The following is a 123,073-nucleotide window of genomic DNA, read 5'->3' on the forward strand; positions in this document are numbered from 1 at the left end:
ACACATACACAGGAGGGGGAGGGGGGAGGGGCGAGGGGAGGGGGGAGGGGGGAGGGTGAGGGATGGGAGGGTGGGGGTGGGAGAGGGAGGGGGTAAGGGGAGGGGGAGGGGGAGGGGCGAGGGGGAGGGGGAGGGGGAGGGTAGGGGGGAGGGTGAGGGATGGGAGGTTGAGGGGGGTGGGAGGGGGAGGGGGGAGGGGGAAGAGAGAGGGGGAGAGGGAGGGGGAGGGGGGAGGGGAGGGGGAAAAGGGAGGGGGAAAAGGGAGGGGGGAGGGGAGGGGGAGGGGGAAAAGGGAGGGGGAAAAGGGAGGGGAGAAAGGGAAGGGGTAGGGTGCAGAGGGAAGGGAGGGGGAGGACAGAGGGGGAAGGGAGGAGGAGGACGGATGGGGGAGGGGGAAGGGGGAGGGAAGGGGAGGCGTACCCGGCATTGCCGGGCGGGGGAGGGGAGGGGAACGGGGGGGAGGGGAGAAGGGGGGGGAGGGGAGTAGAGGGGGAGAGGGGAGAAGAGGGGGAGGGGGAGGGGGAGAGGTGGAGAAGAGGGGGAGGGGAGGGGGAGAGGGGAAAAGAGGGGGGATGGGGAAGGTGAGGGATGGGAGGGGAGGGGGTGGGAGGGGTGGGAGGGGGGAGGGTGAGGGATGGGAGGGGAGGGGGTGGGAGGGGTGGGAGGGGGGAGGGTGAGGGATGGGAGGGTGAGGGGGTGGGAGGGGGGAGGGTGAGGGATGGGAGGGTGAGGGGGGAGGGGAGGAAGGGGGGTGAGGGGAGGGGAGAGGGGGGAGGGAAGGTGAGGGCCAGTCAACAATGACGTTGCAGTTCTCATGGTCGGAGAGCAGCACAACAATCGCGACATCGTCCTGCATCTTCGCAAGAGCACGAAGCGGATTTTGGAGACTCACCGATCCTGTGACCCACGCCCGCCAGTACCGGCGTTGCCAGGTGGGGGAAGGGAGACCCACACATTCCCAACCCGTACATTCGCCCTCTCGACTCAAACTCGTATTCGATTCGTATTCGAAATCGAAAGGGGAAATCCTTCGTATTCGAATTCGTAAACACGAAATATGAATTAAAATTTAATTCATATCGCACAAAATCGACACAAAACACGATCGCATAAAGGTGAAAAAACGCAATGGCTTTTCGCCCTGAATTACGTGCAAACGTGTGACGTGTGACGGGATGGAACATCACGTGATCGCTCTGAGCGAATCAGCGAGCTGCTCGCGCTGGCTGAGGTTAGCGGGTACTTCGCTGAAATGCGCTGAGGTAAATATGAATAAAAAATATGGATCTCGTCAAATATTGTCTCGGCCATGTTCGTCCCAGGCTCAATGGTCATGTCTATGCCAAATATCAAGCACGTGAGCCTCTCCGTTTCGGAGTCTATCGGTAACATTACACACACACACACACACACACACACACACACACACACACACACACACACACACACACACACACACACACACACACACACACACACACACACACACACACACACACACAAACTGTGTTTTATATATATAGATTACGTTTCTTGTAGAGCACTCGCCAAGTGGCTTACGCACTCAAGCAAGCACTCCATCAAAACCGTAGATAAGGAACGGCCAGCTTGGCAAACGCTAGCTAGTTGATTGGCAATGAAAGACACACCCCAACATTTGCAAGGGTGTGTTCAGTTACCAAGTTTTTCTGTAGAAACTCACCGATAGGTAATGGAACACCTTAACATGGCATTTTGATTTCCAAAGGGGGGGGGGGGGGGGTTGTGGAAGGCAATAAAACATGGGAATTCTTCCGGATTTTTTGCAGTCAAATCTAAAGCATAGAGGGAGTGAGACCTCATAGGTGTGATACAATGAAGGGTCTGAAGCATAATTTATGATAAATACCCTCGCCCACCAACACCGGGAGTGGCGCCACACGATGCTGAGACAAACACGTACCTATAGTGTGTGCTTTATTAACTCAGTGTAACATTGAATGGAGTCTATGTATTAATGCATTTTCATCCATTTGTGTTTTTGGGGGATGTTTTGGGCCAAAATAGTTTTTGTGCCCAGGGCCTCAAAATATCTTAATCCACCTCTGGATGTAAGGGAGGATGCTATGGAATAATAAACCACCCTCCGAGTAAAATACGCCACACTCGGAAATTGCAACACAAGAAGAACCAAATTGTCCACAGCCTGGATGGACTACAAAAAAAGCTTTTGATAGTATCTCACATTCATGGGATCATAGTAGTGTCCCACATTCATGGATGATAAAATGCATGCAATTATATAAGATCAACCCCCAAATAATCACACTGATAGGGAAAGCAATGGAGCTTTGGAATACCACATTGAATACCATATTGCAGCACTCTGAAGGAAAGATTGAAATACCAGGAGTGCAGATACGTCAAGGAATCTTCCAGGGAGACAGCCTTTCACCCCTCTTGTTTTGCCTGGCCATGGACCCACTGAGCAACCTCATTAATGATCAAGGACATGGATACACCTCGACATCAAATAAGAGAATGTCCAAAGAGAGAAAAAAAAACCGTAACACATCTACTGTATCTGGATGTTTTTAAATCTTTGCACCAAACGACAAATTCAGATTGTAAATAAACACGAATACAACAAACCAGAGAAGGTATCCCTAACCCACCAAGCAAAAAATTTCCAAAGACAGGTGTGAATGGAAGATGTCACACAAGAAACCAAAACAACAATGAATACAGCCCCAACAATTGCAAAAAAGACAAAATAAAAATATTGTTACGGATAAAGGGAGGGTGTTCATGGGGTTCCAACGTCCCATTCTTGACACCAGAATGTTACGGTTCTCCTGTCTTCCATTTTTGGGCATCGCCTCTGGATAACTCCAAGAGGACGGCGTGTCTACTAGACCCCGGATGCTGTTTGCAACTATTAACTCTGGCCGGAGCCTCCCGCCCAAAGTCGGTTTACTGTACCAGTGAGATAAACGAGGCAAATGGGCACAGTCCGTGGGTTACGTGACAGATGCTAGTCAGTCAGCAGAGCGAAACCAATTTCATGTAATCAACCTGAGATCAAACTTGGATGACAAATCTGAGTTGGCCAAACGCCTCAGCAATCTTATGTCGCCATCGAAACGGACAGAATAAGTCACGACACCATTTCCTAAAGAAATGGCATTTAATGCCCGTAACACCAAAAAAGGGCAAGTATCTACAATGACAAGCCAAGCAGGTATTTACAGGCAGATGGAACAATACAATTGCATATATGTCCAATAATTACAGCATTCATACATTCACCTTATCCTCTACAGTCCACGTGAACATTCCCGCTCTCGGATCCTTATATGCAATGACATAACACTCTACAGTACATATGTCGGCATCATGCATCCGATCTGGAAGGGAAAGATTGGTGATTGACAAAGAATGATGGGCCGAATGATTGGCGATGAAGCCGAGCTGATAGACAAATAAATAGATGGGCAAAATGACGGACCCCTGTACACCTTACACTTGTTGACTCTGGCTCCCATGTCCTGACTGATGCTAGGACCCTCCGAGCTTGAGCTCCCTCCTGTACCTTAAATAGCTTTAAAACGCCCTTTCCTCCCTCCGCCTCTCATATCCGCTCATGCAGCACCCTTATATAATTCTCCGTATCTCCTCACACAACAATACAAAAGGAAATATCAACAGATATACGCTAACAACGAGGAGAATGACAAAAGCACAGGAAAATACAAAAACATTATTGCACAGAGTGGAGATAGACAAAGAAGGCTCATTGGAATGGCTAAGAAGAGGTCAGCTCAACTGGGATGGAGAGCGAATCATAATAAATGCCAAAAATCAAAGATACTACACCAATGGATTAAAAAAGATGGCGGGACTGTGCCAGAGGGACAAGTGCAGATTCTGCAAGACAGAAACAGAAAGTACGAGTCACCTGCTCTCGGGATGCAAAAAACTACAATCAGAACTACTTTATCGGAAAAACGAAGGTGATGGCAAGTGGTAAAGCATGTGGTGAGGTGGAAAGAACTGGGAAGTGGCCATGTGCTGTGTGCAGGAAAAGTGTCGGAGTGAATTACATTCAATGTACAATGTGCGCTGAGTGGGTTCATCAAAAATGTAGTGGTTTGAGAGGGTCATTAACCAGTGTGGCAGCTACATTCAAGTGTAAGGTGTGCACAGAGGAAGCTGCAGATGGAGGAAATGTTGAGTTGGATCTTGGAGACGGCGTGAAGCTGGAAGGTGTGAAAACATTCTGTTACCTTGGAGACATGCTGAATGGAGAAGATGGATCAGACTCAGCAACGGTTGCTAGAGTGAGATGTACATGGAAGAAGTTTCGGGAACAGTGGCGTGCTGACGAGGAGGGGAGTGTCGTTGAAGCTGAAGGGAAAGGTGTATGCTGCATGTGTGAGCAGTGTTATGATTTATGGGAGCGAGACATGGGTAATGAACGTAGAGCAGCAACGAAGGCTGGAAAGGGTGGAAATGCAAATGGTTCGGTGGATGTGTAGAGTATCGTTGAGAGAGAGGAAGACAAATGATGAATTGGGAAAGATGATTGGAATAGAGCCTGTGATTGATGCTGTGAAGAGAAACAGGTTGAGATGGTTTGGTCATGTGTTGAGGAAGGATGAAAGTGACTGGTTGAGAAGAGTGATGGAAATGAATGTAGAAGGAAGTAGATGACGGGGAAGACCGAGAAAGACTTGGCTAAAGATGGTCGAAGAAGAAATGCGGGCAAGGGGGTTAACAAGGAGAGATGCAGAAAATAGGGCAAAATGGAGAACATTGTCATGGAGAGCGCAAGGCTAACCCCCGCTCTAGCAGGGAAAATGGCCTGAAAATGCATGTTGTTGTTGTTGTTGTTGTAGAATTACTTTACAAACAATGTCACAACAAAGTACGCAAAGTGATTCATTGGCATATCTGCAAAAATGTAAACATCCCAGTTCCAGAAAACTCATGGAAACACGAACCAAGGGCAATCATTGAAATGAGGATGTCATGCTCACGTACGACCTGATGATTCCATCGAGCGTGAACATAGAAAACAAAGCATTGTATCCGGACATTGTACTCAGGAACAAACAGGAAAAGCCAGCATTGATGATTGAGAGATCAGTACTCAGCGATTTTAGCCTAAACAATGCAGAAAATCAAGAAAATGACAAAATACCAGGACCTCAAAATAGACGTCAAGAGATCTTGGAAGATGAAGAGCATCGGAATTGTACCAGTGATAATTGCAGCAACAGGAATGATGAAGAAGAACCTTACTGAGATATTAAAAACCATTCACGGGAATATTACCACAAATGAACTACAACTGGAGGCAATCCGGGGTTCGGTGACGATCCTGAAAAGAGAACTTGGAACAAAACTCTGAAAAAGTTGAACAGCTTGGTCCATGAACTGTGATCCCTTACTGAAGAGGAGGTGGATACTTTGGGTCCTGGGAGGACTCCGTCCACCTCCTGAAACCCGCAAATGGAGATAACAACCAATGACACACACACAACACACACACACACACACACACACACACACACACACACACACACACACACACACACACACACACACACACACACACACACACACACACACATCTACACACACACACACACATACGCATATACGCACACACACACACACATACACACATACACATATACACATACACATACACACACACATACACACACAGACATACACACACACACACACACACACACACACACACACACACACACACACACACACACACACGAAGGGGGATAGATACATCGAGACCTGGGAGGGATCCATTCCACCTTCTGAAATCCGCATATGGAGTTAATATCCAATGACAAACAGTAAAGTGATTGCAGAATCCCCTTACCCCCGCGCAGACAGACAAACAAGCAAGACAGATAGACAGACAAACAGCGTCCCCTCCCCTCCCCACACATACCCCATCCTCACATCATCCACTCCTCGTCCGCATATCCTTTCCCTCTCCCCTCCTCACATCCCCCCTTCCCCCTTCACATCCCCACACCCACACATCTCCCCTCCTCACATCCTTTCTACCCCTCTTCACATCCTCCTCCTCCCCTCCCCTCCTCACATAGTCACATCCTTTCCCTCCCCCTCCTCACATCCCACCCCTCCTCAGTCCTCACATCGCACCCCTCCTCAGTCCTCACATCCCACCCCTCCTCAGGCCTCACATCGCACCCCTCCTCAGTCCTCACTTCCAACCCCTCATCAGTCCTCACATCCCACACCTCCTCAGTCCTCACATCCCACACCTCCTCAGTCCTCACATCCCACACCTCCTCAGTCCTCACTTCCAACCCCTCCTCAGTCCTCACATCCCACCCCTCCTCAGTCCTCACATCCCACACCTCCTCAGTCCTCACTTCCAACCCCTCCTCAGTCCTCACATCCCACACCTCCTCAGTCCTCACATCCCACACCTCCTCAGTCCTCACTTCCAACCCCTCCTCAGTCCTCACATCGCACCCCTCCTCAGTCCTCACATCCCACACCTCCTCAGTCCTCACATCCCACACCTCCTCAGTCCTCACTTCCAACCCGCCTCAGACCTCACATCCCACCCCTCCTCAGTCCTCACATCCCACACCTCCTCAGTCCTCACATCCCACCCCTCCTCAGTCCTCACATCCCACCCCTCCTCAGTACTCACATCCCAGTCCCACACCTCCTCAGTCCTCACTTCCAACCCCTCCTCAGTCCTCACATCCCACCCCTCCTCAGTCCTCACATCCCACACCTCCTCAGTCCTCACATCCCACCCCTCCTCAGTCCTCACATCCCACCCTCCTCAGTCCTCACATCCCACCCCTCCTCAGTCCTCACATCCCACTCCCCTCAGTCCTCACACCCCAGGCGTCTCTCATTTTCCCCTCACAGCCTCCTGAAGGATCGACGCCCCTATTCTTTCCTTCCCTTCTCGTGCATTTAATGTCAAACTGCATCTGCCAACGAATTCAGATATTTTGTAATAAGAACGTACAACATGAACCATGTTGAGGAAGGTCCTCGTTTCGGTTGCTAAAATCGAGTCAGTCATCATAATAACGATTACTACTACTATTACTATTATTATTATTATTATTATAATAACTATTATTACTGAGCTCCCAAATCAAGGCAAATCAACTGCCCACTTTCGCTTCCACGTGCCAACACTTGTGATGACGTCACGGAATAAACTTTGGAGGTTTCGCAAAGACAGCAAAGTTTTGTCATCATAACCTTTTACCTGAACTCAAGATGAACCCAAGTGATGACATCACGAGAACATTTCAACACTTCGGCCGCTGATCCTTCACACACTTCATTCCCATTCGTCGCACGTGACCCCGATCCTCCCCTCGCCACGCCTTCTTTGCCTCGCTTTTTCCGGTCCGATCGTTATAAAAGGGCGGGGAATGAACTTTATCATTTAACTTTGTTAGAGTTCACAGGTTTGCTTCGAGTGTGCCCGGTCCAGCACCTTTACCTCGGTCGTTTGCTGCTTCGTTCTCCCCGTACCTGGCCCAGGTTCTCTTTGCTTCTCGTGACTTCGGTGCACGTGCTTCGTCTGTTTCTCGTGACTTTTCAGGAAGTTCTTGTGAAGGTGATCGACGGTCGTTATTTAATTAAACCGTCCACGATCGTGCCTCGAATGTTCCAAGTGTAATGAGTTTGTCTTTCCATCAGGTGTGAAACTGCAATGGCCGAGAGTAAAGTTCCTGCTGCCGTCGTCGGTGAGACTGAGCCTGAAGCTCAAGAGACTGAGGTGCGTCTGGGCATTGAGTGATTGACTTGCACGACCAGGGCGAAGTGCAGCGTTTGTTTGTCATGTAAAGTCACCATTGTTAGCCTTTGGGGCTCAACGCTGTTAATATGTTCCTTATATCTGTTAATACACCTAGATTAGGGTACCAGGCTGGAGCTGGTTTGTGGGTTTTTTTGTTTGTTGGTGCAACGTAGACAATTTGTTTTAATTAATTATAAGTGGCTGCTTTACTTTACAGGTTTAATTACCTCCACCAAAGGTAGATGGAGGTTTTCACGTCCGTCTTTGTGAACAAAATATCTCGGTTGTGGACGGATTCGGACGAAATTTGGCAGAGATGTCGCGTACGTCACAAGGACGAAATGATTCGATTTTGGCGAAGATTCGGATCCGGCTTCTAGAATTTTTAAAGTGATTCTTCACCATTGAGTGATGTGCTCACCCTGGTGGAGGTGTGCTCTCTACCGAGTGCCGTGCTAGTTTTGACCTGGAATCGTTGTAGTTGAAAATGATTTAGCCAAAACTTCTTCACTATTTATTTATTAATTAATGCAATGTGGTGTTTGTGGGACTATGTATAGATGTGTTGGGTACGTACCTGCCTACGTATAGGTTCCTACAATAGATGGTTGGATTAATCCATTGTTTTGTGGGATGGAAAATATGTAATATACATCTTTGGGGGGGTGGGGGGTGGTTTGACAGGCCACTCTGTTTTGGGGGAAGGGGGAAGGGAAGGAGGAAAATTTTACCCGTGCAGAGTGCTTTAACTTGTGTTGCTCAGATAAAGGAAAGTTTAATACCCTCTGCCACAATCACCAGGTGCTGCTACACTACACATTTACATAGAGAATTTATGCTCCTCTCCCGGTCCCCCGCACCCCCGAATGAGGCCACAGCCGCATAACCGATGTTAACCCCGAGCCAAAGTTGTATTTGTACCCTGAGTAAAGTATGTGTTCTTAGCTAGAGTACACGGCGTTGCTGAAGCGAAAAAGAAGCATTAACCTATTTGAAATGAAGGCAAATATAATGGAAAAGCAATTGCAACAGCATCCATCACAAATGTCATTTCACCTTTTTGTTGAATATATGCTGATGAATTATCACGAGTTCATGTCACGTCAAATGAGTTCATCACGTTTCTGAGTTAAGTATGGTGACTTTCAGGAAGAAGCTTTACTACAAACTTTGTACACTTCTGGAATTTTTGTGAATGTGTACTTGTATATAATTGTCATTAATCAAAAGGCTTCAGCACTATAGTTTTTTTTTTAGCCGCGTCGCAGATGCTGGTCATAGTGCCCTCTGCTGTTGTTGTTGTTGTTCTTCTTGTTCTTGCAGAGAAGATGACCTCAAAGCTCCACCCATTCTGGGAACCATAGCTCCACCCATTCTGGGAGAGCCTTCATATAAACAAATATCCACCATTTTATTAACTTGCATAGCTTTGAGGCCTGTTTTGTAGGCCTGTGGTGTCTTCCTCTCTGTTTTATTTCAAATCAAATTCGATATTTCATTTCACAGTCGCTAACATAGTTTTAGACTCTGTTGAAAAAAAAAACGAAGAAAATCCGATGAAAGTTGCCCTTTATAGAACGAAATGAATTCTCAAAGGCCTGTAACCAAGTCCATTGAGATTTTTTTTTTTTTTTTTTTATCGCGGCATGGTCAGTCATACACCGCCTGAAATAAGAGGCGGGAAAATGACGAGATATATATATTTTGTTTAAATCGCGGCATGGTCAGTCATACACCGCCTGAAATAAGATTGGAAAATGCCGAGATATATAAAAAATTCGTCCATTTGATGACAATCGTCACGATGAAATATTTAATTTATACGTCGCAATAATGTGGAGAGCATAGCTTTGTTCACGTGTCGCCACACACGGGAAATTGCCGAGATTTTTTTTTTTTTTAAATCGCGGCATGGTCAGTCATACACCGCCTGAAATAACAGACGGGAAAGTGCTGAGATATATTTTCACTTTGCACAAAAATAAGTAATCGAATCAATAGGAATGTCCTGTGCCTATAACATTGACGTTATAGGCACAACTGCATCTAGGCATTGTGTAACATCGACGTGGCTTTTGTTTTAATTAACTTTTTGTACTTGTTTAAAATTAAACTCCAAAGAAACTAACTTAATTTTTTTTTTTTTTTTTTTTTTTTTGGCCAAAAACACTCCCAGGCACGCACTGATGAACCTCAATTTGACGAAGATCCGTTCAGCTATCTCTGAGAATGGCCACACACACATGGCTCTTATATAGTATTCATTTTCTAATGCTAGCAGATGGGACACCCAGCTTAACATCTATCCATGGGGTTTCATGCTTTGTGATGGCAATGCCCCCCTGCCTGAGGTGCCAATCTGAAATCTAACATGGTACTGTGTATGTATTAGTCATGTGGTAGACTGATCAAGATGAAGCTTTTGTAATTTGGGTTATAACATCGGTTTATTTATTTTTCAGACCATCATGGCACGTGTTCTGAACCTTCCAATGGTCAGTACTGCATGTGACGTGGTGTCAGCTGCATATAGCAGCACGAAGGAGCAGTATCCTTGCGTGAAGTCTGTGTGCGAGGTTGCAGAAACTGGTGTCAAAGCAGTTGCTGGTGTGACCATGACTACGGTACAACCGCTGGTGGACAAATTGGAGCCTCAGAGTAAGTAATGTGCCATTTCATTTTCATTGATGTTCCAATATAATTATCGCATTGTTTAAAAGGGTGGATATTGTAATCTGCTCCTGTCTGACAATCTTGTGATCACCACAACACGGGTGCACAAGCAGAATTTTTTTTTTTTTTTTTTTTTTTTTTTTTTTTTTTTGCCCTGTCCCATGTGGCATGGTCACAACGTCAATGCAATTGCAGGCACATTTTAAAATGAAACTTTGTATATGTTCACTCCACATTAGGGCATGCATGAAATCTAGTATTTATTTATTTTTGGGGTGGGGGTGGTTTGACCAGTTTGTCCCCAGGGGTTGGACTTGGGTATGAAATGGAAATTCTTAACTTTTATTGGGCAATGGCTGCAACTTTTTGCCATCTTTTAACTTCTTTTGATGCACAGTGGGGGGGATTTGTGATGCCATGCCATCAACTTCGCTGTAGTTGGATTTGGTATTGTGCCGCTGCTTAATGTGGTGTACCAGGTGTCAAATTTCACCCATGCTAAAAAAATTAAACATTCTGCTTATCGGATTACTACCTAGTATGATTTGTTGGGTTTACTTTCAGCTTAAAGTATTAACATGAATACTAATGTTGAAGGCAAAAAAATAGTTGCTCATTTCGGTGACAAAATGCTCTTCGTGCCTGCACGCGGTGGTTGTGGACTTGCTTCATGGCTCGGATAATAAATGATCCTCTTGTAGGTGCTCTATGTACAAGGAGTGGCCTGTAGAAATTGGATGGGCAAAAAGACCAGATAAGTTGGATTTTCCATTTCATTTAGGATGACGAAGCATTTGAGCAATCAAATTGTGAAAATGGGCATGATGCGAAGCATCGTGGTGCATCTTTTATCGGCTTGTGTATTGCAGCAACATTCTCCATAAGGATTGAGTGGATCTGGTCTGGTACAGTCTGTAGTTGTATGTTCACCTGGACTAACTCCAAACCTGAGATTGTTTTGCCAAATCTTGTTCTTAAATCTCCACCGCCCCACCTCAGGTGCTTGTGCATTTAATAAATGTTATCTTGAATCTTGTGGTAAATGCAACTTGCAATTTGGTGTCCAATGCATATTGGGTTCAAGTTTATTGTACTGATATAATGCAACTGTTGAGTAATCTAGGCTATAGGGTGATGGTGCAACAGTTGAGCAGTTGTGGTTGTGACTACATGACAATGCTGCTTTAAAACGGACTTTTTCTTGTCTAACGAATAACCTAATTGTCCTTAACCCAACCACTCCAGTTGCTGCTGTGAATACCTATGCTTGCAAGGGTTTGGACAAACTTGAAGAGACTATGCCCATTTTGCATGAACAACCAGGAAAGGTACGACAAAGCTGCTTGCTGTCATTCTGGAAATATTGATTTATTTGAGTAGATTGGCTCCTGGTGTACATTTCTTGCACCAGGCATTCCTAGCCTGGTGTTGGCTAGCTTGGTGTTGGCTAGCTTGATGTTGGCTAGCTTGGTGTTGGCTAGGTATCCTAGGATCCTGGGTTAGAATCCTGGTCGATCGCTGAATTAACGCCAGGGGGGTTGACTCTGCCTGTCCTTCCGAGGTCGGCAAATTGAGTACCAGCTTGCTGGGATGAATGACCCCGGTGCGTACCCCGGTTTAGAATAGGTACACCGTATCCCTGTGCATTGTAAGTGACCAAGGGTTGGCGTCGAAGGGCATCCGGCCATAAAAACATTGCCTCAAACAGGGAACCATGATTGTCATGGGGCCCGCAAGGCTAACCCCTGCTCCAGTGGGGAAAATGGCCTGAAAACGATCATTCATTGTACATTTCTTGCAGCAGTTTTGTTACATGTAAGATGCTACATGGGGCATTTTTAATTAATGTAATCGAACACCTGGGGTCAAAAGGTCAAATGCTGAAAATTGACTTATGGGCACATTTTAAAATGAAACTGTATATTCAAACAACGTTGGAGGGGGGGGGGGCACCTGAAATCTAATTTTTTGACCTGGTTCATGCCCCAGGGCTGTGGACTTGGTTATAAGGGTCAAAATGGGAATTTAAACTTTTTGATATTTGGTTATTCCTGCTGGAACTTTTTGCCATTTTCCAACTTTGCTTTAGGTGGTTATGCATGGATTCGTGATGGCGTGCCATTGACTTCAGGTTTTTTTTTTTTTTTTTTTTTGCCCTCTAACTTTAAAGGGCCATGATGGCCCTATTTTAAATGTCAAACCTTGGTTAGCAGCGACTACAATTGACAATACTCCCCTCTGTCTTGTCCAAGCATGCTGGATAGACTGAATTAAGAGGTTAATATCACATCTTCAATATACTTTATACTCGGACTGAAGTGTGCTCCTTGTCACCCATTCTGCATGATCCTGAAAGGCAATGTTCTGACCTTTTGGTTTATGAATATGGTTCCTTCAATTGTTTAACATTCATGCAGATGGTTCCTCATTCATTGCACTAGTGACATTTTGCAGATATGGTGAACCATTTGAAATGGATTGTTGAGGCCTATTTTGCATCATCCCTTAAAGATTAACATGCACATTCATTGATTTCAATTTTGTAGCTGAGCTTTGTATACTTGAGGCTGCATGGCTTTTAAGCTACCTTTCATGCCCAGAAACCATGGAATTGCTCCATCCAACCCTTCCCTTCTCCCTTGAGGTTGTCCCAGGCCTTTCAAATGCTCATGTGAAGAGGTCCGTTCTGTCTGTACTCATGCTGTAGCATTGCTATTCCTATTTGACTGTTTAGCATGCCCAATAGATATTTGTTAAAATCTCATGCATTAGTGGTGTATTGTATGATGTTGGCACCATGTTTTTCAGGTTGCATCTGATGCTAAGGGGATGGTATCTTCGACGATTAACACCATGACGGGCATGGTGGATAAGACAAAAGGTGCAGTTGGAAGTGGTGTAGAGAAGACCCGAGAGGTTGTATCCGGTAGCGTGAACACCGTGATGAGTACCCGGATGGGACAGATGGTGACTACTGGTCTTGACACCGCTTTAACAAAGACAGAAGAATGCTTGGATTATCTCATGCCTCCTGGAGAAACTTGTAAGATATTTTGATTGCTTTTGGTGTAATTTTATTGCCTTAATATATATATATATTTTTTTCCTTCCAAGTTCAATTTGATTACAGTAATGGTGGTAGGTTCAAGGGGCTATGAATCTGGACAAAATAGGAGAAAATGTTGAGTGGGATTAACTTTCAAAGTCCAGGAAGCAGAGCTAAATCTTAAGTTGAACTTTTGCATTGACAAAATCCTGGTATAAAAACTTTTATACTTAAAAAAAGAAAAAAGGATATTCATTTTCGTTATTTTTTAAACTAGCCGTTGCCTGGAAAATCATGCAATTTAGTTTTTGATATTCTGTTTATATCCTTCTGTTAAGTAACACTACATTCTTTGTGCTGTTTTTGTATGAAATTTTGTATGTGAGGAAGCCACGCCCCTAGTCTAAATCTGATGCACCCATGTTTTTGTTGTGAAGTTACTCCCCCCACCCCATGGACCCCTTCACCCCTCTGTCACCTGAGGCTGTCCATGAGGCACAACCAGACGTTCACAAATAGGGTTATAGATAAATTGGTGGGACAAATTTGTTAGGGGGAGAAACAAGCAGAATAATCGCTTTTGTTTTAAACCCCATCAGGTCAGTGTGATGTCAAGCTTGGTGAATTGAATAAAATGTAGGCCTGGTTTCTCCAGCAAAGTTGTATAAATAACATTTCAATCTACGATTAAAATAATTTTCAGTGCACCACTTTAACAGTAATGTGGCTGATAAGCCATGTCGTATCTTATGTTCCAATTTCTACATCCGTGGGCTATTTAGGGTGTTTATAAAAATTCATCTTTCTCATTAATTGCCTTTTACCGAAGAGCCTAATTGCTGTTTCATTAACAATCCAGAACTCTTATGTGCAATTGTTTATGGTGGCCTCTTTCAAAAGATCTTTCTATTGCATAGGATTTGCTTCTTGCTCATCTCTAGCTTAGGTCTATGGTACTGAAATAAGGAAAACATTCCTTGTAGGAATCATGATCTTGCTATTTTTATTTGCTGGGGATAAAATGGGGGTCATTGTTGCATGTTGAAAGTGCTTTATCATTTGTGCTTTGTTGCTCCAGCTCAACCAGCGATTGAGATTGCGGGTGATCAGAGTAATGGAACCGAAAGGGCAAGTTATTATGTGCGCTTGGGCTCATTGTCGAGCAAAGTGCAGCAGCGTGTGTACGATAAGTCTGTGGGACAAGTCCGCAACCTTAAGCAGCACAGTACTGATGCTGTGATGCGCCTGCAGCATGCTGTGGATTTGGTGAGATTGAGTGGCCGTTTGGGTTGTTGCTGTGAGCACTTTTTGTTGGGGTTTGGGGGAGGGGGTTGTATCGTCCAAGTATTCTTGGTACGAGTCCTTTCAAGTGAATAATAGCTGTTGAGGAAATAAAATTGCCAATTTTAAAATGTATATTTTATGTATTTTTCCTTCTCCAATTGTACCAAGGTCTGTCTAAATGGGATGCTTGTACCTTTCAGATCGAGTTTGCAAAAACACAGTTGGGTTCTGCCAACAACAAGATGCATGAGACCCAGCAGAAGCTGCAGCACATGGTCAATGAGTGGCGTGAGACTCAGAAAGAACAAACGGAGGCAACTGACCAATTGGCTGAGGTATGCACAAGTATTAAAAACAAAACTTTTTTTTTTTAATGCTTTGTACTTTTGTAGGATTTGGGAGAACCATGAGATTGCATAAAAGATCCTTGTATGATTATATTTAACAGTTGAGCTGTTATTCCAGAGTAGAGCAGATTCAGGCATTGGCTGACCTATGAAAAGTTTGGGGTTTTAGATCATGCTGTCTTTACAATCGCACATCAGATTTGCATCTACCTTTCAGACGACGGAATCACGAATGCTGCGTATGGTTCGGTCCTTGAGCCAACAGCTCCAGGTTACAGGCCAGAACCTCGTGAGCAATGTCCGTGGGTTACCCGAGCATGTACAGGAGAAGGCGCAACAGGTGCGCCAGGCTGGTGAGGCTTTGGCCACTGCCTTCCATGCTCAAACTTCCTTTCAGGTATGAGCCCGAAATATTTTTCCTGAAACTTGTTTAATTGTGGCCTAAATATAATTTGCATTTTTCCCCTTCGTGTGGTTTAAGGCTGGGCTTAATCCCTGTATTTGCAATTTCCATTGACAGGATATTCCCACAGCATTGCTTGCTCGGTCGAAGGAGCAACTTTCCACGATCGGTGGATCTGTGGATGTCATCCTTGACTACTTGGTGCACAACACTCCTCTCTCCTGGATGGTGGGTCCCTTCAAAAAGCAGCATGAGGGGTTGGAAGCTGTTTCCATGGAAACATTGGAGAAACCACCAACCACGCATACTTAGTAAATGGCTTTTTGGGGTTTTGTTGCAGAAAAATGTTTTCACTTGTCTGATCACTTTGTAACGATGCATGTCTTGTCAAATAAAGAGCATTGGAAATGAAGCTGTGTTTGATGTACGATTAAGTGAATGACTGTTGAAGTGCCCCCTTTTAACAACACTTCAACTACATACAAATTCCAGACTAAACCGACTAATTGGGATTTTAACTTGACATGTAAAGACCTGCATTCTACTCAAAGGTAAGTGGCCGCTACTTTTTTTTTTCTCCCCCTCACTGAGTTTGCAAAATGGTGCTGCTGGCTTTGCTTGCTTTTGTGGAACAATCGTGGGATAGTGGACTGCCTTGATCCTGATTCTTGCTTCTTTTTTTTGTTTTATTTTTGCTAGGCTTTTGAAATTTTTGACCTGCGCTTGGCGTATGATGAAGTGTTTGACGTTGTGCATGAGAAAGATCAGATTGAAAGTTTCTCAGATTTTTGAGCCCTGCTAAATACAAAATACCCCCCTCCCCCATTCATTGATTCTCAGGCGATTGTGTGATGTTGTTGTACATTAAAATTAAATTGCTGTGGCTGCTGTGCCCATTTCTTTTCCCCATTTGTTGCATCTCTTACTGGAGTAAATTGAAATGGCTAACGGGTTTTCATGATTAATGTATTTCTACAAATCAATTTGACTTGTTGGCCTCAAGTGTTGACTGTGCCCATTTATTGCTTGGTGATTGGCTGTTAACTACAATAAATGCTTTGGATCAATCACAACCAAATTCCTTTTTGTAAGGTAAAGATACCAGCAAGTATGAAATATATATTGGGGGGGTGGGGGCAGGCTTTCAAGTAAGTCCCTGTATGTATATATGATGTGTATTGGTACATGAGTTTTTGTTTTTTGTAAAATTAAATTAGGCATGAAATTCTAGGTGTACACCATGTAGCAAGTAACATGTCTGCTTTGAGGTTTAGTCATATGATTCCTCAATGGTTTCCCCCTTAAAAAAAAAAAATTAATTATTATTTTATACATTTTCCCCTTTTTTTTTTTTTTTTTTCCCCTTACCCCCTTAATTACGTGTCGACATGGATTTATTGTGACCTGGTGTTTATGTATCACAGGCAAAAAATGGTAATCTTCCTGTAGTTTGACTAATCCCTATATGCACCAGCCCTTATTATTTATTTTTCTCCCCCCCCCCCCCAATATATATTTTTTGTGTATATATATATATAAGTCCAGGCTGGTGAAAGAACACGTACAACATAAAATACAGGGAGGGGGAGAGAAAGGGAAGCACAAGAAGATCTGTGGAAGGGTGAGTGCTGGCATGAGGTACACAGGATAAACAAGATGGACACCAAGTACCTACATGAAAAATTTGAAGGTGGTTTAACGGGCTAGAAAAGATCAACGTTTTAGATGAAAGAGAAGAGATGGTTAACAGCTGTGTTGAGGGGGGGGGGGGGGGCAAAGGTGAGTAGTGAGTCCTGATTTGGTCAGTTTTACCAGAGGGTTGTTGGCAGATCTTGTCTTTCAGGAATATTTGGGGGATGGAGAATGGGGGTAGCAAGGCTGGAGAGGAGTCCATAGAAAACAAAGACCGCCAACCGGCCTGCGGTGAGTGAAAAGCCCTCAATCGGGTTCATCATGGGAGATACCAATGAATCTAAAAGCCTTGGTTGCTACAGCATGAAGCCCATTTCGGTGTGAGGCAGGTGCACCAGAGCAGAGAGCAGTATTCCATGCTGACAACTGATATGGAGATTCAGCATAATGCTGCTACATTGATTCTTGGCCTTGACTAAGCTTTGAGGAGCAGCTTAAGGAGATAGGATTTGGCCTGAGATAGCTGATGGCAGCAGAAACTACAAGGATTGGCGGGGATGGGAGGTAACTATGTAATGGATCAGTGATTGTAAACGAAACAAATCCTTTTATTAGCTCACCTGGAACAAAGGTCAGGGGAGATTATTCGATGGTGCGTCGTCTCCGTAAACACTTGGAACTTCTTCGAAAACGCTAATGGGATTGTGACCAAATGGCACAAATTATATTTGTTGTGACAAAAGTTTGTTCATGGCATCAAATAGTCAGGGTCTACCTGGGGTGAAAGTAGATCCAGGCTTGACCCCCCCCCCCCCTTCCCCTCCCCTAAGTAGTTATTTGCTCTTTTCTCTGAAACTACATACACAATTTCAATGAAACTTCACCTCAACCTTAATCACCTGTGATGTACCAATGTTTGTTCAAGGCATTACAAAAATTGGGGTATGAGGAGGTATGGTGGTAGGTGGGAGCGTTGCCCCCCAAAATAGGTAATTTTTTGTTTGTTTAAAGTCATGATTATGTTAGTATGATTCGACGTGCTACCCTGTCTTCTTGCATCCATTGAAATTGGTTTAAAATACCTTTGGTCAGGTGTGGTATACTGTTTATTCTACCAGGTGAGCGCCAGGGCTATTGCCCTTATGTGTATTACCCTCGCCTGAAGAAAGGGTGTTGCATTTTAATGTTTGTTTGTCCGTTTGTTTATTTGTCTGTTTGTTTGTGTGCACATAATAAATATGATTTTCTCTGCAACCCTTGGTCTGATTGACAGGGAATTTTCACCATAGGTGCAACTTCACCGGTATAATTTTTAATGATAATTATGACGTCATACGTCACGTGGTATGGGCGCCATCTCGGGAAAGCCGAAAAACTTTGCACCACTCTATCTCCGAAAGCGCTGCAAAAAAAAAAATTGAGACATGTGGCTCATTCTAAAGAACTCTCCATGGGGAATAACATGAAACTAGAACGGCACTCAGTAGAGAGCATACCTCCACCTGGTTGGCCATATCACTCAATGGAGAAAAATCACTTAAAATTAAATAACTCTCGTATCCAAATCCATATTCACATATTCACCAAAATCGAATCAATTCTTCCTCCTCACACCCAACCGGTCCACCAAGTTTCGTCCAAATTCGTCCACAACTTCTTGAGATATCTTGCTATGTATCGTTTTTCGCCCGATCTCCCAATGGTGAAGAATCACTCAAACATTCTAGTAGCTGGATCCGAATCCGGATCTTCACCAAAATCTGATAATTTCGTCCTTGTCACATACACTACCAGTCAAAAGTTTTAGAACACCTCAATTTTTCCAGTTTTTATTGAAATATACGTAGTTTAATGTCCAGTGAATAACCTGACATGGTACAAAGGTAAGCAGTAAACTGCTCGAGGTTTAAAAAAAAGCTTAGGTTAGCAAAAACGGGAAAATAATGTAAATTGCACAGTTATATTGTAAAAAAGAGGCCTTCTTCAGGGAACAAGTAATGGATTAACAACTTACAGCTGTTCTGCACCAATGTAAGTAAATTAAGCCTTGAAAGTTGATGCAAACAATTCCTACAGGTGTCCCAACCTCTACTGATTACTTGATTACAAACCCCCTGTCTGTATAAAAGCAGTATTGGAACAGACTGTTATTACACCCTCTGAAGCATTATTTGGACAATATTGCACTGCAGGAAGTAGTATATTGGAAACTGGAGGAAACTCTGACAGGAAGAGGTCTGGCATACCCAAAGCCACAACAGAATCAGAAGACAAGTTTCTGAGAGTCAACAGCTTGCGTGATAGGCGGCTCACAGGACAACAGCTTCAAGCACAGCTTAACACTGGTCGAAGTAAGCAAGTCTCAGTTTCAACTGTGAAGAGAATACTTCGAGCTGCAGGTTTGACAGATCGAGTGGCAGTAAGAAAGCCGTTGCTAAGATGGCAAAATAAGAAAAAGAGGTTTGCCTGGGCCATGAAGCACCACCAGTGGACGACTGAAGACTGAAAGAAGGTCTTATGGACCGATTAATCAAAATTTGAAATCTTTAGTTCATCACGTAGGGTTTTTGTACGCCGTTGAGTAGGCGAAAGGATGGTTCCTCAGGGTGTGACACCAACTGTCAAACTTGGAGGAGGAAGCTTGATGGTCTGGGGCTCTTTTGCTGGATCCAGAGTCGGCGACTTGCACAGAGTGACTGGCACCCTGAACCAAAAGGGCTACCACAGCATTTTGCAGCGCCATGCAATACCCTCTGGTATACGTCTAGTTGGTCAGGGGTTCACCCTGCAGCAAGGTAATGACCCTAAACACACCTCCAGGCTATGTCAAAACTACCTTCGAGGAAAAGAACAAGACGGTAGGCTTCAAATCATGGAATTGCCAGCACAGTCTCCAGACTTAAACCCCATCGAGCTGGTTTGGGATGAACTGGACAGAAGGGTGAAAGCAAAGCAACCTACAAGTGCAACACATTTGTGGGAACTTCTGCAACAGTGTTGGGAAGAACTTCCCGAACAATATTTGATTTCCATTGTCGAAATAATTCCACAAGTGTGTTCGGCGGTTATATCTGCAAAAGGTGGCTACTTTGCTGAGTCAAAAATTTAAATTAAATTTTGTTAAACAAAATGATTCTATGATTTCTTTTTTATCTCGAATTGTTTATTTGTTCTTTGCTTAATTTCAGAGTACATTGAGACATTAAACTGCGTAAATTTCAATTAAAACTGGAAAAATTGAGGTGTTCTAAAACTTTTGACCGGTAGTGTACAATACCTCTCTGCCAAATTTCGTCCGAATCCGTCCACAAATTTTTGAGATATTTTGCTCACAAACAAACATGCAGACAAACAGATGAAAAATCGGTCAGAGACCGAGGACTTGCTGGAATTAAAAATATGGCGGCCGAACCACCTGACAGGTGACGTCATCATTATTTGTTTTCTAAACTAATTTATTCCTACATTATGCTCAATAAATTTCATCTTGATCAGATGAAGTTTTGTATTTGTCGAATTATGACGTCATAATGGAGGCACCTATGACATCATCATTAACATATTTTATTCCCCATGGAGAGTTCTTTACAATGAGCCATGTCTCAATTTTTTGTATTAGGACTTTCGGAGATATGGAGGTGCAAAGTTTTTCGGTTTTTCCAAGATGGCGGCCGAACCACGTGACGGATGACGTCATCATTTTTTTTTTTCTCCACCAATTTATGCCGACATGGCACTCAAGAAATTGCATCTTGATTGGATGAAGTTTTGTACTTGTCGAATTATCGAATTATGACGTCATAATGGAGGCCTTGGGCCTAGAGAGTTAAAAATTGGGCACAGACTATTCCAGGGCAAGACAAATATGTGTGTAAAGTATGGCGATTCTATGTGCAACGGTGTAGACGTAGTACTGCGCACAGACAGACAGACAAACCAACATACTTGCCGGAAACTTTTCCGGCAAGTAACAAACAGACAAACAGACGAAAAATCGGTCAGACCGAGGACTTGCCGGAATTTACTTTTTTATCGGCCATTTACGACAAACATGGCGGCCAAACCACGTGACCGATGACGTCATCATTAACATATTTTCTTCCCCATGAAGAGTTCTTTACAATGAGCCATGTCTCAATTTTTTCTATTCAGCACTTTTGGAGAAATAGAAGTGCTAAGTTTTTCGGTTTTTCCAAGATGGCGGCCGAACCACGTGACCGATGATGTCATCATTAACATATTTTATTCCCCGTTGAGAGTTGTTTACAATGAGCCATGTCTCAATTTTTTCTGTTCAGCACTTTCGGAGACATGGAGGTGCAAAGTGTTTCGGTTTTTCCAAGATGGCGGGCGAACCACGTGACAGATGACGTCATCATTAACATATTTTATTCCACATGGAGAGTTCTTTACAATGAGCCATGTCTCAATTTTTTCTATTGAGCACTTTCGGAGATATGGAGGTGCGAGGTTTTTCGGTTTTTCCAAGATGGCGGCCGAACCACGTGACTGATGACGTCATCATTAACATATTTCATTCCCCATGGAGAGTTCTTTACAATGGGCCATGTCTCAATTTTTTCTATTGAGCACTTTCGGAGATATGGAGGTGCAACGTTTTTCGGTTTTTCCAAGATGGCGGCCGAAACACGTGACTGATGACGTCATCATTTGGGCACAATATATTAGAGGGCAAGACAAATACGTGTGCAAAGTTTGGCGATTCTACGTGCAACGTTGTAGACGTAGTGCTGCAAACAGACAAACAGACAAACAGACAGACAAACGAACAGATCAACATACTTGCCGGAATTTTTTTCCGGCAAGTAACAAACGAACAGATCAACATACTTGCCGGAATCTTTTCCGGCAAGTAACGAACAGATCAACATACTTGCCGGAATTTTTTCCGGCAAGTAACAAACAGACAGACAGACAAACGAACAGATCAACATACTTGCCGGAATCCTTTCCGGCAAGTAACAAACGAACAGATCAACATACTTGCCGGAATCTTTTCCGGCAACTAACAAACGAACAGATCAACATACTTGCCGGTGTAGCGGCTACCGCTGGGTTTTCACAATCGCCTTGCACCTATCAAGGACGCGGAGCGATCACCATGCCGGGCTCGTCCAGGACGCCCGGGCAGGCCCGCGCTCAACTTGCCAGGCCTCGGTCGGGACGCCCGGGCATGCCCGGGCATGCCTGGGCAGGCTCGCCCTCAACTTGCCAGGCCGCAGCCAGGACGCTCGGCCACGCCCCCTCTCGCCTTTCCTGGGCAAACGCTCCGGGATAATGTGTGTATATATATTGCTGCCCGATAAACGGGCTTTTCAGAGTTCCTGAGTGTTTTGTTTGAATAAAGCAACTCGGACGAATTCCAGCTTTTTGTCGCGTCCATTCTTCCGATCGACGTGGGAGCCCGAGCTCCTTCATTGGTGACCTACCGACATGGACACGGCAGTGGCCCTTAAACTGCCTACCTTCTGGGAGGCTCATGTGGCGGTTTGGTTCGCACAGGCGGACTCCCTGTTCGCTCTGCGAGGCATCACGGCCGACGACACCCGCTTCCACCATGTGGTAGCAGCGCTCGGTTCAGCCACCGCGGCCCGCGCCCTGAGCCTCCTCGAGAGCCCGCCAGCCGCTGACAAATACAGCGCGATTAAAAAGCTTCTCCTCGACGCTTTCGCCCTCCCATCGGCGGAACGCGCACGGCGCCTGCTCGACCTGCCCGAGCTCGGCGACACGCGCCCTTCCGAGCGAATGGACTACATGCTTTCGCTGCTCGGCGAGCACTCTCCGGCATTCCTGTTCCGGGAGCTGTTCCTCCGTCAGCTGCCTAGCCCGGTACGCCTCGCCCTGGCAAGCACGACGATCACGGATCCCCGTGCCCTTGCCAGGGAAGCCGACAAGATCTCCGCCGCAGGCCAGCGCATCGCAGCAGCGACCTGGGGCCCACCGCCGTCTGACGCAACACCCATGGTGCCCGAGCACCCGGCACGGTCGACGACCGAACTGCCGACGCAATTGGCGGCCGCTACACCGAGCCGACCACCTCCAGCACGACGACCGGGGCCTCCACCTGACCAAGCGTGGTGTTACTATCATGCCAGGTTCGGACAGAAGGCCCGGACATGCCGACCCCCGTGCACCTTCGGCAGGCCGGGAAACGGCCGGGCCGGCGTTCATTACCAGCCATGAGCGCCGGCCACACGGGCAACTTACTGTTCATCATGGATAAAGCATCCGGACGGCGCTTCCTGTGCGACACCGGCGCCCAACTGAGCGTCATACCCGCCTCTGACCAGGACAGGCAGTCCGCGGTTTGCGGCCCCTCCTTGGTTGCGGCCAACGGATCGGCCATCCGCACCTTCGGCCCGCGCAACGTCACCCTCTGCTTCGGCGGCCAACGCTTTGCTTGGACGTTTGTAACCGCAAACGTGCCCATGGCTCTGCTAGGCGCCGACTTCCTCTGCGCACACGGACTGCTGGTGGACGTCCAACGGCGTCGTTTAATCAACACCGAAACCTTCAGCTCCCTGGTATGCACATTGAGCAGCTCCGCGCCGACCGAGCTGGCATGCGCCCTCCCGGCGGCGAACGAGTTTGCTCGCCTGCTCACGGAGTTCCCGGCCCTCACGCGGCTGACGTTTTCGGCCGTCGCAGTACGGCATGGGATCGAGCACCACATACCAACCACGGGCCCGCCGGTCTACGCCAGAGCCCGCCGCCTCGACCCAGCCAAGCTCGCCGTGGCCGAAGCCGAGTTCGACGCTTTAGAACACCTCGGCATTGTGCGGCGCTCCGATAGCGCGTGGGCTTCGCCACTACACATCGTCCCAAAGCCAGGGGGCGGCTGGCGCCCATGTGGCGACTACCCCGCCTTAACGACGCTACCACCCCCGACAGGTATCCGATCGCACACATCCAAGACTTCTCCGCCCGTCTGGTGGGATGGGTCATTTTTTTCGAAAATTGATCTCATACGGGGATATCACCAGGTACCTGTCAGGGCGGCCGACGTCCCTAAAACGGCAGTCATCACGCCGTTCGGCTTATTCGAATTCTTACGGATGCCGTTTGGTCTCAAGAACGCGGCTCAGGCGTTCCAGCGCTTGATGGACGGCGTGCTGCGTGACCTGCCATTCCTTTTCGTTTACCTGGACGACATCCTCGTCGCCAGCACGTCCCGGGCCGAGCACCTCCTCCACCTCCGAACACTGTTCGGGCGCCTCAGCGAGCACGGCCTCATCGTCAACCCGGCCAAATGCCACTTCGGCATGACGGCCGTTGATTTTTTGGGCCACCACATCACCAAGAACGGGGCCGTGCCGCTGCCAACCAAGGTCGAGGCCATCACCACGTTCCCGCGTCCCCGCACCATAAAGGCCCTGCAGGAATTCCTGGGAATGGTGAATTTTTATCACCGCTTCGTGCCCCGCGCTGCTCAACTCATGCGGCCCCTCTACGAAGCCCTCCGGGGCAAGCTGGCCAAGCACGACATCGCCTGGTCCGCAGCAATGGACGCGGCCTTCCAAAGCTCAAAGCGGGCCCTCGCCGACGCAACACTGCTCGCTCACCCGGTGCTCAACGCTCCCATCACCCTCACCACGGATGCCTCCGACTACGCGGTGGGCGCCGTACATGAGCAATGGGTGAACGGGGTTTGGCAGCCACTCGCTTTTTTCAGCCGGCAGCTCCGGCCGAACGAGCTCAAATACAGCACGTTTGACCGTGAGCTCCTCGGTCTACACCTGGCCGTCCGCCATTTCCGCCACCTCCTGGAGGGCCGACCTTTCACGGCGTTCATCGACCACAAGCCGTTGGTTTACGCAATGGCCAAGGTCACGGAGCCGTGGTCGGCCCGCCAACAGCGCCACCGCTCCGTCGTGTCGGAGTTTACCACGGACATCCGGCACGTCGCCGGCAAAAACAACGCCGTGGCCGACTGTCTTTCCCGGGCCAGCGCGAACGCGGTCCACCTGGGCGTGGACTTCGCGCTTATGGCGGCGGACCAAAGCACCGACACCACGGTGCAAGCCCTCCGGGCGGCGGACACGGGCCTCCGCCTGGCCGACATCCCCTTCGCGGACACTGTCCTGCTCTGCGACGTCTCCCAAGGCCAGCCTCGCCCCATCGTGCCCGTCACATGGCAACGCCGCATCTTCGCCTCCCTCCACGGCCTTTCCCACCCGGGCCGGAAAGCTTCCCAGAAGCTGGTGTCGGCACGATTCGTCTGGCACGGCCTTCGTCGGGACGTCCGCGATTGGACCAGCACCTGCATAGCCTGCCAATGGGCCAAGGTCCACCGACACACCCAGGCCCCGCTGGCACCTTTCACCGTGCCCGAACGACGTTTCGACCACGTCAACGTGGATCTGGTGGGCCCCCTCCCCCCGTCACGGGGGTTCACACACCTGCTCACCATGGTGGACAGGACCACCAGGTGGCCGGAGGCCGTTCCCCTCGTCTCCACCACCACCGCCGACGTGGCGCAGGCTTTCATCGCCACCTGGGTCGCCCGCTTCGGCGCACCAGCGGACATCTCGTCAGACCGCGGACCACAGTTCACCTCCGAGCTGTGGGGCACGGTCGCCCGCAACCTGGGGGTCAAGCTCCACCGTACTACGGCCTACCACCCCCAAGCAAACGCGTTGTACGAGCGATTCCACCGCTCCATGAAGGCCGCGCTCATGGCCGGCCTTCAAGACAGCGGTTGGGCCGGCCGGCTGCCGTGGGTCCTTTTGGGCCTCCGCACGGCCCCCAAGGAGGACCTCCAGGCATCCACCGCCGAGCTTGTCTACGGCCAGGCGCTACGCGTCCCGGGCGAATTCGTGCCCGACGCGAGCAGTCCCTGGTCCGCAGCTCACCAGCGCTCGGACCTCCAGGAGGCCGCCCGACGGTTTGCCCCCGTGCCAACATCCCACCACGGTGACCCCCAGTCCTACGTCCCCCCAGCACTTCGCACAGCGGAGTATGTTTTTGTGCGTCACGACGCACATCGGGGGCCACTCCGGCCACCGTACGACGGGCCCTTCCGGGTCCTGCGACGGGACGACAAGTCGTTCGTCATCGACATCGGCGGCAGGTCGGACCGGATTGCGGTGGACCGCCTCAAGCCGGCGCACGTGGACGTCGACCAACCACCACGGGTGGCCCTTCCGCCGCGGCGAGGCCGCCCCCCGTCCATGGTGCCCCCCACTCAATCGCCCACCACCACACCGGACCCCCCCCCCCACGACCCGCCAGGGGTCGCTTCGGCCGGGTCATCAGGACCCCCCTCAAATTGACCCTGCCGGTGCGAGTCGATTCTGGGGGGACGTGTGTCGTGGCTACCGCTGGGTTTTCACAATCGCCTTGCACCTATCAAGGACGCGGAGCGATCACCATGCCGGGCTCGTCCAGGACGCCCGGGCAGGCTCGCCCTCAACTTGCCAGGCCGCAGCCAGGACGCTCGGCCACACCCCCTCTCGCCTTTCCTGGGCAAACGCTCCGGGATAATGTGTGTATATATATTGCTGCCCGATAAACGGGCTTTTCAGAGTACCTGAGTGTTTTGTTTGAATAAAGCAACTCGGACGAATTCCAGCTTTTTGTCGCGTCCATTCTTCCGATCGACGTGGGAGCCCGAGCTCCTTCATCGGAATCTTTTCCGGCAAGTAACAAACGAACAGATCAACATACTTGCCGGAATCTTTTCCAGCAAGTAACAAACGAACAGATAAACATACTTGCCGGAATCTTTTCCGGCAAGTAACAAACCAACCAACCAACATACTGGCCAGAATTTTTGCAGCAAGTAACAAACAGACAGGGGTGAAAACATAACCTCCATCCACCTTTGGTGGGGGAGGTAATGATGTCATGGGTGCCTCCATTATGATGTCATAATTCGACAAGTACAAAATTTCATCCGATCAAGGAAATTTCTTGAGCGTCATCTCGGGATAAATTGGAGAAAAAAATAGTGATGATGTCATCGATCACGTGGTTCGGCCGTCATCTTGGAAAAACCGAAAATATTTGCACCTCAATATCTCCTAAAGCGCTGCACAGAAAAAAATTGAGAAATGGCTCATTGTAAAGAACTCGCTATGTGGAATAACATTTGTTAATGATGATGTCAATGAGTAGTCAGTGTTCGGACTGTAACTGAATGCAGCCTTCTCCCATGCAATGGCCGGCTGCCGTCTGCCTGATGGTTGCCAGTTGTTGAGTCGTTTTTGGCGCTGTTCTTCTGTCTCCTGCTGTCTGGCCCTCGTTACACTTTGTTGATTGGCGTTTAGACGTGCCTCTGTCTCATCTTCTGTCTCTCGCTGTCTGGCCCTCGCCAGACATTGTTGATTGGCGTTTAGACGTGCCTCTGTCTCATCTTCTGTCTCTCGCTGTCTGGCCCTCGCCAGACATTGTTGATTGGCGTTTAGACGTACCTCTGTCTCATCTTCTGTCTCTCGCTGTCTGGCACTTGCCAGACATTGTTGATTGGCGTTTAGACGTACCTCTGTCTCATCTTCTGTCTCTCGCTGTCTGAATCTAGAGACACGTTCTTGATTGGCTTGTCGATGGTGAAAAGTACCTTCATCGGCTTCATGGAGTCTCCGATCAGCGATTTTCCTTGCTCGGGAGGTTGAACGCGACAAATTTATTTTCTTAGGTGCCATTGCCTTTATCACAGTCAGTCTTCCAATCACTCACTCGTAGACAAATTCAAAATACCAAATTCAAAATACTCGTAGACAAAATACCACGTTTACACGTGGTAAGAAACGACGCAAACGCACGATTGCAACTCTGCGTCGTGTCGTGGGCGTGGCCAACGTGGCCTCATGCTCCCAGGTGATTGGCTAACTCGAGCTCGAGAGAGCCATAATGTGCTACGTTATGGCAAAAAATATGGATCTAAAGATGAAAGGGAAAAAAACCTATGTGGTGTGAATGGCAATGTTCGTCGCTTAAATGTGAAAAAAGGCAATCGCATTTCGCTCTGAAATACGTGCGAACGCGTAACTGAGTTAATGGCGGCAAGGAACATCACGTGATCGCTCTGAGCGAATCAGCGCGCTGCTCTGCGACCGGTCAGATTCCGTGCATAATATCCCTCGCTGAAATGCGCTGAGGTAAAAATATGGTTAAAAAATATTATGAAATAAATTTTTAGGTCGGCCATGTTCTTAACAGGCTCAATGGCCATGTCTGTGCCAAATATCAAGTACGTGAGCCTCTCCGTTTAGGAGTCTATCGGTAACATTACACGCATACACACACACACACACACACACACACACACACACACACACACACACACACACACACACACACAAACTGTGTTTTATATATATATATGTATTAATGTATCTGTATTATGGATGTGCCCCGAAACTTGGACCAACGCTGCGACGACGTCATCACGACGACGTCATGACCGCAAACGAAGAAGCGTTCTTGAACTGCTAGACTGCAGGGGTTCTTAACCTTTTTCCCTGTCAAGACCCCCAACCGATTGCCCACGATGTCCCCATACCCCCTTCGCCAGACTGTTGACTGACCAAGGCGCACCAAAGGTGCGCATAGCTCGGGGAGACTGGGGGCATGTCCCCCTAGATTTTTTTTGATTTCTCGGTGCTCTGTGGTGCATTCTGAGGGGTGTTTTTACTTTAATTACCTTCGCAAAAGCGGAAGGTTATGTTTTGATCGCTGTGTATTTATTTGTATGTCTGTGTGTGTGTGTGTGTGTATGTTATTCGCATAACTCAAAAAGTATTCAACCGAATTGCATGAAATTTGGTGGGATGATTGGTTATTATACGGGACACATTTGATTAGATTTTGGGAGCAATCGGGTCAAAGGTCAAGGTCAAGGTCACGAAAAGGTCAAAATCGTATTTTTACCATAGCGCGGTCAATTTTTATCCAATTGGCATGCAACTAATGCCAAAATGTTCAGAATTCAATGCCCGATCTTGTTTGTCATAACTCGGTCAATTCTTATCCGATTTGCATGAAATCAGCACCAAACTGTTCACTGTTCTGTTCCCTACACTCCCATGCCAAGTACAGAACAGTAGCTGCGGCGAAGGTATGCGCTCTACCGAGTGCCCGTTCTAGTTGCCTATTTTTTTGGATGAAAATTGGTAACTTATTACCCAGAAAATTGGCCAAATTCGGGGATCCGCGCCTGATACCAGTCCCATTAGGTTCCAGTGTGAGTGTGACTGTTCTGTAGTGTTTATATTTTAAAATATATTTATTATATATTTAAAGTTGATATTTCATTGAATTTATTACAATTTATTATTATTATTATAATTTATTACGAGTCCCATACCCCCAGATTTTGGTCCCCATACCCCCAATAGACAGGTCTAGATTTCAATATTTGTGCTTCAAAAAAAGTGTTGTAGACATTTCGTGTTAAAAGTCGGCAAGCAAGTTTTTTTAGGGTAATTTGAAGGTGCTGAATTCAAAAAAAATTGTTTGCCAGGCTGAATTTTGGGGTTTTGACCCTCAAATTCCCCCCCAAAAAAATGGCCGCCATTTTCACCATATTTTGCACGATAGCTCGGCTTATATGTATCACAGGAGGTTAATTTTTTTTGACAATACCCATGTTTGTGATACTGAGGATTCCAGATATACTGTTACCTAAGTTATGACTAGTTTGGTTTGCGCGCCATCTTGAATTCCAAGATGGTCACCATAACTTAGCCCAATGCAGTAATAAATGAGCCCAGCCTATAGGAATAAGCAATAGAGGAAGTTGAAAAGTGCATGGCAATACACAGGTTTGTGATACCAAGGATTCCAATATGTTGCGTAAATCTAAGTTGTAACTAGTTTGGCTTGCTCGCCATTTTGAATTCCAAGATGGCCGTCATTTCTCGGCTTCTTCGTATTGAATGTAATCAGGCCAAAGAGACAGATTATCAAACATCTACACCGTAAATACATAATTGACATACATGAATACACAACCAAACACATCCACACACCATCCACATCACCAGCCCCCTCTCCCCCACAGACCCCTCACACACACACACACACATCCACACACACACACACACAAACATACCAACACAAACACAAGTGTAAAATATTACTTAATTTATGCTTAAGTTACTATTGATTATAATAGTTTAAAAATTGACATTACTAATTACGTGTTTGATAATTTTTGATTTTAATAATATAAATAAAGGCAGTGGTCATGCTAAAATCAATGGCTTGAATCTGTTTTTCCATCTGAATTATTGTGATGCTTGATAAATGAAGTAAGTTTACTTTAATTATGATACTGTTACTTTGTAAATAACATACAAGATGAAATATGAAATTCCAAGAGTATTTAAAGAGAATTATAATTGGAGCAGTCTAACTTAATGTGAATCAATATTTAACCACAAACTATTTTTCTTTCTATCATGACAGATATGTGACACCTCCGTGAGATCATGGATGCGTCAGTTAACTTGAAGAGATCCACCCCAGTTTCCCTCAATCTGTGCATAATATGTCAAGAGAGCTGACACATCCTGTACGATGCGACAGAAAAAGGCCTTTTTTTTTTCTTTTTTTTGTATACAAGATCGAGGCTCGTGAAAGAGCGAACATTAATCACACAGAAAGACAAACCGACACATAAAACATATAACATCGGGAGCGGTAGACAAGATGGGGAGAGAGGGGGAAGGACACAAACACAACATTTGAGAGCAGGGACCGAGAGACATGGAGACATCGAGAGATCTGTGAGAGGGAGAGGGCTTTGGGGTGGGGCATGGGAAGGGGGGGGGGGGTGGGAGAGGTATAAAACATATGGACACTGCCAGGACTTCCAGGAAAGAAGTTGGAATTTCAAACAAGGTGGATCTGGGGTGAATTAGCGGGGGTAGAAAAGATCAAGGTTTTGGATGGGGGAAGATAAGAGATGGTGGTGAACAGCTGTTTTAAAGACCTGGAGGGAGGAGTGGGATTGAAGGGAGTGAGGGAGTTTGTTCCAGAGGCAGGAGAAAAGAGGAATGAAAGAGTGAAGGTGAGCAGAGAGCCGAGATTTCGGCAGTTTAACCATAAGAGGGTTGCAGGCAGATCTTGTGCGACCTGTAGGAATATTTGGAGGACAGAGCACAGAGAGAGCTGGGGGTGCAAGGCCGGAGAGGAGTCGGTAGAAGACAGAAAGACCACCTACCTGCCTGCGGTGAGTGAGTGAAAGGCCCTCAGAGATAGCTTCATCGCGGGAGATTCCAATAATTCTGAAAGCTTTGGTTTCAACAGCGTGAAGCCGAGCTAGGTGTGAGGCAGGAGCACCGGCCCATAGGGGAGAACAGTATTCCATTGAGCTGCCTGGGCACATTGTCGAAGATTACGCACAAACGACAAAAGTTACGAGATGTCAAGTACAAGGATATGGTTGATAGACTCTTGAAGGTCCTGAATGAAGACTCCAAAAAGGAGATCCATTGGCACAAAACGTGCTATACTACATACACAAGCAAAGAAAGACTTAGTCGACTTAAGAATGCATCCTTGAAAGAGAGTGGTCCCTATTCTTCTTCTGACTCTCCATCAACATCAAGACCAGCAGAATCCCAGCCTTCCTGCCCAAATCGACGTAGTAGCGCGCAGCCCACCAAATATTGGGAATTATGCTTGATCTGCGAACAGAAAAAGGCCAAGCAGAAGTTAATTTCCATAACAACCTTTAACGAGAGCCAAGAAATATTGGAAGCTGCAAAGTTTGACCAAGAAATGAGTGTTCGTGTTGCAGCTGTCAGTGACCTTATTGCAGCAGAAGGAATGTATCATCTCTCCTGCTATGTTCAGTTTATCAGAAGGACATCCCAAACCGAAGAGAACTCTCAGCATACAGATATTGCGATGATTTGGCTATGCAATGAGCTGCAGTACTCTGCTGACCATGGCCATATATTAGAGCTAAGAGACGTGTGGAACCGGTATTGTACCATTGCCAAATAATCCAATTTGGATATTCCACCCTTATTTACCAGTCGAATGGGCACATTCAAGGATAAGTTGGCTCTTCAGATTTCAGAATTCTACGAGGTAATTGTACTCCATGACAATGCACCGAGTGAGCAACGTTCTGTTCTGGTTCCGCTGAAGTTTGGCCACATACCTGTTTCAAAGATGACACAAACAGATGAAGAAGCAGCAGCTACACTCACCATTCCTACCTACCAACCACAACTACCTACCAACCACATGAGTTCCTGTCCATGATCCACGTTGCCCTCAAGCTTAGAAGTGACATCCTTTCACACCCAGCTTACGAAGGAATTAATGGCAGTGAAGAGGAAGCTATTAAATGTGTACCAGATAGTTTGTACATGTTTCTTAACCTAATGATAGGTGGCCAGTGTCTACTGGAGCAAGATGCTGATGAGGATAGCACTGATGGTGAAGATGAGTCCGTAAGACGCTGTCGTATACTTAGTCTCGCACAGGATTTGATCTATACAGTTAGTGGTGACAGGCACTTGACTCCAAAACATATTGGATTGGGCAGCACTCTGCACCAATCAACTCGTTCAAAAGAACTAGTGAAATTATTCCACAATGCTGGGCATGTTATAAGCTACAGAGATGTACTTCGATTCGATACAGCCTTAGCTGAGAGTACACTACAACGAATGGATGAAAGTGGAGCTGTGATACCCCCCAATTTAGTTAAAGACCGTTTTGTCTTTTTCTCTGCTGACAATATTGATATTAATGAAGGTACTCTTGATGGCAAAACCACTTTCCATGCCACTCAATTGGCTGCTTGGCAGAGAGGACCACCTTCAGGGAGTCTTCTGGATGGTATTAAGCTCTCCAATAATGAAACGGTGAATGTTCCTGACGCCATGAATGAAATCATACCTGTAGCAACAAACTCCAAGGGAATTAATAAACCTCTGTTGACAGATGATACCAAAAAGGAGTGGTTTAACGGGTCCCTTGATGAATCAACCTCAGCATTGAGGGCCCAGGCGGCAGACACTGCATTCACGATGAGAAGACAATCACATGCCCCAAAGCCTTCCTGGACAGAATTTAACCAGAAGCACAGTACTGTAGATCCTGAAATGACTACTGTAGGGTATCTTCCCATCATTCAAGCACCAGCTCATGACATTGATACCTTGAACACTGTCGTTCAAAGAGTGTTACACATCACTCAAGCTCTGAATCAGAAATATGTGGTACTAGCAGTTGATGAAGCCTTATTTCCAAAGTTAATGGAGTTGAAGTGGTCAGTATGAGAATATGAGAATATCCTCATACCACGCCTTGGTGGACTGCATACTGCAATGAACTTCCTACGGGTTATTGGACAGCACATGCAAGACTCTGGTTTAACTGATGTGTGGATTGAAACTGGAATTCTAGGAGCCAATGCAGCACAGCATGTCATGGGAGGCAAAGCATATGCACCTGCTATCAGAGTTCACAAGATCACATTACAGGCCCTGTGGCAGCTACTTCTTCCTCAACTCTACAGTTACTTCGATGAACATGATCAAGAGTTGAAAGACAAAATTCAGAGCACTATGCAATCCAGCAACTATGATTTTGCAGAGCTGCTGAACATACTATCTACAGATAGGTTCCGATAGAAAGATAGGTTCTTGGAATTCAGGATGGCAGATAAACCAAACTAGATACAACTTAGGTGACAACATATTTGGAATCCTTGGTATCACAAACATCGGTATTGCCACCATTTTAAAACTTCAATAATGCTTAGAAGCCGAGTTAAAAGGCAAAAAAGAAGAAAAATGGCGGCCATTTTTTTGCCCCAAATTTGAGGGTCAAAATCCCAAAATTCAGCCTGGCAAACATTTTTTTTTTTTCATTCAGCACCCTCAAATTTATCCTTTAAAACTTTTTTGCCCACTTTTAACATGAAATGCCTACAACATTCAATTTTTCTCAAATCTGGACCTGTCTACAAGGGGTATGGATACCCCAGGTTAAGCACCCCAGTGCTGGAGGCCCTTCAGGGTTTGCGGTCATGACGTCGTCGTGATGACGTTATCACGGCGTTGGTCTAAGCGTCGGAGCACTTCGATAATTCCATATTTAATTGTACACATACTCAATACAAGTTCAGAAAACAATTAAATAGGAGAGAGGGGCGACCTTGGTCGTTACTAATATCTAACACTAACAGTAACACTAACAGACGGCGTGATTAGCAAGTGATGGACCATTCAGCTGTTACCAGTTAGCTGTCAGTCACCATTCAGCTGTTACCCAGAAGGCTTTGCAGAACGACAAGACAGATACACACACCTTGGTGGTTGTGCCTTCCGCACTGCGCTCAACCCCACCACCCACACACCACAACCACCTGGTCTCCACAGTGAGCTTATGTTGATACATTTAAATTGCATTTGTGGTGTTGAAGTACAGTGCAGCCTCGATAAGCCATAAGTCCTCTCTCTTGGTAAAGGATCCTCCTGTTGTGTAATAATTGCACATCGGATTTTTATGTGAAAAAATAAAAAATATTTTTTCACATAAAACGGCTTTTTTGCGCGCAAAAAAATTATTTTGCTATTTTCGGAGAAAAAAAGAATTTCGCCCTTTTTCGGGAAAAAAAAATAAAATGCCCTTTTTGGTCGAAAATGTCTGGCAACGCTAAAAAAAATTAGGGAATTTTTCGAAATTTTAAACTGCGATCGAAATTTGTAACTGCGATCGAAATTTTTAACTGCGATCGATCTCAAAAACAAAACGTTGCGTCCACTTGCGTGCGTTGCGTCCCCAGCATGTACAGCAGTGAGGCGGTGTACTACAGTGAGAGAGTGTACACAAAGTGTGAACAAGTCTCCTATCAAGATGAGTGCTGCTCTTCGTGACAAGTGGCTGAAGGAATTCAACGCTGGCGGCGATGGGGCCACCTTCAAGTACGTGTCGAGTGACACGGCTTTCTGTCGAGCTTGTGAAAAGACTTTCCGGGCGAAGCAGAAGTCTGAGCTGGCCCAACATGTCCGAGGAGACCGCCACAAGAGCAACGTGGCCTTGAAGAAGAAGAGGACGGTCACGCAAGCCACCATGGAGGACTTTGGTGGCGGAAAGAGGCACAAGTGCGACGTCGTGGCTCAGGAGCTGTGCCAGGCCATGCTGGCCGCTGGCATCCCATGGTCGAAATTGGAAAACCCTGCCCTCCGGTCGTTCCTGGAGAAGCACATCACTCTCCAGATCCCCGATGAAAGCTGGATTCGAAAGCACTACCTCGACAAGTGCTACGACGAGGCCTTGGCGGGAATCCGTGCCGACCTCGGACAGCAGCCCATCTGGCTGTCCGTCGACGAGACGACCGATTCGGCAGGTCGATATGTGGCCAACATCATCGCGGGACGCTTGTCCAAGGAGGGGTACTTTCGTCCCCACCTCGTCCAGTGCATGTTTCTGGAGAAGACCAACTCCGGGGAGATCGTGCGTGCAGTCAATGACACGCTGTGCTATCTTTGGCCTGATTTCAAGCCGGAGTGCCTCAAGGTCCTCGTCAGCGACGCCGCGGCCTATATGATCAAGGCCGGCCATGCCCTGAAGGAACTCTTCCCGGACTTGCTGCATGTGACTTGCGTTGCCCACGCGCTCCACCGTGTCTGCGAGGCAGTCCGAGAAATGTTCAAGGACGTCAACGACCTGATTGCCACGACGAAGAAGGTGTTCGTCAAAGCCCCGTCGCGTGTTGTCTTTTGGAAGGAGCAGCAGCCCAATCTTTCTCTCTCCCCGGAGCCCATTCTGACTCGGTGGGGGACGTGGATCGACGCCGCGGTGTTTTACGCCGAGCACTTCGAGGCCGTCAAGGACATTGTGGACCAGCTGAACGATGACGACGCGATGGCAATCCGGAGTGCCAAGGACCTGTTCGGAAAGGCGGACATCAAGCTCAGTTTGGTCTTCATAAATGCCCACTTGTCGTTCATCCCGAAGATCCTTAAGCAGCTGGAGGAGGCCGGCATGGAGCTGACCAAGGCCTTCCAGCTCCTTGATCAGGCCAAGGAGGAGCTCGAAAAATCCGAGGCTGCCGTAAGGAGATCCTGCTCACCAAGTTCAAGGCGGTGCTGCAGCGCAATCCCGACATTGGTGTGCTGAGGACAGTGGCTTTGATCCTGGATGGAGATCAGCACGGATCTGAGGTTGGTGTGCCGGCTGGAGTCAAGCTTGCTGATATCCCCCTCTTGAGGTACTGCCCCATCGTCTGCGTCGACGTGGAAAGGTCCTTCTCCGTCTACAGAAACGTCCTCACCGACCGCCGACACCGCCTCACCAAGGAGAACATTACCAAGATAATGATTTCAAACACCTACTTTAACCGTTCCTAAAAGGGTCTTGTCAATTTCTTCTCGTCCTCTACTTACCAAACAATGCGGTTGCAATAAAGGTACCTGGACGTCATTTTTTACCTGTTTACTAGCCCAGAGTGCTTAATGTTGTGCAGGAAAAAGCTTACCATTTTTTTCTTCTTTTTTTGACTGATTTCTGAAAAACTTGGTAATAATAAAAGATGAATAAAACGGGGGAAAAAAATATTTCGGGATTTTTTCACATTAAAAAAAAAAAATTCCGCTTTTCAAAACATAAAAGGCCTATTTTCTTAACATAAAAATCCGTAGTCTACAGTAATAATATAGATGGGTCCCCTAATACAGCTTACCAGGAAATTTCACGCAGCCGGAGGAGGAGGACCTAATAATCCGGCCCACCAAAGCCTGCGCTATTGTTACCAACCTATGATTGTTTGTCCGTGCTCTATCCTTTCTAAATCCTGGGTGCCAAGCAATAAAGCAGCACAGTACCATTAAAAAATAATTGCTATAACTCGGACGGGATTCCAACCACCGATTCCGTATGTGGTGTTTAATCCTTTAAACAACAACAACAACAGCCCGGAAGAATTTTTTTGTTTTTGCGGTTGACGCATGCGCAGTAAGGTTCCTCGGCTCCCCTCCCCTTTGCGTTTTCGATGAACGCGAAGGTCGTGTTTCACTGAACATCGTATTTTTTTTGGAGTTCTCCATCTCAAAGTGACTTTGTGGCGACCTAGACGCCTCTGACAGTCCGGTGTAAGGTTTGATCGCGATATTATGCGTTGATTGTTCTTGGTTTTACATATCACTACTCAAGGCCTGTCCTCAGCTTCCTAATTCTTTCACATAAACAAATATTATTTTTGGAAACGAAATTATTTCACAAAAGAAAACAACAACGTTTATAGTTTATATTTGATTGCAAATGTTGTGCTGTTGTTACTTTTTTTTCTTGAACTTTAGCTCGATAACACGTTAATTTAACAAATGAGACTTTGGCGACTTCGTTGATGTTGTTAGCGCCATATATATTGTTATTGGTTGTTGACGCTTTGCGACATGGGCTGTCAACAAATCCGATTTCCCTTGCAAGGAACTTGGCTGCGATGGCAAAACCGGCGCAATGGTTCTTGTTCTTGTGTCCTTTAAAAATGCTGAGCGGTCCGGCCCGGTTTTGGTCTTTGTTGTGGTGTGGTGTGACTGGTCTGGGAATAATCCCGGTGGTGGCTTAACCTAACGGTTATGGTATCTGGCCTGAGATGTTATGGTCTGGAGGTCGTGTCGTTGAATTAACACCAAGTGCATTGACTCAACCTGTCATCCTTCCGATGTCTGCAAAATGATTACCAGCTCACTGGGGCACTGCATCAGCGGCATAGCTGCTCTCCCAGCAATGATGCAACCAACTGTCATTGTGAACCTTTGGTTGCTTTGAATGTAGCGTCCTCTCGTTTGAGCGATTTGTCTCGGTTGAATTTCCTGACCTGACACTAAACTCTCACCCCAGTGCATCGCAGGCAAGTTGGTTGCACAAGGAGACCCAGACGTGAGGCCATTCCGCCCATTAAGGCCGTGTCGTATCCACGTTCCTGATAACCCAGATACCCAACATTAGCCTTGTACCCCGTATTTCACCCCCAAATTAACTAATTAACCACACATTCCCACTTGACATGATCCACGTGCAAAACTATTGCACATCTCCAACTTGCAGACATCACAATCCTCTCAAAGTTCAGCCATTCAAACTTCTGCGTCTCACTATCAACCATGGTCTTTCTTGAGCAAACATTTCCAAATTGACCTCCAAAGACAGCTGCCGACTAGGCATCTTCTGTCGTACAAAGTCTTTCCTTGGCACACCTGAACTCCTGTCCACCTACAAGGCCCTTCATCCGCAGCTTAATGGAGTACTGCTCTCCCCTCTGGGCTGGCTCCCCTGCCTCGCACCTTGCTCAGCTTGACACCGGGAAACAAAGGCCTTCAAGATCATTGGAATCTCCCACGTTGAAGCTGAGTCTATGGGCCGATCGCTGCGCCATTGCCAACAGGTTGGTGGTCTCTCTGTCTTCTTCCACTTCCTTCCTTGCACCCTCTGCTCTCTCCGTTCTTTGTCCTGCCTCCACTTCCCCCCCCCCCCCCCCACCCCAACCTCTGTATCTGCAGGGTGCACGCGGTCCACCAGCGACCCCCTCCGAGTGAAACTTCCAAAATCCAGAACCACTGCTCACCTCCACTTATTTGTTTCTCTTTTCTTTTTTTTCCCCCTTCCTGTGGAACCAACTTCCACATTCTCTTCAATCTTATAATTCCTCCCAGGTCTTCAAGGCAGCTGTTCACCACCATCTCAGATCATCCCCCATCCAAATCCATAATCTTTCCTCCCACTTTTAAACCAACCCCCCCCCCCTCCCACCCCCTCCTCAAAAATTTGCTTCTGTATCCATCTTGTTCGCCCCTTATGTTCTCCGCTATCCCTCATCATGCTACCTGCATCCCTTGTTTGTCCGTCTCTGTCTATTTACTTACACCGCCATGCTGTTGATGTTTCCCCCTCCTCTTTCTGCTGTTCCTTGTGTTATGTTACATCCCGATCTGTTCTGTTCAAGCTCTTCCACGAGCCTTGACTGTATATAATAAGGAAATTAAACTAGAATGAGATCGTTGTGGAGTGAAACAAAAACCTAAAGTTTTATTTTATTTTTTTAAAGCGAGGAAGGGAAATAGGATAATTTTGAGGGAGTAGAACGCACAATATTTGGGAAGAAAGAAGTAAATCCACTGAATTGTAAATTAATAACAACTACTACTTACTTGAAGCAGGCCATATACATTTCAGGGTGTTTTGGATCCAGTGTCAACTTTGAAATGCATGTGTGACGTCACATGTACGTCTTTTTGGGAATTGCGGACATATGGCTGCCTCCGCAGAAATGGTTTGAGTTCTCTGAATTTGCATTCACTGCTTCCTAGTGCTTTATTATTATTTTTTAAACAAGAGAATGTCACATGACAATTCTATAGATAATGAGTAAATATTTCTAAGTTGTTTTTTTCATTTAAATTTAGCTTTACTGAAGTTATGTCTGCCACAAAGGTCTCCCCTCTAGGAGGTTATGTTTTCACCAACGTTTGTTTGTCTGTGAGTAAGATATCTCAAAATGTTTTTGAGGGATTTGGATGAAACATCGACAGGTTTGGGTGTATGACAAGGACTAATTGATTAGATTTTGGTGAAGATGTGCATCCGGATAATATAATTTTTAAAGTAATTTTTCACCAACCATTGAGTGATGGGTCCAACAACGATATATAGCACGATATCTCAAAAAGTTATGGACGGATTTGGATGGAACTTGGTGGACAGGTTGGGCGTCTGATAAGGAAGAATTGATTTGATTTTTGGCGAAGATCCGGATGCGCCAAAGTTTCATCAAAAAACAACCCTAACAACTCCACCCCAAATGAAGCAGCACAGATCGGCAGGCTTGGGTTTAGTCCATAGCCCAGTGCAATTGGAATGATCCCAGGTATATAATCACGATATATTTATATATGCACATAAGCTGTATGCATGTTTTTGCTTCATGTATGTACATCTGGTTATTTTTAACATGTTCGGCACTGAACATGGCATTATACTTATTTGCTTATTTGTGAAAATAAGTCAATATTTGCGAATTTGCGAATATGCTTATTTGTGAAAACATTCCAGCCTTTTTTCCCCTTAATCTTTAACATATTGAACTGAAACTTGGTAAGGGACATGTATTGCAAAGCGCAATTCTCCCTCTTGTTTATTAATATAATTTATTAAAGACAGAACACATTCCAGGTTAAGATTGGATTTTTCTTTCCTCACAGACCTCCACTTCTGATCCCGTGGTTGTGAATATTTATTGGTGATGTTTGGGTGGAACACCAACGTCCTGGCTTCTAGCTCGACTGGACTGTGTAAGAACGATAGTCTTATGTTGCAGGAGCAACTTATTGAAAAAAGGAAGAAAGAAGTTGAAGCAAAATTGTCTCAAAAGCCTCAGATTGTTAAAGATGTTCCAGAGAACGTGTGAGTATTTAAATGTTGCATCATATGGGGCTGTATTGTGCAATGGGATGTTGTGTTGTCATTTTGGTAACTGCAGAACATCATTTTTTTTTTTTCGTGAAAAGTGTTAGATGTATTGCAATAATTCATTTGATACATCTGGGGCACAGAACCATCGTGTCTATATGCACACCCACCACCCCACCCCTCCAATTCATGTCAAGTCTGCTACATTGGCTTTCTCAACCATGCTCAACAACTTTCTTTTCAAAAGGTGGAGAATGCGAGCAGCCGATGATTCCACTTGTTGCAACGCCGATGCCAAACTTAGGGTTGGGCATGGATGGACGAAACCCACAGCAAATGCAAATAAACATAATTCTAGTTACAAATCGTACGTGCCAGAACGTTCTCTTTCATAATTGCTCTCGCCAGAGGAGAGGGTATTGCATTTGGGTCGGTCTGTTTGTCCACAGAATGTGCTAGCGGAGGCCACAAACGCCACCTCGTCGTATCAAGTAGTACACCGTTTTTCAACCAATTACCTCTTTAAAGTATGTACAATTAGAAAGTGAGTACATCGATAAAGTATGTACTCTTAAAAAGTGAATACATCTATAAAGTATGCCTGTTTATTTCATCCATCTTGTAAATAATTTCAAGTGTTTGTGCATTTGTACGTTATTCTTTCACGACTGAAACAACGCATAACGATGCTCCAAATATTGGGAGTAAGTACTTAAGAAACTGGGCAAAGTTTTAAGCTACCACACAGTCCTTGAAGGCCGTTGTGAGGCCACCAAAGGCCGCTATAGAGTGTATATACCCACTTCCGGGTTCGGTTGCGAGAGGACGCTGGCGTTGCATATTCGCCGCTTCTCCGACTGGATGGATGTACAGGGTCTGCTTCTACTTTTCTGACCTGACATCTCACATCTGTCCTGCCTTTTCACACCCGCACGTGCCGCGTGTTCTCCGGCTGGATAACGGAATCTGCTTTTGATGGTACGGAATACGGAATCGAAAGGCCCGCTCCCGTTGTTTGTGGCCGTGGCCTTGTTTGCCGGTGGCCTTGTGGTCTTTGTGGCCTTGTTTGCCGCTGTGGTCTTGATTAGCGGCTGCAGTCGTTTGCCGCTGCGTTTGCCGCTGCGTTTGCCGCTGCGTTTGCCGCTTTGCCTCCTCGACCTTGGCCTCGTACTCGTCCCTTCGCTCCTGCCTGGCATGGCTCTGAAGTACTCCGCCGCAAGGCTTCTTCTGCTCAATACCCGCTCCACCCCATCATGCATCTCTGCCATCAAATCAAATGGACTCCTCCGACGACCCAGGTACATTCACCGTGGCTCCGGTCGCAAGTTTGTTTATTTGCAATCAGGTCACTCCATCCCCGTCCTCTGGTCGGCTCAGCGCACTCTCACTCTTCGTCCCAGCGCACCTGGTCACAGCAACCCACACGATCGCACCTCTTGCCTACGAACCCTGGCTAAATCACCTGAATTCATCCCTGCTGTTCAAAACAACATCAAGCTCACCCTGTTCAACACCCGGTCCCTCAACAATAAATGCCTCATCCTGAACGAATACATCCTGGATAACAAACTGGACTTTCTCTGTCTCACCGAAACCTGGCAACAACCTCTGGACTACTACACACTCAACCTCACCACACCCAATGGATATTCCTACGTCAATAAACCACGCTCGGAGGGCCGAGGTGGTGGAATTGCCGTTATCCACCGTCAAGACATCAAGACCAACCTCATCTCCATCTCATCTGCTCCATCATTTGAACACCTGGCTTTAAAACTCTCTGGTCACACGCAGTCAGTCATGGCTGTCGTCTACCGCCCTCCCAAACCCCACCCATCATTCCTGTCTGACTTCTCCTACTTTCTGACCCAGCTATGTTCCCTCTCCCCCTCAATCCTCCTCCTTGGTGATTTCAATATCCACATGGACTCCACTGACTCCACAATAACCACTGACTTCACTGATTTACTCACCTGCTTTAACCTCACTCAACATGTCGACTTTCCTACCCATATCCGTGGTCACATTTTGGACCTTGTCTGCTCCACTGGATTAAATTTGCACCATCTCTATGGCTCCGACCTCACCCTCTGACCACTTAGCCATCACTCTGACCATCAACATCCCCGCCCCAACACCAAGGCATTATCGCACAATCAACTTCCGTAAGCTAAACGCTCTTTCACCTACCTCATTCTCATCCACCCTCTCTGAAAAAATGTCCACTTCTCCCTTCATTGACCTCCACACCCCTTCCGACCTCACTGACTACTACAACCACACTCTCTCCTCCTGCCTTGACCAGCTTGCGCCTGTAAAAACCAAAACAGTTTCTTTCACCCATTCTGCTCCCTGGTTTACCCCTGAACTCCACCTGATGAAAACTCGTGCTCGCCAACTTGAAAGACTCCGCAATAAAACGGGTCTCACAGTTCACTCCCAAGCCTACAAGGACCACATACAACACTACAAAGATGCCCTCTCCCGCGCCCGCTCTGCCTACTACTCTCAAATTATCCACTCTGGCTCCGGAAACCCAAAAGCACTCTTCTCGACAATAAACAAACTCCTCCGCCCCCTGAACACCACCACCCAGTCATTCACAGTAGACAACTGCATCTCCTTCCTCTCTTTCTTCCAACGCAAAATTGACAACATCTACAACAGCTTGACCACCGCCGCACCCGCTCCCCCTCCAACCACCTGCCCCCCCTTGTCCTGCCATCCCCTGTCTCGGTTCTCCCCAATCTCTCCTACTGACCTCTCTGAACTCCTCATAGGAATGAAAACTGCCACCTGCACTCTTGACCCCATCCCCTCCAGCTTTGTCAAAGCCTCCCTCCCTGCTCTCTCTCCACTTATCATTGCAACAATAAACTCCTCCCTGTCTACAGGCATCGTCCCACCTTCCCTCAAAATTGCTGCTGTTACCCCCATTCTAAAAAAACCTGGTCTAAACCCTGACACCCTAAACAACTTCAGACCCATCTCCAACCTACCCTTTCTGTCAAAAGTTTTGGAACGCGCTGTAGCCACTCAACTCAAACATCATCTCTCTGCCAATAACTTGTATGAAACATTCCAATCCGGATTCCGCTCCAACCACAGTACTGAAACTGCTCTCCTCAAAATCACCAACGACCTTCTCCTCTCCTCTGACGCTGGCAACCTCAACATTCTCGTCCTCCTCGACCTCAGCGCTGCCTTTGACACCATCGATCACACTATCCTCCTCACCCGACTTGAATCCACCTTTAACGTCACCGGCACTGCCCTCTCTTGGATTAAATCATACCTCTCTGACAGATGCCAGTTCATCTCCATCAATAACTGCAAATCCCCCACTGCTCCCCTCCCCCAAGGTGTCCCCCAAGGTTCAGTTATTGGCCCCCTCCTCTTCATCCTTTACCTGTCCCCGCTCGGTCACTTAATCCGCCGTCATGGTCTCCAATTCCACTGCTTCGCCGATGACATCCAGCTTTTCATCTCCACCAAGTCCGTCTCCACCGACACCCACTCTATCCTGACAAACTGCATCACTGAAATAAAATCCTGGCTTCAAATCAACTTCCTCAAGCTTAACTGTGATAAATCTGAAATAATCATCATTGGCCCAAAAACGCTCACAAAATCCACCCATAACTTTGCCCTCAACATCGACGGTATCCCAGTATCCACCTCCCCTCACATCCGGAATCTTGGCGTCATCTTTGACCAAACCCTTTCCTTCGACAAATACACTAAACAGATCACAAAGTCAGCCTTCTTTCACCTGAAAAACATTGCCCGTCTCCGCTCATCCCTCTCCTCCACGGCTGCAGAAACCCTCATCCACGCCTTCATCACCTCCCGTCTGGACTACTGCAATAGCCTCCTCTATGGTTCACCCTCAAAAATCACCAATAAACTCCAATACATTCAGAACTCCGCTGCCCGTCTACTCACTCATTCCCGGACCCGTGACCACATCACCCCCGTCCTTTACAAGCTTCACTGGCTCCCCATCCCCCAGAGAATCCAGTACAAAATCCTCCTCTTGACATACAAAGCCCTCCATAACCTGGCCCCATCCTACCTGGCTGACCTCCTCTCCAGACACACTCCCACCCGCAACCTCCGCTCTGCTGGTACCAACCTCCTGACCCCCTCCATCCGGACCAAATTCAGATCCTGGGGGGACAGGGCCTTCTCCATCGCTGCTCCCACCCTCTGGAACTCACTACCTCACACCATCAGAGACTCCTCCTCACTCACCACATTCAAAACATCACTAAAGACCCACCTGTTCAACGCTGCATTCAACATTCAACCCACAGCATTTAACCCCTGACTATCTCTTCTCCTTCTCCCTCCTTTTGCTTTAAATATTTCCCTATTGATTCTTGTCTTGTCTTTTTGATTCTTGTCTTATATATATGCCGTATATCGCTGCTGTTTGTTTTCTTGATTCTTGTCTTTTTGCAATTGTTGTTTTCATGTATTGTTATGCATTATGTTTTCCACTCTGTCAAAGCGCCTTTGGGCTTCTGGAAAAGCGCTATACAAAATAAATGAATTATTATTATTATTATTATATTTGGATGTGGGGTCAGGCAGTGCTGCTGTCAGCCTGTAGGCAAAAGCTAACCACCATGACGCCAATAACTCCATAGCTTTTCAATGTCCAACATGTCCCAAAAACCCCATCAGGAAAAGCTCACCACCATGAGGGAAATAACTCCACGTTTTCAATGCAAATGATGTGCCGGAACCACTACATCGTTTTTATCCCATGCAGCGCCGGGTACCCCTTGGCTGTACATATATTAAACACCCTGTATAATAACAATTTAGCCTGGTGTTGGCTTAACGGTTCGTGCTGGCTTGGGATTCTAGGGTCCCGAGTTCAAGCCCCTGGTCATGTTGTTGAATTAACACCAGGGGAGTTGCCTCAGCCTGTCATCCTTCCGAGGTCGGCAAAAATGAACACCAGCTTGCTGGGATGAATGAAACATTCGGGTATCCTGCGTCGTAGTGGTGACCCATATAATACAGGATTGTGCCCAATAGCCTAGGAAACTGCTTCGGCAGCCCTATGCATCGTCACGGTGCAAAAAGGAATGGTTATCATAATAACTGTTTCCACATGTGGATATTTTTGTATAACTTGTTAGATGTTTCAAAAGACACCCTGCATTAGAAACTTAACACTTCTCGTGTAAAAAGAAAAGTCTTTCAGAGAAAAGTATTTATTGTCAAATACAGCAAAGCCATACCAGGGGTTACAGAAGATTTGATTTTGAAAATTATTGAACAGTTGCAGCAAATTTGTAGCAATTGCTGAAAGTACAACCCATTCATTTGTTGGCAAAGCTGGACTCGTCTTCACACGTTTTGAAACATTCGCTGCGGTTCTTCAGCCTGGATGCCACGGATATCCTCTGAAATGTTAGCCTTCAGCTCTTCTCTCATACCGTTTGGGGATTGTTTGCCACAAACCGTTTTTTTTTTGTTTTTTTAGCTTTCCCACAGATAAAAGTCTGAAGGTGTTAAGTTGGGAGAATTAGGTGGCCGCACACCACGAGAAATGATGTGATCTTCAAAAACTGCACCAATTGCATGCATGCTTGCATGTGCTGTGTGTGCAGTTGCACAGTCTTCCTGGGACCATACATCTCGTTTCTCCTCTTCAGTTAGTCTGTTGAAAAACTGCTGGAGAAATCATTAATGTTCTCTTTGGAATTTACGGCGTCGTCAAAAAATATTGGTGCAATAACACACCTTCTGGAAAGAGCCCAACATTCACCAGTTTTTGCCCCACACACTTGAAGTGAAATTTGTGGTTAAACAATTGGTTCACTTCTGTCTGTCCGCCCATCTGTCGGTCTACACATGTCAGTTTAGGATCAAGGAATAACATGATGTAAATTGAATGGTATGTTTTGAACATGGATCAGAACGTGAATCGGTAAACAAACCTGTAGTTTAGCAGTACTTTGGCTCTGATTTCATTCTGAGCGTATGTGCAGAAAAGAGCGAGATAAATTTTTTACTGTGCCTGATTGGCAGTTAAACAAAATTTTAAATCATTCTAAACACAAAACTTACTGTTTTTAAGGACGTCATAAAGGACACAAACAGCAGGCATGGAGAACTGATGTAACATGTTAAACTAGAACGACACTCTGTGGAGCACATACCTCCACCAGGCTGAACAGTTTACATTTTGTATCCCACTGATGGGTCAGATCTGGATTGGGACCTGAGCAAAAATCTAATCGGCTTGTTCTTTTTTATTTTTTTCTTTTCTTTTTTTTCTTTCAACAATGCTCCTCTGGGCTGGTGCTCCTGCCTCACACCTAGCTCGTCTGGCACCCCGCTCGCCAGGGGGGTTGACCTATCTAAACTGTCACTTGTCACTTATCTAAACTCATCCACCGAGTTCTGTCATAATCCGTCCACAACTTTTTGAGATATCATGCTATATGGCTTAGAGGCCATTTTTTCCCCGCAGGGCAGGGGTTGGCCTTTTTCGGGCACCGTGGTCCCCTTTTTGAAGCGATGTTTTACGGCTGGATACCCTTCCTGCCGCCAACCCTGTTAGTTGCGTCTTGCGACACACAGGGAATTACCAGTGAACTGGTACTCAATTTGCCGATCTCGGAAGGATGACAGGCTGAGTCAACCCCCCCTGGCATTAATTCAGCGATCGACCGGGATTTAAACCCAGGATCCTAGGATCCCAAGCCGGCACCCTAACTGCTAAGCCAACCCCAGGCTAATTCAATGGTAAAGAATCGATTTTAAAATTATTGTATCTGTATCCGGATTTGATGTTCACCAAAATTGAAACGATTTGGCCTTGTCCACACACCTAAACCAGTCCACCAAGTTTTTCCCAAACCATCCACAACTTTTTGAGATATCGTGACATATCGTTTTTTGTGCCATCTTTCAATGGTGTAGAATATAACTTAAAAAATTATCGGATCCAGATCCGAATCTGGATCTTCACCAAAATTGAATTATCATTTTGTCCTTTTCATATAAGCTCCACCAAATTTTGTCCGAATCTGTTCACAACTTTTTGAGATATCCTGGTTTTTTTGGGGGTTTTTTTGTTTTTTGTTTTTTTTGTATACATAATCGAGGCTCGTGAAAGAGCTAAAAAAAAGAGCTGTTTGCGTGAAAGAGCTGTTCACAAATAGACACAGACATGCAGTGGTGAAAACATAACCTCCATCCATCTTTGGTGGCGGGTGGTGTAAAAGACGGTCCATCAATGGCGATAAACTTTTTTTTTTTCTATGACCTTTAAAATAGATTTATTTCAATTGAATTATAATACAGTATTGTATACTTGAACACTAGTACACAAATCTGCTTTTTGACACTTTCAATACCCTTCCTTTTAGTTGGACAAAACTTTACATCTTTATTAGCAATGAAATTTGCTGCTCGCAGACCCCACCTTGTTTCTCCTTGGACCCCACCTTGGCTAAAGCAACAGGGTGGAGCTGAGATTTACCGGGATTGAAAGACTTTCCATTTGTTATACCAACATCTAAACGATTGCGGATCAGCATGCAGTGATGCAGCTGTTGCATTTGATTCCATTTGCTTATTATTCCTGATCACCATTTCACAGTGATCTTTATTTATTTATTTTACCTCCACCACCTCAGGTGGACAGAGATTATGATTTTTTCCCCCTGTTTATCTGTGAGCAGGATATCTCAAAAAGCTATGGACGGATTCAGACAAAACATGGTGGACAGGTTGTATCTGACGAGGACGAATTCATTCGGATCCGGATGCAGATACGATCTTTTTTTTTTTTAAATTCTCAAGTGACTCCACCATGGAGAGACAGAGCCAAAAACGATATATTGCACGATATCTCTCAGTTATGGATGGATTCGGACGAAACTTGGTGGATGAGTTGGTTAGGTGACAAGAATAAGCTGGTTAGATTTTGGTTCAGGTCCGAATCCAGATCCGGCATATCAGTGGGATAAAAAACACAAACTGTTCAGCCTAGTTGAGTTTTTGTCCATTGCAATGCATTTGGAAGAGCTAAATGCAATTTTTAACATCACTCGCCTCCAGCACGATATATCAAGTTCTAAATAGTTGCAATGCATGGAAGGTCATGTGGCTTTTAATCCAACTGAAAACATTGTTAAGGGTTTGGATTCCAATCAACCTTCACCTTTCACCTGCATTTCCTTCTTCCGCTTGTACTGTAATGCATGTTGACGTTCTTGTGCTACTGTTTTCGCTTTGCCTCATGTTGTGTCTGCCCACCGTTTGTGCTGTTTTGATGTTATTCCCAGTGACATTATACCTTCAAAAAATTAAAAATGTAGATACAAAACGCTAAAACCCAGTAGAAGTGACAATTTCCAATGAGATTGTCAATAGAAACTTGGTTGACTCACTAATAACTGGCAATGAAAGGATTATTTGGTAACATCAAGATAACCTCGGATTGACACCAAAATGCTGCCTCCACCCATAAATCCCTGTATAAATGAAAATAGGTATACACACTACAGTTTAGTGCTCTTTGTATGTTAGTAAGCGTCGCCACCTTTTACATTTCCAATTTGTTATGTTGGGGCAAACATCCAGTCTTCATCAAATGCATTCCCAAGCATTTTGAGTTCCTGGCAAAGGAAACATATGAACTGGTCAGACAGCAGGCTTCTAAGTTATCTTTTATTCTTTTGCAGGCCACAGGTGGACAAAAATGCAGAAAACAAGTTTGCAAATGACGGAAGTTTCTTCCAACAGTTTTTGAAGATGCAGAAGCGGACAAACAATTTGGTTGCCAGTAAGTGCTGCATATCTAAATATACTGTACATTGTAAAGCACGAGGCTTGAGTGTAAATTGTGTAGAACCACCTTTAGAGGCCATTTTTCCCCGCAGAGCGGGGGTTGACCTTTTTCGGGCACCTTGGTCTCCTTTTTGAAGCAATATTTTATGGCCGGATGCCCTTCCTGCCGCCAACCCTGTTAGTCACCTCTTGCGACACACAGGGAATTACCAGTGAGCTGGTACTCAATTTGCCGACCTCGGAAGGATGACAGGCTGAGTCAACCCCCCTGGCGTTAATTCAGCGATTGACCGGGATTTGAACCCAGCATCCTAGGATCCCAAGTCATCACCCTAACCGCTAAGCCAACACCAGGCTTCAGTGTAACATTGAGTGTAAATTGAGTGTAACAAACTTTGAGTGTAAATTGTGTGAAGTGTAGTATATAGAACTCATGTTGAAGTATGTTTGTCCACATGTGCCTATTCATACTTTGGAGCCCTTTGAGTTTGGCATGAGCAGAACACTTTCTGATGCTGCTTTTGGGAAGAAAGTCTAGGCTTATGGAGGAACTAAAACATAGAACGTGAGCTGTGATTCTGAACTTTTTGAATTTCACCGTAAGGGGGTGGATGGTGGACCGCGTGCACCGTGCAGAAACCTGGGGGAGGGTGGGGGGAGCGAGGGGGTGGGAGCACAAATTGAGCAAAGGGTGTAAGACTAGAAAGGAGGTAGTAGAAGATAGAGACCACTGGCCTGTCTGCGATGGGAAAGTCATAGGGTCATAGACTTGGCTTCTTCACAGGAGTGTCCAATGATTTTGAAGGTCTTGATTTCCACCACATCAAGATGAGCAAGATGTGAGGCAGGAGTTGCCAGCCCAGAAGGGAGAGCAGTACTCCATCAAGCTGCAGATGAAGGCCTTGCCAGTTGATAGGAGTTCAGGTCTACCAAGGAAGGACTTTGAACTGACGGAGGATGCCCAGTTGGAGGATGGCTTTGAAGGCCAACTTTGAAATATGGTTTGCCCAAGAAATATCATGGCTGATAGAGACTCTCAGGAATTTGAATGACTGAACTTCCTCAAGAGGATTGTTAAGAAAGTATATCGGAGCATTTGCCAGATGGTTCTTTCTGAGAAAGTTTGAGATTTATCTGGAAATCTCAAGCACTCACTTTTGTTGCATTCTGAAGGAAGAGAAGAGAGAGTGATACGAGAAAAGAGAGGAAAGGAGTGTGGGGAGAGAAGGCAAGGAGTTTTGAGAGGGCATGGAATGATGTGATGGAAGTGAAGGGTCATGTCTGGTGCATAGTCGAAAGGTTAAGCCATATTTGTATATGTACAGTACTAAAATGGAGACCCCCTTACACAGCTGCCCCGCTTGTGGAGAAGCAAACCTGGCACATACAAGGAAGCACATGGGCAAGCACATAGCAAGCATTGTTTAATGGAGATAAATTTAAACGGGCTCCATAAATAGCGAAACATTCACAAGCATATTGTTGCATAGTGAGGCTTTTGTGTTCCATGATTGGGAGTTTTCTGCGACGATCGTTTTGCTTCTCAAAAACGTTTATACTGCTCATGAGTTGATGTCGGTCGTCTTTGTCATATCTTTGTTTCTCCATGTGTGTGTGCGCACTCGTGTGCGTGTGCTTACGTTCTTGCATGAGCTTATTGGCCTTTCTTCTGCCTTTGAATTTGCTGCTCATTGCACTGATAATATTTACACTTGGAGAAGCTGATCCACACACATCTGTAAAAATGGAAATTGTTATCATGGAAACTGGCTTCATGAATTATGTGATGTTATCTTCATGAGTTTCAGAATATCAGTTAATGCTCATTAAAGAGGTGTAGATTTTCCGTTTCCGGTTACCTAGTAATGGTCGCTACTGTTGGTCCTCTGAGAAATCTATTTCCAAAAAGCTAAGCAACCATTCTGGATTAGTCTGTTCTACCGTAGATTTTATGTTCTCTGTTTGTCGATTGTTCTTCTTGAAGAGCATTCACTCCCGTGTATTTGTTTCATGCTCGTTGTACTTATTTTAAGCCTCTATCTCAGGCTCAGATAGTTTTGGGCCTACCTGTTTTTTCTCATTTTCCCCCCCAACTGTTTCCCATACCCATGACGTGTCTCCAATTATTTCTGTTCTATTATCCACCATTCTATTCTATTATCCACCATGAACGTAAGCTGAAATGTTCTACACACACTTGTTTAGCTGTGCCGTGATCTGTCATATATACTAAACGAAATGGTACCTGGATACCACCAGGTACCTGTCAGGCCGGCCGACGTCCCAAAAACGGCCGTCATCACGCCGTTCGGCCTATTCGAATTCCTGAGAATGCTGGTGTTGAGAGCCCTGGTGTTGGGCTAGCGGCTAGGGTGCCAGCTTAGGATCCTAGGATCCTGGGTTCGAATCCCGGTCGATCGCTGAATTAACGCCAGGGGGGTTGACTCAGCCTGTCATCCTTCCGAGGTCGGCAAATTGAGTACCAGTTCACTGGTAATTTCCTGCTTGTCGTAAAAGGCGACAAAAAGGGTTGGCGGCAGGAAGGGCATCCGGCCGTAAAACATTGCTTCAAAAAAGGGGACCAAAAAAACAACAACAACCACGGTCCCCGAAAAAGGCCAACCCCCGCTTGCGGGGAAAAATGGCCTCTAAAGGTGTTTTTTTTTTGTTTGTTTTTTTTATTATCCACCATTCCTTGCTATAATTCCTTCCTTATACCTTCTTTTTAATACTGTTGTAGTCGCCTGATTCTCCGGTTGCCTGGTACAAGTCTAGCGAGTTGTATCAACACGACCATAGCGGTCACGTGGGTCAGTGAGCCTTTCAGCTTCTGCTACCGTACCAGTGGTACTGTAGAACCATCGAAGCACTACACTAATTAAGCACTACCGTCTCATCCAATCGGGCCGAGCGAGCCTTAGAGGAGTGGCTTTGTCCGGTGTGTGGTGCTTGATATCGCAGCCAATATATCCCACAATGGGACTTTCTTAATCACCATTGAGAGAAACCACAACAGCCAGAATTCACTGCCTAGACCAGGTGTATTTAATTTTTTTTTAAATGGCGCAGGGGAAGGAAACAAAAGGAAGCAATACATAATCAGAGTGCATAATAATAATAAAAACCTTTAACCTACTAGCGATATACACGCCCATGAAACCAACGACGCAAGGTAGAATGATTCTTAAATAACTGTTGGTATTGGGCTCTCAGACACTATGATAGACAACAGCGAGTAATGACAAGACAAGGAAGTTATTTGGCAAACCCAGTAGGGCTGGTTTATTTATTTTAATTGAAATTCACCCTACACAAGGCTGAGAGCCATTAAATGTGGAGGGCTACAGAGAAAAGAAAGAGGAAAAACTGGCAAAACCTTCACATGGTCCTGAATCAAGGAAACCTCTTCACATGACCACTCTGCAGGAGGGGGTGACTAGGCCAGGTGGAAAAAAAAATTTCCAACCCCCATTGGGTGTCTTTTTAGGAGACACCTAAAAGTGCACACCATCTCTGTGCTAGATGGCCGTTGGCTCCCGAAGGGAGCTCATCCGCCCTCTGTCAGGTGTTCTTTTTAGTCCTGGCAGGGTGTTACAGTTTAGTCACCAGTGAGGGGTATCGGTTTAGTCACCGACAAATGGACCATTCAGCAGGTAGCACTGGGTTACATGTTACCAATGGCAGTCCCAAAAGACTGACCTGACATGTAAAAAGTAGAGAAGGGGTGAGCTGTGAGCTGGAACCAGGCCCAACCACAGTTGCAAGTTGGCTCTCTGGTCTCCGCATCGTGACCTCCTGGAGGAGGTGTGGAGATCGAGGCATTGCCGGCTTGGTGGAAGTGTGGCTTCTGTACAGCACAAGCAGTCTGGCTGAGCGGCCTTCTTCACTGGACTCTATGGGCATCTCCTTCCCTTCCTGTTGGTGCCCCCAACTTTATACCCTCGGATAAATGCGTCAATGATGACGCGCCACGCCCCTCCCTGCTCTCTCACCATTGGACGCGGACCGGTTTGGTGGGCGGAGCGACCCCTTCATGAAGCCTCACCTGCAGCTCCTGCTATAGCACAGCCCAGTTGATGGTGTTAGCCCGCCTAAAATAGCGCCAAGACCTAGCGAATGCTAAAATAAGACGTATATGACAGATTAGAGGGGGAAATGGTAAAAATGGGGTCAAACAGATTGATAATTTTAGACAGACACAGTGGCTATTAGATGCCACCCCCTTTTAACTCTTATTCTGCTGTTGAAATCATCATCATCATCATCATCAGTAGCCCTAGGTGTCCTCACTGGAAGCCTACAGCTAAGAGGAAGCCAACAACTTTGACCGAATTCTCCCAGAGATCAAGTAGAAGAAAATGGTAAAAAGGTTATGGGTAAAATAAAGAAAAATAAAATTTTCCAGTAGGAAAATGGTCATTCGTAGCCAGCCAATGGGACCTGAAGACTGGGAAAGTTGGAAGAGATTTGCAATGTCAGGGTCTTCCTCATGCGTTTCCACTACACTGGTAGTCCCATGACAAATACGTCCCCTCCGCCAGGACGCCAGGACTCCGCCTGTTAACATCATTGTTCTAAGCAAAGTTGAATCTCCTTGCATATTCCAGTTGTTAATTGAACAGGACATGTCTTTAACGGATCAAAGTTCTTTTGTTTCCATTCCAACACCGATGCACCATTCTGAGCCTTGCTGATGATCTAATTGTGGTGCTCTTACAGCATATTGCTTAGAAGTTTTTTGCTTGTGTAAATTTATTATTTTCACTTTCTTCTATTTCAGCTGAAAGCGGAGAGTTTTCATTTTCTCATGATTCAGAAGATGATCAGCAAAATAAAAAGTAACTATTTTTTTTTTAAAGTGATATAAAAGCAGCAAAAATATTTCCTAATGAACACATCTTTATGCATTCCGAGGCTGGCCACTCGTTACATTTGCAAATAATTGCATCAATGCAAGTTGCTCATTTCTTTGGAATGGTTCATATTTATTGTGCCATATGCCGGTATTTTGACAAACCTTCCCTATAAACATGTGCAAAACTCATTTGCAGCAGCACAGGTGCCCTGAAGAAGCCGTTGCTGATTGGGAAGCGTCCCGGTTTGGGATCGGGCTCTTTAAGTACCATGCTCCACCAGATGAAGCAGACTGGAGGGAGTGCAGCAAACAGTCGGGCTCCTCTGGTAACCCGCCCAAGTATCTTCACATTGGATGACGAGGAGGAGAACGAGGAGACCGGTGACGAGATCGATAAAATCAGGAACAGTTCAGGTATTGATCCCGTGAAGAACGCGCCCTTGCATCTCTTTTGTGATCTCTTGTATCCGAGCTCTCAAATAAAATGTTTGTGTGATATTATTATGTCAGTAAATTGTTGGTCTGGACTGTAATTACATATATTTTGCTGGGCCTTGGTGTTTTAAGTATCTTGATCTATTTATGCAAGTGGTTTGTATTCTTAGTACAGATATTGAATTACTGTAAAAGTGGAAAATTTTGCTCTTCATCAATTTTTACACATTTCACACTACAACAGAGAAACACAAATTTAACAACGTGCGAATGAATATATTTGCCTTTTTTGTTTTAGAGATACAGTATTACATTACTAGAGCGCACATGAGTGTCAAGCGGGGCACTTGGACAGCACGTGTAGTGTAGGCCTTCGTGGTTCAACAACTACAGTACATACTTTACTTCAGCGTCCACGATTCAACGTAAAATATGCTTCGTTATTTGAATCCGGTTTCAAAAGTGAACGAACGTCAATGTTTCTCGAAACCTCTAAGCTTGGTTAAACAGGTCTTGATGCACTGTCGGTCTGTGCCGCTAACGAGGAAATATTGAAAGTTAGTACGGGTGAAAGTCCCATACCAGCTTCTGGAGATATGGATGTCAAGGCCGGAGATTGGAATGAATAATAATATCCAACGCTCCAGGGGACAATGAACTGACTAATCTCTGCATTCAATTAACTATTGATTTGATGTACTTCACTGAACTTTACGTCGTATTTTGCATGAAACACTGCACAGAACCCATGAAGCACTGTGCAGAACCAATGAAGCACTGCACAGAACCAATGAAGCACTGTACAGAACCAGTCATGGCCAAAATTATTGGCACCCTTGCACTTTTTTCAAATAACTCACAATTTTCTCGAAAAATAAGTTGAAATTGACAAAAGTATTTGGTCTTTACAATTCTTTGTTTCACTGTTAATATTACAGAACCTTTGTTTTTGATTCCGAACTTAGTGAATTTAGTGGTTCTTTAAAATCACATCCACTCTAGTAGTTTTCAGAACTTAGTTCTTTGAAATCAGAAAATAAAAAGAAATGGCATTGACAAAATTATTGACACCCGAAACTTAATATTTGGTAGCACAGCCTTTGGACAAAATAACTGCAGTCAGGCAGTTCCTATAGTCATGAATGAGCTTCCTACACCCCCCCCCCCCCCCCACTGGCAGTTTGGCCCACTCTTCTTGTGCAAACTGCTCCAGTCCTCCCAGATTTGAAGGGTGCCTTCTCCCAACTGCTGTTTTCAGATCTCCCAACAGGTGTTCAGTGGGATTTAGATCTGGACTCATTGCTGGCCACTTCAGAACAATCCAGCGTTTTGTCTTGAACCATTCCTGGGTGCTTTTTGAAGTGTCTTTGGGGTTATTGTCCTGCTGCAAGACCCATGACCTTCGACGAAGACCCAGCTTTCTGACACTGGGTTCAACATTGTGCTCCAAAATGCCTTTGTTATCTCCTGATTTCATGATGCCATGCACACATTCAAGGCACCCAGTGCCAGAGGCAGTACAGCATCCACAAAACATCAATGAACCTCCTCCATATTTGACTGTCGGGAAGGTATTCTTTTCTTTGAAGGCTTCATTTTGTTTTCTGTAAACATAGAGATGATGTGCTTTACCAAAAAGCTCTAATTTGGTTGCATCTGTCCACAGGACATTCTCCCAGAAGGATTTTGGCTTGTTCAGGTGTGTTTTGGAAAACTCCAGTCGGGCTTTCTTATGTCTCTCTCTCTCAGCAGTGGGGTGCTACCTTAGAACCCCCTTTCATTGAGTTAGCGATGATGGTGCGAGCTGAAACTGTTGTACCTTGTGTCTGAAGGTGAGCTTGAATCTGTTTGACAGTTCATCGAGGTGCTTTCTCCACCATTCGAACAATCCTTCGCTGCAATCTTCAATCAAGTTTTCTCTTGCGGTCAAGTCCAGGGTGGTTGGCAACAGTGCCATGGGCCTTAAACTTCCTGATAACATTGTGTACGATGGACACAGGAACATTAAGGTCTCTGGAGATGGGCTTGTTTGTAGCCTTGAGATTGTCCATGCTTGGCTACAATCTTGTGTCTGACCTCCACAGACAATTCTCTGGTTTTCTTTCTTTTCTCCATGTTCATTGCGGTACACACAGTGACACAAAACAGCAGAATGACTCCTTTTCTCTAGTCTAACTGGTTGAATGAGTGATTTTTTTTTATATTTCAGGCACCTGCAACTCACCACAGGTGAGTTCAATTCTAAAGTAAAGAAGAATCACCTGCTTGAAATCGAATTATTTTTAACAACTTCTAAAAGGTGCCATTAATATTGTCCGGGCCATTTTAGGTTTTCTGTGTGGAATAAGCTAAGATTTAGTAATTTTTTTCAGCTTTTTTGTTTTGTTCCACTGCAAGGCTGCAAGGTTTTGTTCCTTAAAAGGCTGCTTTCGACTTACTCACCAAATCTATTCATCCCAAAAAGAAATTCCATCTACTATAGTGCCATTTTTCTACATTCCCTAAACTCTCCTGCACTCAATCCTCCATCCAGCGTCCTTAAACGTATTTTTAACTCGAAGGTCACAATAAACTCATTTTGCAATAAATGTTCGTTTCCCATTAATCATACACTTTCTAAAATCCAATCTCACCCCTCCCCTCCAAATCTTCCCCATAACCCCTCCCCTCCAAATCTTCCCCATCACCCCTCCCCTCCAAATCTTCCCCATCACCCATCCCTTTCAAATCTTCCCCCTTTCCCCTCCCCTCCTAATCCTCCCCATCACCCATCCCTTTCAAATCTCCCCCCTTGCCCCCTCCCTCCTAAAGTACCCCCTCACCCCTCCCCTCCAAGACTCCCCCTCGCCCCTCCCCTCCTAGACTCCTCCCTCACCCCTCCCCTCCAAATCTCCCCCATTTCCCATCCCTTTCAAATCCCTCCCCTTGTCCCTTCCCTCCCAAACTCCCCCCTCACCCCTCCCCTTCAAATCTCCCCACCCTCATTTCTTCTCAATTTCCCCCCTCTCACTTCCCCTCCTCAAAGCGTCCTCCCCGCTTCTTCCCCCTTTCAACTCTCACCTCCATCTCCCCCAACCTTCTGCCTCGCTCTTCCCCCTCCTCAAATAACACCTCATTGTACCTCACCCAATCACCATCAAACCTTTTGTCCGCCCCATCCTTCCCTTTCTCCGAGCTATTCTGAAATGTCTGACACACCTTCAACAGCTCTCCCTACCTCTTCCACCTCTTCCACATCTTACCCTACCCCTCCTCCCCCCTGTTCTGTATCCGATGCTCCCCCTTCCTCTTCATTAACGGTATGGACCTCAAACATCCGGGGCCTTCGTTCAAACTTAACTGATCTCTCCATACAGGTTGCTTCTGTCAAACCAGACGTGATCTGCTTAACAGAAACTTTCCTCCTTCATGATGTCTCTGATTCCTTAGTATCTCTCCCGGGTTACTCCCTCCTCCGGTATGATAGACCTGAGCCTCGTCCTGGAGGTGGGGTTGCTATCTTTATCAAAAACTCTCTTCCTCACTCGCCCTGCACTGCACTCTCTCCACCTCACCCCAGGAATACCTCTGGCTACGGCTTCCCCTTCGCTCCCACCTCTTGTTCATATGTGTGTTGTACCGTCCACCAAACAGTGATGACTCCATCTACATCTCGCTGTCTGATAATATGGACCAACTTCTATCTACTCATCCCAACTCTCTCTTCCTCATATGTGGTGATTTCAATTGTCACCATGCCAGTTGGCTGGGTGTGGGTACCTCTCTCAACAGCCATGGCTCCTCAGCAAAGGACTTCTGCGACTCACTGGGACTGACACAATCTGTCAATTTCCCGACCCGGATCTCAGTCAACGGAGCATCTTCTCTTCTGGACTTGGTTATGACTAACTTCCCTGAAAATGTCTGCTGCTCTTCTTCTGCTCCAATCGGATCATCTGATCATGTCCTTGTTAAAGTGGACATCTCTCTGACCATTCTCAGGGAGCCTGCTCAGCGTCGACGAGTCTGGCATTTCACTGAGGCCAACTGGCACGGTCTTCAAGCAGCCATCAATCATCTGGACTGCTCTCCCATCTCTACCACCTCTGACATCAACTCATTCTGGGAATTCTTCCAAAGTAAATTGCTCTCTCTCATGCACAGATTTATCCCATCTTGTCTTCAGTTGTCATACCCTTCCTCCCATCCATGGTACATGGAATCTTGTGGTGAGGCTGTTGCCCAGAAACAACTTGCCTTCGTCTCCTGGAAAGCAAATCCAACGGAAGGAAATCTCATTTCCTTTCAGAAAGCCCGAAACAAGTGTGTGTCCACCCTCAGGAGAGCCAGGAAACAATATCTCTCCGTTCTCAAGACCGAACTCTCTTATCTGTCTCCCTCTTCCAAATCCTGGTGGCGTCTGGTCAAATCTGTTTCTGGTGTTTGTTACCCCTCCATCCCCTCCCTTACCTCAAACGGCCACACAGCTGACTCCGCACATGAAAAAGCTGAATGCCTCAACTCTGTGTTTGCCTCTAAATCTTGTGTCCCAAACCCATCCCTCTCTGTACCCACCATACCCAGTCGTACCCAGCTGCTCCTGGACTCTGTGTCCTTTCCTCCTGACAAGGTGGAAAAGTTTCTGTCAACCCTCGACTGATTCTGCAACTGGACCTGACGGCAACAGCCCACGGGTCCTAAAATCCTGTTCTTCCGCTCTTTCACTCCCTCTCTCTGTTCTCTTCACCCTCTCTTTTGCTCAAGGTCAACTGCCATCTGCTTGGAAATCAGCCAACATCACCTCTTTGCACAAAAAAGGTGCAAAAACAGATCCTAGCAACTACAGACCAATTAGTCAGGTTCACTTTGTCAATAAATTATATTTCGTTCAAAATCATGGTAGATTAGCAAACCTATGCATTTTTGGAAAGGTTATAGCATAAGGAAACTAAAAATCAATGTTTACATTTGGAGAGATACCTGTATGGCGGCCATTTTGGATTTTCAAAATGGTCACTAAAATACATATTTTGTTCTATTTCTGCCTCTAATTACCCAAACAACTTTTAAAAATATACTAAACCTATATTTTCAGGGACAAGGAATCCAATGAAAGTATCAAATTAGTGCTATGGGGAATGGTAAGACACGAATCAAAGGTTTTGAATTGCAAAATACTGTCTTTATATTCGCGATAAGTTGCATAATCAAATACATGTTATCATTTTGTACAGGCAGTTAATAACATCAAAATGTGTCACAATAATTCATATCACCAAACATACACAGGCAGTCAGCAAAATCATATATACACATGCAGTCAGTATAACTTCACATCTACACAGGCAGTCAATGACAAAATATACACAGGCAGTCAATGGCATCAAACATACACGATTACAGAATATGCCATTTAGAGTTCGTCATCACTGTCCTGTGTGTCGTATCCGACAATATAGTCCACATCGTTTTCACAGTCCGTTCCACACAAGCAAAGGTCGGTCAAATTGATTGGCAAATCGAATTGGTCGAATGGTCGATCGAATCGAATTCGATGAATCGAATCGAATCGATCGAATTGGTCGAATGGTCGAACGGTCGATCGAAGCGATTGGTCGAATGGTCGAATTGGTCGAATGGAATTGGTTGATTGGTCGAATTGGTCGAATCGAATTGGTCGGAATTGGCAAATGTAAACATTGATTTTCAGATTTTCCATGTAATAACGTTTCCAAAAATGTATAGGTTTGCTAATCTACCATGATTTTGAACGAAAAAACAGTGAACCTGACTAAATCAGCCTTCTCCCAATTATCAACAAAGTCATGGAATCCATCATTGCTTCGGATATGAAATCTTTCCTCTTCTCCAATGGCTTGATCTCTGATCATCAATTTGGTTTCAGACCAGGTCACTCTACTCTGGACATGCTGCTTCTGCTGTCTCAACAATGGATGGAGGTCCTCAATGCCAAACAGGAAATTAGAGCTGTCTCCCTCGACATATCACGTGCCTTCGATGCGGTCTGACACCCCGCTCTGCTCACCAAACTCTCCTCCTTTGGTATCCATGGAAATCTCCACGCATGGCTGGCGGACTTCCTCTCTAGTCGTCGTCAACGTGTGGCCCTGAATGGGTTTCTCTCATCTCCTCTTCCTGTTCAGGCTGGAGTTCCCCAAGGCAGTGTTCTGGGCCCTGTGCTTTTTCTGGTCTTCATCAATGATCTCTCTGACTCTCTTGAAAATCCCCTCTATCTCTTTGCTGATGACTCTACTCTCTGCCGCTCCATTCCTCATCCCTCAGATCGGCAGTCTGCAGCCTCGTCACTCTCTGCAGACCTGGACAAAATCACAGACTGGGCAAACAAGTGGAACATGTCTTTCAATCCTGACAAATCTCACACTCTTACGATGTCTCTCCGAAAAGACCGACTGGACAACCCTCCCATCTACTTTCTGAATAATCCTCTCCAAGAAGTTCTGTCACTCAAGCTTTTGGGTCTCACTATCTGCCATGATCTTTCCTGGGAAAACCACATTTCCAAGCTGGCCTCCAAAGCCAGTCGCCGACTGGGCATCCTCCGTCGTGCGAAGTCCTTCCTTGGCACACCTGAGCTCCTCACCACATACAAGGCTTTCATCCGCAGCTCAATGGAGTACTGCTCTCCCCTCTGGGCTGGTGCTCCTGCCTCACACCTAGCTCGTCTTCACGCTGTTGAAACCAAAGCGTTCAGAATCATTGGAATCTCCCGCGATGACGCTATCTCCGAGGGCCTTTCACTTAATCACCGCAGGCAGGTTGGTGGTCTTTCCGTCTTCTACCGACTCCTCTCCGGCCTTGCTCCCCCAGCTCTCTCTGGGCTCTGTCCCCCAAATATTCCTGCAGGTCGCACAAGATCTGCCTGCAACCCTCTTATGGTTAAACTGCCAAAATCAAGACTCTCTGCTCACCTTCACTCCTTCATTCCTCTTTTCTCCCGCCTCTGGAACAAACTCCCTCACTCTCTTCAATCCCACTCCTCCCTCCAGGTCTTTAAAACGGCTGTTCACCACCATCTCTTATCTCCCCCAATCCAAAACCTTGATCTTTTCTACCCCCGCTAATTTCACCCCAAATCCACTTTTTTGAGGTGACTTTTGACTTCTTTCCTGGAAGTCCTTGGTGTCCTTGCGTTTTATACCTATCCTGCCTCCCCCCAGGCCCTCTCCCTCCAAAAACATCTCCCGATGTCCCTGCTCTCAAATGTTGTGTTTGTGTGCTTCCTCCCCATCTCTCCCCATCTTGTCGACCGCTCCCCTTTTTATATACTTTGTTTGCTTGTTTGTTTGATTTGTTTGTTTGATAAATGTTAGCTCTTTCACGAGCCTCGACTCTGTACACAAAAAAAAACAAAAAACAAAAAAAACCAAATAGTGCCACAGATAAACACAAAAATTGTGCATTTTATGAGAAAAGCATGAAATTTTTAACATTGTTAGTGCATACCATAAGGTTTATTTTCAGATGTGGAGGGAAGTCAGATTTGACCTCTGAGGACCATGAGAGGTCAAATCCAATATGGCCGCCAGTCCACCGGGTCTAATGTTCAAACGTGCTTAATTCTGGAACCAAACAGTGTAGAAAAACATTTTAGGTGTCATTTCCAACTAAATTGGGGATGCCCATTCATTTGGTGATACTTTTGAGATCGCCAGAACTCAAGGACATGCATTTAGGTCAAGGTCAAAGTCAAATTACGTTAAATATCTATTTTTATGATACTGCAGTTGGAACTGCTATTGGAAAAAGTTCATTTGAACTTTTAAAACTTTATTTTTTCAGGTACAGGGATAGGTACAGAACACCCAAAGACCAGAAATGATGAAAAACAGTGTTTACACTGCAAGGAATGATGCAATAACCTCTGAAAAAATAACTGTAGTTAACCAAGTATGTCCACAAAAGCTTACATTAAATCAAGTGCAATGATGAAAATTGGTAATGATCAAAATCTAACAGTCTCCAGAGCAGAAGCACAGTGCAGTGCACTTGAGTGCAGCTTTGGCACACTTGCAGGGTCCAGTGCATCCTTTCTTGCAGCGACAGTGGATCAATTCATGGCACGACTTTGATGCTTCAGGGAGAGTGGTCCAAAGAGGCTGCCACCCAGTTGTTTCCTTTATCCAGCCCCAGTCAGATGGCTCTGGCATCTCTAGATCCATGACCAATGCCTGGTTCCAACAGTTGGCCTGGTAGCAAGTGCGCTTGATGTGCTGCTTCAGTGCTGCCTGGGTTGGAGGAATGTTCTCTAGACGTGAAGAGCTGCTTCCTGGCATCATTCACTTCCGTGCTCACTGGTTCGGTCGTACATCAGCACCACAAATCGCTCTAGCAGTAACATTGATCCTTCACTGACCTCACTTGGCATGCATAGGAGTTCATTGAAAGCATCATTCACCTCTGGGAAAGACTTCCAAGTTTCCCAGGCAGTCTTCTTTCCTCTGCCAGCAAATACAGATACAGTGTCACACCCGGTGAAAGCGTGAAGGACTGGGAGAGTCAGACACTGTGTTGGATTCATTGTGGCAACCATTTCGTGAACAGCTATGTACCGAAAGCTTGACCCGACACCAAAGGCAACCCACAGCTCATCAGGAGCTGTCTTGCTGAATGAAGCCACAGCCAGTACCACCACATCAGTATCAACGGTACGTATGGTCACCTTCTTACACCCCTTTTGCACAGCATCTGCCACATGCAGAAGTAGACGAGTGTCGGCCTCCTCTTGTGAACATGGGGCAAGGCGGGCCAAGTATGACTCAGCAGGAGAGCAGAGAACTCCACTTCCATCTGTTGAATACAGTTCCTTGCCCTCTGCTAGAAGAAGATGAACAGCTTCACGTGAAAGGAAAGCAAACGATTCGGTTTTGTTCTCATCGACTCAAAAGAAGTCCTTCCAGTTATTTGGCATCACAGTAGAAGGAGTCACCCTTTTCTTGGTGCCCTTTCCCCTCTTCTGTCTTGTTGAGGCTTTCAGGCTGGCAGGTAGGTATACATCCCAGACAAGGTCAATGCGGCTGCTTTTCTCAAGTTGAGCAGAGATGTATGGTGCAAACACTCTTTCTCCATACTCTTGAAATGTTCTTGATGTTCCAGGATTTAGGATTTGAACCACAGCTGCACCATCGAGAATTGTTGCATCAGTCACAGGCGTACTGTTATTTTCGAGCAGATCTGATTCCAGGCAGCGAAGTAGATCTGCTTTAACACCAATCTGCATTTTTCTTCCAGTTGAAAGACCTGGCGGGGCTGCCTGGTTTTCATGGGAGAAGAAATTGTCAATGTCTCCATCTCGTGTTTGACAGGATATGTACAGCCTCGAAAAGAGACCACAGTCACTCTTCAGTGCTGCGAGCTGTGCCTTCTGTTTTGACTTAATCTTGACCGGTGGCCTACTGAACAGTGGCAACTTGTTCTTTGGAAGTGTTTGTGTGATAGGTGTTGTACACTGTTGTAGCCTTTCTGCCACAAACTTGGTGTACTGCTCCTCACCAAGGGTCTCGATCCTTCTCACAGTTTCGGCCACTTGGGTGTCCATGATGTCCCCTGTGTCAATGACTAGTAGGTCTTGGCTGTGTTCTCGAAATGGATTCCCCATCTCTTCCAATACTGTCACAAGTGCCTTAACCTCCTTCAGGAATGCTGCTTGCACTCCAGGTTGCTGGAGAGGGGACGGCAGGAGAGGGGATTCTGAAACACAAAAAACACAATGTTAACACCAACCACCATACCCCATTTAACATCGAGGGTATTTACTTAAGTGAGGTGGATAACCACAACAATTGTGCATCTTATGCGAAAAGCAGGACATTTATAACATAGTTAGTGCATACCATTAGGTTTATTTTAAGATATCTGCATACTTGGGATACTTCATTCTTGACCTTATTTTTTGGTCAGTTTTGACCTTGACCTTGACCTAAATGCATTTCCTTCAATTCTGACGATCTCAAAAGTATCACCAAATGAATGGCCATCCCCAATTTAGTTGGAAATTATACCTTAAATGTTTTTCTACGCTGTTTGGTTCCAAAATTAAGCGCGTTTGAACATTACCGCTGGGGAACTGGCGGCCATCTTGTATTTGACCTCTCACGGTCCTCAGAGGTCAAATCTGACTTCCCTCCACATCTGAAAATAAACCTTATGGTATATACTAACTATGCTAGAAATTTCATGCTTTTCTCAAAAAATGCACAATTTGTTAAAATATGAGAGCTTATCCGCTGTACTAAAAGGAATACACACGTGGATACCAAAAGATTTTTTAATTTCAACAATTTTCTGGAAGAAATGGTGCATTATTTGAAATATGTGCAAGGGTGCCAATATTTTTGGCCATGACTGTATATATTATTGGTATCCGCATATTTCATTGGTTCCCTATCTGTTATTTGTTTCCGTATCTGTCATTGGTTATGTACAGTGCTTCACTGGTTCTGTACAGTGCGGCATTGGTTCTGTACAGTGCTTCGTTGGTTCTGTATAGTGCCTCATTGGGGTTCTGTACAGTGCTTCATTGGTTCTGTGCAGTGCTTCATTGGTTCTGTGCGGTGTTTCATTGGTTCTGTGCAGTGCTTCATTGGTTCTGTGCAGTGCTTCATTGGGGTTCTGTACAGTGCTTCATTGGTTCTGTGCAGTGCTTCATTGGTTCTGTGCAGTGCTTCATTGGGGTTCTGTACAGTGCTTCATTGGTTCTGTACAGTGCTTCATTGGGGTTCTGTGCAGTGCTTCATTGGGGTTCTGTACAGTGCTTCATTGGGGTTCTGTACAGTGCTTCATTGGTTCTGTGCAGTGCTTCATTGGGGTTCTGTACAGTGCTTCATTGGTTCTGTGCAGTGCTTCATTGGGGTTCTGTACAGTGCTTCATTGGTTCTGTGCAGTGCTTCATTGGTTCTGTGCAGTGCTTCATTGGGGTTCTGTACAGTGCTTCATTGGTTCTGTACAGTGCTTCATTGGGGTTCTGTGCAGTGCTTCATTGGGGTTCTGTGCAGTGCTTCATTGGGGTTCTGTACAGTGCTTCATTGGTTCTGTGCAGTGCTTCATTGGTTCTGTGCAGTGCTTCATTGGTTCTGTGCGGTGTTTCATTGGTTCTGTGCAGTGTGTCATTGGTTCTGTGCAGTGTGTCATTGTTTCTGTAAACCTTCGTTTTTAATAAATAAACTTTTGATGTCAATTTCTCTTTAGTTCTGATGACAGACACTTCAGGGTATTTTTTTTACCTCCACCACCGAAGGGGGCCGAAGGTTATATTTTCACCCCTGTTTGTCTGTCTGTTTGTCTATCTGTGACCAGGATATCTCAGTCATGGACAGATTCAGACGAAATATTGGTGGACAGGTTGGGTGTGTGACAAGGACGAATTTATTAGATTTTGGTGAAGATCCGGATACTAGAATTTCACAAGCGATTCTTCACCATTGAGAAATGGGGCCAAAAACGGTATATACTCGTAGCATGACATCTCAAAGAGTTATGGACGGATTCGGACGAAACTTGGTGGGCATGTTGGTTTTGTGATGAGGATGATTTGATTAGATTTTGGTGAAGATCCGGATATGGGAGTTCAGTTTTTATTTTTATTTTTTAACTCTCGAGTGATTTTTCACCACACCATTGAGAGATGCGGCCCAAAACTATATATCGAACCCAGCATATTTCAAAAAGTTGTGGACGGATATGACAAAACCTGGTCGATGAGTTAGGTAGTTGACAAGAACAATGCGATTATATTTTGGTTAAAGTCCGGATCCAGATCCAGCCTATCGGTGGGATACAAAACGTGAACGGTTTAGCCTTGCAGAGGTACTTGCTCTACCGAGTGCTGTTCTCGTCTCCTTATGTAAGCGTTTGCTGGAATTCCACGTGGTTAACATTGTTTAGATTGTCATGTGTTTTATGCTTGCTTTACCACATTAAAAACGCGCGAACATGTTTTCTTGTTGCTCAGCGCAAAATTTTCTACTTCTACATGGTCATAGGTCGTAGCTTAAAAAAGTTTTGCTTTAAAAATTATTTTTAGCTGTGGATTTTGCAGCTTATCTTTAAACATCAGTATTATTTTTGAAAGGCACCACACACATTTAGTCTCAGTGCACGTGCCACTCGGGGACCTGCACCCTAAACTGTCGCACAGTTATAATGCCCCTTTGTGTTGCTACCTCTCCCTATGCCATCATTAGGCGCTGGTGGGCTTCTGCAGGCCCAGGGGAACAGGTACTCATACGCTGCTTAAAGTCTCTCCCCCAGAGGACGGCGATACATGCAACGCCGTGGAGAAGCTTGCAATGCTTGTGGCTGAGGCTGGGCCCGAGTTTGAAAAGGTTGCTGTCGAAAATAACAGGAATGACAAAGCTTTCTGGTAAGTGTATTTTCCTGTTTATCTGCTTATTAATGAATGTGCAAATGTATTTTGTCAACCACCCTGTGGATCTTTTTGAATATTTTTGTTAATCTACCTAAGATGCTTTTTAGCAATTGTAGCATTAAAATCTGTAAAATGAGGGTAAAATCGATAAGAATCAGTGTAGCACAATCTGAAGATGGACCTTGAGCATTGGCAGTGTGCATGTGGACACTTATTGTTACTGTGGCATTCAGAGGACAAAGGCAGAAAATTTAACACCTTTTCCAAATCTAGGATCAGTTGTTTATTTTCGAGGTAGAATCTGAGACGTCTGCTCCACACCATGCTTGAATATGTTCAGAATACCATTACATACTTAAATTCTCCCCTTAACTTGTATTTTTTGCCCAATGTCCTTTTCCCACTTTACTTGCTCTACTTCCTTCCTCTTCTCCTTTACCCAGCGTACTTGCTCTGCATCTCACGATTACACAGATTATTGTACGTATCTGCATCTCATGATTACACAAACTTAAACGGCTTATTTGTACGCACGTGTAGTACAACAACAACACAACATGCATTTTAAGGCCATTTTCCCTGCTAGAGTGGGGGTTAGCCTTGCGGTCCCCATGACGATCTTCTCCATCTTGCCCTATTTTCTGCATCTCTCCTTGTTAACCCCCTTGCCCGCATTTCTTCTTCCACCATCTTTAGCCAAGTCTTTCTCGGTCTTCCCCATCCTCTACTTCCGTCTACATTCATTTCCATCACTCTTCTCAACCAGTCACTTTCATCCTTCCTTAACACATGACCAAACCAGAGAACCTGTTCCTCTTCACAACATCAATCACAGGCTCTATTCCCATAATCTTTCGCAATTCATCATTTGTCTTCCTCTCTCTCAACGATACTCCGCACATCCATCGAACCATTCGCATTTCCACCCTTTCCAACCTTCGTTGCTGCTCTACGTTCATTACCCATGTCTCGCTCCCATAAATCATAACACTTCTCACACATGCAGCATACACCTTTCCCTTCAGCTTCAACGACACTCCCCTCATCATCAGCACGCCACTCAGTTCCCGAAACTTCTTCCATGCACATCTCACTCTAGCAACCGTTGCCGAGTCTGATCCACCTTCTCCATTCAGCACACATTCAGCATGTCTCACGTGTAGTACATGTGAGTAAAATCTGTTCAAAATTAGTCAAAGGTCAAGACCAATGCGAAACATCGAGAGAACTGTGGGAGGGAGAGGGCTTTGGGGGGGAGGCATGGGAAGGGGGGGGGGGTGGGAGAGGTATAAAACATATGGACACTGCCAGGACTTCCAGGAAAGAAGTTGGAATTTCAAACAAGGTGGATCTGGGGTGAATTCGTGGGGGTAGAAAAGATCAAGGTTTTGGATGGGGGAAGATAAGAGATGGTGGTGAACAGCTGTTTTAAAGACCTGGAGGGAGGAGTGTGATTGAAGTGAGTGTGGGAGTTTGTTCCAAAGGCGGGAGAAAAGAGGAATGAAAGAGTGAAGGTGAGCAGAGAGCCGAGATTTCGGCAGTTTAACCATCAGAGGGTGGCTGGCAGATCTTGTGCGACCTGTAGGAATATTTGGGGGACAGAGCACAGAGAGAGCTGGGGGAGCAAGGCCGGAGAGGAGTCGGTAGAAGACAGAAAGACCACCTACCTGCCAATATATATATTTAAAAAATAACCACCTTTAGAGGCCATTTTCCCCCGCAAAGCGGGGGTTGGCCTTTTTCGGGAACCGTGGTGGTTGTTGTTGTTTTTTGGTCCCCTTTTTGAAGCAATGTTTTACGGCCGGATGCCCTTCCTGACGCCAACCCTTTTTGCCGCCTTTAACGACAAACAGGGAATTACCAGTGAACTGGTACTCAATTAGCCGACCTCGGAAGGATGACAGGCTGAGTCAACCCCCCTGGCGTTAATTCAGCGATCGACTGGGATTCGAACCCAGGATCCTAGGATCCTAAGCCGGCACCCTAGCCGCTAGCCCAACACCAGGATAAATTATAGGACCAGGACTTATTATAGGCTACAAATGGAAAAAATGTGTCCTCAAAATTTGTAATGCATAACTTTCAATCATGTAAAACACTTGATAGGTCAACTTTTTGAAATTGCCAAATTGCTGTTTCCATGGCAACAATTATTTATTTGGATGTTACAAGTATCGTGCGACATCTTGTTCTGTGTGTTTGTCTGTCCACGATTTTCTCTTGAACTACTTGACCCGGGACTATAAAACCCAATTCATTATTAAAAGGCTTTGGCCGAGGAGTTTCGGTTGTATATTTAATTTTTCATTCCAAATGACCTGAAATGTTGTTGTTGTTTTTTTCATTGAGCTTACTTAACCGCTATTTTTACTGAAGAATAATCTTGCGAAATTGTGATTTTAAAATGTTTTTTTATTTACTTTTAATATTGTTCTTAACAAATGGGAACAAGAATGTTAAGAACAGGAAAGAAGGTGGAAGAGATTGTGAATTTAACGTTGTCAGTCATTATTTACTTTTAACATTGTTCTTAACGAATGGGTACAGGAACAACGCAGCCATGATGGGCCAAATGACGCACTGCGGCATCAAAGAGCCCTCTGTACTTTTCTGTAACGTTAAGAACGGGAAGAAGGGGGAGGGGAGGACAAAGGGTTTGAAGGGGTGAGTTGAGGACTTGGGATTGGGAAGAGGGGCTGAGGACTTGTGGTTTGGAGGGGGGCTGGTGGACCTAGGGTTTGGTGAGTAGGGGAATAGGGGGGTTGAGGACTTGGAAAAAAAAAGAAGGTGGAGGCGAGGATAGAGAGTTGGGGTGGGGTTGGGGGGGTCAGAGAGGGGATTGAGGTTGGAAGGGGGTTGAGGACTTGGGGTTTGGTGGGATGGAGTTGAGGACTTGAAGAAAACGTGAGGGAAGGACAGAGTGTCAGTGTGGTGGGGGATGGGGAAGGGGGGGGGAGGGGCGGAGGAGCAGAGTTGTGAGGGAGGCTTTCAGGGGTTGTGGACTTGTGGTTGTGGTTTTGAGGACTTGGGGTTGGAAGGTGGAGTTGCAGACTCTGGGTTTGGGGGGCGGGGAGTTGAGGACTTGAAAAATAAAGGGGAAGTGGAGGACAGAGTTTGTGTGGGGGCAGCGAAGGAGTAGATGTTCGAGAGGGGATTGAGGCTTTAGGGAGGATGTAGACAACATGGGTTAGGAGGAGGGATTGAGGACATGGATTTGGGAGTGGGGGGGTTTGAGGACTTCAATGGGGGTTGGGGGGGGAGGGGGAGGAGGTTAACTCAGATACAGTATAAGGCTGCGTTCCGCAACCTTTTTAGCCCAGGACCCAATAAAAAACCCAGGCATCCAGTCGCGACCCATCGAACCCCCCAACCCCCGCCCCCACCCCACAAACCGTCACGGAAATATCGATTGCTTATGACGTTAATATCTCGGTAAGGGTTCGGTTCATCATCTTTGTAAAGCAGTACAATTCGTAATTGAACAATAAAGCAAAGTGACGACAATCATACCAAATACTGTCCTTATTTTGTTGTTATTTTTTATGGATCTCCACGACCATGAGAGAGAGAGCGAGAGACGACGCCCCCCTTGAGAATGAGCAGCGACTTCGATCACAGACACCGCCCACTTGATATTATTGTCAGCCAATCAGGCGTAAACTCCCTGCCTTGTTAGTAGCTTTGGAAGAGATGAATCCACCCCGACGATGAATCCAGATGAAGATTTAATGATGAAGATGATGATGAAGATGATGAAGATGAATCTCACAACATTCATTGGCGGTGTATCTTTTGTGAAATAGAATAAAACTTTCATTATTAAAGTGACACGCCAAGATAAGGTGTTTGAACTTTATTTTAATCTTCATCGTGAATAGATGATGAACTTAAAATGTAACATGAACTGATAAACAAAACAAGAATAACTTTTACTGAAAAAACTCCATATGCATCTGAACTTATATCCACGTTCAATGTTCCGTTATCATCAACAACATTAAATAAACAACTTTCACTGATTAAACCCGAAAGTGAAACTTACAAGCCTAATTCAAATGTTCCGTTAGCAACATTGTAGATGTGGATTATCCACATCAGTGCGATGGTTGATTTTGCATATTGGCTACGAGATCATCGATTCGGCTTTGAAGCGGCAACAATGCGATTCTCAGGTTGGCACACAGGGCCACTGTCTCCAGTTTGTTTCGATGCTTGGACTTCAGATATGTCACAGTTGAGAAACCTACCTCACACATCCACGTCGTCGTGAATGGCATCAGGAACTTTACCGCGAGATGTGCAATCTCTAGGTACTCATGAGACACTGGCAGCCAAAACTTTACCAAAGTGTCCTTCCTGAACAGTGTCTCAAGTGTACCGTCGGACACGATGTCGATCAAGTCCTCTTTCAATCTGTTGGAAGTTGCAGCACTGCTGAACGTCGACTGAATAAGGGTCTCGGATCCACTTCTTCACGCGTGGATCAACAGGGAAGTATTCGTCAAATCGTTTGCGCAGGTTCACCAGATGTTCGACGATGACATCCTTAATGTCCACACGTTCCTCAACACTCTTGCTGAGCAGATCATCCAGGTTTTCGAACGTCTCAAATTCATCATTGGTCTGTACTCTTCTATTCCATAGATCCAGCTTTGACTTGAACGCTGCTATCGTGTCATACATTACGAACCCGGATTTCGCCTGCTTGTTCGTTTTGCCCTGGAACCATATGTTCAGATTGTTCAACAAGTTGAAGATGTCGGCCATGTATGCCAATGTTGCGATTCATTTGTTGTTTTTGTAGTAGACTGCCAGGTCTGACCTAGCCACCTCCAAGAATGCGAGGACCTGGTCGCGAAGTTCATACAATCTTGCCAAAGCATCTCCTCTGGAGAGCCAGCCAACAGCTGCAAAATACAGCACCGTGGTGTATTCTGCATCTTGCTCCTTATACAGCTCTGCAAACAACCTCGAATGTAGGGCGCTCTTCCTGAGATGGTTGATTGTTTTCACTGCAATGTCCATTACTTCGGCAAGTCCAGGTGACATCTCTTTCGCCGCTAATGCCTCGCGGTGGAGGAAGCAGTGGGTCCAGCTTGCCTATGGTGCCACATCTTGGATGAGCTTAATGACACCGCTGCGCCGACCTGCCATCGATGCCGCACCATCGGTACAAACGCCAACACAGTCTTCCCACCTGAGGCTATGCAATGTGATGTGTTTGTTGACGACTGCGAATATTTCTGCGGCCGTGGTCCTGGTCTGTAGCTCGTCACATGCCAGAAGATCCTCCATAAAATCATCGCCATGCCGATAACGAACAAAGATTAGGATCAACGCCTTCTGTGCGATGTCCATTGACTCATCCAACTGGATGACAAACTTGTTGGCCTCTAGGTCTGCGTACAGCTGGTGCTCGATGTCTTTGCCCATGTCTATTATCCGTCGGCGAATCGTGTCGGCAGAAAGCGGAATGGTGCTTATCTTGGAAGCCGCCGTCTCTCCAAGCACTTCTCTGCATATCGCCTTGGCGCATGGCAGGATGAGTTGCTCTGCAATACAAGATAAATAAAATAAGACATGAACATTTCTTTCACTTTATGATTAATCTTGATTTTGTTCCAAGCAAGGCATTATAAAAATTCAATATGTACGATGTGATTGCCGTACGTACTTTTAAAAAAGAGGCAAAGTTTAAGAATGGCTGTATTGCAACAAACAATAAAACTTACGATGTTGTGATATACCAACGTATACCTGGCATGAGTAATAGTTAGCAAGAACCTGACACATCAATATTCTAAAGACGAAATGACAAACTAGATTTAACTGTACTTACAGCGCCATGTATTACTTTATGAACCTACAAACCGCCAATGCAGTGAAATACTTTTACGAAAAAAAAAAAACTTTCCCGCAATAGTGTACGGTTTCTTTTCTTTGGCTATCTTCTCCGCCACCAGGTAGCTGGCTTTGGTCAGTCCCTTCAACGGAAAAACAGCCAAACTCATTACTGACTTGCTGTTGTTCATCTCGTGTTCTTTCCGGAGAAAAAACTCCCGCGACTTGTTGACATGATCTACATGTTTCTTCTCGAGGTGCCGTTTCCGCTTTTGGGGCCTGAGGGACTCGTTGGCCAACACGTCAAGGCATATCACACACTGTGGTCGATGAACATTGTGCTTATCGATATTCAAGGTGAACCCATAGTTCAGGAACACAGGCTGATACTTTCTAGCCATGGCGAGTACCTTACGCTCACAGCTCAATCTTTCGAATGAAAAGCAATGGGCATTCGCGTGTCGGAAACTAAACGTATGATCTGACAGACCGGATGCACGCGCGGTACATCATGCTACATCGGTACAGCGCGGTAGAAGAGTCCACACTATAAAGTTTGTGTCGGCGTTCGTTTGATCTCTGTTCTGTTCAGTTGGGAGAAGTAAATCGTCGATAAAGTTTGTTTTTTTTTCCCCGCGATTTCTGAAACGATCGTGCGACGCATTGAAAATTCTTCGCGACCCAATTTGCGGAACGTCAGTATAAGGCGTAAGTGTTCGTGCATTTAGCGTTAGAACAGAGAAGCGCGAATTTAACAACGCATGTATATATTTACCCTTTTAAAGAAATTTAGAACCAGTAAGAGAAATTACAGAACCAGATCGCACAAACAATTATAGTGCCATATACCCTCGTGGCAAAAATATTGGCACCTTTGCACTTTTTTCAAATAACTCACAATTTTCTCCAAAAATAAGTTGAAATTGACAAAAGTATTTGGTCTCCACAATTCTTTATTTCACTGTTAATATTGCAGAACCTTTGTTTTTGATTCAGAATTTAATATATCCTTTTAAATCTGAAAATAAAAATAAATGGCATTGACAAAATTATTGACACCCTAGACTTAATATTTGATAGCACAGCCTTTGGACAAAGTAAATACAGTCAAGCGCTTCCTATAGCCATGAATGAGCTTCCTACACCTCTCTACTGGCAGTTTGGCCCACTCTTCTTGTGCAAACTGCTCCAGTTCTCCCAGATTTGAAAGGTGCCTTCTCCCAACTGCTGTTTTCAGATCTCCCCACAGGTGTTCAATAGAATTTAGGTCAGGACTCATTTCTGGCCACTTCAGAACAGTCAGGCGTTTTCTCTTGAACCAATCCTGGGTGCTTTTTGAAGTGTGTTTGGGGTGATTGTCCTGCTACAAGACCCATGACCTTCGACGGAGACGCAGCTTTCTGACACTGGGTTGAACATTGCGCGCCAAAATTGCCTTGGTAATCTCCTGATTGCATGATGCCATGCACACATTCAAGGCACCCTGTTCCAGAGGCAGCACAGCATCCACAAAACATCACTGAACCTCTTCCATGTTTGACTGTAGGGAAGGTGTTCTTTTCTTTGAAGGCTCCCACACGGATTTTGGCTTGTTCAGGTGTATTTTGGCAAACTCCAGTCGGGCTTTCTTATGTCTCTCTCAGCAGTGGGGTCCCCTGGGTCTCCTACCATAGAACCGCCTTTCATTGAGTTGGCAACGGATGGTGAGAGTTGAAACTGTCGTACCTTGGGTCTGAAGGTCAGCTTGAATCTGTTTAGCAGTTGATCGAGGGGCTTTCTCCACCATTAGAACAATCCTTGGCTGCAATCTTAGATCACGTTTTCTCTTGCGGCCACATTCAGTGAGGTTGGCTACAGTGCCATGGGCCTTAAAATTCCTGATAACATTGCGTATGGTGGACACAGAAACATCAAGGTCTCTGGAGATGGACTTGTAGCCTGCTCCATGTTTTGCTACAATTGTCCATGCTTTGCTACAATCTTGTGTCTGACCTCCTCAGACAATTGTCATGTCATGTCATGTCATGTCATGTCATGTCATGTCATTCTGTTCTAGCCTGACTCCACCCACAATTTATAATTGGAAAGAAAAAAATCATGCAGTCACCATCTTGGTGTTTATATTACTGCTTTACTAAGTCAAAGACACCTTCTGAGCTTTCATATTCATGATCGCTATTCCCTCTGTATAAGTTGTCCCTTCATTGTAAAATAACCAATGCGACAGTTAAAGGGATTTTATAGCATATCGGTGTCACGGGCTTTGTGAAGATTGGCCTTAGCAATTCAGACAGTGGTCTGTTAACTTGTATGCCGACCAAATAACTGTGGTATTCTCTCATGCAGCCCTTAAACCCATCTATATTATAATAGGCTACGGTGATTCTGTTGGGCGTCTGTCCGGGTGTGTGGCTTAGTCCGTTTGCAGAGTAGCTCCACCCATTCTTGGAGAGGCTTCATGTAAACAAATATCCACCATTTTATTAACTCGAATAGCTTTGAGGCCTGTTTAGTTAGGCCCGTGCTGTCTTTCTCTCTCACACAGGTTTATTTCAATTCTAATTCGATATATCATTTCATTTTTAACAGTCGCTAACATAGTGTTAGACTCGGTTGAAAAAAAACGGGAAGAGAATCCCAAGAAAGTTTCCGTTTATAGAACGAAATGATTTCTCAAAGGCCTGTAAACTAAACGCCCATTTTATCGAATTCACCATCTGATTTACTTTTTATCGATGGTTTTAGACTCGGTGTCAGAAATAGTTGAGAACATTCACGCACGCACGGGAAATTGCCGAGATATATTTAAAAAAATCGCGCCATGATGATACACAAAAATACACCGCCTAAAATAACAGTTGGGGAAAATGTCGACATCTCTCTATAATTCCAGTAATCTCTGTGTGTCTGTATGCGACCGCTGTTTCTCGACAACTACCGGTCCGATATACTTGAAACTTGCCAGGTATATTGCTGGGGACCCGAGGATGTGCCTTTTCAAGGTTTGAAATTAATCGGACAAGTGGTTCCCAAGGTATGGTCACCGTACTCGCAAGCCGTTCGCTTTGGCTTTGTGAATGGACCAAACCATTTCATGTAAATAGAGGGGGGGGGGGGGGTTCTGTGGTCGTTACTGCCACGTGGTTTCAAAGTTTTTTTTTGTTGTTGTTGTTTGCACGCATGTTTTTTTGCACGCACGTACGGGCAAGCACGTACGGGCAAGCATGTACATGCGGGCACGCCCTAGTATATTAAAAATTCGCTTTTTCTTTTCGTTAAGATATATTACTTTTACGTTTTATGAGAGTCGGCACAAAAACGACATATATATCTTCGTTCTTTCTTATTTCATTCAACATTATTATCCGGAAGTAAAATATGTTTCAGGAAATTACCGAGAGATATGTCTTCGTTTTTTTTTATTAGTTATGTGCGCATGCACTTTAAATAGGTTTGGCAATAGGGGTTGGCGAGGAGTGTGAGGGGTTGTAGAGGAGTGTGAGGAGGTATTGGAGAGGAGTGCAAGGAGGCATTGGAGAGGTGTGCGAGGAGGCATTGGAGAGGAGTGCGAGGAGGTATTGGAGAGGAATGCGAGGAGGTATTGGAGAGGAATGCGAGGAGGTATTGGAGAGGAATGCGAGGAGTTATTGGAGAGTGCGAGGAGGTATTGGAGAGGAGAGCGAGGAGGTATTGGAGAGGAGTGCGAGGAGGTATTGGAGAGGAGTGCGAGGAGGTATTGGAGAGGAGTGCGAGGAGGTATTGGAGAGGAGTGCGAGGAGGTATTGGAGAGGAGTGCGAGGAGGTATTGGAGAGGAGTGCGAGGAGGTATTGGAGAGGAGTGCGAGGAGGTATTGGAGAGGAGTGCGAGGAGGTATTGGAGAGGAGTGCGAGGAGGTATTGGAGAGGAGTGCGAGGAGGTATTGGAGAGGAGTGCGAGGAGGTATTGGAGAGGAGTGCGAGGAGGTATTGGAGAGGAGTGCGAGGAGGTATTGGAGAGGAGTGCGAGGAGGTATTGGAGAGGAGTGCGAGGAGGTATTGGAGAGGAGTGCGAGGAGGTATTGGAGAGGAGTGCGAGGAGGTATTGGAGAGGAGGTATTGGAGAGGAGTGTGAGAAGATATTGGAGAGGAGTGCGAGGAGGTATTGGAGAGGAGTGCGAGGAGGTATTGGAGAGGAGTGCGAGGAGTTATTGGAGAGGAGTGCGAGGAGTTATTGGAGAGGAGTGCGAGGAGTTATTGGAGAGGAGTGCGAGGAGGTATTGGAGAGGAGTGTGCGAGGTATTGGAGAGGAGTGTGCGAGGAGGTATTGGAGAGGAGTGCGAGGAGTTGTTGGAGAGGAGTGCGAGGAGGTGTTGGAGAGGAGTGCGAGGAGGTGTTGGAGAGGAGTGCGAGGAGGTGTTGGAGAGGAGTGCGAGGAGGTGTTGGAGAGGAGTGAGGGGTTGGAGAGTGAGGAGCGATTGGAGAGGCGAGTGAGGCGCGATTGGAGGGGAGTATGAGGAATTGAAGACGAGTGTGCGGGTTTTGAGAGGAGTGTGAGGGATTGGAGCGGAGTGTGAGGGATTGGAGAGGAGTGTGAGGGATTGGAGAGGAGTGTGAGGGATTGGAGAGGAGTGTGAGGGATTGGAGAGGAGTGTGAGGGATTGGAGAGGAGTGTGAGGGATTGGAGAGGAGTGTGAGGGATTGGAGAGGAGTGTGAGGGATTGGAGAGGAGTGTGAGGGATTGGAGAGGAGTGTGAGGGATTGGAGAGGAGTGTGAGGGATTGGAGAGGAGTGTGAGGGATTGGAGAGGAGTGTGAGGGATTGGAGAGGAGTGTGAGGGATTGGAGAGGAGTGTGAGGGATTGGAGAGGAGTGTGAGGGATTGGAGAGGAGTGTGAGGGATTGGAGTGTGAGGGAGAGGAGAGGAGTGTGAATGGTTGGAGAGGTGTGTGAATGGTTGGAGAGGTGTGTGAATGGTTGGAGAGGTGTGTGAATGGTTGGAGAGGTGTGTGAATGGTTGGAGAGGTGTGTGCGGGGTTGGAGAGGAGTGTGAGGGGTTGGCGAGGAGTGTGAGGGGTTGGCGAGGAGTGTGAGGGGTTGGCGAGGAGTGTGAGGGGTTGGCGAGGAGTGTGAGGGGTTGGCGAGGAGTGTGAGGGGTTGGAGAGGAGTGTGAAGAGGTATTGGAGAGGAGTGTGAGGAGGTACTGGAGAGGAGTGTGAGGAGGAGTGGTATTGGAGAGGCGTGAGGGTGGAGAGGAGTGAGGGGGTCACATATTACATGAAATAAATAAGTTGTGTTCATTACACCATTTTAACCATTTTGTAAAATTTAATGTGCAGCATCTAAATCAAGATGTCCAAATGTCACACACCATACCCGTGGGATTCCCACGGGTGACCCCACTAGTGTCATTATAATGGTTGTTGTCTGAGGTCGTTATTGTCCCCCGTCGCACCGCGGAGCGACAGGGGGACTATGGTTTTCCCCTCTGTCCGTGTGTGCGTGCGTGCGTGCATCCGTGTGTCCGTGCGTGCGTGTGTGCGTAAGCGAAGGACCGAATTCTAATTTTGTGTGTGGGTGCAACAAGGCATATGGAAGAACCCTATTGAAAATTGGGTCACCACGTCAACATCCAAGATGGCCGCCACCATATATATGTCTGAACCTTGTAAGCGAAATATCGTGAAAAACAAGCATTCTGAGTATTGCGCTGCAATACATGTCCCCTACCGGCAGTCTGTCGTCCGGAAAACTGGTGGGGAAATTACCAAGGGTTATTTACCCACAGGTTCTGAATCGTTCCCAATCACTAATTACCTCAGGATGGGCTCACCTGTGATTCGCACTCGGGACTTCGATTTATACACCTTGCCGACAGGTCAGCAGAAGCACGAGAAAATAAGTTGTTGATAAAGAACCTTTCGAGTCGCTAAATATCTGTAATTTATTATATTTTCCGGTTCACGATCAATGATTGATGTGTGTATATATATTGCTCGGCTTGGCTCCGCCCCTCCCTAAAGCGCGCGCTGTGTCGTGCTTTTGACGTTCGCAAGACGAGGCTGAGGTTGCGCGGTGCGGCTTGAGGAGAACTCTAGAATAAACGAAGTGCCATAACTTTGTCAAAAATGATCGAAACGTCGTGAAGTTCGAACTTGATCTGTAACTTATGAGGAAACCATGTACCAAGTTTGAAATCATTAGCATTAAGAGTTTAGAAAAAAAGTCCGGAAAACTGTTCTTTGTGTGACGGACTGACGGACGGAGGGACGGCGTGCAAACCTATAGTCCCCTCCGGTGTACACCGGTAGGGGACTAATAAACGAACTACTAACGTCTAATCTGGTGTGTGGGTGTATCTACGCATAAGGAAGAACGCTATTGAAAATTGGGTCGCCACGTCAAAATCCAAGATGGCCACCGCCATGTATGTCTGAACCTTGTGAGCGGAATATCTTGAAAAATAAGCGAAGTACCAACTTCTAATCTGGTGTGTGGGTGTATCTACGCATAAGGAAGAACGCTATTGAAAATTGGGTCGCCACGTCAAAATCCAAGATGGCCGCCACCATATATATGTCTTAACCTTGTGAGCACAATATCTTGAAAAACAAGTGAATCCTCTTGGATTGCGCTGAGGTTCGGGCTTGGAATTTCTAGGAGGAAGTATAATTTGTATGCAATGAAAGTACATGTAATATGGGATCGAGTAAGATCGAGTAAGCTTCACCAGTGCGCGTGCGCGAATTTATGTCACGTCGGCAGCGAGAAGGCGTTCCCCAACACGAACCAATCAGGAACTGCCACGCCCACTTATATGATCTCCGAATTCCTGTGACAGGAATTAGCGTTACACTGGCTGGAAGACAATCGCTAGAGGCGCTTCCTCAGCGCCAATCACCAGTGCGCGTGCGCGAATTTACGTCACGTCGGCAGCGAGAAGGCGTTCCCCAACACGAACCAATCAGGAACTGCCACGCCCACTTATATGATCTCCGAATTCCTGTGACAGGAATTAGCGTTACACTGGCTGGAAGACAATTGCTAAAGGCGCTTCCTCAGCGCCAATAAATGAACTACTAACTTCTAATCTGGTGTGTGGGTGTATCTACGCATAAGGAAGAACGCTATTGAAAATTGGGTCGCCATGTCAAAATCCAAGATGGCCGCCTTGCGTCTTCCACTTTGTCAACTCACATCACTTCACCGACGTGGGACCTAGGCGTAACGCTTGTTTACTTTGAATGGTGTGCGTGTGTGCGTGCGTGTGTGCGTGCATGCGTGCGTACGTATTTATATATACATCAGGAAGAAGATAGTTTGTTTTGGGTCGTTTATTGGCACAATTAACCTGCTCATGGTCACATATCCTTTCTGCATATCTCGTGGGACTGTGAAATTTGACAGGTGACCGTGTCGGGCCATGACATGTGGGAGTTGTTTAAATCGCAGTTTCTGTAAAGTCGGTGACAGCATGATAGGATTGGGGAAAGCATTAAATATTCCGCTATTTCGATGCGGTAATACCCGTTTGCCTTAATGAGTGGGAGGGTGAGGAGGGGAGGTCAGAGTTTGAGTTCCCGTTCAAGGGAAGGGTGGGGGGCATTCCTATGTTCTGGTTCCTAGGAGTTCTGGTGGGGTTGAGGGAAGGAATTTTGACGCTTGAAGTGGGGAAGGGGATTGACCCCTTCGAGATGAATCGTGTACATTTGCAGGACTGCAAGGTAGCTTGGTTCTGTATGGGTTATGATTATGATATACATGTTGAGTGGGTGTGATGTTTGTGAGCGAGTCTTATTAAAAGTTGTATGCGCTGTGTTTGGTCATTCCTCATCTTACAATCCTTCACCAATCCCCATACCTCAACTCCCATAAAAAATATGTAACATATCCTTCTATTATTGAGATAGTGAATGAATTACCATTCGGTTGTTGTGTCCAGGACTGTAAGGATAGTATCTCTTTCTCTCTCTCTCTCTCTGATGTACCACACTCTTCACAGAATGTCTGTGCCACAGTATCGGTGCTGCCAAAGCAGCTTCCTGAGCAAGGTTTATAATGGGCGGTTTGCCATTGCCTTCCCTGCAGTAGTTCGGGCAAGAATTTGTAATTTGTTCATTGAGCCGGTGATAGCTCGCATACTCTTTGTGAAGAACACCATGTGGGGGGAAGGGGGTTTCTCATACCTTTTACTACAAGGGCAGCTCAAAAATTTTACTATTTGCTGAGGCGATTCACGTAAGGGTAATTCTAAAGTGTAATTCTAAATGGTTCTAAACGGTTCTAAAGGGTAATTTGAAAGGGTTCAAAAGTGTAATTCTAAAGGGTAATTATAAAGGATTCTTAAGGGTAATTCTAGTGGGTTCTAAAGGGTAATTCTAAAGTTGTCAGCATCTGGAAATCCAGTAACTTGTATGGATTACACACGTACTAACAAACTGCACTGCTTCCTTCAGACATGGGTGCGATTTTTTAATTTATTGTTTTACTCTGCCTGTCCGGCAGTCAAACAAAATTGAAAATCATTCCAAACAGGAAACACTGTTTTAGGAACGTCATAAAGGACAGGAACACCAGGCACAAATAACTCATTTAACCTGTTAAATAAGGTGGTATAAAAGACGGTGCGTCAATGGCGGTAAACTTCCGAAAAAAATTTTTTTTTTTTTTTTACAGTCTTTAAAACCTTTATTTTATTTAAACTTAATTATATATTTGAACAATGTAGAACACAAATTGCTTTTTTGTAGCACTTCCAAAAACCTCCAGTTTAGCAGTACTTGGCCAAAATATTCTGCCATTTTATGGCGTCTCGACCAATCAAATTTGCCACTCGAGCTCTCAGCGTTGGGGAATATCGAGATTCAGACAAATAGCGGCTCGTAGGAAATATAGATCGTGCTCGGAAATGTAAAGCAAGAGTTGAAAGACCTTTCACTTGTATTTTTTCTCAACTGCATGGGATAAGGTGTTCTATGAACTCTCTCTCCAGTTCGTCTTGCCCAGGTATATGGGCCACAATAGCAGTGGGCCATAATAGAAGTGTGTTCAGGTAACGATAGTATTTGCGTTCAGAATGAATGCATGAGGCGAGACTATGTGCTCTACGAGTACCGTTCTCGTTGTAGTATTGTGAATGATGTACATTTTCTTTTGCACTCGCAGGTTCTTGTACGATCAAAGCAGCGAAGCCTACAAGTACTTCCAGCAAAAAGTAAAAGAAAACTTGGCACGCAAGGAGCATGGAGCAACACGTGTCCATTCCATCACGAATCCCGCACGGACCTCCTTCCCTTCAACCTTCCTTGGGCCCTTCACCCAAAGCCAGGAAACTTCCTCAACCACATACGAAAGTCTCAAACGGAAGAGGAAAAGCCGATGGGCACCCGAGAGCGAAATAACACCTTTGCCTTCCCCCATACTCATCCACGGCCCAGTAAATCCCTACCAAGACAACAGCAATGTGCAGACCCCAGGTGTGCTAATCTCAAGAGCTCACATGAATCCTATGGTAGGAATTGTAATGATGCTTATTATGATGAATGGATTGCAAGGTACGGATGTAATTGTAATGCTTTTAGCTTCTTCTTTTTTTCTTGAGAGAATTCTTAAAACGAAGTCTCACAACTAATTCTTTCATTTAAGTTTTTCGCATGACTAATGTGAGTTAACGAAGGTTTGCTGATGGTCCTAGATTCAAGGATGTAGGTAGCTACATTAACTCCACAACACCAATATCGGAACAGCATGATGTGTGCCTTACAATGAACATTACCTTTACCCAAGGAAAAATATTTCTGTAGTTCTTTTTTTTTTAATCAACAGGAACCATTGTACAAGACCATGACACCTGCCAACCCAATGGGGAACATCAGTGGTTCTTGGTTCTGTGGTTTCTCCTTATTGAATATACTCCCCACTTTGGATTGTCTGCAAATGAATAAGTGTTCTTTGATCAAGGCATGAATGTGCAGTATTGGGCCTCACTGCATGGAGTTGGTTAACTTATCTTCAAGTTACAATTTGTTAATTGTTGGACACTTTCTCGCAAAGATGCTGGAGCCGATGCTAAGTACATAGGGCTTGCCAACAGGATGCAAGTTCGGAGAAAAAGGTGTTCATGTTCCCCTTTTGAACATTGAACAAAGGTCAGCACAAACCTGAAAGGTCATGTGATCTTTTGCAGAATGTAGCAGATTTTATTTACCGTGATAACCTGTGAACCACAAAAGGGATTTTGACCAAACTTGGTGCAGGTATGTACTGATGAAGGATTTTGATCAACGTTGGTACAGGTATCTACAAAGATAAACTGATACCATTTTGTGGCAAAGGTCAAGAGTCATGTGACCTTTAACTGAAAGGAGCACATTTTTGTTATCGTGATAGCTTGTGCGCCACTAAAGGGATTTTCACCAAACTTGGCATAACTATGGACTGCAATACAAAGATGAACTGATTACATTTTGGGTTCAATAGGTCAAAGACCTAAGGACAAGTGCCCTTTAATTGAAAATCTGTGTTACTGCAGTAAGTAATGAACCGCTCAAGAGATTTTAACCATACTTGACACTTATTGACTGTAAATCAAATATGAACTGATTCAATTTTAGATTCAACAGGTCAAAGGTCAACAGTCATGCACCCTTTAAAAATCATTTTGCAGACTATAACCTGAGTTAGAAGGATCTGATGTGTCTCTCTTCTACTTCTCTCGTTCTCTCTCTCTCTCTCTCTCTGCTCTCACTGTCTCTGAAGGGACATTAATTGAGATTAAACGTAACAGTGGGTTTACATCTAACATGGGCAGAGGCATGTCCATTGACGTATTCACATCAAATTCTACTTTCGAGTTGAAAACTACCATTAAAACCAAAAGTGTACCGACTTTGAAAGATTACTTTGGTGCACTTATCACAATTTGGCCATGGGTGTGGGACAGCCTATTTTCTTCTCAGGGACTCATTTTGTACATCAGCTTGGGATTCATTCATTCATTTTGTATGCTGCTGGTTGCATCATTGCTAGGAGCACTGCTGTGCTGCTGATACACTGCCCCCTGTAAATTACAGCAAGAATGTGAATTTGTTCATGGTGCTGGCCATAGCTCGTCTACTCTTTGTGAAGGACACCATGGGATCTTTAACGCCCAACTAATGCCGGTAGTTGGGACGACCAGTTTAACGTCAATCAAAGGGACGATTGACGGCACACACATTGATGAATCACCCTGCCTGTGAAACACCGGGATGACAGTTTATAGCTGGGTCGAGATTCGACCACTATTACGTCATTAAACTGGGATTATATGAATAAAAGCGAGAAAAAATATTATGCGATTTTTTTATTATTTTTTTAAATTGCAAAATCGAACATTTTTCAAGTATATTGGTTGGTATTGTGCGTTATTCTCTCTGATTGTCAATCACCTACAGGTCACAATTTTAAACCTATCTTCACAAAACTTCGCCAGATGATAGAGTTGGTCATAAGGAAGAAACCTATTGATTTTGAGATCAAAGTTCAAAGGTCATCTTCAGGCCAAATTTCTAAAATTGTCATTTTTTATCCGATTGACCTGAAAATTGAACAGCATTTGCATATCGAGTCACGAAATTGGGGAAACAACTATTTTTGAGGTTAAAAGGTCAAATCCAAGGTCAAACTCCCAAAATCATCAATTTTCATCTGAAAAATCATCAATTTTCATCCGATTAACTTGATAGTTAAACATCATTTGCTTTGCATATTGATTCACTGAATTGGGAAACCAACTATTTTTAAGGTCCTTCCTTGGCACACCTGAGCTCCTCACCACATACAAGGCTTTCATCCGAGCTCAATAGAATACTGCTCTCCCCTCTGGGCTGCTGCTCCTGCCTCACACCTAGCTCGGCTTCACGCTGTTGAAACCAAAGCTTTCAGAATCATTGGAATCTCCCGCGATGAAGCTGATTGTGAGGGCCTTTCACCTAGTCACCGCAGGCAGGTAGGTGGTCTTTCTGCATTCTACCGACTCCTACCGACTCCTATCCACCCTAGCTCCCCCAGCTCTATCTGTGCTCTGTCCCCCAAATATTCCTACAGGTCGCACAATATCTGCCAGCAACCTTCTTCGAGTGAAATTGCCAAAATCAAGACTCCCTGCTCACCTTCACTCTTTCATTCCTCTTTACTCCCGCCTCTGGAACAAACTACCTCACTCTCTTCAATCCCACTCCTCCCTCCAGGTCTTTAAAACAGCTGTTCACCACCATCTCTTATCTTCCCCTCATCCAAAACCTTGATCTTTTCTACCCCAGTTAATTCACCCCAGATACACTTTTTTGAAATACCAACTACTTTCCTGGAAGTCCTAGCAGTGTCCATGTGTTTTATACCTCTTTTGCAATTTTATACCTTCCCATGCCTCCTCCCCCTAAGCCCTGTCCTTCCCACAGATCTCCTGATGTCCCTGTTCTCAGCTGTTGTACTTGTGTGCTTCCCTCTCACTCCCCATCTTGTCTCCCGCTCCCTTTATTATGTTTTGTGTGTCGGTTTTACTTTTTTTTGTGATGAATGTTATCTCTTACATGAGCCTCGATCTTGTATACAAAAAAAAGGTCAAACTTCTAAAATCATCAATTTTCATCTGAAATATCATCAATTTTTTTCCGATTGACCCGAGCTTTAATTAAGATCGTCAATTTTAATCATAATGAAATGGACAACTTGTATCCAGGGCAACCTTTTTTGGGGGGAGGGGTAGATTTTGCAAGTATCGTGCTCTGCACGACGTCTTCTTGTTTTCTTATTTACCTGTTTATCTTGATGTAGATTATGAAACGATTCATTTCCAGGGTTTTTTTGTTAAACGGGATTATGTCGGCATTGTTGATGTCAGTGATTAATTGTTTTTGGTCATCCAATTCGATTCCACATTCATTTGTTTCAACAAGAAAATGCCTTTACATCATGACAGTCTCGAGGAAGCTCCCGTTTTTGTGAGAAATGTCCAATTATTCCCTGTTATGTCGAAGCAATGCACCGACTTGGTCTTGTACTTAGAGTAAAGTTGTGGCCAAAAAATTGAATATTTTGCTCACATGTTCTGCTTTTACTCCTTGTTAGAATTCATTGCAAATGTACAATAATATTTACATCCAAGATTTTCACCTCAGTTTATGGAACAATTCACAAGGTAAAGCTGACTGTCAATACAGGTTGGCCAATAAATGAGTGCAAAGTCGGAAGTTGCACAATGAAAGGAGCGAACCAAAGTTTAATAACCCCGAGTAGTTTAAGATTGGCGCAGCTATGACTGCTTCAGCAAAATACTTGTGGGAGGGAGGGAAGGTCGATGTCACATTGCTTACACCGTATCTTTGCAAGAAAACCAATAACTTGCTTTTTGTAACTTTGCATCAGCCCTAAACCTACACGATCTCGGCTACAGCAAAGGGAAACCAGCTGGACTTGTTGGAGTCACTGAGCTTTCTGAGGATCAAAAGAAGCAACTGAAAGAACAACAGGAGGTTGGTGTTGGTGCATATAATGTTTGCATAGTTTCCTGATCTGTTCACTTTGATAATCATCTTCATCCTCCAATTTGACCCTTTGATGCGGTGACCTTTTGAGGTGAGTTGGTTTGATGGCCGCTTCCCTTCCTTGTATCGAGTTGCAGGTTTAAAATAATTTAATGGCATAAAATATATTTGATGCCCCTTTAGCATTTGTAGACATTTTAAGCTTCTTGTGTGTTAGCTTCATTGCCGTTGTCTACTGTTTTAGCACTCTGTCCCCCTATTCTGGGACCGCCAACAAACCTCACCGCTTGCATTCCCCACAAACGCTAAGTTACTGGGTGGGTACATTGTACATCTTAGTAAATTCCAATGGGTCATCTGTAATTTGTGTCTTCATGCCATTTGACTCATCATCTGATTTCCACATTTCTTCCAGTTTTGTTTGGAAACGCCAGACTTGCTGTATGTTTGTCATGGCTTGAAATCTGTCTGGTATTTGGCAAATGTCATGAGCTGGCTGATGGGATATCTCAATGGCAATGTGCTCCTATTACATGTTAATGTTGCTCCAACAGATGGCCTGATATCACATATCGCACCATCCTTCTGAAGGGATTGACTGCTAAGGCCGAGTGCTCCTTCTCAGAGAGTTGCCTTGGTGTGCATAATTTAAACGGGGTTCTTTCAATACTCAATGTGATCGTAGAAGTTGCTGTCGATCTGGTCTATGGCTGAAGCACAGCACAACATTACAAAGCATTAGCTATAATTTTTGCAACCAACAGTGGGTTGTCGTGTAACGACGAACGCTTCTCAACAGCTTGTTTTGTTTTTCTTATTGTGCCTAATAGAGAGAACTTCATAAAGGCTGTGTGGCTGTTGACAGATGCAGCAGATGTACAACATGATAATGGCTCACAAACGGGCTATGGCTGAGATCCAGATTTTGTGGGAGAAGGAAGCAGCCAAGCACCAGCATGGATATGACAGTGATGAGGAATTGGACCCACATATGGGGACTTGGGAGCACAGGCTACGCCATCTGGAGATGGAGAAAACCAGAGGTGGGAGAAGTAATCCCCAGCAAAGCCATGTTTGGGGTTTTTCTTTTTTTAGCAACGATGTCCAATCAGCAATGTACATGAAATGTAAGAAGTCTGAATATCGTTTAGTTAGTTAGTTAGTTAGTTAGTTATCCTTATTTGGCTCTATTTGTTGATTTTACCTTGAAATGAAGGACATCATTTTGGCAACCAAGCACAAATAGTCCGTGGGCTGACTAGGGTTTACATGCACCCCCCCCCCCCCCCACAACTTAACTTCCCGGGTATGTCCATGTACCCCCCACGCTAGGGGTTAGGAAAAACCATGTTAACAGAAAAAAAACTCATTCCCAAGGTACCTCCCACGCATATTCTGATGTTACCCCCCTGTGTCGGTGATTTCCGAAAATTAGGGGTAGGCGAAATTCAAATGGCCATAACTTTTTACCGAGTCATCCTATGGTTGCATATGACCCCTCAAAATGTTTGTCCTGGGACACTCTTTACAATGATATGTGTTATATGCTAATGAGGTCACCAGAGGTCAAACTATGACGTAATTTGGGGGTTGCCCAAAATCCATGACCTTGAAAGTTAAAAATGACCTGAGGTAGGCAAGAAATTGGTAAAGGAATGTTTTATTATGCCTTTTTGATAGTACATATATCAAGACAGTTTATGGAAAAAACAGCTTCGAAAAATTCCAAGTATTGACTGGTTGGCGGTCGTTTGAATTTAGAGGACGAATTCGAAAAATGACCAAAATTTGTTCTTTCAACCTCCAAAGCATCAATACTTGGTTTTGATGACAAAGATTTGCTAAATGGGTTCAAAGGTGGTATCATAACATAATATTCCAAAACTGGCTATAATCTGACATTCAAGGTCAGATTATCAAGGTCAAAGGTCAACTGGGTGCATAATTTTCTTTCAAGGAAAGTCATTTGCCAGTTCGCAATAATCACAAAACCAACCCAAAAAATTATTACAGTTATTTAAGAAATTATGTCACCATTCAGATCCAAGTTACACCATTCCCCGAGTGAATTATATGCCCCAAATAAAAGCTAACCTGTAAGATGTGACATTGATTGTGGTTCAACCAACTTCACTTCAGTTTAATGACAGAACTTAATCATTGTCGCTCTCACTTCCGCTCTCTTCACTTGAAGATGACATTTCATCGCCTTGGTCATTGTTATCATCTCCATCCTCCTCCTCATCATTACTGTTCTCACTCTCCAGTTTCTGTTCAAGGATATCCACCAGTTTGGTTGGCAAAATGTCATGATCTGTCCATTTTGGCTGCAGGGTCCCACTTTCGTCTACCCATCCATGTCCATGAATTGGATTCGGCATATCAGGATTTGGGATGTGAGCTCGCCTCCATATGGCAACTTGATAATTCGCACGTTCGGCATGCTGTTGCAGACAGCTTTTGCATGGGGGCAAGGAACCCATGTCGAACGACTTCTTGGGATCCAGGGTGCCTCCAGTGGCACACTTAGCCTGTAGTAGAAGGTACCTCAGTTCATTTACAGTTTTGACGTTTGGTTTCCCATACAGTGCACAAGTGAATTCCTCCAGCATGTGCTGGACGTCATTGTCCACTTCCCAACTTTCACCAAACTCGACAGAATGCCTCCTGGAAATTGATACTCTTTTGGAGAAGTTTTATCGCTTTGATTTTCCCTTTCCCCTTGAAAGCACTCGTGCTGTCGCAGCCACTGAAAGCATGAAGGCCAAGTAATGCTGATCGTAAAACAGGTGAAACGGATTCTGCGATTTTGTTCATGTCCAAGCAACGTTTCGAATTGCCTTTCCCTGTTTCGAACAGTATTCTGATCCCCTCTAATCGACTAACATGGAACAACAAGATGAAGAAGATATCGCTGTCTGGACTGCGAACCCGCACACATTTGTACCCGACTTCCTTAGCGTACAGACAGTACAGAATGATCCGCAAGTCTGTTTCTTCCTGAGTTGACTTGAGACCAACAAGCTCCTCTACTGAAGTGGTTTCCCCATCAGATGTTAGACGGTATGCCCTCCCTTCTACAACAATGGTAACACTCCGATCCTTTAGTGAGCTTGTGAATTCACCACCACTCCAAGTGGACAATAGGATTCTGATCAGTTGTTCTTTGTTTTCATCATTGGTTAGGAAAACTCCCCAGTCTTTTGGTCTTCTTGTTTTTTCACCGCTTACGATGAGCTTATCTCCACAACTCGCCTCCGTCGTTCTGCTGACTTGACTGAATCTGGCCTGTACATGTCTGTGCTGAAGAAAACATCATGCTTTGTTGTTAGAGACTTGAAAACCTTCTGAGCTATTTCCCCAAAAGTGTTTGGTATTTCCCTCATGTAATAGAAACAAGCATTTCCGTCCTCGATAACCAGACTGTCTTTGATATCAGGAGGTGCAGATGAACAGTCCTCGTCCAAATCCTTTACAAGATAGGCAAGTCCCTTAGACTTATCTGTCTTTGCCATATATCCATGTGCTCCTGCTAGACTCAATGGCACTGGTGTTACAGGATAGGTCAGTAGCTCCCGCAGGTCGAGTTTTGCTACAGGAAGCTTTTGGGACTGAACTAGCAGTTGAAATGCGATGCTTCCCTGCTGCTTATACTCAACGGTTTTATTTGTGGAGGATTTGACTAGCACAGCCTTGTTCATATCTTCCATTGTTTTCAACTTTAGTCTTTTGATCGGCTCGAAGAAATTCTCATGTGTCTTCAGCCGTTCCTCTATAAAGTTTTTCTTGCGGTCTGCTCCTGCGGATTCTGCACGCAGAATGTCCCGTTCAACGTCAGAGCTGGCGGGTGCACCAGAAGAAAGGCAGTATAACTTGTCTGCATCCGGAAGTTCGAAGGGGTTATTGAAACTTGTCACAGCTTCTACAGTCCGTTTCACCTGCTTTTCACTGCGCTGCACTTCAGCATGACGTACATCCTGTGTTTCTTCCCCGTCTCTGCATCTGGTGCCATGTCAGCCATGCTGTAAATCGCTTGCAAGTACTCAGCCCTTTCTTTTGAAGTCTGTGCCCATCTCTGGTATGCCCCATAATTAGTCGAGATGCCAGATATCCCTGCTCCACTTCCACCCCCTCCCCTGGATTTCGCGTTTTTCATGAACGTCTCTTCAATAGTCTTGTCGACTGCACATCTATTCCCTGGTATGAATGATCGAGCTACACTTATTGCCCCCCGTTTCAACAAGTCCGTTGCTCCAGGATGAGACCTCTCGATATTTGCGATGAAAAGAGCAAAGAATGTCAAGTACCTTGCGTAGTTCTGACCATCGAAACTAAAGAAAAGATCAGGCATCAAGCCAAGACATTCACCATAGAGAACGAAGTCATTTGTCTTCACTGCCTCAAGTAATGCCAGGGCCAACCACACACGATCTATGTAGGACATCCATAGCTTAGCAGTTTTGCCAAGTTCACCTTGCCTTACACCATCACGAAACTTGAGGTAGTCTTCTATGTAAGATCTGAGGACTGTATCCTGCAAAACTGCTGCTTCAGTTTTGCTCCCCACTGACTGAATCAGTTCCATGATCAGATGCTTTGATTCCTGTGGACTTCCGTCAAAGGGCTATTTCTCGCCTCGGCCATCAAGGAAACGTACGAGCAGTAGGCGTTCCAACGACTCCACCAACACCTTGTGACAGTGAATAGACCGTCCGTAGTTCTTACCAGATATCACACCACTGATCGATCCTGGTGAAGACAGACCAGCTTCTAGTAGAATGTCAGACAATCCTGTACCTTTCATCATCTTGCCAATCATCTTTAGGTAAGCGCAGACCAGATGGAACGTCCCAATCATTACTCTGTGGTTTTCATAGTATGTTGGGCTGTTCCAGATCAATGGATAGGCTTTCATACACACACCTAAGTCAAAAGTTGTTATCACATAGTTCTGGCCAACCTCCTTGCTTCCCTCTTCCGAGTATCGCAGACACTCCTTCACGGCTCTGTTATCAGTTATAGGGTGGGGAATCACCGGGTAATATTCAACTGTACTCAGGTTGCATGGAGTCTCCCCAGTAAGCGAAATGTACCCACCCCATCCAGGTATACGCTGCTGAACTGTTCCTGCATGCAGCCGGATAAGGAGCCAAAGTAGGTTTTTAACCATTGCGTTCTGATAGGCCTCCTTGCCACCATCTACATCTGAATCGACGACCTCGTAGCCAGGGCTTCGTCTCCGGCCTAGGTAACAATCACCTAACTCGACATCCATTGGTTCCGTCAATGTACGTTGTCCCGTCCTCTGGATCGAAGGTATTGGAGGCTTAACCCCGCCTGGGGATTCTCCTGGTGCAGTCACCAGCTCTTGTAACATGATCCCATGAGACCTATGAATGGACCCTGCACCAGAAATGTCATTTATGAATTCATCATAGTTGTCAAAATCTGAGTGGAACGTAGAAGGACAGGACGGGTTGCGTATGATTGACACAGGTAGTAATGAAGATGTTGTCTGTACAGCTACAGCTATTGCAGTTTCAACTTCGAGCAAGAATGAATAGTTTTCTGAATGTCCAAGTTTGTTCATCAATTTTACGAGTTCTGCGCTGCGGAATAGATGGTGCAGGGTCATTCCAAGCAGAACATGCTTTGGAAGTTTCCACCGACCATGGGTAACAGCCCTGCATACGTCTTGCCCCAATGAATTAGCTAGTCGGTTTACCCTAACAGACTCAACATCTTCATTCCCTGAAAGAAGACACTTCAGAAAGTTCTCTAGAGTTTTTGGCAATATGTCTTGGGTTGGAAGGGACTGAACAGTGGGTGGCCAAGCCATTTGTTCTGTAGCTTCAAATTTGTCAAGGATATCGTTTCGCAAATTTCTAGCCGTTTCTCTGGACCTATCAACAGAACGAAGTGTGTATGTTGCTTTGACAGCAGTGCCTACATCACACTTGAGATTATACACCAGGTAAGATTTGAAACGTCCATCATCACTGATGGGACAGAAACCTAATGTGTCTTTGTACAGGTCACATTTCTCTAATTTGTTTTTCAGATTTCCCCCCTGTAACTTGGATTTGAATGGGGAGTTTTAGCTAGTTCACATACATATATGTTTCTCAAGTCGGACAACCTGAGCACATCTTTCTCCTTTACAACCTTTTCATTTATCAGTTCACATATTCTATTGAATGATTGTTCATGTGCTTTCTCAAGTGAAGCTTGTTGCTCAATGTGTCCAGGATTGCTACTTCTCCACTTCTCAGGTCTCTGCATGTACTGACATCGACAACTCCGATGGTACATGGTCTCGCATGCAAAAGGTCAAAACCAGATATGCGCAGAAGAAGTTTCGAGTCTTGTTTCTTTTCGGCCTCCCGAATAACTGCTTCACCACCTCCGCGTTCAAATTTTGTAGTTGGTTCAGTTGTCCAAGCGCCACGTACTTTTATAGCCTTTTTCCCAACCTTGTTACAGAAGACACAGTCTGGTTGAAATAAGACATCATCTTTTTCAGTAGATGATCTTCGTGACTCCCGTCTTTTCCCCAAGTCAAGAGATTCGTTTGGCTGTGGAATTAACCGGTTCAAGTTAGACGTGAAGCGTTGGTAACAGTCCCTGTGATACCCGTGGTAAATGGAGTAGGTTGATGGAATCTGCCTGCAGACATCTTCCATTCGATTCGGGGATTCTAAAGGTTGAATTAACCGTTTTTCACTGATTTGCAAAAGTCTTTTTAACCTGGCATCTGGATCTTTCGAATTCTTGAGAAATATAAAGTCTTGGCACTTGGAGTCTTTCATGTGAATGATACAAACGTTTTCTATCGATTCTCTGGGTGCCTGACCATCTTCAGCTTTACCCTTCTTTGCCGAGCCGACATCTTCCGAGTCTGCATGGTCTTTCTGGTCTTCAGACTTCCTCTTCCTCACAGGGCGCTCCATGCTGCCTGAAAGAAATAGGTACATTGCAGTTTGCCTTCATGCATTGTTTGGGCCATTTGGGCCATCCTCTAAATTCAAACGACCGCCAACCAGTCAATACTTGGAATTTGTCGAAGCTGTTTTTTCCATAAACTGTCTTGATATACTACTGTGTTCAAAAAGTATCCGACCTTTATTTTTCGTGCGTAAAAAAAAAGAAGCTAGGGAGGCGTTGATTGGTGCACGTATGTAGGCGATCCTAATGCACACGCGTGAATTTTTTCCCACCTGCAGAAGCTGTCATTCGACGGCAGACCGCCGATGAGTGAGGACATGTAAGTGAGCGCCGTCGGATTTTCGTTTTTGACAAAATGACGGAAAAACTTGAACAACGCTACTGCATCAAATTTTGTGTAAAGCTTGGCGATTCCCAAGTGGAAACGATCCGCAAGATTCAACACCGTTCATTCCATTATGAAAGAGGATTTGGGCTTCAGGAGAATCTCAGTGAAGTTCGTACCAAAGCTGCTAACGATTGAGCAGAAGCAACTCCGTTTGGAGATCGCACAGGACATGCTGGAGACTGTGAACAGCGATCCCAGCTTCCTCAACACAGTGATCACTGGCGATGAGTCCTGGGTTTATGGGTACGACCCAGAAACCAAGTTGCAGTTTTGATGCAAGTTTGATGAAACACAAAATTTGATGCAGTAGCGTTGTTCAAGTTTTTCCGTCATTTTGTCAAAAACGAAAATCCGACTGCGCTCACTTACATGCCCTCACTCATCGGCGGTCTGCCGTCGAATGACAGCTTCTGCAGGTGGGAAAAAATTCACGCGTGTGCATTAGGATCGCCTACATACGTGCACCAATCAACGCCTCCCTAGCTTCTTTTTTTTTACGCACAAAAAATAAAGGTCGGATACTTTTTGAACACACTACATATGTACTATCAAAAAGGCATAATAAAACATTCCTTTACCAATTTCTTGCCTACCTCAGGTCATTTTTAACTTTCAAGGTCATGGATTTTGGGCAACCCCCAAATTACGTCATAGTTTGACCTCTGGTGACCTCATTAGTGACCTCATTTGCATATAACACATCATTGTAAAGAGTGTCCCAGGACAAACATTTTGAGGGGTCATATGCAACCATAGGATGACTAGATAAAAAGTTATGGCCATTTGAATTTCGCCTACCCCTAATTTTCGGAAATCACCGACACAGGGGGTAACATCAAAATATGCGTGGGAGGTACCTTGGAATGAGTTTTTTCTCTGTTAACATGGTTTTTCCTAACCCCTAGGGTGGGGGGGTACATGGACATACCCGGGAAGTTAAGTTGTGGGGGGGGGGGGGGGGTGGTGCATGTAAACCCTACTCAGCCCACAGACTAAAATAATGTCTCTCCCCACCCCGCTGTTTCTCCCCAAACCCTTGCTCTCTCCCCCACCCCTCTGTTTCTCATCCAACTCTCACTCTATCCCCCACCCCTCTTTGCTGTCTTTCCCCCACCCCTCTGTCCCCCCCCCCCCCGACCCCTCTATCCCCCCCCCCCCCCCCCCAGCGACCCCTCTGTCTCCCCCCCCTCCCCCACGACCCCACAGTCTCCCACCCCCACCCGACCCCACAGTCTCCCACCCCCCACCCCTCTGTCTCTCCCCCACCCCTCTGTCTCTCCCCCACCCCTCTGTCTCTCCCCCACCCCTCTGGCTCTCCCCCCACCCCTCTGGCTCTCCCCCACACCTCTGTTTCTCCCCCACACCTCTGTTCTCCCCCACACCTTTATTTCTCCCCACACCTTTATTTCTCCCCACACCCTCTACTCCTCCCCACCCCTCTGTCTCTCTCCCACCCCTCTCTGCTGTCTCTCTCCCACCCCTCTCTGCTGTCTCTCTCCCACCCCTCTCTGCTGTCTCTCCCCCACCCCTCTCTGCTGTCTCTCCCGCTCCCCTCTTTGTCTCTCCCGCTCCCCTCTTTGTCTCTCCCGATCCCCTCTTTGTCTCTCCCGCTCCCCTCTTTGTCTCTCCCGCTCCGCTCTTTGACTCTCCCGCTCCGCTCTTTGCCTCTCCCCCTCCCCTCTTTGTCTCTCCCCCACACCTTTCTTTGTCTCCCCCCCCCCCCACCCCTTTCTGTCTCCCACCCCACCCCCCACCCCTTTCTGTCTCCCGCCCCACCCCCCACCCATTTCTGTCTCTCCTTCACCCCTCGCTGTCTCTCCCCCACCCTCTCTGTCTCTTCTTCACCCGTCTCCATACCTCTCCCCTTTCTCTCCACCCTTCTCCCCTCCATACCTCTCCCCTTTCTCTCCACCCTTCTCCCCTCCCCCTCCCCCTACACCGTCATGTTTATAGCTGGGTCAGAATTGAAACCCAGGATGATAGCTTAGAGGTGATTGTGCATGTCTTTAGGTCACCCTCTCAGCCCATTTGCCTGTAGTTGTTGCAAGGAACCTTCTGGCATCGGTACCTGTAACGAACATCATCAATTTATTTCGCAATATTGTTGGTACTGCATCATGTCATTGCAATTTTGTTTTTCCTAAAACTGCCTCCAGCTCGGTTCCATAATGGATATGACTGTCTCCATGTAGTCTATTATCCAGTTAAAATAAGACCAATTTGTACTTATGGCTCATCAACTTGATCATAGTTTGGATCTTAGTTTTCATCGATCATAGTTTCTGTCTTCTTTCGACTCCTCTCCGGCCTTGCTCCCCCAGCTCTCTCTGGGCTCTGTCCCCCAAATATTCCTACAGGTCGCACAATATCTGCCTGCAACCCACTTATGGTTAAACTGCCAAAATCAAGACTCTCTGCTCACCTTCACTCGTTCATTCCTCTTTTCTCCCGCCTCTGAAACAAACTCCCTCACTCTCTTCAATCCCACTCCTCCCTCCAGGTCTTTAAAACAGCTGTTCACCACCATCTCTTATCTTCCCCCATCCAAAACCTTGATCTTTTCTACCCCTGCTAATTTCACCCCAGATCCACTTTTTTGAAATACCGACTTCTTTCCTGGAAGTCCTTGCAGTGTCCTTGTGTTTTATACTTCTTCCCCTCCCCCCCCCCCCCTTTCCATGCCTTATTCCCCCCAAGCCCCCTCCCTCCCACAGATCTCCCGATGTCCCTGCTCTCAAATGTTGTGTTTGTGCTTCCCCTTCTCTCCCCATCTTGTCTACCACTCCCCTTATTATATGTTTTGTGTGTCTGTTTGATTTTTTTTGTGTGATAAATGTTAGCTCTTTCACGAGCCTCGATCCTGTATACAAAAAAAAAAAAAAAAAAATCCTCTGTATACACAGACACGACGACCATTACTTCCTTCCATCATTAAACGGACTCTTCTTCCATGGCACAGCTAATTCTAATGGTCAGAAGAACCCTGCCAATGAGTGCCCAATATGCTAGAAAATATTTAGTCACTCCATTGATCGTGACACCCACGCACAAGTGCAGCCGCTAATTTGATACAGACAAGACTTGTGCCACTAAAGGAGAAATCCCAGCATTATTTCCTGAATTTGAATTTGCATTTCCACCCTCTTGTGGTCTAGGATGGTATATAGCTTCCTCTCGGTTTGGTAGAGTTGTCACATTAACTAATTCAACGAGATAGTTTATAGAACACCTTACCCCACGCTGTCTCGAGAAAAAGGACATGGGAAGGGTCCTTCAAACTCTTGTTTTGTGTTTCCTTGCACTATGTTTCTTACGAGCCGCCATTTTGTCTGAATGTCAATATTCCCCTACGCTGAGAGCAAATTTGAAGGATCGAGATGGCATAAAATTGCGTAATATTTTGTCCACGTACAGGTACTGCTAAACTGAATGTTTTTGAAAGTACCAATAAGACAATTTGTGGTCTGCAGTATTCAGGTGTATAATTCAATTTAAATAAACCAATAGCAAGAATTGCGAAATTTCGAAGTCCAAAAAGGGCATAACTGAAAAATTGACAGAATGCCCTGAAACTCCAACTTGTTCAGTAACTTATCATAATAACACCATGTACCAAGTTTCAAGGTCGGATGGACAGATGGACAGACAGACGGAGAGCAAACCTATATTCACCGGTAGGGAACTAAGTTTTGAAAGTTGGAGAAAAGAAAAACTTTGTTCAGAAGTTTACCGCCATTGATGCATCCATCGCCTTTTTCGCCATCTTATTTAACACTTTCAATTAGTTATTTGGGGGTAATGTTTCCATTGCAGTTTGATAGCAGACATAACTTGTAGATACTGTCATGGTTGGTCTTGGAAATGGTCATTGTTAGGTTTTTACCCTCATAGGTCCGTGTGTACATGACTGTTGTGCGTTTCCACAGAGTGGGCAGAAAAGCTGACGGACATGAATCGAGGAAAGCATTTCATTGGAGACTTTCTCCCACCTGATGAATTGGATAAATTCATGGAAACTTTTAAAGCTCTAAAGGTATGCGAGAGCAGCTCGAGGTTAACATTGACTTTACATTGTTCAATGATATTGTCGACCCTGAGCAAGTTGTACAAAAGGGACAACGCTGGTCAAAACATTCTGGTGGTGACCAACATCGTCACTTGTGCTATGCAATGGAGGCGTAACATTAAGAGCCTTGTGAAAGACAATATCGAACCATTTAAAATTGTTTTGGAGACTGCACAATTTAAATGTCTTTCACCGAGTTGTATACGGATTTTATTGGTGTGGTAAGTTCAAAATCAGCCATGATAAAACACCCATGTGAAAAATATGAGGTCAACCTTGAACAAATTGCAACAAAGAGAATCTCTGCTGTATGTTTTATACTCCTGAATGTGTCCTCTGTCACATGTAAAAAGTCTTAAGGGACCAAAGAAGGGGAAACCTGTGAAAATCACTGGAATATGACCTTATCCAAAAATGTCATTTTTCCACATTTCCACATTTTTCCCTTCTTCTTTTTCCTACCTTTCCTTCCGTGTAAGTGTTGCTTCATCAGGATTAAGATTACCGCAGCCTGATAGCTAACAGAACAGCTTGTGCCACAGAGAGTCTAGCTTTTCGCTGGGTTTCCCATTGTAGAGGATTACCAAGACATGATACCAAGACAACACACAACACACATGTCATGGACAAAGAGGTTGTTGAATGTATGTATGAGAGATGGGTCAATTCCGAAGGAGTGGAGGACAGGGTTAATTGTGCCGATATGGAAGGGAAAGGGGTATGTTCAAGATCCGGGGAAGTGCAGGGGCATTACACTCCTTTAGTCATGTCATTAACGTGCTGGAGAGGGTTCTGGATGGGAGGATAAGGAAGAGTGTGGAGATGGAGATTCGGAGTAGAGCAGCAGGGGTTCATAAAGGGTAGGGGAACGACAGATTGGATGTTCGTGCTGAGACAGCTGGTGGAGAAGAAGTTGGAGGTACAAGGTGAAATGGCATTGGGATTTGTGTATCTGGAGAAGGCCTACGACACGTTCCAAAGAGAGATGGTGATGGTGACACTGAAATGGATCGGAATGCTGGAAGCAGAAGTTAGGTTGGTGGAAGGGATGTATAGGGGAACGAAGGGAAGACTTTTGTTTGGTCCTGGGATGTCGAATTAGTTCAATGTGAACATTTGGTTTGAGGCAGGGAAGCGCTCTCAACCCACTCCTGTTTATCATGGTGATGGAGCTGGTAAGCAGGAAGGTAAACATGAAAGATATTCTGGTGAGGATATTGTATGCGGACAATCTGGCTCTTGTAGTGCAGAGTGGGCGGGAGATGCAGGAAGTACTTACAGGGGGAGTGGAAGGAGGGATTTGAGAAGCATGGGCTGAAAATGAGCATGGAGAAGAGGGAGGTGATGTGGGTTGGGCAGCAGAGAAAATAAATGAATATCAGGTTAGAGGGGAAGGAGTTCAGGCAAGGAAATAGGTTTGAGTATCTGCGTGGAACAGTGACCAGAGATGGTAAGTCAGAGGCACAGGTGCGGAGGAGGATTCAGATGGGTGTGAATGTGTGGAAGAATGTGGAGGGTGTAATGGCAGACAGAATGATTTCAAGGAGATTGAAAAGAAAGTTTCTGATGTCTTGTGTAATGCTGGCTTATCTTTACTGTCTGGAGATTGTGGCACTGACAGAGATACAACAGAGGCTGCAGGTTTGCAAGAACAACTGTCAGGAGGATTGCGGGAGTGAAGAGGGTGGATAGAAGGTGAATACTTAAACTGAGTGAGGAGATTGGTGTGCCGATGAGCTTGATAGAGAGATAGTTGGCTATGGACAGAGGGGAGTGGAGGAGTATCCTGGTCAAGGCAGGGCAGGAACTTGGTGCCATTGGACCTCACCCCTTATAAAGGGAAGAGGAAGAGACCAACAACAACCTAGGCTTTCTCTCCTGCAGCTGCAACATATTCAGTAGAAGCTGACTGTGCATCAAACACCTTGACTTTTTCACGGAAGTGACTGCTTGTCTTGAATTTATTGAGGGACGCTCCTTTCCCGATCCTGTAGAGGCGAGATGTTGTGTTACATCCAAGGACAGCATGGAGGAAGAGGATGTGTTTGCATGTGTTGCTGACCATAACAGATTCCATGGCCTTTTGCACAACGAGGAGATCGGCATCTCCTGAAGCATGGTTTGTTTGACAGTCTTCTTCTGCAGTTCTTCACTCCGCATGTTGGTGAATTGTTGCTTGTTTTGCTTGTTTGCCAGGAATTGATCCTTCATGGTGACATTCATGTCCACCGTAATTGTCACGGTTGTGCCAGCATTTGCTTTGGATTGTCTCTGGTGTGTCATGTCCTTTGTGGATGTGCTGGCGTTGCCATCAAACACAACAATAGCTTCTCCATACTTTTGTCACATACTCGGTGTACTAATTGAAAATGTCTTTGTATGTGGCTCCATGTGACCATGGGATGCGCTAAACTAGTGTCCCACCATCCAAGACATACTAGGCCTAACCCGTCATCACCGGAACATCAGGTGTCAGAAGACCCCAGATGGCATCAGCCAACACTGGCTTTTTTGGTTCCTGAAGCAGCAGAGACAAATTGAAGAGGGCTGGTGGGTGACTGCACATCTCATACTTGAAAGCAGATTCAACATCATCTGATGTCTTTGCAGCTGTGAAGAAGTCTCTGGAATAGTTGTTTTGGGTCAACCTGGACTTCATCGCTGTCGATCTTGACTGATGATTTTGTGTTGAGTGTGACGACCTGGTCTTTCCTCCTGAATGTATACTCTGCAGCAGTTTTCCCATCCATGGACTTCAGAATCGAGCTTCCAACTGCCTATGCTGTGTTGACGTTAACGGTGTGGTGTACGTGGACCCCATTGACAATGTTCCGCAGACTTCGGTCAGAGCAGAAAATATTTCGCTCATGGAGACAGTGGAGAACTGTAAGCGCATCCTTCCAGTCACGGGTTTGTCTAGCTCTCGTCATGTCCTTGCTCTGTTTATCCTGTGTTGTAGTTCACCCCTATGAACTATTGTATTGACATGTTACGTTCTTCACAGGCAGGCATGAATAGCAGCCAGATAAGACGTTGGTGCTCTGTCATTCCTCGTCCTCTCATGAGGCCCCCGCTCGTCTTCATGTTCCTCATCAACACCTACTCGATTGTGAAATCTTAGGAAAGACCAGCCCACAGCCGATCACTTCTTCTCACCACATAGAGACCCTCTTCAAATCGTTTTTGGACATCAGGATGTTGAGCGTAGAGATTGAACATACGCTGTAGATATATCCTCGTAGATTTTGTGTGGAGGTTGTGGCCTGATGCTGCCAGTTTGGGTAGCATTTCTGAAATGGTCTGCAAGTGTAATGCCCAGTTACCAGTATGCTCTGCCCTGACAAACTTGCACATGATGTCTACCATATCCATGTGCTGAACCCAGAGATCTGCAGTTCTGGAAGGCATCTTCACAGACTCAGCTTGACTATCAAGACAGTCCCTGATTCTGCTCAGCCCATCAGACTGCAAATGTCATAGGGAGGACACCTTCCTAGGTATGATTCAAATGAGAGAGCTTTTGTTGCAATTTGGTTGAGGTTGTGGTATATAATGCCTGTACTATATCTCGAGGCCATCCTGCCAACCCCATCGGCTGACATTAGGCTTCCTGTTTACGAATGATGAAGACGTCAAAGCACACATCTTGAAATCAATGCTAACCCATCCCTACCACATCGTTGGGACAAACGTAAACTGTAGCAGGAGAATACCGTTGCAACTTTCACCAACCTCCTGTGCTTTTTGATTTTTTGAGAAAACATTGATCAATAGTTTTAAACATTGATCAATGGCTTATGTAGGATTTTGGAATGCTAGCATCCTTAAACAATCTAGTACATGTTTGGTGACTCCTATTTGGGGAGTTCAGCTTGTATATAACCCAGGTAGGCCTCACCATTCCGTGCACCCATTCGTCTATTTGAGCAGGTTTGATGTTTTCATCTAGTTGAAATTTCATAATTATTCTCTTTTTATCTTGCTGCCATCTTGATTTTTCAGCATATGCGCTGCTTTGTCAAGTGCAGCACAAAAATGATGTATTGTATGTCGTGGAAATCAATCAGGTCCACAACTTTGTCCCACAGGTAGGTTTAATCTCAATTAGATCTCTGGCATCATCCTGTAAAAATACAATCATGCAATAGATATCAGGATCTTGGTATCATACAGAGAGGACCGATAATAATAGTCAAAGCAAGCGAGTCTAGTATATATGTGCGAGTCTAGCATATACGTACCATTCAAGACTACGTGTAAAGTAAATGTCACAGGAGTGGCTCAGCATCGCGGATGTCCCAGGTTTTATAGACGCCCTTCAGTGGCTGAAGCGAGTTTCTCTCCTGGGTTCAACTTTGGTATAATTTCACTACATTCTCCCCGCCGTTAGAACTATACTGCCGCTAGGCAGATCGCAAGCGTGCGTCAGCATTAATTGATTGGGGTACGTCATTCCATGTCAGCCGGTCCACCCGTAGCGGTCGGGGTGGCGAACTACCCTGCCAGCCCGCGTCCGGAAACTACCGGGTACGGCGTCCCCAAGCCCGGAGTCCCCTGCGTCGGAGTAGCCGCTGGAGGCAGGTGTCGGAGGGGGCACCTCAGAGCCTTCAGGCAGGGGTGTAGGTGACGACAGAGGTGACGGCAAAGGTTCCAGCAAAGGTTCCATAGAGGAAGCTTCGGTAGAGTCCATAGACTCGTAGATCGGTTCGTCGATATCCCTATAAGGGTCGATGACCCCACAAGGGGCGAGATGGCGTACGGAGACAGTGGACTCGCGTCCATCTGCCGTCAGCACACGAGCATGCTCGGGATTAGCCTGGAGCACCTGCACCTTATCCACAAAGGGGTCGTACTTGCTCGTGCGCACCGCTCGTTTGAGATAAGCCGGCCCCGGCTCAGCGAGCCAGCTGGGTAAAGATCGGATACTACCCGAGCTTCTAGGGTGGTGGAACAGTCTTTCGTGAGGAGTCTGGTTGGTGGCCGTACATAGGAGAGCCCAGATCGAGTTCAGAGCCGCAGGTAGCGACCAAGCCCATTTATCGAGACCCCGGCCGAGGGTCCGGAGGCTTAGCATGACGGCCCTCCATATAATCCCATTGAAGCGTTCGATCTGCCCATTCGCCTGGGGTCTGTACGGTGTGGTGTAACTCGAAGCAACATTATTGTGGAGCAAATAACCTCTCACCTCCTGTGACAGGAACACCGCACCCCGATCGGTATGCACGTAGGCCGGATACCCAAACATAGAAAACAAATTCTGCAGGTACCGTATGACCGTGGCAGCCGTCATATCCCCGCACGTGTAAGCAAAAGGGAATCGCGAGTACTCATCAACGATAGTGAGCAGATAACGACAGTTGCTCGACACCGGCAGCGGTCCTTTGAAATCCATTGCCAATCTCTCCCACGGTCTAGTAGCCCTAACCAGCGTCCCCATGGGAGGGTTGTAAAAACGCGGTTTGAGTTCCGCACATATAGCGCAGTCACGGCAGACCCGGCGGATGTCTTCAATCGAGTACGGCAGATTACCACTACGCACAAAATGAGCGAAACGCGCCACCCCTGGATGACACATAGTGTCGTGCAAAGTGCGCAGCCCCTCCAAAGTTACGATCCCCACGCACGTAGCCGGCCTCGATAAGGTGTCGGCGACCAGGTTATCCTTCCCCGGGCGGTATTTGATGGTGTAGCAGAAGTCGGCGAGTTCGATACGCCAGCGAGTGATTGTCTCATTTTTAATACGTTGAGCATGTAAGGTGTCGTACATGAACGCAACGCTTTGTTGGTCCGTGATGATTTGGAAGCATCGCCCGAGTAAGTACGGTCGCCATCGCCGAATCGACTCGACAATCGCGTACGCTTCCTTTTCGACAGACGAATGCCTCCGCTCAGCGGAGGTGAGAGTCCGCGAAAAGAAAGCCACAGGGCGCCCCCCTTGGGAGAGAGTCGCCGCTATCGCATGATCCGAGGCATCACTTTCTAAGACGAAAGATTCGCTCTCGTCGATCGTCGCCACAGCGGCGCCAGCGATGTCGGCCTTAAGGCCGCCAAGGCGGCCGGGCTCATGGGGAACGTGTCACAGGCCACGAGGGGGTGGAGCTTCGCGGAGAAATTTTGCACCCACTTCGAATAGTGGGCGAACAGCCCGAGAGCACGCTTCAGCGAAGCTCGATCGCCGGGCAGGGCCATATCGAGCAAAGGTCGCAGACGCTCCTTATCCGGAGAGACTGAGCCATGGGTCACGGTGTACCCCAGAAGATCTATCGTGCGTTGAGAGTAACGACACTTAGCCTCATTCATGGTTAGGCGATACCTATGCGCGACCTCGAGGAAGCGCTTCAGATTAGCATCGTGATGCTCCTGGTCATACCCACAAACCGTAAGATTGTCCAGATAGACAAAGACATCTGTCAAGTTCTCCTTAGTAACGAGGTCGTCCATAGCCCTCTGAAAACAGGCGACCCCGTTCGTTTCCCCAAAAGGTAATCGGGTGAACTGGTATAACCTTTGACCCGATTCAAAGGTGGTGTAGATGCGATCAGCCCTGGAGATGGGGATCTGATGATACGCACTACGCAGATCGAGAGTGCTGTAGACGGAGTACTGGGCCACCAGTCGTACTAGCGCGTCCATCCCCGGTAAGGGGTAGGCGTCCAGCTGTGTAAAGCGATTAACCGTCTGTGAGTAGTCGATTACCATGCGCCGGCGATGGGCCTCACTTCGCACCACTAAGACCTGGGCCCGCCACGGCGACCGGCTAGGTTCGATAGCACCGTCCTTTAAGAGTTGGGCCGTTTCTTCCGCAATGAATTGCGCATCCGCTCGTGAGTAGCACCGCAATTTTACCGCTACAGGAGCGCAGTCAGTGGTCAGGTTGGGGAACAGCGAAAGAGGCTCAATTTCCATTTTCGCGAGTGCACACACAGCAAGCGTGTCCGTCCCACCGAATTCAATTTCCAAACGTCCATGTCGCTTAAGAAAATCGTGTCCTAACAGGATGTCAGCACATAAGGCAGGCAAGACCATGAGATGTACATCGGAAAACATGCGTCCCTTTATCACAAGTTTCAATCGACATTCCCCCTTCGTGCTGAGCCGAAGTCCCTGGGAGGCCATGAAGATCCGTCGTGTAGTCCCGATGACCGGCCACCCATGTTGATGCACCAGCCGCTGATCGATGAAACTATCCGTAGATCCTGTGTCGACTAGGGCCCGCGCAAAAATGCCTTCGACCAAGAGCGGGATAATGGCCTGATCAAGGCCAGAAGATCCGGCAGGTATTGCGCCGTCCGAGCGAGAAGATCGCGCCTCGCGCGTGGATCCCACACCGGCTGCAGTTTTCCGGTCGTTTGAGGAGCCTCCGGAGGGCCCCCATGCCAAACGCATAGTTGGTCGTGCCGGACCAAGAGCGTGTAGTTCGTACGAGCCGCCGTCAGATGGCGCTCGTGCCACGTGCGAAAGATCGCAGTCAATTGTACGTTCATGTCCTCGATCAAGAGCGTGTAGTTTGTACGAGCTGCCGTCAAATGGCGCTCATGTCACGTGCGAAAGATCGCAGTCAATTGTACGTTCATGTGCTCGATCAAGAGCGTGTAGTTCGTCCGAACTGCCGTCAGATGGCGCATGCGCATGCACAACAGGAGGAGCTTTCAAAGCCGGAACTTTTTGTTTGTTCGAGGAAGGCGTTCGAACGCCAGTCAAGGTCGGTCGCTCCGCGGCCGGTCGCGTTCGCGCCATTTGTTGTGGCCGCCCGATGTATCTCACCAAGGACGTGCGTGCAGCCAGGGGCCCGGGAGGAGGAGGACAGCTCATCAAGGCCGGGTGAGGCGCCCCGCTCTGTGCTCGGTCCGTTGGCTCGGCGATAAGCCCATTCAAGGTCGCGCGTGCTCGTGTGCCCCGCGCGGCCTTCTTGCAGGCTTTAGCAAAGTGTCCTTTTGTAGAACACAAATGGCATATGGCTTCCCGAGCCGGACACGCTGACCTGGGATGCTGTCGGTTGCCACAGAAGTAACACATCGCGTTCCGGTCAGGCCTGGGCCTGGCTGCTGTAGCTGCTGCCAGGCCGGAATCCGAGTCCACCGCGGGAGCGGCCAGGGGCTCGGCCGTAGTCGAGCCCGCACCCGTATCTTCGGCGGTAGCCCTCTCCGGTCGCGCGAGTTGAGAAGTCCCCGCAACGACCCGTGCGGTCATAAGCGGTAGATTGTTCCTGGGCCTCAGTGTAAACGTTGGCCAACGGTAGGGCCTCCGCGAACGTCAGGTCAGCTGTCTCCAAGAGCCTGAGTCTCAGGTTTGTAGAGCTGATCCCAGAGACGAAAGCGTCTTGGACAAGATCGTCCTGGACTTGCTCGTGTGTCCGTACCTCTTGAGTGCTGTCCGCGAGGAGGTGCCGCAGCTCCTGAGCGAAGCGATCGATCGACTCGGTTGGCTGTTGACGCCGCGTGGTGAGCAGATGCCTGTTGTACACCACGCTCCGTTTCTTAATGTAGAGTCGCTTTAGCTCTGCCACGGCGGCATCGTACGTCGTACATCGTGCGATGCTCCTGTAGACGTGGTGGTCGACTTTGGTCTGTAGCACAGACAGCTTCGTTTCAGCGGTGGGAACGGCATCCTGGGCGCCGAACTGGTTCTCCAGCGTTTTGAGCCAGTGAGTGAACACCGAGCCCGAATCCTCAGCTTATGGGTCGGCGCCGAGTGTCGGTACATTGATCATCTTGTGTCCCGCCATTTCCGTAGATCTTAATTGAGATTAAGTGTCGTGGAAATCAATCAGGTCCACAACTTTGTCCCATAGGTAGGTTTAATCTCAATTAGATATCTGGCATCATCCTGTAAAAATACAATCATGCAATAGATATCAGGATCTTGGTATCATACAGAGAGGACCGATAATAATAGTCAAAGCAAGCGAGTCTAGTATATATGTGCGAGTCTAGCATATACGTACCATTCAAGACTACGTGTAAAGTAAATGTCACAGGAGTGGCTCAGCGTCGTGGATGTCCCAGGTTTTATAGACGCCCTTCAGTGGCTGAAGCGAGTATCTCTCCTGGGTTCAACTTTGGTATAATTTCACTACATTGTACATTCAGGATGCTCAATAAATTAACCCCATATCAGAAAAAGCATGTGATCATAACCATCATGATGCATTTGTCAGTACAACTACTGTCTTACAAAGTAGTAGTGGAATGTGTTTCTTTTGAAAACTGGAAAAGTCTGCATCACTATTTGCCGTTAAAATCGATTTGCATGTTACTCTTTGCTAAAAACAGTGCACTTTTATTATTTTTGTGGTTGTTGTTGTTTCTTGCAGGAAGGTCGTGACCCTGACTACTCCGACTACAAAGACTTCAAACTAACAGTAGAGAACATTGGTTACAAGATGCTGATGAAGATGGGCTGGGCAGAAGGCCAGGGTCTGGGTTCAGATGGACAAGGAATAAAAAATCCGGTTAACAAGTAAGGTTTGAAGCAATGGGAAATGTGGATGCACTTGCAGGATCGGGTATCTGGTTGCTTTGCATCTCAATCCTCTTTGTGGCAGCTTTGTCCTTCCTGAACTGGATACAAGCTCTAATGATGCTGAGTGCTCAATGTAGAGAGGATTCAGCATCGAGAGGGTTCAGCATAGAGAGGGTTCAGCATAGAGAGGGTTGAGCATAGAGAGGGTTCAGCATAGAGAGGGTTCAGCATAGAGAGGGTTCAGCTTGGAGAGGGTTCAGCTTGGAAAGGGTTAAGCGTGGAGAGGGTTCAGCGTGGAGAGGGTTCAGCGTGGAGAGGGTTCAGCGTGGAGAGGGTTCAGCGTGGAGAGGGTTCAGCGTGGAGAGGGTTCAGCGTGGAGAGGGTTCAGCGTGGAGAGGGTTCAGCGTGGAGAGGGTTCAGCGTGGAGAGGGTTCAGCGTGGAGAGGGTTCAGCGTGGAGAGGGTTCAGCGTGGAGAGGGTTCAGCGTGGAGAGGGTTCAGCGTGGAGAGGGTTCAGCGTGGAGAGGGTTCAGCGTGGAGGGGGTTCAGCGTGGAGAGGGTTCAGCCTGGAGAGGGTTCAGCGTGGAGAGGGTTCAGCGTAGAAGATGGTTCAGCGTAGAAGATGGTTCAGCGTAGAAGAGGTTCAGCGTAGAAGAGGGTTCAGCGTAGAAGAGGGTTCAGCGTAGAAGAGGGTTCAGTGTAGAAGTGGGTTCAGTGTTGAGAAGGTTCAATATCGGGTGACGAGGTTAATTCCGGGCCTAGTGCGACTAAGCTATGAGGAGCGATTGAAGGAGACACGACTTTATACATTAAAAAGGAGGGGATTACAAGCGGCGTTGTTGTCGATGTTTAAGAAGGGTGTATATATAAATCACGTTATTTTATTTATTTATTTATTATTATTTATTTATTTCAGCAGTTGGGACAGTGACAAGACCAGGGGCCGTCGGCTGAGGTTGAGGAAGAGGAGAGTTAGGACGGTAATAAAGCAGGGTTCTTCAGTTGGAGAGTGGTTAATGCATGGAAAGGTCTCCCTGGAAGGGTAATGACAGCAGAAACAGAGGATAGATTTAAATTTGAATTAGATCGGTACATATAAATGTTGGGGATAAAGGGATACAGGGATATTGGCAAGAAAGATAGGTCGCAGAAGTATGGATGATGATTGTATAGTTGTGTCATGATTGTGACGTTTGTGAGAGGGTCTCGTCAAAAGATGAATATGCTGTTTATGTTTTTGAATTCCTCACCATTCAACCGTGTTTGCTCACCAAAACTCCCTCCACCTCTAATTTTTTTTTTCTTCCAATTTACAAAAATCTATATTTTTGGCATCTATACATCGACACATATACATATTTTATTTTTGGTTTGTGATGTGACCTCGCCCCTTATGTCAGGAAAATGAGGAGAAAAACCAAAATGTATTTATTATTTATTTATTATATTCATTTGTGTACTCCTTTCTGCACGTCACCAATGAGGCAGTTGGCACAATGATGTAATGTATAGGTAGTGGAAAAAAAATGGAAATGCCAACAGAATGACCCTTAGTAGAGTGTTGGACCACCACGTACATCTCGGATGGCATGCATATGATGTGGCGTGGACTCAACAAGGGTCTGGAACTGATCTGCAGGATTGTGATGCATTCTTCCACAAGGAAGTCCTCCAATCCATATCAGTTTGATGGAGGCAGGAGCCACTGTCCTAGATGCCTCTCCAGACAGTCCCACAAATGCCCTATGCTATGGGATTTAGGTCCAGCGATTGGGGCCATGGAAGATGGGTAACTTGGTGTTCATGCTTCTCAGCCCACCCAATGACAACACGTGACCTGTGGACTTGAACATTGTCATCCTGAAAGACACCCCTTCCAGTAGGGATGAAATGCTGTATCGTGGGACACAGATGATCACTCAAGACGGTAACGTAGCATACTGCATCAACCATGGCATCTAATGGAATGAGTGGACCCAGGCTATGCCAGGAAAACATGCCCCACACCATTATGGAATCGCCAAAACCTTTTACTGTTGGAACCAGGCACACGGGGCTTTAGAGCTCCCTGGTCTGTCGCTACATGTGCACACGTCCATTCATGACTCATCAGACCATGTCACATTCTTCCACTGCTCGGCAGTCCATTACCAATGCTCTTTGCACCATTGGACCCGCAAACAGATGTTTACAGGTGTTATGAGCGCTTTGAGCATCGAAACTCGGCCATGGTATCCTGCCCTGTGAAGTTCCTTTCTGAACGTTTTCGACGAAACAGGATGCTCATGACCCACGTTGAGCTCTGTGCATTTTTTTGGTATACATTGTCGTGGCTCGTAGAAGAGATAATACACCGAACGGATCAAGATGTAACAGACAAAAAACAGGATACAAAATACACATGTGGGATGTACAAGTTGGGTACAGAAGGAAACTCTGAGAGAATATTGGAAAATTGGAAGGAGGGAGGCATTTGGGTGTGGTTATCTAGGGTCGAGAAGATTAAGATTTTGAATTGGGGATGATCTGAGATGGTGGTGAACAACAACAACAAAAACATGCATTTTAAGGCCATTTTCCCTGCTAGCGTGGAGACCCACGCCCGGGTTCAGCAATGAATGAGCGGGGGTTAGCCTTGCGGTCCCCATGACAATCTTCTCCATTTTGCCATATTTTCTGCATCTCTCCTTGTTTAACCCCCTTGCCCGCATTTCTTCTTCCACCATCTTTAGCCAAGTCTTTCTCGGTCTTCCCCGTCCTCTACTTCCTTTTACATTAATTTCCATCACTCTTCTCAACCAGTCACTTTCATCCTTCCTCAACACATGACCAAACCATCTCAACCTGTTCCTCTTCACAGCATCAATCACAGGCAATATTCCCATCATCTTTCGCAATTCATCATTTGTCTTCCTCTCTCTCACCGATACTCCGCACATCCATCGAACCATTCGCATTTCCACCCTTTCCAGCCTTCGTTGCTGCTCTACGTTCATTACCCATGTCTCGCTCCCATAAATCATAACACTTCTCACACATGCAGCATACATCTTTCCCTTCAGCTTCAGCGACACTCTCCTCCTCATCAGCACACCACTCAGTTCCCGAAACTTCTTCCATGCACATCTCACTCGAGCAACCGTTGCCGAGTCTGATCCACCTTCTCCATTCAGCATGTCTCCAAGGTAGCAAAATGTTTTCACACCTTCCAGCTTCACGCCGTCTCCAAGATCCAACTCAACATTTCCTCCATCTGCAGCTCCCTCTGTGCACACCTTACATTTGAATGTAGCTGCCACACTGGTAAATGACCCTCTCAGACCACTACATTTTTGATGAATCCACTCAGCGCACATTGTACATTGAATGGAGTTCACTCCGACACCCTTCCTGCACACAGCACACGGCCACTTCCCAGTTCTTTCCACCTCACCACATGCTTTACCACTTGCCATCACCTTCGTCTTTCCGATATTCACCTTCAGACCTTTTGTCTCCATACATTCCTTCCACTTGTTCATCTTTTCCTTCAGTCCATCCATACTTTCCGCAATCAACACCAGATCATCTGCATACAACAACTCCCACGGTAAACCCTCCTTTACGTTCTGAGCCAGCACCTCCATCACAGCTACAAATAGTAGTGGACTTAGTACCGACCCCTGATGCACTCCCACCTTCACCTCAAACTCACCACTGTTCCCGTCCTTCGTCCTTACAGCTGTGTGCGCTCTTTTGTACATTGCCATCACTACTCTGATCAACCATTCCTCCACTCCTAACTTCCTCAATGCCCATGTCAATACTTTGCGTGGAACCCTATCGAATGCTTTCTCCAGATCAACAAACCCAAAAAACAACTTCTTCCTCTTCTCCATGTACTTCTCCTGCAACTGCCTCACAATGAAAAGCGCGTCTGTCGTTCCTCTTCCTGGCATAAATCCAAACTGCATTTCGTCGATCTTCACTTTCTTCCTTATCCTCCTCTCCAACACCCTTTCCAATACCTTCATTCCATGCTCCAATAACTTTATCGCTCGGTACGAGCCACACTCCAGAAGGTCACCTTTCCCCTTGTATAGAGGGACGAGGGTACTCAGTTCCCAATCCACTGGAATGCGGCCTTCTTTCACCACCAGATTACAGATCTCTGTCATTCTCTTCACACCCCAACTTCCTGCTGCCTTCAACATATCTCCCACAACTCCCGTCGGCCCTCCCGCTTTTCCACTCTTCATTGCTTTTATCGCTTCCTCAACTTCCTTCTCAGTTATCTTCTCTGCCGGTCCTAAAACTGGGTTACTCTCTATGTTGCCATCCCATTCATTCTCTGTATTCAACAGCATTTCCATATATCTTTTCCATCTTCCTTTAATTCCATCTGGGTCGACAACGATTTGTCCCACTTCATCCTTCAAGCAACTCACCCCCATCACATCACACCTCTCTTTCGCTATGTGCTTTGCAATCCTGAATACTGCTTTCTGACCCTCTTCTGAATCCAAGCGTTCTCCAAACATTTTCCTACATGCCTCCTGCACCTTTGCTACCTCTTTCTTTGCAGCCTTCCTGGCTGCCTTATAACTTTCATGCTCTGCTGTTTCTGCTCCCGTACCCTTCGCCTTCTGCCACTCCTTGAACTTCTTCCTCTTCTCGTCAATCCTCTTTCCAACTTCATCATCCCACCACCATGTTTCCGAGTGCCTCGGTGGTCCTTTTGTCCATCCACATACCTCACCAACGGCTCCCAACAGACTAGCTTTCATTGACATCCAACCACTTTCAAGCTCAACCACATCATCCTCTACCCTACTCAGCCTCTCTTTTAATGCCTCCCTTACTGTCACCTCTTTCAACCTCCACACCTTCATTCTCGGTTGGTACTTCACCCGCCGAGCTCTCCTCGCACCTTTCACCCTTATGTCGCAGACAACCAAGTGGTGCTGTGAAACAGCCTCCTCCCCCGGGATCACCTTTGTGTCCCGGAGGTGCCCCCTATCTCGCCTACGCACCATCAGGTAGTCAACGGTTGTCGTCGACCCACCTGACGTGTATGTAACAAGCTTATTATCCTCTTTCTGGAACTGAGTATTAGTCCGTGGGCTGAGTAGGGTTTACATACACCCCCCCCCACAACTTAACTTCCCGGGTATGTCCATGTACCCCCCACCCTAGGGGTTAGGAAAAACCATGTTAACAGAAAAAAAACTCATTCCCTCATAGTTTGACCTCTGGTGACCTCATTAGTGACCTCATTTGCATATAACACATATCATTGTAAAGAGTGTCCCAGGACAAACATTTTGAGGGGTCATATGCAACCATAGGATGACGAGGCAAAACGTTATGGCCATTTCAATTTCGCCTACCCCTAATTTTCGGAAATCACTGACACAGGGGGGGTAACATCAAAATATGCGTGGGAGGTACCTTGGGAATGAGTTTTTTTTCTGTTAACATGGTTTTTCCTAACCCCTAGGGTGGGGGGTACATGAACATACCCGGGAAGTTAAGTTGTGGGGGGGGTGCATGTAAACCCTACTCAGCCCACGGACTATATTACAAATAAACAAATCAGCTCCATCAGCAAACTCCAAAATCCTTTCACCTTCTCCATTTCTCACACCATATCCGTAACCCCCATGAACTCCCTCAAAACCATCCATACTCCTTCCCACATGTCCATTCAGGTCTCGTCCCACCACAACAACTTCCTCATCTTTCACGTTTTCCATCAGCTTCTCTATCGCACACCAGAACTTGCCCTTCTCTTCATCACTTCGACCAACCTGCGAAGCATATCCCGAGATGACGTTCACCAAGAGCTTTCCAATCATCATTTTCACCATCATCAACCTATCACTCACTCTAGTCTAGGTGGTGAACAGCTGTATTAAATACCTGGAGGGAAGAATGCGATTGAAGAGGATGTGGAAGTTGATTCGACAAGTGGGGAAAAAGGAGGAACAAATGAGTGGAAGTGAGCAATGGTCCTGGATTTCGGTAGTTTCGCCAGAAGGGGGTTGATGGTGGGCTGTGTGAGCCCTGCAGAAAGGGGCTGAAAGAAAACGAAGAGGAAACCAGGGATGGAACAGCAGTGGAAAAAAATTACAGGTGTTGGAGGGAGAGGGTAGAAATACAACAACCCGAAAAGGAAGAAGTGGGCTTTGGGAGAGGTAATAAGGGTCAAGAATCGTAATATGGATTGGAGGTGGCATGAATGAGTTGGAGGAGAACAACCATTTTGAAGCCCTAAAGGGGAGAATGAGATTGAAAAGATTAAGTTGGTTCCACCAATGAATGAAAAGATGAACAAATGAGTGGTGGTTAATAGTGAGCCTGGATTTTGGGATTGTCACCAGCAGTGGGTTGCTCGAAGAATGTGTGCACTCTGGAGCAACCTGGGAGAGGGCAGAGAGTGCAAGACCCGAGAAGGCGGTGAAAAACAGAGACCACCGAGCTGTTTGTGATACGGGAGTGACAGGCCCAGACATTCGACTTCATCACGGGAGATTCCAATGACTTTTCAAGACCTTGGTCTCCTTTACATCAAGATGGTGAAAGGTGTGAGATAGGGGAGGGAGCCAGCCCAAGAGGGGACAGCCAAACTTTATCAAACTGGGGATGATTGCCTCGTATGTTGCATGATGCGTGCCAAAAGGGAGTACTCAGTTTTCACTCTGTTTGGTACCTGCGAAAATTGAAGATCTTTCAAGTATTTTGGTTGGTCATGTGTGTTATGCCGTCTGTCTATCTGTCTGTTTTTCTGCATGTCAATTGCCTACAGGTCACAATTTTGAACCGATCTTCATGAAACCTCACAAAATGGTAGAGTTCTTCGTAAGCAAGAAGCCTATTGATTTTGAGGTTGAAATGTCAACATCGGCCAACTTTGTCAAATTTATATAATCATCAATTTTCATCCGATTGACTTGAAATTTGAACAGGACTTCCATATCAAGTCACTCAATTCAATCGCCAATTATTCTTGAGGTCAACATAAGCCAAAAGGTCAATATAGACCAAAAGGTCAACATCGGCCAAAGGTCAACATAGGCTAAAGGTCAACACCTTATTTTAGGGATTTCGCAAGTATCATGCTATGCACGACATATTTACCCTCGCCAAGGAGAGGGTATTGTATTTGCGTCCATTTGTTTCTCTCCGTCTGTCTTGTCTGTGTGTTTATTTGACCTCACAGAACATGAGTATGCTTTTCTCTGCAACCGTTTGTCCGATTGTCAAGAAATTTTCACTATAAGAGCGCCTCTTCCTGTAAAAATTTTTAATGAAAATTATGATGTCATATGTCACTTGGTATGGGTGCCGTCTTGGAAAAACTGAAAAACCTTGCACCTCTATATCTCCGAAACAGCTCCATGGAAATAATTGAAACATGGCTCATTGACAAGTACTCCCCATGGGGAAAACATGTATTCATGATGATGTCATTGCGGCGGAAAAATTAGACAAGTAGAATGTTTGATCTGATCAGTTTGAAATTTCTTGAACATTATCTCCACAAAAATTGTATGGGAGAATTAAATTGATGATGTCATCAGTCACGTGGTTCAGCACCCATTTTGGATTGAACATAAATCTTTGTCGTCAATGAACCACACACACACAGCAGCTAATAAAAGCCATCCTTTGAGCTAGGAAGCTGAAATTTGGGCACAATAGTGAAAAATTACTTTGGTAAAATGGTATTTTTGTCCCCCGTCGCACCGCGGAGCGAAAGGGGGACTATCGTTTTCCCCTCCGTCCGTGTCCGTGCATGCGTAAGCGAAGGACTGCATTCGAATTTGGTGTGTGGGTGCAACCCACGTCAAAATCCAAGATGGCCGCCGCCATGTATGTCTGACGCCATGTATCTGAACGTTGTGAGCGGAATATCTTGAAAAATAAGCGAAGTACCAACTTCTAATCTGGTGTGTGGGTGTATCTAGGCATAAGGAAGAACCCTATTGAAAATTGGGTCGCCACGTCAAAATCCAAGATGGCCGCCACCATATATATGTCTGAACCTTGTGAGCGAAATATCTTGAAAAATAAACGAACTACTAACTTGTAATCTGGTGTGTGGGTGTATCTATGCATAAGGGAGAACACTATTGAAAATTGGGTCGCCCCGTCAAAATCCAAGATGGCCGCCTTGCGTCTTCCACTTTATCAACTCGCATCACTTCACCGATGGGGGACCTAGGCGTAACGCTTGTTTATTTTTGGATGAATCAATCAATTGATTAATTACTTAATTATTATTGATTTATTAAGTACTTATTTATTTTCTTTCTCATCTGGGAAATATCTCAGGCACCTTTTGAACTAGGAAGCTGTTATTTGGCCATGACAGTGACCAAGTGATTTGGCTGTAAAGAGTATTTTTTGATTTATTGATTAATGGATTGATTATTTAATTTCCCGATTAATTACTTAATTTTCAAAACGGTACAGATTCTGACGAAACGAACAGTGGTGGTTTTGGTACACTATGGGCGAATTGATTAAGAAATTAATTATTTTACCATCATTATTTATTCATTTTAATTATGCAATTAATCGATCAATTATTGTACATACTCCCTCCCAATTCCGTCTCCATCTGCTGCATAGCGGCACCGCTGGGCACCTAGGATGCCCCGTTAATGTTTGCGCTGGAGGACATGTTCTTTTTTTTTTTTTTTTGGCATGGGGGTGGTGTACTTTGAATGTTGTTCTACTTGTCTTTCTGATTGTTTGCTCTGTGAGCAGAATATCTAATACAAACAGTTATATCTCACAAAATTATTTAAGTGATTCTTCACTGTTGAGAGAGTTTGACAAGTTGAAGTACAAGCCGATCAATGGGCTACAAAACATAAACTGTTCAGCCTAGCCGCCTAGCGGATGTATGCTCTCTACTGAGTGCCTTTCTAGTTTTGTTTTTGTTACTATGTTTTGATATTGAATGTTTAAAGTGTTTAATCAATAAGAAATGCATTACTAGATAAATATATTATTGTCTCTGGAGACCAAAGAGGAATTGGAAGAGGGGCCATGGGAGTTATATTGAGAAAAGGGTAAAATATCACCTCTTAATGGTACATCTTTCTTTTGCTCCCCATTTCCCTCAGAGGGACGCAGGCCGTTGATGGTGCAGGTTTTGGAATTGATCGCCCTGATGAACTGTCCAAGGAGGATGATGAGTATGATGCATTCAGGAAGCGCATGATGCTTGCATACAGGTTCCGGCCTAACCCACTGGTACATGAAATGATTCGCTTTATTCAAACGATTTCCATGATATTCTCTTCTGCTTATTCTGCTTCTTTTATTGCCTTTATGCTTCTGATACTGTGATTATGCTTCTTCTATTATGATTCTGCTTCTTCTGGTGTGATTCTGCTTCTTCTGTTGTGATTCTCCTTCTTATATTGGCATTCTGCGTCTTATATTGTGAAGCCGCTTCTTATATTGGCATTCCGCCCCTGGGTTTTTTTTCTCATCTATCACTTTTCTTGCTGCTGCATCTTTAATAGCTTACGATAACATCCATTTGCAGCGTGCTTTTCCTCTGCTTTTTAAAGAATAGTATTCTCTTTGTTTTCTTACCTTTTAATTTGTGTTGTAAAAAAAAAACCATCAGAACATTCCACCATTTCTTTGTGCATATAAAAATGGTAAACTAAATTAGTAAGGCTTCTCTCAGTAAGGCTTATGGGTTTCTCTCATCTCCTCTTCCTGTTCAGGCTGGAGTTCCCCAAGGTAGTGTTCTGGGCCCTGTGCTTTTTCTGGTCTTCATCAATGATCTCTCTGACTCTCTTGAAAATCCTCTCTATCTCTTTGCTGACGACTCTACTCTCTGTCGCTCCATTCCTCATCCCTCAGATCGGCAGTCTGCAGCCTCCTCACTCTCTGCAGACCTGGACAAAATCACAGACTGGGCAAACAAATGGAACATGTTTTTCAATCCTGATAAATCTCACACTCTTACGATGTCTCTCCGAAAAGACCGACTGGAAAACCCTCCCATCCACTTTCTGAATAATCCTCTCCAAGAAGTTCTGTCACTCAAGCTTTTGGGTCTCACTATTTGCCATGATCTTTCCTGGGAAAACCACATTTCAAATCTGGCCTCCAAAGCCAGTCGCCGACTGGGCATCCTCCGTCGTGCGAAGTCATTCCTTGGCACACCTGAGCTCCTCACCACATACAAGACTTTCATCCGCAGCTCTATGGAATACTGCTCTCCCCTCTGGTCTGGTGCTCCTGCCTCACACCTAGCCCGTCTTCACGCTGTTGAAACCAAAGCGTTCAGAATCATTGGAATCTCCCGCGATGAAGCTAACTCCAAGGGCCTTTCACTCACTCACCGCAGGCAGGTTGGTGGTCTTTCCGTCTTCTACCGACTCCTCTCTGGCCTTGCCCCCCCAGCCCTCTCTGGGCTCTGTCCCCCAAATATTCCTACAGGTCGCACAAGATCTGCCTGCAACCCTCTTATAGTTAAACTGCCAAAATCAAGACTTTCTGCTCACCTTCACTCCTTCATTCCTTTTTTCTCCCGCCTCTGGAACAAACTCCCTCACTCTCTTCAATCCCACTCCACCCTCCAGGTCTTTAAAACAGCTGTTCACCACCATCTCTTATCCTTCCCCATCCAAAACCTTGATCTTTTCTACCCCCGCTAATTTCGGTCCCCTTGTGTTTTATACCTCTCCCCCCCCCCCCCCCCCCTCCCACGCCTCCTGCCCCCAAGCCCTCTCCCTCCCACACTTCTCCCTGCTCTCAAATGTTGTGGTTGTGTGCTTCCCCTTCTCTCCCCATCTTGTCTTCCGCTCCCTCTTTTTGTATATTTTGTTTGTCTGGTTGATTTGTTTGTGAAATAAATGTTAGCTCTTTCACGAGCCTCGATTCAGTATACAAAAGGCTATTTTTTAGTCCCACAAAAATAAATATATTTATTAATGTCATAGTGAAACATAAAGCAAACATTCTAGTTCATCTTTTAAATCAAAACGTATTATAAGAAAGATTCAAATCTGTATAAATCAAAATCAAATGAACAAAAATCTCAGTGATATTACAACATTAAATGATAACGCATTTCTCGGCTCCTTTGCTTCTCATCTTGTATTATATGGAAACAGCGTTATATTATTAAACACACTTGTATTTTCAAATAAACCTTGATAAATGTACCGATTGGTTCTGATAAACATTTTTGTTCCGAAACAAATGGAAACATTTGATATACCTGTCAGTTATCCTGAACCCCAGCATCATCCCAGGGTTTGTTTTATTTTATTGTTACCCTCTTCAGATCATGTAACAAGAGGGTTTAAATCTTGCGCAGCACCTCCCAGTAACATTCCAACACCATTCAACTTCCTGAACCATTGCCCACATACGTTAGATGATTACAAGCAGCACACAAAGTTGGGAATGTTTACTTAAACTAGGACGTGCCCGTACGTGGGTGCCCGTTCCTTGCCAAAAAAAAAAAAAAAAATGTCTTCGCCCATGCATGCATGGGCGTGCCCATGGGCCCATGGGCGTGCCCGTAAGTGCGTGATGTGACCGTACAATGAATGTATCGTCCCGACGCCGCAGCTCGGATGGCGCTGCAGTTAATCGGGCCTGTATCGGCAGAGTTATTATAAACGTGTACTACAATCGATCGTACCTTACAGCGTCTGCTCGCCACGTTCAGCATCAGTACGTCGTCACTATGACTATCCGTAAGTCCGGAAGTGACGTCCTCATTTGACTGTCCAGAAGGTCGCATATCGCAGTTACGATGAATCGCAAATTAGTTTTAATTAGTTTTAAAACATAGTTTAACGCCAACATAGTTTGCCAACGTGAAATAAATGAATACGCTCTCAAATGTGCCGTCCGAGGCAGAGTCTGTTCGGCACGTTCGGCACACGTGATAGCTCGCTGCTCTCTGATTGGTTGAATCGTTTTTTGGACATAGCTCGGTAACTACTTCTCCGATTAATATGAAACCTTGAAAAGGCACATCCTCAGGTCCCCAGCAATATACCTGGCAAGTTTAAAGTATATCGGACCCGTGGTTGTCGAGAAACAGCGGTCACAGACATACACACAGACATACAGAGATTACTGGAATTATAGATAGATGTATGGATAAACTGCCTTTGTCATATTGCCTCATTGTTGTTGTCATGATTATAAGTGTAGTTTATTGGACACTTTCTGAAGTACTGTTCTTTTCTTTCAGCTCATATAACCATTTTCTGTGATAGCTGCATTTAATTAGTTTCAAATTAAATTATTATATAGCTTCTGCTTCCCATCCATTTCTGGCCGAGCACACATTCCATCAGGGTGAACTATTTTGGCTACATACATACATACACATACATACACCTACATACATGATCGCTGAATGTAAGATAAAGAATTATAAATTATTTATTTTTCATTTTGTTGTAATCTTTTTCAATTTTTCCACGTATAATGTTAAATTTCTGTCTGCCAGCATTTGTTTGTGGATGTTAAAGATCCCACAGTGTCCTTCGTGAAGAGGAGGCGAACTCCCTCACTCTCTTCAATATTGCCAGCACAATGACCAAATTACAAATTCCTGCCCTGACTTTCTGAGTCGTAATGGTGACCTGACCAGGATTGTAGCAATTAGTAATTGCTTCGGCAGCACAAACACGTTTTTTTTCTTTAACATTTAACTTTTCCTTGACACGGCCTGATTTTGTTTATGTCAGAAATGGAAACTTTAAGGGCAATATGTTCACAAATGAATACAGTACTGTATATGCAAATGCATTTTCATTTTCTATTATTGCATTTTATTGTTGGAAGTTTGCAAAAATGTTAATTTGGGCGGTTATTATACTACATAGAGTGAGTTTGACCGTTTTGATGTCCGCAGAATAATCCAAGGAGGCCGTACTACTGAGAAGCTACTTCCGATGTGGAGCTGCATGTTCTTCGTCATCATGTTTTCCATGCTGATGCCATGACTTGCAACAACTTTCACAGAACGCAGCTTGAATTATTCGCACGTTATTACCTAGCTGCAGTTTAATGACAAATATTGTTGCCACAAATGATATATTTTCTTTGCTCGAAAACGAGTTGGGGGTCGACAGCTGAGAATCAGTTGATTTTGACTTTTATGCATTGTGAAAGTTGCAAGGATGATGTGTTCTCCTCCTGGTTAGACTGTTTCACTAAAAGTATATTGTGTCTGCCGTTTGATCTCTGTGATAGTTAACCAGTTATGATAGTTTAGATATTGTCATGATGTCTGACCATTATTTTGACATGGTGCTAAATAAATGAATGTCCAAACAGTTTAATCAAAGTTAGTGCATTAGTGCTGGAGGAAGGAATGATTGGCTCTTGGAACATTACGAATGGAGTGGAGGCATCTTTATTGAATTTGTGTTGGATTTGTAATGGGGTGTCAAATTTTCATAGATGTCGTCTCCTCTTGGGTGAAGCAGACCATGAATGTATCCTACTATTAATTTGCAATTGATCACCGGCTTTGACGCCAATACCAATTTTTATTGTGGACCCTCGGAATTAAAAAAACTACATATATCAATCAAACAATTTCAAAAAGAGCACCTCGCCGCCATTAGAGCATTTAAATTGCACCAGATGTGGCTATAAAAGTGAATTGTTGGTCCCAGCTTGTCGGCTTTATGACAGAAGATGCCATTTGCATTTTTGCCGTCTCTATCCCCACTCCGTTTAGAATCTTGTGCTCCTTAATTTTCATTTTATTCTGATTCACTTCTACCACACGAATGAATCATTAAAATCATGGCGAGGATCCAATCGTGCTCGAGTGGAAAGCTCATTCAAGAATAATCTGGCTTGTGGAGACTTTACGAGAAAGGTTTATAGAGTTTAAGTAGAATTAACTAAATCGAGATCAAATACTTGAAAAGGCCCTCAAATGTGAGGTTCTGGTGCAGTGTCGAAATGTACGGTTTTCAGAATGATCAGGGTTCCAAAAGAGCTTGCCTGGTCCGTTGGTCTTTTGGCACAGCTCTTTGTGAAGCCGGAAGAATTGCAAGTTTTATGATTATAGTTGCGGAAGAATCTTCAAATTGAAATGGACGTTTTCATTACTTCCGTCCTTTTTGCGAGCTTTGCTTTATCAGGTTATTGAGTGACCGCTTACGACTGACTGATTGTTGGAGGCATGAAAGTCGAAGGAAAATCACAAAGCTGTGGCGGTGCCAGGCGAGTGATCAAAATGGGACCAGAAAAAAGGGGGAGAAAAAAAGAAGAATGTCGACTGCAGACATGACGGTCTGCGTCGCGCATGTTAATGCAGCACCGACGCGAAAGCACCCTCCCCGCACCACGGGCAACTGGTAACACCCTTCCCCCTCCTATGGCTGTTTCCTTTTCAATCCCTTATTCGTCATACACTCGTCACAAAACCGCCCCAAGAAAGCCATCCTCAAGAGCTGGCACCATTATCAGGATCCTGTCAGCACTGACCCCGCCCTTCTCGCCTTGCTCGCTTGCCCCGCCCCTCCCCTCCCCGTGCTCACTTGCCCCGCCCCTCCCCGTGCTCGCTTGTTCCGAAGAGGCTTCACTTCACTGGACAGCTTGGTGTTTTTATTCATCCAATTACTTTATAGAGTGGCGGGCATCTACAGGTGAGCAGTCTGCAGGTGAGGCCGTCTGTGTCCTGCTTTGGCAATCTGTCGTGCTTGTGTACGGAGCATACATGCTTGCAACCTTTTCCCCATGCCATTCTACCTTTTTTACCGTGTGGTTCGCAATGGATCGGCAAAGATGAAATTTGTTTTTTCTCGTACGTTAAGCGATTTTATGGAGTAATGCGTTCAGCAGGTGTCGATCCACGATACGATATTCAAAAAGCCATTGTGCGGCGGCGATTGCTCCATCGCGTCGATCTGAGGCAGCTGGAGAAGATGTTGCTCCGGGCGACAGAGGGGGTAGGAAGGTCCACGGATCATCTCGAGCCTCGTTCCTAAGCAACCTCACTAACTCCATTATCTTCGGTCTTTTCCGCAGCCTTGACAAATACCAGACCTTCATGTCAACGCAACTTCATCCTCCAACCGCCTTCACGTGTTCATTTTGTCGACCAAATGAAACGAGCACTCTGCCATCTCCATCTCAACAACAAACCAAATGAGTTAACAACGGTCCCCATCTTACCCCTCATTTTACTGTCAAGTAGACTTTGTATCCTCACCCAAGAACCTAGAGGAGGTCCTGTCGACCCATGAACCTGCTTCGGTGAAGGACCCAGATGCCATCAGTGCCCATGTTTTCAAATCCTGCTCTGCCATTCTTGCTTCCCCTTTGTCCGTCGTCTAGTCGCCTCCGGTGAGCCTGGAAATCAGAAAACATCACTCCCATTCACAAAGGATGGGGCAAAAACAGATCCCATCAACTACAGACCAGTGAGCTGATTTCCAATTACAAGGAAAGTCATGAAATCCATTATTGCTACTGCTGCCATCTTTCCTCTTTACAGTCTGATCTCTGACCATCAGCTTGGATTCTGCCCTGATCACTCTTCTGCTCCTCGGCCAGCAGTGGTTGGAGGCCCAAAATGTCAAGAGGTCAGGACTGTCTCTGACATATATCGGGCAACCGACACAGTCGGGCTTTCTTCTTTGCTCTTATCTCTGGAATTGATTTAAACATTGGTCTGATAAGTGGAATATGTCCTTCAATCCTGGAAAATCTCACTGTCCCACCCTGTTGCTTGAACAAGGTCATCAAACTAACCTGCCTATTTCCATGGTCA

General features: G+C 45.7%; 2 protein-coding genes across 4 annotated transcripts; both read left to right on the plus strand.

Moving 5' to 3' along the window:
- The first annotated feature begins 7,409 nt into the window (after positions 1 to 7,409).
- On the plus strand, positions 7,410 to 15,981 carry LOC137420991 (perilipin-2). The gene is made up of 9 exons (XM_068106597.2): positions 7,410 to 7,633; positions 7,717 to 7,795; positions 10,279 to 10,474; positions 11,735 to 11,817; positions 13,298 to 13,532; positions 14,614 to 14,801; positions 15,020 to 15,154; positions 15,384 to 15,563; positions 15,687 to 15,981. Exons 2-9 carry the CDS (start codon positions 7,730 to 7,732, stop codon positions 15,879 to 15,881), a joined length of 1,278 nt encoding a protein of 425 aa, XP_067962698.2. The 5' UTR covers positions 7,410 to 7,633; positions 7,717 to 7,729; the 3' UTR covers positions 15,882 to 15,981.
- Positions 15,982 to 37,130: 21,149 nt separating this feature from the next.
- SUGP1 (SURP and G-patch domain containing 1) lies at positions 37,131 to 121,110 on the plus strand. 3 transcript variants are annotated; one of them, XM_068106594.2, is made up of 13 exons: positions 37,144 to 37,285; positions 40,394 to 40,595; positions 49,316 to 49,416; positions 54,202 to 54,259; positions 54,473 to 54,690; positions 66,967 to 67,090; positions 82,078 to 82,388; positions 86,320 to 86,426; positions 87,304 to 87,481; positions 97,698 to 97,804; positions 107,151 to 107,296; positions 116,415 to 116,544; positions 120,194 to 121,110. In XM_068106594.2, exons 2-13 carry the CDS (start codon positions 40,435 to 40,437, stop codon positions 120,218 to 120,220), a joined length of 1,668 nt encoding a protein of 555 aa, XP_067962695.1. In that variant the 5' UTR covers positions 37,144 to 37,285; positions 40,394 to 40,434; the 3' UTR covers positions 120,221 to 121,110. The 3 variants fall into 3 exon arrangements, with proteins under 3 accessions (XP_078628207.1, XP_067962695.1, XP_067962696.1); XM_068106595.2 differs by having other exon boundaries at positions 54,476 to 54,690; XM_078772081.1 differs by lacking the exon at positions 49,316 to 49,416 and having other exon boundaries at positions 37,131 to 37,285.
- The last annotated feature ends 1,963 nt before the right edge of the window (positions 121,111 to 123,073 follow it).

Source organism: Myxine glutinosa, chromosome 2 (genome assembly GCF_964187855.1).
Source record: "Myxine glutinosa chromosome 2, kmMyxGlut1.1, whole genome shotgun sequence".
NCBI lineage: Eukaryota > Metazoa > Chordata > Myxini > Myxiniformes > Myxinidae > Myxine > Myxine glutinosa.

Bases quoted from the DNA above. Each gene is read 5' to 3' on its own strand.
- LOC137420991 (XM_068106597.2), top strand. From the start codon at position 7,730: ATGGCCGAGAGTAAAGTTCCTGCTGCCGTCGTCGGTGAGACTGAGCCT. The intron at 10,475-11,734 runs GTAAGTAATGTG...CAACCACTCCAG, and splicing joins GGACAAATTGGAGCCTCAGA to TTGCTGCTGTGAATACCTAT. The intron at 14,802-15,019 runs GTGAGATTGAGT...TGTACCTTTCAG, and splicing joins TGCAGCATGCTGTGGATTTG to ATCGAGTTTGCAAAAACACA.
- SUGP1 (XM_068106594.2), top strand. From the start codon at position 40,435: ATGTTTGGGTGGAACACCAACGTCCTGGCTTCTAGCTCGACTGGACTG. The intron at 40,596-49,315 runs GTGAGTATTTAA...ATTCTTTTGCAG, and splicing joins AAAGATGTTCCAGAGAACGT to GCCACAGGTGGACAAAAATG. The intron at 107,297-116,414 runs GTAAGGTTTGAA...CATTTCCCTCAG, and splicing joins ATAAAAAATCCGGTTAACAA to AGGGACGCAGGCCGTTGATG.